General features: G+C 43.1%; 1 protein-coding gene across 1 annotated transcript; it reads left to right on the top strand.

Moving 5' to 3' along the window:
• Nucleotides 1-25,662: 25,662 nt before the first annotated feature.
• On the top strand, nt 25,663-124,620 carry HS3ST3A1 (heparan sulfate-glucosamine 3-sulfotransferase 3A1). Its single transcript, XM_034989632.1, has 2 exons — nt 25,663-26,261; nt 123,999-124,620. Exons 1-2 carry the CDS (start codon nt 25,663-25,665, stop codon nt 124,618-124,620), a joined length of 1,221 nt encoding a protein of 406 aa, XP_034845523.1.
• The last annotated feature ends 19,559 nt before the right edge of the window (nt 124,621-144,179 follow it).

Raw genomic sequence — 144,179 nt, 5'->3', positions numbered from 1 at the left:
CTGTAGGAAGAGCGCCACCTGTAGGAAGAGCGCTCACCTGTAGGAAGAGGGCCACCAGTAGGAAGCACTCTCCCCGATAGCCCAGTCCTGAGTCCAAGTCCTGCCCCTTGTTGTGCCTGCGACTTGCAGTCAGAAAAATCAGTGAGCCTCTGGGCATTCACTGACTTGCCTTTCCCAGATCCAGGACTCAGGTTAAATGGGTCCTGGTAATTACCAGATGTCTGTTCTCTTAAGGCTCAGTTCAACTCAAGAGTTCATTGCCACATGCAGGGCTGGGGATACACAGATGCACAAAGGGAATTTAGAGGGAGATGGGAGGCTGGCAAGTGTCCGATGATCACTCAGGGCCATTGGTGGGGAAGTTCAAGCCCAGCGATGTGGGAATTCAGAGAAGAGTGTGGTTAGCACGGTCTGGGGAAGGGGGAATGACGTCCAGCAAAGTGTTGGGCACTTCATGTATGTATGTGATTTCATGTACTTCTTAAACCATTCCCAAAGAGATAAACACATTTAAATTAATTTCACAGATGGAGCTTAAATGAAGAAAGTCATGTACTCACAAGGCCCGGGGCTAGAAGTGGGAACTGAGTCTCTATGGAAGCAAGAATCCAAACCTTTAGTATTATATTCACATTGCTTCTGAGCATTTATGAAATGCTAGCTGTGTACGAAGTACTCTGTGATGCATGCTAAACATGTTACCTTACATAATCCTCAAAGAATCCTTTTGAGGGTGCCTGGGTGGCTCAGTCGTTAAGCGTCTGCCTTCGGCTCAGGTCATGATCCCAGGGTCCTGGGATCGAGTCCCACATCGGGCTCCCTCCTCGGCGGAAGCCTGCTCTCCCTCTCCCACTCCCAGGGCTTGTGTTCCTGCTCTCGCTATCTCTGTCTCTGTCAAATAAATAAATAAAATCTTAAAAAAAAAAAAGAATCCTTTTGAAATAGATGTTATTAGTCCCGATTTCCAGTAAAAGGAGGCTTAAGTAACTTGCCCAAGATCATATAAGAAGTAAAAGGGCAGGATTTGAACCTGACTTTGTCTAGCTCCAAAACCTCGGCTCCTTTTACTGCACGCTGATTTTTCCCTATAATTTTTTAACAAACATTTCCAAATTTGACCAGGAGTTTAATGATGCATTGCCATCTATGCAAATGAGCATATTCCTCATAGTCATTACCAGACTTTTCCTTCTTGGGAAGCAAATACTACCTCTCTAACCCTGTACAGATGCCTGATTACATCACTTCATGGGATAGAGGACTTCCAGGTCAAGTAGCTCGGCGATGCGGTGACCTTCGTGTACCTTTCCTATAAGCACTCCCTCCAATCCCCGGTGAGACTAACCTCCCCTCCACCTGTGTCCTACCTCCCATTAACTAACAGATCCCTGACTTTCAAAGGCAACTCTTGTCTTTCCAGATACTATCTCAGGTTCAGGAACTCCCCCAAACTCTATCTCTGTCTCCAATCTCTCCTTTGACTTTGAGATCTATATATATAACTTCCTATGGAGCAGCGCAGGAGATAAATCTGGACAAAGTACCACAGTGCCGCAACTGAAATATGTAGAATGTAGAGTGGAGACGTAAAGACTTAACTGGTTTAGTGATTTTCTGCTGAGGTTAGAGAAAGGGGACAAAGAATGTACCGTCTCATCCTGACTCTGGGAAGAAGCTTCTGGGGCTTTTCTTTAAAGGCAGAAAACACTTATTTGTCAAAGCAGACTTTTTTTAAATACAAAATCCTTGGGACTCTTCCAAGTTGTTGTTTTCCTTTTATCTTTTTATCTCTCACTTTTTTCTTTTTTCTTTTCTTTTCTTTTCTTTTAAGCTCTCTGTTGTATTTGCATTATCAAAACTCTCTCCTTTGGCTCTCTTTCTCTTTTCTCAACCCAGTAGGTGATGGGACATCAAGAACACCACCAGCCAGATAGGCAGGAAAGCAGATCAGTCCAGAATACCCAAACTGGCCCCTCTCCTCAGTTAGGGCGACCAGTTTGCCCCCAGGGGAGTTTCTCAGTTTTAGAACTACAGGACCTGCTTCCTGGGAAACTCCAACAGCCTCAGACACATCAGGATGGTTGGTTGCCCTATCTTATTGAGATGAGAATACACAAGGATCTGGATGTACAATTCATGTAAACACTAAAAGGCTTTTGCCTGGATTTCCTTTGCAATGAGGAGAATATCTCCGGATCAGAATGCCCCTGGAGGTGTATCAAAGACACCAATGATTGAGCCCGCTCCGGAGTTCGGATTCAGGAGGTCAGGGTAGACAAAGAACCTTCATTCCTGATAAGTGGTCATCTGATGCTGACGCTGCTGGTCCAGAGACCAGCCTCCAGGAGCCACCACTCTCCAGCTCCCAGAACTACCCTGTAGAAAGTGCAGGACTCCTCCAACTGAGATAATGCCGGAACCATCTTGCCACTAAGCCTGACCTTGTACATGCCCACTGAGCCATTTTATTCTTGCTAAAGTCTTTATTGTTCAGAGACAGAGAGTGAGAGCTAGACCCGCAACATGGCCACCATTGATTAATGAGCCCCCTGCCGCCCTTGTGGCTTTGGGAGACTCTGGCATGAAGCTTTTGCCCTCAGAGCCCTGCATTTGGGGGGAAAAGAAAGAAGAGGTCTCTTTAGAAAGGCTTGAGGGTGAAGGCCGGAGGGGCTGGGCAGGGCTACAGCTCACTGGAGAAATACCAACCTGACCCTCTCCAAACCCACAACAAAACCTTTTCTTGAGTGATTAGCCCCAGAGAAAGGTGATTTGTTAAAGCCCTGGGTTCACTGCTTTTGTGTCCTGGGCTTAGGACATCTGGCAGGAGCCAGAGAGCCCTCTGATACTGGGCTTGAGCCCCATTCTCATCCACTGGACTGTGCATCATTGAAAGACTGGCTACTCATTCTCATGCTAATCCGTGAACCCGGAGAGCAGATGTGAAACATTTCGTTCTGTTCCTGCTCAGTTGTAAAGAAGTAATGCCACTTTTTTTAAAGGCAAGGGCCGAGTTGGGCTGAGAGAGGGGTGAAGGTGAAGGGGGAGAGAGAAAGGAGGGGAGCGGGGTGAATTCCAGAAAGACGTAAAAGTTTACTTTAACGATGGTCTCTCCTGGTGGGCGAAGCCCTACAGTTTGTGAACTCGGGCCAGATCAACATAAGACGGGAAATACAAATTACTGTCAAAGGCTTGGGTACCTCCAGCTTGCAAACCGGGTAATATTTATAGCACGCAGAGACAGAAAGACCTCGAAGGTTCTCCGCAATGTGCTCCCATGAGGCTTTTCCTCTCTGCCTTGCCCCAAAGCTTTATCTTCTGGGGCATGGAGACTTCATTGCCACCCCCAAAGATCTGCTTGACAAACTGCTGGCTCACTTCAATTCTTTTCTTTCTTTTTTTTCTTTTTTAATTTAAAAAAAATTTTTATTTATTTATTTATTCATTTGAGACACAGAGATACAGAGAGAGAGAGAGAGAGAGAGAGAGAGAAAGCATGAGCAGGGAGAGAGACAGAGGGAGAGGAAGAAGCAGGCTCCTCGCTGAGCCAGGAGCCCTATGTGGGGCTTGATCCCAGGACCCTGGGATCATGACCTGAGCTGAAGGCAGACGCTTAACCATCTGAGCCACCCAGGCGCCCCTCAATTCTTTTCTATTTAGAGTGCCATTTGAGAATGGAGGCAAGCTTAAGTGGAAGGTGGGAGTGGTTCAAAGGAATATATCTGTATTTCTCTATGTCTTTCCTCTTGTCTATGGACAGAAAAATATGTATAGATTTATAGAGAGAGGAGCAGATAAATAACTCCTTAAGCTGTCAGGCATTTCATACCATTATTCCTATGTGCTTCACTGGACCAAAGTTCCTCTGCACACCACCCCTTGCATCACTCACTTTAACAGATCCGCTGTGTCAGGAGCCCCTCTGCATGCTAAGTGGCCAGACATCCACCTTCCACCTTTGCACCTTTCTAGAAGTCCCTTAAATCAGTGTTGTCCCAACTTCCCTGGTGATAAAAATAACCCAGAGGGCTTGTGAATCAAAGAACTTCCGCTGAACGTTTTTTGTGGACCCGGGCGGGCAGGGGTTCTAGCTCGTCTAACAAGCGTCCCAGGGGAGTCTGCTCAACAGAAAATTCTGGGTCACATTGCCCATGCTCTTTGAGTGCGTTTGTGGACAGCTTCTGGGGTGAGCAGGGATCTAACCTAAAATCTGAGCTGCTCACCCTCCGCCCCTTCTCTCGTGATGCTCTCTGTCTACCTTTGCAGGTCCGGTGTTTTGGGGATCATCTTTGACCTTTGATACCTTGGGATGCCTATTTACACTGTAGGGCCCTTCCCTGTAGTTCTTGGCTACTTGTCTCCTGAGACCTGGCTCTCTGTTCTTTTTCCTGTAGGCGGCTCTATGATTAGAAGGAGAGGCACAGGGACATTTGGTGATTACGTTTGATCTTCTGTTCTCAAGATTTGCTTTTGTTTGTTTCACATTGTTCAGCTCAAGAAAGGTCTCAGGTGTTTTAAGTTGATTCAGTTCTGGGTGTATCTATTGTAGAGAAGACCTCAAGAACACTAAAGACATAATCAATCTTTCAATTCTTTCTTCTCCGTTTCTTTCGTCTTCTTTCTCATATCTTAAATTATCTTTCTCTTTTCTTCCTGCCACCTTGGAGCGACTCCTCGACTTTACTCTCAATTTTCTAATTCTATCTTCTTGAGGGTAAATTTTGTTTTTGCTGCTTCTAATGAATTTTTAGATTTTTTTTTTCACATCTGGGAAGCAATGTCCCAAGCAGAGCCACCACACAGGGAGACCCCAAGAAGGAGGTTGGAGTCACCACCTCATGATTGCTCTTTCCCCGAGTGGGGCCCACACATCAGAGTCCTTCTTTCCTCATGGGGATTGTCTCTCACTAGCCTCCCTCTTGTCTCTACCTGTAAACCAGATACACACACACACATGCAGACTGCTTCCAAATTTTCAGAATTCTCAAACATTTATAAATATCTAGCCCTACCTCTGGAAGAGGTGAGTGCTACTTCTCTCGGGGCTATTGGGCTCATCTAAACCAGAAGATGTAATGAGGCACTTGTTCAGGGGACCCCAAACATCCATACATAGATCAGGAGGCCGCCTCTCCATCCCGAACTCAAAGAAAAGGGTGTCCGAAAACTTTACCCACTGGTATAGCAACTCAGCCAAGATGCCCAATGCCACACTCATTGAAAGAGTTGTCATTCCTTCCTGGACCCTATTCATCAATTATTTCTGCCCATATTCATTCCTACCTGGATGCCATTACTCATGCTATTCCCCTTGCTTGGGAGGCCTTCCTTCCACCTATCCAAACCCTAAACATTAAAAAAAATATCTATTCAACCTTCAGATTCTTCCAGCCCTCAGGGAGCAACTTCTCTGCATTTCTAATCCTGTATAATTTTTATCACATAATTTGTATTTAATTATATGTAATTAAAGTATCATAAAATATCAGTTCAGGTATGTATTTTCATTAGATTCATGAACACTAGAAATTCCATTTTGGCATTCCTTTGGCCAAATTCTATTTCTTTGATGGGCATTTATTTTCTTCCTTTTATTGTTCTGTATTTTTTTTAGATTTACTTATTTATTTATTTGAGAGAGAGAGAGAGAGCAAGCATGTGAGCAGGGGGAAGGGCAGACGGAGAGGGAGAGAGACAATCCTCAAGCAGACTCCCTGCTGAGCATGGAATCCAATGTGGGGCTCGATCCCAGGACCCTGAGATTGTGACCTGAGCTGAAATCAAGAGACAGCCCCTCAACCGACAGAGTCAACCAGGTGTCTCTGTTCTGTATTTTTTTAAACTTCTACACCCAACATGGGGCTCAAACTCATGATTCCGAGATCAAGAGTCACATGCTCCACCAACTGAGCCAGCCAGGCATGCTCTTCCTTTTATTGTCAACGAGCTTTTCAAGTGTCTGTCTTCTGTCCCAAACTAGATCGTAAATTAGTACATCAGGCAGTGAAGACTTACCAAACACCCACCATGTGTTGGGGAAGCATGGTTAGCAGGGCAGACTTATTATCACTGCCATGGAGTGCATAGTCTTCCAGTTTTCTTCAACTAAAAACCATTATTTTTTCCAGGAGAATTGCATACTTTAAAGTCTTGTATTCCTGTTGCTAAGATAGCCTCGAAACAAGATATAAAACACACATCCCCTAAGTTTGGCTAGAGGGTGTTCCCATTGCTATGCCTGAAGAGTGAGTAGAGTGAAAGGATACTAATTACAATATTTACCATTTACTGAGCGCTTGCTATGAGTGAGGTGCTTTATGAAGCCCTTTATATGTATGAACTCATTTATTGCTCACAATGACTCACGGAGCTGTTAACACACAGACACATTAAGAGTTCTCGTTCTTTCCTTCCCTCTAAATGGATATTTTAGAACTCCACAGCGTTTTTAAAATTTTTATTTATTTTATTTTTTTTAAAGATTTTATTTATTTATTTGACAGAGAGAGAGAGAGAGCGAGAGAGGGAACACAAGCAGGTGGAGTGGGAGAGGGAGAAGTAGGCTTCCCGCCGAGCAGGGAGCCCGATGTGGGGCTCGATCCCAGGACCCCGGGATCATGACCTGAGCCGAAGGCAGACGCTTAGCAACTGAGCCACCCAGGCGCCGCTAGAACTTTACAGCTTTGATAGGCTTCCCAAATATAACTTCTTGATTATTTTCCTCCTCATAAGAATCTGCTCTCTTTTTTTTAGGGGTCCTGGGCATTGTTTTATAAGAAATCTATTTCCCTTCCAAAGAAGTACAGAAAATGTTATCTCAAAGAACAAAAAGATGTCTAAATTTCTAACACATTTAAAAAAAAAAAAAAAGACTTTCCAAGTTTAGCAGTATTATAATTTCTCCCATTTTTTTCCCTTCCTTGTTTAAAAGAGTAGCACACCCAAGTCAGGGTACTGTCAATGGCAGGAAGGGGAAAAAAGAGGAAAGAGGACATGAAAAGCTCACCAACATGAATGGTTATTTCCACTCTGCAGGCATGTAGAGGGCAGTGTAATATCATGGAGTGTTTAGGGGGCATGGACCCTGGAGCCAGACTGTGGGTTCAAATCCTAACCACCTCCACATCATTTAACCTGCTTGCATCTCAGTTGCCCAATCTCAAAATGGGACTGATTATTTCACAGCGTTGTTAGTGAAGATCAAAAGACTTGATATGTGTGAAGAATCTAGAAGAGCCTTATGTAAACGTAAATTACTCTTTTATATAATCCCTCAGTTCCTCATCTGTAAAATGGGGATGCTAGATATTCAGTAAAAGGAGGTGGCTGTCCTTGACTCTTCTATCTTGCATTGTCCTTCCCCCTCCAACCTCTGCATCTCACGTCTATATTATTTTTATTCATAGCACTCATTCAATATTTGACCTTATTTATTTCTTGTCTTGTTTTAAATCTTTCTTCATACCACCTCTTTGGTGAGAGCCAGAACTGCCCATCATGTTCATCATTACTCCATCCTTGGGACCTCATGCGTGTAAGGCACATGATAAATGCTGGCTAAATAAACAAAATAATAATAATAATAATAATAATAATAATAATAACTATTGTTATTGATATAGATGCACAGGACTAAAGGACTCCTGTAGATTTTCACATATTTAACTGTTTTTTTGTATTAAAAGAAGTTTTTGAGGGACGCCTGGGTGGCTCAGTCTTTAAGCGTTTGCCTTCAGCTCAGGTCATGATCCCAGCGTCCTGGGATCAAGCCCCGCATGGAGCATGGAGCCCCGCATCGGGCTCCCTGCTCCGCGGGAAGCCAGCTTCTCCCACTCCCCCTGCTTGTGTTCCCTCTCTCGCTGTTTCTCTCTCTGTCAAATAAATAAATAAAATCTTTAAAAAAAATAAATAAAAATAAAAAAATAAAAAATAAAAGAAGTTTTTGACATTTCCACGAGGATGATTGTCCCGAATATCTTACATTCTAGCACAATGTTGGCATGCCCTTTTGTCTTAAAATTCAACAATTCATAATGTATGCATTCTTCTGTAAATAGGTCTTATTAACATAAAATATGTCTTAAACATCTGTTCTTATACCTCTGTACTTTAATAATAATGATCTACTTTTAATCATGGAGTATTGATGACAAAGGGATTCATTAAGGGGACTTAATCATGGTCATGGATAGATTTTAGATTAAATAGAAAAATCTAGCTTTGCTTTCAAGAGATTATTGGCCAGTCATTATACCTACCAAGAAATATAAGTGGAAGTCTTCCTTAAAAGTCTCCTGACTTCTGACTTCGGCAGTCACTAAGAGGCAGAGGACCATGGGAAGGAGAGAATGTACGAAGGAAATAAATGGAAGACATTCCAGTTTTAAATTTATTCCCTGCGGAGAAAATACTATTTGGCATTGAATGGTGTCGATTCAGTGACAATTTGTTTCATTGGTCCTTTTTTGGTCTCATTATGCCCCAAATTTCTATAATGTCACATTGAATTTGATCAATAGTAGCATTTGAACCAGTTGATCCAAATGATCATTCTTAAAAAAAGCTCTTTGTCCACCTTATCATGCTAAGCTCATTTTCCTCCAACCCCACTGGTTCTTTCTTCGCACATTTCTTTTTGGACTCCCCTTCCTTTTCCCAGTCTTTATGGGAAACACCATATGGAACATCTACGGTCTCAGAGCTTGGTATTCTTCATTTTTTAATTTATGCTCTTTCCTCGGGCCATGATTAAATATACTTCCATGGTTTTAAGTATATTCAATAAGCTAGTGGCTTCCATATTTATATCTTCAGTCCCAACTTCTCCATTGAGCTCCAGATTTGTGTCTGTTTGACATCTCCATGTGGATGTCCAATGAGCATCTCAAACTTAGCAAGACCAAAACGCTACTCTTGATTCTTGCTTCCAAGCCATTATGGAATCCGTGTTTCCCCATTTATGTAAGTAAAACAATCACTCTCTGAGTTGCTGAGGCCAAAGACCTAGAAGCTAGCCTTGATTCCTCTCTTTCCCTTGTGCCCCACATCGATTCCATCATCAGATCCCATTGGCTGTACCTCCAAAAAACATTTCAATATCTTCTCTTATTAGTTCCTTCACCAGTAACACCCCACTCCACAGAACATGATTTCTGTCCTGGAGAAGTGTAAGAGTCTCCTCATTGGTATTCATATGCTTTCTCTTGTCCCCCCAGGCTTTATTCACCATGCATCACTAGAGTAATCTTTTAAATATGTAAATAGTGTCATATTACTTTTACTGAAAATCCCTCAATGGTTTTCCTATCACACCTAGAATAACCTCCAAACTCTTCCCTGTCATAAAAGATGCTAAATGATCTAACCCATACCTCTTCAATGTCATATGTGTTCAATGAATGAATAAGTAAATAAATAAATGAATAAATAAAAGCAACAGAGTTGATGGTTATGATTGGGGGCTCTGGTATTAGATTACCTGTGGTCATATTTTGGGTCCACCAACTAATAGTTATGGGATCTGTTAGATTTAACTCTCTAAGGACTGATTTTGATTTTAGTGATAGAAACTAGCTGAAATCAAAAAAGAATTTATTAGCTTGCTAAATCAGGAAATTCAAGGGATTCTTCTGGCTTTAAGTATATTTGGTTATAGGTACTCAGATGGTATCATTAGGAATTTTCTCTTCTTTGCCATAAACCACCACAGATACCTCATTATTGTCTTCAAATTCAGAAAATGGGAGTTGTACTTCTCGGTTGCCTTTCTGAACAAAAGAAAGAAATGCACAGAGCTCCCGGCATGCTTAATAAAAGGGGGGCACGAAACATGGGTGCACTAAATAGGAATTAGAATTATAAAGAGATATCATGTTTTTTAAAATTATAATTGCATGCATATACAATTTGAATAACTTGATAAATAGAATACTCTTAGTGTGCTTTTCCTGTTTATTACACAAATATCATACAGATAAAGCATGAATACATTATCACAAAAAGAAATCACACCATTAAGTACAGCAAGAGAAAGAATGTCTCTTTTCTACATTTCTTTGCTTGCATTCTTCTTAAAAATAACCACTTTCAGGAGTTGGGTGTTCATCGTTTTCCCCCATGGATACATTTACAAATGTATGGATTTATGCTTTCTGTGTTTTATGGAAAAATTCACACGTGAGTTAATATTATCCATGCCACCCTGAAACGTACTTTTTCGCTTAAGCAAATGAGTTGATGATAAATCTAGTGTTGACATATGGATCTATCTCATCCAATGTTACAGCCTTAGAGTGCTTCTCTGGAAGGTCTGCCTTTTAAATTATTTAACTACTTCTCCGTTGATGGACATTCAGGATGTTAACAATTTTGTTATTACAAACAGCATGGAAATCGAACATCTCTGTCTATGCATCTTTGGATACAAATGAAATATTTATTTAGCATAAATTCCTGGAAGGATTTATCATTTCTGTTTTGATAGACGGTGGCAACTTGCCTTCATAGAAGTCAACACCAATATAGTTTTCACTCTGCAAATTGGATGAGGCCACCTCATAATTCATTCCATGCATTTCGCTGCTCCCCAACAGCAATCTCTACTCTTCATTGATCAGAAGAGTCAAGGAGAGAAAGCTGCCCCCTCAGTTGTACTCCCTCCTGACTTGGGAATATTTGTAAAAATTCTCAGGATTATGTCCATTCACCAGGATGGTTTCTGGGGATTGAAAGGCAGAGATAGGAGCAGAATCAAGCTTTATCCCCCTGCTCTGCTCTAAATGAATCAGGTTTCCTCTCTTTTTCTTTCTTTCTCTTTTTAATTGATGAATTTTGGAATGGGAGAGAGGTAGGTTGTTTCTTCATTTTTACTCATTTCTGCAGGTATTGGGAAAGAGATTTTCTGTGAAGACATTTCAATTTTTTTTTAAGATTTTTATTTTATTTATTTGAGAGAGAGAGAGCACAGAGGGAAAGGGAGAAGCAGATTCCCCACTGAGCAGGGAGCCCAATGAGGGGCTCCATCCCAGGACCCCGGATCATGACCTGAGCCGAAGGCAGACGCCCAACCAACTGAGCCACCCAGGTGCCCCTTAATTTTACTTTTTAAAAAGGGTTTTTCAGGGGCACCTGGGTGGCTCAGTTGGTTAAGTGACTGACTCTTGATTTCAGCTCAGGTCATGATCTCAGGATCCTGGGATCAAGCCCTGAGTTGGGCTCCTGCTCAGTGTGGAGTCTGCTTGAGATTCTCTCTCCCTCTGCTCCCCCCACCAAATAAATAAATCAAGTCTTAAAAAAAGTAAAAAGGGTCTTTGTAGATGTTTCCTTGGTCAACCATTTTACCTACAGATATTGTTTCTTCTTTTAATGCAATTAAGTATTGATCTGTCCTGATGGTTCAAAGCAGGTTAAACCAAACGTCATTACTGATATTCAGCAGTTTCGTAACCCACGATTTTATATCTGACAAATCTTTAAGAATCTCTGTTTTTCTGCCTATGCTTTTCTCTGTAGTTTGGCCACTGATGGGAGTCAGGAGCTGTTGCCAGGTGAGGTGGGCTGGTCCCACATTAAGTAGTGTGGCTGGAGGAGGCAGAGGAAGAAGGTTGAGCATCATTTCCCATCTCATCACCGTGATGAATTGCCCTTCAATTTTTGAACCCACTTGTTGACTGCGGCATTGGGACCACAGTGGGACCACTCTCACCTCTGAAACAATTTTTCCCACACTCTTTTGGACTGTGCTTGGCTCCACATAACTAATCTATTTTTCTGTCTTGCTTTCGTGCATTCTGCAACATTTCTGGTCTCCTTGTTACATTTTTTTCCTTTTCTCCCCCCCCCCCCCCCCCGCCCCGTAAGGTAATTGATTCACTTTGAGTGGGTGAAAACATGGATGAGTGTACTGTTTACCATCTTGATCTCATTTCTCATGAATGATTTTAAGGAATCATTACTAATTCAAAAAATGTTAGAAATTCTGACTATAACAACCATGAAGGAAAGTTTTAATTGTCATTGAGTACCCTTTTGTATTAGGCTCCAGATCTGAATTGCCATATGGATAATTTTGATATTAGTCTCAAGAAATATCTAACCCATAAATTATTTATACTCTTGCAGACCACTTAAAAAATATAGAAAGTTTTCATGTCATTTTAGAAAGCCAGCTCACCTATACTAAAAACACCTGACAAAAATTGAACACAAAAAATTTTTGGCTTATTTAAAAAAAAAATTTTTTTAAAGATTTTATTTATTGGGGTGCCTGGGTAGCTCAGTCAGTTAAGTGTCTGCCTTCAGCTCAGGTCATGATCCCAGGATCCTGGGATCGAGTTTCCGTGGGAGGCTCCTTGTTCAGTGGGGAACATGCTTCTCCCTCTCCCTTTGTCCCTTTCTCCCACTCGTGCTCACTTGTGCTCTCTCTTTCTCAAATAAATAATTAAGTCTTTAAAAGGAAAGAAAAAAGAACTAAAACTGCCTTAAAAAATCTACAGATGCAAGCAAATAAAACCTTAGCAAAAACAAACAATAGCAAAATAAAATAATAATAGCAATACCAAGGCGGATAATGTGAGTACACTTCAACATTAAAACAAATTGATGTACCATGCATGTTACTAGATCATAAATAAATAAATAAATAAATAAATAAATAAATAAATAAAACAAAGCAGGACAAACCCCACCCCCAACTATCTCAGTATCAGTAAAGGGCCTTAAACAAAATCCAAACCATTTACAATGAATGTGTATTTTTAATACTAGAAATAAAGTTAGCTAATTCTTTAGTGAGATGAAGAATCCATAGTGGAAAAAAAGACAAATGCCATACTTAATAATCAAACTACAGAAGCATTTCATTAATAACAGAAGCAGAAGAAAGATGTCTGATATTTTTACTATTATTTCACATTATTCTTACAGTTTTTAAAAATTTTTTTAAAGATTTAGTTCATTAGTTCATTAATTAATTTAGAGAGAGAAAGAGGGAGAGAGCAAGGGGAGGGGCAGAGGAAGAGAATCTCAAGCAGACTCCACATGGAGCCCTATGGGGGCTTGATCCCATGACCTATGAGATCATAACCTGAGCTGAAATCAGGAGTCAGACACCCAACTGAATGAGCCACCCAGGTGCACTGTATTCTTACAGTTTTAACCAATGCAACCTGGCAAGAAAAATGAATGGGTTAGATTTTTGGGAAAGAGGATTTAATAATTATTATCAACTAGAAATGAGGTAATTGTCTGCTGAAAACATGGAAAGTAATAGGTGTGCCCAGGAAAGGTGCCAGTTACTGAATATATTTGGAAAAGTTCATAGCCTGCTTAGATTCAGGGGAAAAAATCATGAAAATATCACGGGGGAAAGATTCATTCACAGAACAATCATTCATCTAAATCACTTATGATCAACCACAGCAAACAATGCAGGAATTTTATGAAAGCAATGAAAAATTTTCCTGTGTGGTGCAAAAGAATAAGGCATTCCATGTTCCTTGAAAGGGTTATAATGTATCATATTACAAATATGTGAATTCCCCCCCCCACCCCGCAGCAATCAATAAATGTAATGATAGACCAATAAAAATGTAAACAGCATGTTTTGGAGGTGACTGACCTAAGAAGCCTAAAATTGGGGGGAGAATAAATATGTGAGAATAATCAAGACATCTGAAATGATAGCATTTGGAGTCTTTGAGTGAAAGTATATAATAAATACTATGACAATATCATGGGGTTCTGATGACAGTAACAGATCCTTGGACCAAAATAAAATGTCCCAGCACAGATTCAAGTATGTATCAATTTAAATACAAGATAAATGTGTCTTTTCAAGTCCCGGGGCGTGGGGGTGGGGCGGGAAGAATAGGTATTAGGAAAACTAGTTCATCATTTGGAGAAAAAAAAGTTAGATGGTTACGTTATTACAAACAAAGAAATTGATTAGGTAAGAAGTGCTCTCAGAGGATCTCTTTCTTGGCAACTCTCCCTAGTTTTGCTCTTGCTGCCCATCTATGAACAAAAACAAGGAGACCTAATCATACACAAGCAAAGAAGGGACTGTTTTGGAAATCACTATACAGCCATGTCTAAAAATATTATTTTGTCCTATGTAAAGGGTCTTAAAAAGTCACATTCTTATATAGGCTGGGATGTGAGTTATTCTAAGTCCTTTAACAGAGTGATACCTGGGTCAGAGGTCAAGCTGTAAAAAGCGTAGAGGTGAGCTTGGGCATCTAGTGTTTAACTAGTAAAAATAAGCATTTTCTTTGCAATTCCAGCTAATATTATTCCAGCAGTTAAAGGGCAGGATGCTAACGAGAAGAGGCGATCAGAGAGATGGATGAGATGCTCCTTTACCTCCAGGGAAGTAACATTGGCAAAATCCGTCTCTGTTTCTCATCTTCTCTCTCTCTCTCTCTCTTCCTCTCCTACATCCCTTTCTTCCTTCCTTCTCTCTCTCCCCCTTCCTCTTTCCCTCTCTCTTCCCTTTCTCTTCCTGGAAATACTGCAAAAATTACAGAGGTGATCAGAGACTCAAGAAGATCAACTTCCGGTCTTGGAAAATGAGGATAAGAATGAGCAGAAGCTCCCAGAGGAGAAAACCTGTAGGAGTTCTACCACTTGAGGACATTTCTAGAACACCTACAGGTGTGCACAAGACGCAGCAACGCCCTTCTGAGCTACACAACTTAGGGCATGTTTCACCATCTTCTTTGAGCCTCAACTTCTCCATCTGTTGAATAGGAATAATACGGGAGAACTAAGGGAAAGCCTGCTTGCGAGTCACTTAACACAGGGTAAGAGCTCATCAGTATTAGTTATTATTATTAAGCCAATTGCATTGACGCATGTCTGTTGTGGTTTGAATTGTGTCCTCCTGAAAGACATGTTCAAGTCCTAATCCCTAATTCCTGTGAACATGATCTTCTTTAAAAATAGGGTCTTTACAGCTGTGATTAATATTATGGAGGGAGTGTGGCTTTGCTGACACCTTGATTTTGGACTTTTAATCTCCAGAACGAGGAGAAAATAACTTTCTGTTGTTGAAAGCCCCCCAGTTTGTGGCCATTTGTTATGGTAGCTCTAGAAAAATCATACAGTGTGCAATAATCAATCCTGTGCTTTTAGTTGCTTAGTGATACGACTGCAGAAGCTATATTATTGTGTAGAAAATAATAATCAGAACTAAATAGAAAAGGAAAAACCTTCTGCAGAAAGATGTGCCATCCATGCGTATTTTAAGCCATGCCTTCTAGGGTCTCATGAGAAAACCAAGAGTAGGGATCTATACCTACCTCCATGAGCGCTGCAAGGACAAAAATCTCTCGCTGGGAAGTCAGGCCAAAGAGAACTTTCTTGTGCTTTTGAAAACTGAACTGAGTTTCCATTCAAGCGCCCGTGTTTCTAAGTGGTAGAAATGTACTCTCAGTCTATTCTCTGTAATCTCAAGCTCACTTCCTGTTCACCTGCCCCCGAAACCCTTACCAATCTCTTGGCTCCCACCCAGTGTCTCCTGTTTGGTCTTAGAGTGCCAAGACATCATAGAGAATCTGGGCTTTGCCATTGTTATCCACCCCCAGGGGCAACTGATGAGCCGCCCTTTTGCCCTACCTGTCACTAGTCCTTCCAGTCAAGGTCACGTTTTATGCCTTGTTCTAGACGGCCAGGCTTCTCCAGATTCCACTCCCTCCTCCAGACCCTGCTCCCTCTGTTACTCTGGGCCCTTCTCCAAGCCTCTACAGCTTCGGAGAGACCCCTAAAGAGTTGTTGCGGGTGCTTTGTGAAAAAGAGCACTACCGCCCTGTGAACCCTCCTTTGCTCTCAGATTCTCTCAGGCTCAGTCTATGTCTCTCCCCCAGCTCCTGCTGAGCGGATGCCTTGGAGTGGAAGGGACAGGACATGGGCTTCTGCTCAGAAAGCACCAGCATACCACTCTCTTCCTTTCCCTCTGATTTATCCCCCTCTCTTACAATGCAAAGAAAAAATTTAGATCTCCTATACAGGTGGGGAACCAAGGAAACTCACCCAGACTCCCCTTATGTTTCAGATGTATTATTTATATCCTATATCCTTCTCAAGTTCCCTCAAAAGATTAACTTAATTTTTACCTGCTACAAAAGTGTGTGTCATCTTTAAAATAAAAGAAAGCACTGATATTACAATCAAACAAAAAAAAAATTATGGACTCAGTGTCTTCTATGTTGAGAAAAGAAACTGAGGACAAGTAAAATAATCACATAACCCTCCATGAGTCAACTTTTAGCTCTATGTCACTTATTTAAATAGGTCCTGTTTTTCAACAAACATTTGTTTCTTCCAGTGCTTTGCCAGGATGGTCAGCCTACTGCAAAAATGTCTCTTGACTCTTTTGCTTGCTAATTCAGTTTTTGATAGGGTGTATTTCAAAACCTGCACCCCTTTCTTTTCACATGGGATAGAACCTGAAATAACTGAGCCAGAACAGAAGCAAGAAGAAGCTCGGGGAAATCTTTATGTAATGATCAATCTTCCCTGTTATTTTTGGCCAAATCAATAATTCATGAAAATTACCATTTGTCAGGTCCTTAGTTAAAACCCCATCCCTTGGGGGTGGTGGGCCCCTGGAGAAATAATAGAACAAAGGAAATCCCAGATACTTCGTGAAATGTCCTCCACCTGGTCTCGAAGTAAACCAAACCCTCACTATAGGCAGCTGAGGCCCCAGTATGTTCACAAAACATGTGTCCTCCCAGGTTCCTGACAATAGCAAGCCCTATACAGTTTAGGATTATATTTCTGGATCCATGTGCCTCAGAACAATGAATGTTACTAGATAGGACACGGGTAAAAGGAGTCCATGGTCCAAAAGGCTTGAAAACGTGGGATTAAGCAAAATCTAACTGTCTTCTTTACTGAAAAGTCATCTCAGAGACTATAATATGCTAATATTTAACAGGAATGCTCAAGACTTCTTCATATTGCCCTGTAATAATTTCTGTTTGTTTGTTTCTCAATCTGGAACAACCACCATGGTCCTCTCCAGCAAAACTCAAATTCCTTCTTCAACAGGGTCCTTCTAAATTCCACTTACTTTGGGAATTCCTGGTCATCTCTCTATCTGATTTGAATTCTCAGTAACTCACAGCTTGGAAATCATGAACTGTTAGTCATCATCTCACTTGGATTGGGAAAACCATTTTTCCCCCAGTAGGAGATGAATGAGGACCACATCTGATTTAGAGGATAATTGAGGGTCCCTATGACCTCCTTTCAAGCCTGCCTCACCGTTTGCTGACCACTGACTCGAGACCAAGACCATTACTTCAGTTCTGAGTGGGACTTGACCCAGCTTCCATTCTGGCTTGTCCCCTTCACTGCTACCCACCCCACCCCATCTCTCCAGTCCTGCTGGCACATCTCCAGATCAATCTAGAGCGAGAAACCAGCCTGCCTGACTGCAGAGATAGAGGGAAAAGCCAACTGGCAAACAAACACCAGACCAGCAATGGAAGGACAAACTGAATGGCAGTACTTGGAGTGGATTCTGACTTCTGCTTCTCCTTCATCTGCTGCATCTACTCTATCATGTTTCTTGCTTTGTGAGATACTTTAGATTTTCTCTTCCTCTTTGTACCCCCTACCGGCACTGCAGTTTGGGATTCTATGATTTTACGGCTGCTGTTTATTTAATTACAGTTTCTTCACCATGTTGTCTGCTTCAAGCTTTTCTAACTTATCTGGCATTCTGTTCTCAAAGTCATTTTCTTTTTTTATTCTTTTTTTTTTAATTTGAGACAGAGAGAACGAGAGAGAGAGCACATGAGAAGGGGGAGGGTCAGAGGGAGAAGCAGGTTCCTTGCTGAGCAGGGAGCCCAATGCGGGACTTGATCCAGGGACTCCAGGATCATGACCTGAGCCGAAGGCAGTCGCTTAACCAACTGAGCCACCCAGGCGCCCTCAAAGTCATTTTCTAAAATGCTACATTTATTAGTCCTGGGGCTGAGAACAAGAAATTGGGCACTTACTTGAATTTGAGGTCTGAAGATCCTGGACTTTCTTTTCTTCTTCTTCTTCTTCTTTTTTTTTTGTCTCTTTGTTTTTGTCTGTTTTGATTAGAAGTAAGTCCAAGTTTGTGGGACCAGGTTGTTTTATATCCCAAGCAGGGCTGTATCAACCTTCTATTCTCTCGATACGGTTGTGATTGAAATATGTTCTGAGAAGCAAAAGGTTTCCATTCGTGAATGGTAAAGCTTTTAAAAACTATATTGGAATGATGCGCACATATAAGTCCAAGCAACAGATGTTTTTGTTGCATAAGAGTCATTGATTATTGGGTTTCAAAAGCAAGCCTTCCTATATTATAGTAAAAAGAAATAGTAAAGTGTCAAACCTCTCATCAGGCAAATACAAAGACGATTTAAAATGTCCGGATTAGCTTACTGTGTCTGAGCTACACTTTCTGGAGTAGGCTGGGTGGCGACAAGTGGCTGGTGTGTGGGGGGCGGAAGAGCAGGGACAATCAGACATCTGGTAGGTCTCACCAGGTGAGCACACTCAGTACAGGCTGGGGTCATTAATAAGATCACTGGTGGGTGGTCAGGTGGTAAGAAATTCCGTAGGGTGGAATAGGAAACGAGATCTGATGCTCTTGAGACAAGACATGCTGCCTAAAATCTCAAAGAACATTGGACATAACAGAATTTACTCCAGTGTGGAGATGAATCAAACTTGGGCTCAGACCAAGTTTCCTGGAACTGATCTCTCTCCCTGGCTCACCCTCGTATTCCTGTGTTGACTTCCTCCTCAGGCAGGTTCCTCCCTCACAGAATAAAGTATGGTGGCCAGCAGCTCAGGCTTATCTCCTGCCCACATAGAGCAAGGGTGCAGATTTCCAGTAATCCCAGCACAGTCCTGTCCTTGAACCTCTGGGTCTGGCCTATTTACTTGCAGTTTGGAAAACCAGATGCTACCCAGATTGGAAGACAGATTACTCTGACATCGAGAAAGTCCAGGGGTGAGTTTAGTTGTATTGAGATTTTTTTTTTTTTAAAGATTTTATTTATTTATTTGAGACAGAGAGAATGAGAGACAGAGAGCATGAGAGGGAGGAGGGTCAGAGGGAGAAGCAGACTCCCCGCCGAGCAGGGAGCCCGATGCGGGACTCGATCCCAGGACTCCAGGATCATGACCTGAGCTGAAGGCAGTGGCTTAACCAACTGAGCCACCCAGGCGCCCCTGTATTGAGATTTTTATGGCATGAGTGTAGGAAGGAGTTTTTGCCTGGAGGAGAACCCAGGTGCTGTTTTTAGGAAAAGGGCAGCAAACATTGTAGGTAACCACTGCCTTCCTATCTCTGGTCTGAATTATCAGAGGTGCTTTCTGGTCCTTCCCAGGACCTCACACATGTCACAGGCAAACTTCGTTCTGGAGACTTTCAGCACCCATATAAGTGCCCTTGACATTGATCAAGTGCTTTGTCCCCAAAACACTGTCCTACCTTCTGACAGGAAATTGTCACCATGAATTACAAAGTTGCAATGACTACCATGCAGATGATGTCTCCTGGAATGAATCAAGGTGGGTAGAACCTATATATTCAAAGTATGGCCGGCGGCTGATATTCCTTTGGTCCTCACATTGCCCTTTCTGATGAATAGGGGCATTTTTTGAGGCTGTTTTTGACCGAAGTTGATTCTTTGGGGACTTCAAGATAATTCCTAGATGCAAAATGTCTGATGCAAGTCTTGAGAGGGAGAGAACTGAGGTTAACAGCATGGGATGAGAACACGAAGAGAAAAGGAACATGGCTTCTTATTTGGTGACGTCATTCTCAGGAAGGGTGAGTCCCTCAAAGAAAAGACAAGAGGTATGTCGTTAAATGGAGACTAGCATAATGCAGACAAGTTATTAAAATCACACTTCTGCTTCTAGGAAACTTTCTAAAGATAATAGACTAATAGAAACGCTTTCTTGGGGCTAAAATCAGTCTAAATAAAGATTTGGTCACAGTTATTTTTTTTTTAAAGATTTTATTTATTTATTTGAGAGAGAGAGAGAATGAGAGACAGAGAGCATGAGAGGGAGGAGGGTCAGAAGGAGAAGCAGACTCCCTGCCGAGCAAGGAGCCCGATGCGGGACTCGATCCCAGAACTCCAGGATCATGACCTGAGCCGAAGGCAGTCGCTTAACCAACTGAGCCACCCAGGCGCCCCTCTAGTTAATTGTTGATCGTCACAATCAATGACTCCGTTCTAGGAGGAATCGGTCACTGAGCTGGCATCCTGCCTTCTAGTCTTGACCCTGCCGAGAAAGCTTTTTTGGGAGGAAGTCTTCCTAAGAAAGCAAGTATTTTCCTTTGATCTCCACAGATGTCCAATAAAAGTAGACTCTCAAGAAAATCACACAAGGCCCTCAGCAACTAGTTCCTGCTTTCTTCTCTATCGTCACTTCTGTGTTACTTCTGGTTCCCTCCAATGGCTTCCCCAGGCCAAGCCCACGCTTCATTCATGCCGAAACACAGTTTACGACACACAGCGCCCTGTCTGGACTTGACTTTGCTGTGAGGTACTCTCAGACAGGAATCCCCAGCTCCATTCTTCCCTGGGGTCATTAGTTCAACCACAGATCTTTATTGGGCATCTCCTTGCACCAGGTGATGCTACTGAGCAATGGTCTTGGGCTCTGTGGAGTGCTCATAGTCTAAGGGGGAGGCACAGCATAAGCATGCAATGGTAACATTACAAACCCTCATAAAATCTGGAGGGAAAACTACTGGGGACTCGGAGAATCTGTGCCAGGAGATTTGCTCAAAGCAGGGGCGGGGGATGGACATGGAAGGCATCCTTGAAGATGTGTTGTTCCAGCTGATAGCCGAAGGGTGAAGGGGATGCGTGTTATAGGTAGAGACACCAGAGACCTTGAGACAGGAAGGGGAGGGTGTAACCAAGCAGTGACGATGAATCTGGTGAATGTGTAGCACAACGTCTGGTACTTGAGTTGAATACAATGCAAATTTGCATTCTAAGGACTGTGTGTGTGTTTTGTCGCATTAAGATTATAAACTCCTAAGGCTCCTGTTTCCCCGTTTGTGGGACATACTCTGCCTTCCTGGATCCACTTTATCCCCTGTTCCTGCCCCAGGAAGAGGCTGACCTTCATCTATTGCATCACTGGGCTCCTGGGGTCTCTGGCTTCCATGTTGCTGTGGCCAGTGGGATTGGAAGGATAAGGAAGGAGGGCTGGGAGTGAGGGACAGACAGGGAAGGAACAGGGCAATGGAGGGCCATAGGGAGGGCTTCTGGGGTAAGGGGAGGTAAAAAAAAAAAAAAAAAAGGTCCAGTGAAGCACTCGAATTCATTGAGCAGAACCATTCATGGGTCCCTTATTACAGGTGGCCAAAGGATGCTCTCTGTATTCTCCACACTGCCAAAAAGTCTTAGTATTTTTAAACAATTATCTCTATCTATCTCATATATACCGACATCCACCTCTCTCTCTAGAGAGAGAGAACTCTCTATCTCTATATAGAGAGAAATTATGTATATAGCATTATACAGAAGTACATATAAATAACATAGATTATATGTAAATAACTAGCCAATATATTAATCATGGTCATCTCTGGGTAATAAAAATGGAAATTTGGGTTATGTTTTATTCTTTATACTTTATTGTGTATCACATTTTTTTTTAAAGATTTTATTTATTTATTTGAGCCAGAGAGAATGAGAGAGAGAGAGCACATGAGAGGGGGGAGGGTCAGAGGGAGAAGCAGGCTCCCTGACGAGCAGGGAGCCCGATGTGGGACTCGATCCAGGGACTCCAGGATCATGACCTGAGCCGAAGGCAGTCGCTTAACCAACTGAGCCACCCAGGCGCCTGTGTATCACATTTTTAAAATAGCACGAATTCTTGCTTCTGGGGCAGGTAGGAGAAGGGCATTTGTAAAGATATTCCTCACTCTAAAATGTAAACCCTCTGTGGGTGGGGCATGAGAGAAGATAAGCGATCTAAGCGATCCTCTGTACAGTAGAGCAAATGGGTTTATGGGATCCACGGCTGGGAAAAGCCTGAGGGTAGGACACTGGGTGGGGATGGTGGAGCAGGAGTGGGTACCCACTAGGGAGAGAGAAGAAGCTGGAAGTCACCAAACATCAACGTCACCTATTCACCCCTGAATACAAGACCAGCTTTATGGTAGCAAGAACTCTTCCCGGCAGAACCTTATCACTTTTAAGGATAACATGGAAGGACAGGAGAAAAGGGAGAAGTAAGAAGAAATTGCAACGAAGTCCACTGTGCTCCTTGGTATTTTCATGACCACTGTTCCTCTTTGAAAGCACCCATTTAATAATGATTAGCTGCAATTGTTCTCCATTCTAATAAATGCATCTGAGTGGATCAAAGACAAAGCATATTCTAACCAGTTGTGGAGAATGACTCTCGCTAATGTTATCCAGAGACTTTAATCAGTCTTCTCGATGTTTTTCTCATGATCAGACATAATGCCACATACCTCGTCCCTGCTGTTATGTCAAGAATTTTTCTTTTCCTGACTCTTTGCCTGAGACATTGCACTTCTTTTAAATAACCGCCCCCCCCCACCATGAGTTATCCTGATTAGACACTGACAGATACACCTCTCACCAAAATAACATCCCCACTGATGCTGTCCAGCGTGGCAGCCACTAGCCACCTGTGGATATTGAGTATCTGAAATGTGGCCAGCCCCAGTAAAGATGTGCTGGTAAAATACACAGATTTCGAAGCCTTGATACGAAAAGAAAGAACATAAAGTGACCTCGATCATTTTTATATTGTCACATTTTTTAGATATGCCGGAGATATCATTAACATCGATTTCACCGGTTTCTTTTTCCCTTTTTCAAGGTGGCTGTTCGAAATTTTAAAGTTGCCTTTAAGGCTTGTATTTGTGGCTCAGAATTTATTTGGGATGTGCACAGCTGCCCTAGACATTGTGAGTGATCCTAAAACCATGTCTCCTACACAGTGTAGGTCTTTAACCCCTGCCTAAAGAAAATACCTGTGTTTGAAATGTGAAAGCATAAATGCATGATCTTGTAACCTGTTGGAGTTAGAAGGGAAAGTGGAGATCATCATTTCTCCAAGGAGGAAACCAAGGCATGTTTACTGGCATTTATGAGGCTGCATAGGCTTTCAGCCTCACTTCAAAATGGTCTTTGTTTTTATGTCTTCCTTCTGCAAATCAGACTGAGATATCTAGAGAAAAACTTCAAAATATATTAAAGCTCAAGACAGTATTAACACCGAACTGGTTTGTCGATATCCAGCTTTAGGACACAAAGAGACAGCAGACCTTGGCAGGCCTCGCTGTTCATCCCTTTTTTTTTTTTTTTAAGATTTTATTTATTTATTTGAGACAGAGAGAATGAGAGACAGAGAGCATGAGAGGGAGGAGGGTCAGGGGGAGAAGCAGACTCCCTGCCGAGCAGGGAGCCTGATGCGGGACTCGATCCCGGGACTCCAGGACCATGACCTGGGCCGAAGGCAGTGGCTCAACCAACTGAGCCACCCAGGCGCCCCTCGCTGTTCATCCTTGTAAAAGTTCATTGCTTTAAAGCATCAGAAGCTCAGGAGCTCTTGGCTGCTTTGTAGAAGAGGGTGGGATTGGTACTTCATAAACATAAAACCGTGTCTAGCAAAGGCACAAATACACCAGCTCCACCCACGCACAGAGTTAGAATCACTAGGTGCTCTTCAGAAGGGTCTACTAGTAGGATTCCCCTGACGTCCACTTCCACGGTCAAATAGAGCACAAAGCGCAGGAAGGCAGGCGAGAAGAAGGTTGGGAAGTCCCAGCGGTGGGCATCTTGGGAGGCACAGGGCAGCATCTACACTGGGCCCAGCAAGCTGCCAGTGTCACTTACACGGGTTGGTGCGGCGCGGTCAGGCTCCCGCCCACACTGCCAGGCGTCCTGCTGAGACAAGGAAGCTAAGAAATCAGCCACCAATCGAAACGGAATAAAAAACCACCCCATGCGGGGTCCACGGGCCACCTCCCTCCATTAAACAGCAGGGTGATTTGTATCCTTTCCTGACCTACTCTCGGAGGAGCGCGTGAAGAGGACATAGGGTCGGGGGCGGGGGGGGGGCAAGAGAAAGAGGAAACCGCTGTTTAGGGCGAGACGCGCGCGCACACACACACACACTCCACCCCAGACAACATAAAAAAATCCCTTCATCAAAAACTGCTTATAGGGATGTGGGATTGGAACTGATTTTTTTCTAAAACTCCTGATTTCTCTCCTTGGTTCCTTTATTGGGTCATTTCCTAACAAGTTGTTCCTTTCTCGGTCCTGGGGAACTCTCGATCATCGCCAACTAATACAAGGCAGAACAGGCGCAAGGAAAGACAAAGTCAGATACTGCCCAGGGGCGAAAGGGCTTCGCCCCCGGGCCGCCGCGGACAGTGGAGTAGGTGCGAGTCGAAGCCGCGGGGAGGAACGCAGTTCGCCCCCGACAGACGGGGGCGTGGCGCGCAGCGGGTACCCGCAACTGCCGCCGACAAAACTTCCAAAGGGCCCGGGAGGCGGCAGGGGGCGGGGCGGGGCGGGGGGGCAGGATGGGGCGGCAGAGGCGGGGGCGGGCGCTCGGAGGGACTCAGGGCTGAGCCGAGGCTGCGAGGTGGCTCGGGTGGAAGTCAGGCCCCCGGGGATCCGGCCGGCCCTGGCTGTCAGTCAGACTACCCCGGAGCCCCCGCAGACCCCCCGCTCGCCGGAAAGGGGGCGAGGCGGCGGCGGGGCAGGGAGGGCGGGGGGGGAAGGGGCGTCGCCCCGGCCGCCCCCGCCCTCTGCGATGTCATTGGGCCGACGCGGCGGGGTCCGCGCCACCTTTTCTCCATCCCACCGCGTCCGCCCCGCTGCGCTCGTCAGGGGGCTGGTGCGGCCCGGGCCGTTGACGTCACCGCCAAGTTTGCTGCCCCCCGCGCCCCGCGTGTGGCGGCGGCGACGGCCCGGAGACGGCGGGGGAGCGCCTGCGAGCGCAGTGGCGCGGCCGCCGACAGGTCCCGCGCAGCCCGGCCCCGGCACGCCGCTCCCAGGTGGCGGCCGAGGGCAGCGTGGAGCAGCCGGGCGCGCTCCAAGAGGGGTGCGCGGCCCGCCGCGGGCCTCTGGTTGCCGCTGCGGCGGAGAGAGTCGGTGGGACCTCGTAGCCGGGCGCAGAGGGCGCGCCCCGGTGGCCACGGGCACGAAGGAAGGCACTGTCGCTCGCCGCTGTCCGCAGCGCACGGAGCTCCGCGGCCCGGGAGCCTCGAGTCCCCTCCGCGGGACCGAGCGAGGGATGCGCGATCGCTGAGCGGGGATCCGCGCCGAGAGGCCGCTCGGGGCCGGGGCTGAGACGCACGCCGCCGCCAGGACCCCCGTTCCGGGCGACTTTCAGGGCGCCGAGCGCGACCCCAAGGCTCAGGACTCGGGCGAGTCTAAGACGATGGTTTCTTAAGCACGGCACCACGACCCCCTCCCGCCCCCTCGACCGGACGCACGGATCCCGCGCGGAGGCGCCGGGGGCTCCGTCTCCCCGGCGCAGCTCGCACGGCCGCACGGACGCACGGGCGATGCGGGGCCCCCCGCAGGAGGCCGCGGCACCCGGCGGGGTCCCGGCCTAGCATGGCCCGCGCGCGGCCCGCCGTCGCCTCCGGCTAGGATGGCCCCTCCGGGCCCGGCCGGCGCCCACCCCGCCGCCGCCGAGCCGCTGTCCCGCAGCATCTTCCGGAAGTTCCTGCTGATGCTCTGCTCCCTGCTCACGTCCCTGTACGTCTTCTACTGCCTGGCCGAGCGCTGCCAGACCCTGGCGGGCCCGGTGGTGCGGCCGTCGGGCGGCGGCGACGAGGCGGGGGCCCCGGGGCGAGGCGCCCCGGCCGGAGGCCCGAGGGAGCTGGCGGTGTGGCCCGCGGCGGCGCACACGAAGCGCCTCCTGCAGCTGCAGCCGTGGCGGAGACTCCGGCCGCCCGCGCCGCGCCACGACGGCGAGGAGGCGGCCTGGGAAGAGGAGCCCCCCGGTCCGGCCGGCGGCCCCGGCGGCTCCGGGGCCGGGAGCAGCGTGGCCGAGGCCCCGCCGGGGACCCTGGCCCTGCTGCTGGACGAGGGCAGCAAGCAGCTGCCGCAGGCCATCATCATCGGCGTGAAGAAGGGCGGCACGCGGGCTCTGCTGGAGTTCCTGCGCGTGCACCCCGACGTGCGCGCCGTGGGCGCCGAGCCCCACTTCTTCGACCGCAGCTACGACAAGGGCCTCGCCTGGTACCGGTGAGCTGGCGCAGGGCACGGCCGGGGGGTGGTGGGGGGGGACAGCCGAAGGGCGGGGTGCGCGGGTTGGGGGGCCCCCCAGCTCCCCTCCTCCCGGTTTCCTGCAGTGGCTGCTCTTGAGTTGAGGGGTCTTGTTCCCCACTGTGCCTTCTTCTGCTTTCGGGGAAGTGGGTGTCGGGGGAGGCGGTGAGAGGGAAATTTTGGCCTTCACGATTTTTCCTTTAGTCTTTGGGATTTCCTTTTCCTCACACGGCCAATCCCATCTTTTTCTCCTGCTCCATGAAAGTAGCCCTGGTGTTAGCTAAAGCGGGGGTGGGGAGTACCTCCTAAGTGAGAAACCTGTTCGTCCATTATTAGCCTGGCAGCCTAGTCCATGCGTTCCCCAGAGCGCCTGTTTTTATTTCTTCTTTATCTGCTGAACCATCCCCCCAGGGCTCCTGCAGTCTTGCCATCAAGTATTCATTTACCTTGACCTTTTGCCAGATCCTTGTCCTAGGTGGTAAGTAATATCGAGACTCAGTAAAAGTGTCAAGAACCAGAGTCTAGGTAGTTGGGAAATACGTGTTCCAGCAAGTGCCAGCAACCAGACAATGCGCTCTAAGGAAGGGCTTCCTGGATAATAACTTTTGTTTGTGGTGAGGAATGAGTTTTGGAAAGTGTTTGCTAAATTTAAAGCGAATAGTACCTTGTGTTTTTGGCCTGGCTGAAACTTTCCTAAAGGTCTTCAAACAATTCTCTTCACACACGAGTTAGCCAATTTTTCCTTCTTTAAAAGAAGAAAAGGGGGAAAAATAGGGACACTTGGTTACATTGTGAAAAAGACTCCTAATAAAAGTTTAGGAAACAAGTCTGATTCGGTTCTTAATCTTAAATTTGCCAGTCTTCTCAAATTTAGACCACCTTTAATAATGGAATCAGCCAAACTCCAATAAATCCTGGTGTCACGTGGATTTTATTTGCCATAAAATATTGGCCTGTTTTCTTTACTCTGAGAACAACCAAAAGTCATGTGGCCAGAATTTTCATTTTAGAAAGTTTTATCTTGTTGATTAAGTATGCATTCTCTTCGTTATTTTAACAGAACATTACAAAAGTGACAGCACAATTTAGATATATTTCAAAAGTCCTCTAAATAAATAATTCATCTCCCAAGCAGAAATGAACATGATCTGACAAGTTTATTTACTTGAGGCTCCTCAGGTACACCCTCAGATTGATTTCGGGAGTCGAATTTACAGTAAGCCAACTTAAGAGAAAACATTTGGTCCTAAAAGTCAAGTTCAAACATTAAACACTTTTAAAACAGTAACTTTCCATTTGTTGGAAAGAAAAACAAACAACCTTCCCTTAATATAGAATATATATCATTTAAAATCATCAGCCACTTAAAAAAATCGCCTTGTGTTTCTGTCATTTATGTTGTATCCTCTGGGAAGTTCTTATAAAAATGACCTGTTGAATCTGAAAACAACAGGTCCTTCTTTTTAGCACAAAGGCAGCTCTGTTTTTTCCATCAAGGACACAAGAAGTGATTAAAGACCCCTAAAACTCTTATCTATAGCAGTTTGCATTGAATTGGGCCTCATATAGTGCTGTGAGGGAACACATTTCAAGGCAACTTCACGAAAGGTCCAAGACAACATTTGGCTCTGAGGTGTCATTAAATACGGTGAAATATTTCGTACTAAAACCCTTTATTTTCATTTTGCCATATAGTCCTTATTTCCACAAAGTACGATTGTTTCTTCTTATTCCAGAAATGAGTATATGAGGGCGCAGGATATCTACAGACTTGGATCTTATTTTCCGTGAGCCTTTCTAAGCTCACGGAAGAGAAGGAAGGTTTCAAGGTAACTAGAAACAGTACTAACAAAAAAAAAAAAAAAGAAGAAGAAGAAAGGAAAGAGTCGTAAACTTTTAGGTCACTCTCTCTTTTGGAAACGACATGCACGCTGTAAAGTAAATTTCTCCTCAGATTGTTTATTCCAGCAGAGGAGTGCTATAAAACAATTTATGGTGGTTACAAAAATAACTACACGGTAGACTTCATGGTTTGGTGAATTTAATTTTCTAAGTGTCGGAGCAGTGTCTTTGTTTCACCATTTGCAGTGGTTTTTATTGGATGCATAAATTTAAGTTTAACTCAATTACATGCAAAACTTATTTTTTAAAAAAGCCCTCCACCTATGAAGCCTCTGGATTATGCGATTATTTAATGAAATGTTGCCACAGTTCTCTTTCATCTTGGCTCTGAACTTGGGAGTTTGATGTTTGTGAGACAGGCCTAAGACTATGAAAAAAAAAAACTCTTGCACGGGATACTACTTAACCTATATTAAGTGCACGTTACTACTTGTGTTTAGCCAGTATTTACAATTAGGGATTCGGTGAGACCTTCCTAGGTCAACCTCAAATTTGTAAGAGGATTTCTACCACATACTGCTGACTCCCCCTGCTCCCTCCCCCCAACATGAACAGAAAGAAAACTCCAGTGTTTGCACCCTGAAGTGAATTATGGAAGAAAAAAATGTGTAAAATATTTTTTAGATGCTCATTGACATGGGAAAATCCTCTATGTCCAGCCGTGTTTTTTTGCCGGGTGTAATCTCAGTTGACCATAATAGTTCACTGTGGCAGTGCCCCCTACTGTCCAGACGAAGGGAGAAGTGTGTTGTTGTTAGCAAATAGGAGGAAAATGCCATGGAGAATGAGTTTGAGAATGAAAACAACCAGGAGACCAGGGTTGGGATGTTTTGGTAAATTTCCCTCACTGGGAGAAAACATAAAGTACTTTGTAAGTTGCACCCCACCCCCCACCACTAGTATAATCAATTTCTTCCTTTGAACAGATTTGTAGTGAAGACAAGAAAGTGAGTGTTTTCAAAATCTCTAAGAAAGGAAGTTACTCTGAATTGTTTTAAAATGTCCTAATATTCTTAGAACAAATGAAAAAGGGCAGGTGTTTAGATTCCAGGAAATTTGTAAATGATAATAGAGGATGCTTGAGTGGAGTCTTCTGCGTGTGAAACTCCACCCTGATGGAGTTTTTAAAAAAACATTCCACATTACTTAATTTAGCAAAGGCGATAGCAGGACAACAAATGTCTGTGGCTTGTGTGTCATGGGAAAGCAAAGCTTCGCAATGAACAGTCTGCGTTTCCATTATATGGGTGGGGAGGTTCATAAAGGAAAGTAGGGAATTGTCGCATTTGCTTTAAAACTCTGGAAAATCTTTTCTGGAAGTCAAATGCCTTTGTTGTAGTACAAGAGGAGGTGAGCTCAGAATTGAGTAAGAAGGCCCCGCTCTCCCTGTGTATTTCTGTGCCAACAAGAAGGTGTGTTGTGGTGGGGTTTTTTTTTTTTTTTGTAAGACAAAAGATACCTATTTATGAAGTATTGAAGATACACATGTACACACACATATATATGTATGTATAACACTTTATTTTCTGTAACATTTCCGTCTCATCTCGAATTTTGGGGCAATATAGTAAGTGTTCCACATTTCTAAAAGTGCCAGCACATTTCTTTCCTACGTTATGATGTGTTTTCTTTAGCAATACTGGATATTGAGTGGAGAAGAGTATCATTAAATTATTTTACTCGAGGGCGCCTGGGTGGCTCAGTTGGTTAAGCGACTGCCTTCGGCTCAGGTCGTGATCCTGGAGTCCCGGGATCGAGTCCCGCATCGGGCTCCTTGCTCAGCAGGGGGTCTGCTTCTCCCTCTGACCCTCCCCCCTCTCATGCTCTCTATCTCATTCTCTCTCTCAAATAAATAAAATCTTAAAAAAAAAATTATTTTACTCGATAGCATCCAAGAAGGTCAAAGATCACTCAGCTTGAAGTTGAGGAGTTGGTTCTCTGCCCCTCTCCTCCCCACCCCGCCTGCATCAAAATTTAAAATTTTCTGGCCTTTACCGATCATTGCCTTGTTTTCCAAGTCTACTGAAGAGGCAGACGGAACAGAGGAACTTTCGGTTCCGATCAGGAGAAACTGGCCTTTCTTAGCAGCTGGGAGCAGCTGCAGAGTACCTCCATGTGCAGTTTCCCACCCTCCTGAGCCACAAGCTCGCTCTGCACGAAGGGGTGGAAATGAAATTCGAGCCAAGGGAGCTGCAGAGTTTGGCCACCCATGCAAGGTCATAGGGACTGAAGTCCAGGGAGAGTTCCTCTGTCCTTAGAGCAGAGTTAAGAAACAGTGGGAAAAGGGGGTGCCTGGGTGGCTCAGTCGTTAAGCGTCTGCCTTCGGCCCAGGTCATGATCCCGGGGTCCTGGGATCGAGCCCCACATCGGGCTCCCTGCTCGGCGGGAAGCCTGCTTCTCCCTCTCCCACTCCCCCTGCTTGTGTTCCCTCTCTCGCTGTGTCTCTCTGTCAAATAAATAAAATCTTTAAAAAAAAAAAAAAGAAACAGTGGGAAGGGATGTGGGATAGGAGGAAAGCGGGAAGAAGTTGCTTTGGACAACGAATCCAGGGTGCTTGTTTACAAGGGGAGAGGGTGCAGTTTCTCTTATGCATAGAGTTCCCAGGGGCTCTTAGGGACTATACACTCTCTATCCACGGAGAGACTGCAAACAGCCCCCTCTGAGAAGCCCCAGTGCTGTCATTTTGTTAGCTGAATGTCTCTCCTAGGGGCTCCCAGCAATACCAGTCAGACGGCCTCGTTCCTGAGTAGGTGTGTGTGTCCAAGGGTACGTGCAAGAGCAGAGACACCGAGTAGATGGGCAAAGTGACGGAATTAGTAACAGGCAAGTTCTTTTTTTTTTTTTTAAAGATTTTATTTATTTATTTGAGAGAGAGAATTGAGAGAGAGAAAGCACATGAGAGGGGGGAGGGTCAGAGGGAGAAGCAGACTCCCCGCTGAGCAGGGAGCCCGATGCGGGACTCGATCCCGGGACTCCAGGATCATGACCTGAGCGGAAGGCAGTCGCTTAACCAACTGAGCCACCCAGGCGCCCAACAGGCAAGTTCTTGAGCAGGATATGGAACAAGCTTTGGGACTGGCGAGTCCAGGCATTGAAAACAACAACAAAACCCACGTTTGTTACAGCCTGGAACTGAAATTGCTTGCATGCTCCAGTATTCCTTTATAACAGTGAGATTTATCGTGTGCTGATAACGTTTTATGTGAAAGGCATAGCTGTCTCTGAGCGAAAAATTCTCCATAATATTGTGATCTGCCCTTCCCTTAAAAAGAGAACCATGTGGCCAGAATATTTGTCTCATATACATAAGTCTGTTGATTGGCCAGGAAAGCATACGTTCCAAATCTGTATATCGGAGGGGGTCATGGGAATAAAATAATAAGCCTGTGCAATTAATGACATTAGGCACTAACCTTACATAGACCAGATGCTCACATTGGGAGGGGAAGAGTGTCGCAGAGCAAACAAACCTACTTGATCTAAACAACGAAAGGGCCTCCCATCTCTAAGGGATGCACGTGAACAACTGCAAATTGCAATTACCATCAGTCAAATTGCCGGGTCCCGTTGGGAACTTTTACACACTTAGCACTTTTCCTTGGGCGGGGGGGCATCTTCCTCCCCCAAGTCATAGTAACTTGGCTGATAAAGAGCATCCTCTCTTGGTACGTTTCCCAGTGATACTAGACTCCCCGCTTTTTGAAAATTGATCTCTGCTGAGGTGATGAGCTACTGAGATTTCTTTTTTTTTTTTTTAAGATTTTTATTTATTTATTGAGAGAGAGAGTGATAGAGAGAGCATGAGAGGGGGAGAGTCAGAGGGAGAGGCAGACTCCCCGCTGAGCAGGGAGCCTGATGCGGGACTCGATCCCGGGACTCCAGGATCAGGACCTGAGCCGAAGGCAGTCGCTTAACCAACTGAGCCACCCAGGCGCCCCGCTACTGAGATTTCTTATGGAAGCTATGCCTTTAATGCTCAATCAGAGTAATATTGTAACCACATAATGTTGCAACTCCCTAGTCCTAAGGTCTTAAAAGTCTGAACAGCACTGTTGCTAATTCGATACAGTTTAAGAATCTCTATGGGGGATCCTGATACAGTTAACAAATAAACTTGGGTGAAACCAGAACTGAAAAATTGAAGAAGTGAGGAGTTCAGTAACCTGAAGCATCTTCCCAGTTGCTGGTCTCCAGTGATGCAACTCTTGATTTTTTTTTTTTTGTGCATTATCATGCAGTCAAGACTACCATGCCATCCTGTGATCCCTTGAGGTCTGTAGCCCAAACGTTCAGATCTGACCTCTTTCAGAAGCTGTCAGATGACAGTGAATGTTAAAAAAAAAAAAAAAAAAGAAAGAAAGAAAAGAGGGAGTGTTCATTAAGAATGAAATTTAGTACTTGCCACAAGGCGTGTGATATTCTTGCACAGTTGAAAAATAGAATCCTTTCCCGCAGACTGTGGAGGGCGACCCACTTTGAAGGTGACGTGTAGTGCCATCTAGTGGGAGGGAGAGTCAGCAAGGGACCCAAGCCGCTGAACTTGGAAAAACCTCAGTTATCAGAGAGTGAGTGCCGTCTCAATTAGGGAAAGCGGGGCCGGTCGCCTTCGGTAGCACCTAGAGTGTGGATCGTGTGTTTAGCGTGACCACGCTGTGCTTTTCATCTAGGTCTGAGCTCACTCCTTTTAGGCGGGGAGTTTATTCTTCGGAGAGAAATAAGAGAGACTTGCCTTCACCATAAACCTGAGGAACAAGATATAAATGATTAGGAGGTTTATATTGGAAAGGTGCATGAGTGGAAAGGAACGCCAGATGCCCCAGATTAGTTTCGTTAGTGTGTTTTGCCTCTGTTTCTGAAAGCCAGCCTCAAATGAAAATACTTCCAGATGATTTTATTTCGACAGTAGTGATGCAGGCTTATTCCTTCCCCCGAGTTGTACAGGCTCTGGAGGAGGGTCCCATGATTCCTAACAGGCAGCACCCAGAAGCGTGTTTATTTTTTTATTTTTTATTTTTTAAAGATTTTATTTATTTATTTGACAGAGAGAGACAGAGAGGGAACACAAGCAGGGGGAGTGGGAGAGAGAGAAGCAGGCTTTCTGCGGAGCAGGGAGCCCGATGCGGGGCTCCATCCCAGGACCCTGGGATCATGACCTGAGCTGAAGGCAGGCGCTTAACAACCGAGCCACCCAGGCGCCCCACAGAAGCCTGTTTAACCCCGAATGCACAGAGATGCATTATGAAGATCCCACCCACGAGGGACAGTGTCACGGGAGGCTGCTTTCAGAGTCCCAGCCGGAGAGCCCTTCCTGGGACTGCCGCTCCATGCCTGGGGAGGGTGGGTAGGGGGAGAGGAGTGGTGGTCAGGTGAAAGTTACGCAGGGGGGCAGGGGGAAAATAGGAACATTACAGAGGAGACATTGGCCGGCCGCACTGTAGCCAGGTGATAAGGTTAACACTGCCTTATTATCACGCGGAGATCATGCACCCCTGGGGTATGCCAGTGAGGAGGGCATCTCACCTGTAGGGCGTCCTTCCCCCAAATCGTCTGACCAGCCCGAATGGCAGGGCAGCTGAATAAATCCGTGATCGGTATCCTTAAAACACGTCAAGATCATGAAAAACAAAGAAAGACTGATAAATGGTCACAGATCAGAGACAAGAGACTAATCACTAGTGGGTAAACACGGTGGTGGCTCCCTTGTTTAGATCCTGATGGAAAAATGGGAATTTGATCACTGTACAGGAGTAATGTGACATGCTAACTTTAGGGGAATCTGGGTGGAGGGTCATCTGAGAACTGTCTGCACTTTTTTTTTGACAGAGAGAGCATGAGCAGGGGGAGGGGCAGAGGGAGAAGCAGACTCCCCGCTGAGCAAGGAGCCTGACAAGGGACTCGATCCCAGGACCCCAGGATCATGACCTGAGCCGAAAGCAGACACTTAACCGATTGAGCCACCCAGGCACTCTTTTGCTATTTGGGTTTTGTTTTTTGTTGTTGTTTTTGAACAGTTTTAGTATCTGATACTACTCTAAAACCAAAGGAAAAACAGCCGTATCCACAAAGAAGGGAGGAGATGCCTCATGGCATCACGGGATGAGGGCTCCTACTGAAGGACTCCTCTGCCCACCAGCTCTGTCTCCACCCCGTTCCTTCTTTCCTTCCGAAGGCCCCCAGCGCAGGCCTGCCAACTTCCCCTGCCCCTGCCAGCACCTGTTGCTTCCAGACATGCTCATCTTTCCCTCAGCTGACTCCCCAGTAAAATTGGCTCACGGCTCCCCTCCTACTCTCTTGTCCCTGAAACAAACAGAGACCGTTTTGTTTTTTCTTTTGCTTCTCTTTTTTTATGGCTGGCGCATGTAACGTGAAGACGGTATAAAAAGTCACCCACCCTGACCGAATCCTACTCGTGCTGGAGAGCCGAAACTTCGATGATGCCAAGGACAGATTTTGAGAACACAAAGAACTGCGGTTAGGGGTCAGAGGCAAATCAGTCGTGGGCTTCTGGCTTTTTGGCTACAAGACGGGAGGAGCTGGTGTCGGGTGGGGAAGCTGGTTGTGGGGTGGAATGATTGCTCTTTGTGGCTGAGGTCCAGCACAGCCCAGATCTTCTCGGCCAGCTTACCTATTCTGTCTGCTCACTAGACCTGGTGCTTTCACCTTTGTTTTATTAGACACTGTGGCTTATGAGACCAGAGCAAAACAGACACGGACTGATCACAGGGTTCAAGAATAAGGAAGGACCAGAGAAAATCCAACTTCTAGAACACTGGATAACCAGGACCTGGGCACCCAGGGTGGTTCTTCCCGCTAGGGCTGCTGAGCCCCGGAAGCCCATGTCATCAGATTCAAGCGTCCCGTCTTGGGGGCACCCTGGCATTTTCTGCTTCTGTTTTTAAATACACAGTTGTGCATCTGAGATTCTGGTTTACCAGAGTAATGAAAATCTCCCTTGAAACATTTCCTTTGATATTTTTAACAACTGTAAAAATAGTGCTATCCACATTACGTCTTTACTTAAAACCGCGCATACTGCATCTGGAGATGCAGAGAACTTAGTGTTGCCTTTTCATCATTATTCCCTTATCTTGATTGGATCAATTTTTGTTGTTGTTGTTGTTTTTGTTTTCTTAGAGACAGAGTAGTGGGTGGTGAGAATGGGCAGAAGGAGAGGGGGAGAGAGAATCTTAAGCCGATTCCATGCCCAGCACAGAGCGCAGAGCCCAAGCAGGGGGCTCTGTCTCACGACCCTGCGACCATGACCTGAGCCGAAATCAAGAGTCCACGCTTAACCAACTGAGCCACCCCAGTGCCCCATTGATTGGATTAGTTTTTTTTTTAATTTTGTTTTAAGATTTTATTTATTTGCGAGAGAGAGAATGAGAGACAGCGAGCATGAGAGGGAGGAGGGTCAGAGGGAGAAGCAGACTCCGTGCTGAGCAGGGAGCCCGATGTGGGACTCGATCCCGTGACTCCAGGATCACGACCTAAGCCGAAGGCAGTCGCTTAACCAACTGAGCCACCCAGGCGCCCGATTGGATTAGTTTTACGAACCTGTTTTGTGAGAAGGACCCGCTACTAATGCTTATGTAGATAAGAGAATTTCTGTGATTTAATACCATTCCCTACTTGACTGTTTGGCATCTTTCCATCTTAGTTGCTCTACGCTTTTCTTCATGCATTTTGAAACTTTTTTAGAAATAGCAGAATATTTGAACCCTGAAGTGGACATTTGATGAAATATATCATCTTAGTCTCTATTTCAATTATTTCTGCTCTGCTCTTTGTTATTTCCTTTCTTCTCCTAACTTTGGGCTTAGGTGGTTCTTTTTCTAGTTCCTTGAGATGTCAAGTTAAGTTGCTCATTTGAGATCTTTCTTTCCTCTTAATGTAGGCTCTTGTTGTTACAAACTTCCCTCTTAAAACTGCTTCAGGAGCAGATTGTTCAATCTCTCCATATTCGTGATGTTTCCGGTTTTCCCCTTGTTTATTGATTGCTAGTTTCATACCATTTGGTTGGAAAAGATACTTGACATGGTTTTTCAGTCTTGTTAAATTTGGTTAACACGTGCAGACCAGCACGTGATCTGTCTTGGAGAACATTCTGCGTGTGCTGGAGATGAATGTGTGTTTCTGCTACTCTGGATGGAATTGTCTATGTATGTCTGTGAGGTCCATCTGGTCTAAAGGATTGTTCAGGGTCAGTGTTTCCTTACTGATCTTCTTTCTGGACGATCTCTTATTTTAGAACGAAGGTAACAATTTAGTGACATTTGGTGAGGCTTTACCTTGTGCTGGATGTTACTGCATGTAGTCTGGATATTTTATTAATATGATGACTGTTACTAGGTAGATCCTATCACTTCTTGCCTGCCCAGGAAGGAGAGGCCCAGAAAGGTGAAGTAACTTGTCCAAGGTCATATAGCCAAGTAAATAGTAGAGGTGGTATTTGTAGATCTTGTGAGTCTGTTGGTCTATATGGAAAAACCAAACCACGTGTGTTTTTGCTCAACTTCTCCCTCTCCCTCTCTTTTTTTTAGAAAAGTAATCTGATGACAGAATCCATCTTTACTGGGCATAGCAGAAATCCTGGCCATTTGCTTGGTTTTCCCCCTACCCATTAAATATGGACAATGACTGTGAAAAAAAAAAAACAACCCACAAACCTCTTAACTATGAAGTGGTCCAAATGAGAAAGTTTCCTCCTAAACTGCTGTATGGAAAAGCCAAAATAGAGTGGGACATGCAATCGGAAGGCTGCTCGCTGTTCGTGGCAGTTGGGGCCAGGTGAGCTGCTGGCTCTGTCTCATTGCCCCGGGCATCACGCAGTCCTGGGCTCCCAGTTGCCTGTCAGAACCCGCCGACCTCCCGCCTGTTCCTCCTGAGCATGGCTGAGTCACTGCCAACGTCCAGATTTCTCACTCTTTGCTTTGCGTGCACCTTTTTTTTTTTTTAACATTTTATTTATTTGAGAGAGAGAAAGAGCAGGGGGGAGAGCAGACAGAGTGGCAGGCTCCCCGCCGAGTGTTCAGCCCGACACGGGGCTCGATCTCAGGACCCTGAGATCATGACCTGAGCTGAAGGCAGATTAATCGACTGAGCCACCCAGGCTCCCCTGTGTGTACACCTTTTGATTGACATTCCTTTTTTTATTACTTTAGGTATGCTAATATTCTCAATCAGGGCACAACCTAATTGTCACCCCAAAGCATCTGTCTATCTTCATTATTATTTTATTAATCACCGTCATCATGAGAACCACGCCCTTTACTCTAGTGGTCAGGACATTGCTACGTAAGACATGGCTGGTGATATGAATTTCCTTTGGTTCCAGCCAGATAGAAGCATAGACTCTAAAGGTTGCTGGAGTTACGGAAGATATCTGGGAGATAAAGATTTTCTTGCTTATAAAGGAACCGCCGTGCCTCGCTCGACATTCAGCTAAAAGACAAGAACCCAGGGCTTCTAATTCCACGGTACCATTCTGGAGAATACAATTAAGAAATAACTCCATGCTCCATTAGATAAAAATTCGGTTTTGGAGGTTTGGCAACCATGACAGAAACATTCCAGAGAATGGAACAGGTTAATAGCATTATGTTTTTCTCCTCCCAGAGTGGGTGAATTAAAGCCTTGAATTGATTTGAGTCAGTGGTCAATTCATCTTTCAATGGCCGGTTTTCATCTCAGATGACTTCCTCAATATTTTGATGTGTGTAGATTTGGGGACCTAGCTAGCATGATTGGCCTGTGGATCCTCGTGAGTAATTTGTGTTTTATGGTCGTTGCCTGCTTGTTAAAGATTAGTGGGGGAATCCCAGGACAGACAGGAAGAAGTTTTCTTTTTCTTTTTCTTTTTTTTTTAAAGTTTGCTTTTTCTCTTGAGTGTTCAGAGTAGGAAGTAATCAACCAAATTATGGGAATAAAATTCCTTTCCCCTTTTTCAGGGTTCTTACTTGGATTAGATCTCTCCTTTCGATAGGAAGTATCAAAGTTGGCCAGGTTGGTTTGAAGGACAAAGTCAAAAATGATGGATGTGTTTGGTACAGTCATAAATCTTTGTAGATTCTTACAAAGTTCATGTAGTTAAAAAAAAAAAAACTGGATTAAGCTGTAACTAAAGTTAATCGCGTGCTTCATCACCTTTCCAAGCTGGAGCCTCTTTTGTTCTAACTTTTGTTCTAACTGTCCAGGGCGTGAAGCTCTGCCTGCCTTGTTTAAAAAGTTCTGGCTCTAGGAAAATGCTGCAAAGATGAAATTATTTGAGAGCGCCTGGGTGGCTCAGATGATTGGGTGTCTGCCTTCAGCTCGGGTCGTGGTCCCGGGGTCCTGGGCTCGAGCCCTGTGTTGGGCTCCTGGCTCGGTGGGGGGCCTGTTTCTCCCTCTCCCTCTGCTTCTCTCCCTGCTCATGCTCGCTCTCTCTCTCTATCTCTGTGTCTCAAATGAATAATAAAATCTTAAAAAAAAAAAAGATGAAATTATTTCATTTCCCAAACAAAGCTTTTGAGTAAACAAAATCTGGCATCTTCTTAATTTTTTTAAAATTTCCTGGTGGACTCTTAATTATTCTTGTTCTTTCATCAAATGCTGTGGGTTTTCTTCTTTCTTTCTTTCCTTTTTTTTTTTTTTGTAAGAAATAAAAGCTACTTGTTTTTCTTTCTAATGAGATCTCCTTCTTTCTTCCTGGTGTGGGAGGATTTGGGATCACAAAAGTATCCGTTAAAAAAGCTCTCCCCAAAGCCAGAGGGTTACTAGAATGCCTGCTAGGGTTTAATGATGGAAACAAAACAAATTGGATCTGTTTTATATTTATCTTGGCGGGAGGTCATGGGGGAGCTAATGCCTGTGATGAAAATTCTTCGGATTTTCAGGTGTATTTGCCCTGTGGCAAAGGGTGGCGAGTTGGTAGGAAGCATGGGGGAAATCACTTCTCAGCTCCAGTAAGAAAGTAGGCTCATTGTTGCCATGCCCTCTGATTTTTCAAAATAATCTCGGAATACTGACTTTTTAAAAAAATATAATTGAGAAATAACATAATAATCATAAAATACCAAAAGCAATGCTAAAAAACAAAATTCTGCCTGGGTGCAGCAGATCAATTTCATCTGAAGGTGAATGGCTACTAAGTTTATAACCTTTGGTTTATGGTGAAGACCAGAAGTAGACCATCAAAAGCTGGTGTTAATACCAAGAGTTTTCTAAACTGTGAATCACAAGACATGAATTTATAATAAAATCTATTGTTATTTTTTTTAAGTGAAAGGCACCACGATAGGATAAAATAGGAGAGCTGATCCCATGTAGTAAGCAAGACAGGATTATCTCGACAAAGTCGGTTCCGATATTTATATGGGTAGATGAGTGGGTGCAGAGAGGGTTGGTGGTAAGATGTATTTGTTACAGTGACTCTCGATGGGAAGAAAAAGTTTGAAAAACACTGGTTTTTGTGAACACAAGTCCTGTTTGAGAAATCCAAAATGAATGTGCTTCAGGGTTCCTAGAGAAACTGAATGGGAGTCTCGCTCCATGCTGTGGATTCACCACCTTAGGTTTTTTTTTTTTTTTAATATTTGTTTGTTTATTTATTTTTTAAATTTTATTTTATTATGTTATTTTATTTATTTATTTATTTATTTTTAAGATTTTATTTATTTATTCATGAGAGACAGAGACAGAGAGAGAGAGGCAGAGGGAGAAGCAGGCTCCCAAGGAGCAGGGAGCCCGATGCGGGACTCGATCCCGGAACCCTGGGATCATGACCTGAGCCGAAGGCAGACGCTTAACCATCTGAGCCACCCAGGTGCCCTATTATGTTATTTTAATCACCATACATTACATCTTAGTTTTTTTCAACCTTGTATGTCCAGGGCGTGAAGCTCTGCCTGCCTTGTAAGAGACGAAAAACTGACCTTTGGGCCAGAGGTCAGCAGTTTTTTTTCTGGAAAGGGCCAGATAGTAAATATTTTCGGCTTCCCAGGCCCTGTGGTCTCAACTCTTCAGCTATGCTTTTGTTGCTGAAAAGCAGCCTTAGTATGTAAATGAACAAGCATGGCTGTGTTCCAATAAAACTTTATTTGCCAAAACAGACCTTTGGCTCCCTGCTGGTAGTTTGCAGTCTTCTAGGGTAGGCTAAAGCCTTCACACATGTTGATTTCCCTTTCTTTACTTAATCTTGTTACCCTCAGGTGAGTACCCTCCACCAACATTCATGGCAGGCGTGAATGCATGATGTTGAAGTAACCTCACACTTGAGATCTGACTCAGAAATAGCAGAGCTGCTTGCGGTCATGTGAGAATAGGATAGTTCACTTCAGAACTGCATAGCAGAGACCTGTGGGAACTTTGTGAAATATGCAGATTTATTCAGGATGGTGGCATTTCATGTAAAGGTGATTATACACTCACCTACACACGTTCTATTTTGGAAGAGATACCACATAAACACAAATCAAAGGAGGCTTTGGTCATTTTCCTAAAAAGCTTAAGAATCCGTTCTGATGTTTCCTTGACTTTGTACTTGAGTGTGTGTTCGGTTTATAGATCTACCCCTGCGTTTCTATTTTCCCCTTTGTCTTCGGGGCATCCTGCAAAGCATTTGGAGGGATCACAGGGGACACGAGGAGGTCATACTTCCTCACCTGATCACCGTTACGAGAAAGCATCCCACCGTGTGGTTGAATTAAACATTGTCTTTGCAGATGAGGCGTGAGACATCATGTCTGGAACCAAGCATGGGGAAGGAGTTTTGAGAATTAGTAATTGCATGTTTGAAGTGATGGACTTTCTTCTAGATCAGCACTGTCTAATAGAAATATAATGGGAGGGGCGCTCGGGTGGCTCAGTCGGTTAAGTGCCTGACTCTTGACCTCAGCTCAGGTCTTGATCTCAGGGTCACAAGTTCAAACCCCACGTTAGGCTCATTGCTGGGTGTGGAGCCTACCTTAACAAACAAACAAACAAAAGATATATATATATATATGATGGGAACCACATTGGACATATTAAATTATCTAGGAGCCACCTTAAAAGTAAGACTGAAGAGGTGTAATTAATTTCAGTAGTAGTTTGATTGAAAGCCAAGACATCTGAAATATAATTTCAACAGGTAATCAACAACAAAGCATTCTGGATGAGACATTTTACATTTTTCATGAGGAATCTTCCAAATCTATGCGTTTCATGCTTGTAGCACGTCTTCCTTCTGACTAGCCAATGTCACGGGTCCCATAGCCCCATGAGGCCAGTGGCCACCATATTGGACACTAAAATTCTGCCCCCGGGGAGTGGGTAGTGAGGGCTTCCAGCGGGGGACTGGTCCCACAGATCGCCTCTGGTTCTGCTGGGGACACCTAATCCCAGGTGGCATAAGTGTAGAAGATGGGGGCGCCTGGGTGGCTCAGATGGTTAAGCGTCTGCCTTCGGCTCAGGTCATGATCCCGGGGTCCTGGGATCGAGCCCCGCGTCGGGCTCCCTGCTCAGTGGGGAGCCTGCTTCTCCCTCTGCCTCTGCCTGCCGCTCCCCCTGCTTGTGCTCTCTGTCTCTCTGTCAAATAAATAAATAAAATCTTAAAAAAAAAAAAAAAAAGAAGTGTAGAAGATGGCAGACGGAGCCGGATGGCTGTCTCGAAATCTTGAGGACAGACGATGGAGGCTTGACCTGGAGCTGGGCAGTGGGCGTGGGAAATGGAAAGATTTGCCAGAACTTTTTTTGGTAGAAGGGATTATAAAACTTCGTGTGGAACGCTAAGCATGAGGGGAGGGAGAGATTGGAGAATATTTGAAGATTTCTAGCTCAGGTGTATTTATTAGTAACCGTGACGGTGGTAAGGAGCATGGAAAGAAGTAACAGGTACCGATGAGAAACAAACAACTGTGTTTTGGCGTGAAGTGGAAAGTGAGTGAGGTCAGGCTTGGGAGCCACGTAAGGCATGATTGTTGAGGTTCTGCCAGCCATCACAAAGCCGAGAGGTGAAAATGTGTAGAGGAATGCAAGGAGCGGGGGAAAGAGAGCAGGACCAGGAAAGCATGTTTATATTTTTACCCCACAGGCATATCGTTTCTTTCGTTTGAGCCATGCATGCACAAAGTGTATAGAGGGAACTGGACTGATGTCTATTAATTTCCTTTGGAACACATTTAAAAAGATAAGATGAGGGGTGGATGGATAACGTGATAATACAAATACAGATTTTTAAGGAAAATACAAATTTTGAATTTAGTTGGCAGGCAAAGGTGTTTGTCACAGCATTCCTTCCAGTTTTCGCCATGTTGAAAATTTTCCTAATGAAATGTCGGCCGTAGAGGGGGAGAGTTCTAAGATCAGTGGTATCAAAGGCTGTGAAAAAGGTGGAATAGAGGCTTGGGACGGAGGAGTGTTTGTCTCATCAGGTAGGAAGTTGTTGGTGACCCTGAGACCAGGTGGGTGGCTGCCGTGGGACAGACTGCCAGCCACCAGTGGGTTGAGGAGTAACATGGACATATGTCAGAAGATACAGGGAAGGTAATGAACTTGGCCCATGTGTCCATCTCCCTCTTCTTGCCTGGACTGGAGTCAACCCATGGGGACTTGGTGCAATGCTTTCTGACCATGACGGCGAGTCATCATGTAGATAAAACTGCCCTTTGTGAGTGGAGCGTTTAAAACGTGCTTAGTGGGCTTTCCTCTGGTTATTGTATTTGTACATCCTGCCTTCTGCACCGACATGGTTACTTAGGCGTGGTGACCTCATCACGAGTTTCTTTATCAGAGGGTCTTAGCTAGGACTTTTTTTTTTTTAATGGATGCTTAAGGCTTTCAGCATTAATTATGGAACACAAGCAGTGTCTGATATGCTTGTTTTCTTGACTTTCCAAGGCGTCGCTGCACCAGCTTATTCTAAACTCCATTGCAAGTGTGGAAAGGAAAATTAATTTGCTTTACGAGCCTTCATCTTTTGCACACTTGCTTGAAATTTCCATGAGAGAACAAAGAAATTTAACTGCTTTGTGTTTTCTTGCTCTCTCATCAACGCTGAAATTCTTTTTCAAAGTTTCAGCCCTCAGATATTCTTCCATCAGTAACATCATCTCATCTGATGAGAGACACCAAGTATCAGAAGTTTCGTGTTCTGCTCCTGCAACTGTCTCCATGGTCACATGCTTCTCTAAGCCAGTGGTTTCTAGTAAATTTCCTGAAGACCCTAAATTTACTGCCTTTTCAGTTTCCCCCCATCACGTTGTCCATTCGATCTTTTTCAAAGCGAAACATGGCCCCCTGTTTCTGGATACTGAATGGCTATGCTGTCTTCGTAGGAATTTCAATCATCTGCTTCTAGAAAATTAACAAATCACATAATCTCATGAACTGTGTCTTCTACGTACACATTGTCAAAGCCCGTGCCCGGGGTTTTACTCTATGTGGCGATGCCGCTTTAAAAACAAGGCATTCGGAGAGATAGATGGTATTTCAAATATGGTTTCTTATAATAGATGATTGATTTCTCTGAGAGAGAAAACATGAAAACTGCTAATCAAATGATAGGAGGTATAAGCAATGCTCTGCAAATGTGAAAGACGATGGATAGGAAGTGCTTAGAAATCTACTGGACATTAAATGTCTCATTCCACGTGCAGGCCCTTGATTGTGTTGCAGACTGCATCAGATGGATAGTTTGGTTCTATTTTTATTTTTTTATTATTTTTTTAAGATTTTATTTATTTGACAGAGAGAGACCCAGCGAGAGAAGGAACACAAGCAGGGGGAGTGGGAGAGGGAGAAGCAGGCTTCCTGCAGAGCCGGGAGCCCGATGCGGGGCTCGATCCCAGGACCCCGGGATCATGACCTGAGCCGAAGGCAGACGCTTAACGACTGAGCCACCCAGGCGCCCCTGGTTCTATTTTTAAAAGCATGCTTACCCTTCATTTATAAAAAAAACAAATAAATAATAGTTCATGTAAATGACTGTTCATGTATCGGCTTGAATATGTGAATGGTGTATACCCACTACCATAATGTGCCAACACCGTTGGAAAGGTTGGGTGAAAGCCTTGCCCTTCAAAACAGGAAGTTCTTAAAAACGGAAAAGTAATTAGCTACGTTAGCCATTTCGGTATACTGATTTGGACGTCTGATGTATGTGTGCCTATTATCAGAATGTTGTAGAATCTGCTAGCTCCGTGTTGAAGGCTTGGGCAAAATCATTTTCTTTAAAAACAGAAGTTCTTTTTCTTCCTCCCCAAGGCCTCTAAAAATCTGAACTATTGAACTCAGATTTGAGTAATGATGTACGATGCTTTGCCAAATGGGTCGCTTCCCTTTTTGTAACATCCATCAGGAAAAAAGGAAGTGTCTAGCCGGACAAACTGTTTCCCAGGAAAGGCCTTTTTGTGTGTTTGCTTAAGTCAAGGTAATTTTAAAATAAGAGGAAAACTTGGTATTGTTCTCAGGTGACATTTAGGAAGCCAAAAGGCTTGAGTTTCTGGGTTCTCGTCTGTGGGCACAGAGATAGTAAGACAGTAGATAAAGGAAATTAGTGTTTTCTATAATCAGAAGAAAGTAATTTGGACTATTTCACAGCATGTGTTTGTATAAAAATGACAGCGATAAGAGATGTTTCACATATTTGCGGTTGTTTAAAACTCCCAACAAAACATAAAACGTATTTTAAATTTTTTTTTTTTTTTGCGGAAAAATCTGAAATATTTAGGCTCAGAATGGCGTGACTGGATTTTGCCAGTATTATATTCAGTTCCTGTTTGGAATTCATGGAGCTTGTACTAAATCTCAGCCCTCTGGGATGTGAGCTTGTTTATTCTTATCCCCCAAAAAATACCTCGTTATTTAAAAAAAAAAAAAAAAGCATCCTGTCCTAAAATCTCATCATTAGCATTCGAAATGACCCCCGGGTCATCTAGTGCAATACTTATCTGATAGACCAAAGTTTATTAAAACAGCTTCAGAGCTGTTCTCATCATCAAGTAGTGCTGTTGAGATAGGTCTTCAAAACATTGATAAGACACAACTTATTTGAGGAGCAAAATATTTTAGTCTGTCCTTACCCGCTGCTTCTGTATACCCACTGCCAAGTCGATTCGCATCTGTTTGTTCTTTGTTCCTGTGACTAGGTGTTTTGAGACAGTCTAGGGTGTATGGACGACTTTATAAATAGGATTTTATTAGCTCATATTAAAGTTTATTTGCCTATTAGCAAGATAATACAGTCAGCTCTGCTGTGATGCTTGTTTTGAAAATGGGAATGTGTGCCAACGGAATTAGTATATTAGGAGCCCATTGTTGTTTGATGCCAATCACATTTGCTTATGCAGATTTTTTGGGCACAAGAAGCGCTGGATGAATGCAGAAAACAGCCCTCAGCTGAAGCCAGCCATGCAGGAACGGGCGTGCCCATGTGCACGCACACGAGCCTCAGTATCCGCCAGCGACCTCCGTTCACCGCAGGCCCCAGGTCACACCCAGCCCTGGCTGGTGTGTGGCTGTGGGTCCCATTTTTAGAACACGCTCCTGCTAGCCCTTCACCGTAACCGGCTAGCTGCAAGCCTCCCGTGCCTACTGCCACAAGCAAACTTTAGGGCTTCTTCAAGGTCAAGTGTCCTATTTATTGTAGGAGGTATGAATTTCGTAACCGTTCAAGTGTGTAAAGCCGTACTACCCCTGTTACGAGGTTCGTATCTTTTTAAGAATATTGCACGGATAAAGTTGAGAGCATAATACCCTAACTCCATTATCCCCATAAGCCCTGTGTTTTTTTTTTTTTTTTTAATTTTTTTTTAAATTTTTTTAAAGATTTTATTTATTTATTTGAGAGAGAGAGAGCACAAGAGGGGGGAGCGGGAGAGGGAGAAGCAGACTCCCTGCTGAGCAGGGAGCCCGATGCAGGACTCGATCCCGGGACTCCAGGATCATGACCTGAGCCGAAGGCAGTTGTCCAACCAACTGAGCCACCCAGGCGCCCAGCCCTGTGGTTTTTACTGTGTGATTTTATATAGTGCGGTGATTTTAGGAATGCGTCTGTTGGAGTTAACAGCGCCGCTAACTTGGTGTGCTCTCACCCACTGCAGAAAATGTAGCAAATGCACGAAAGACTGTCCTTGTAACCAGTCTGTTTACTCCCAGACATTTCATTTTTCCTCAGGTATTTTTAAAAAAATTGTTTACCTAATTTGGTTCAAGGAGTATGTATAATTTCTTATCATTATATCATTTAGGACTACAGTGTAAACATTTTCTTCTTTTTAAGATTTTATTTATTTATTTGAGAGCGAGAGGGAGGGCACGGGCTGGGGGTAGGGGCAGAGGGAGAGGGAGAAGCAGACTCCCCGATGAGCAGGGAGCCCACATGGGACACTTGATCCCAGAACTCTGAGATCATGACCTGAGCCGAAGGCAGATGCTTAACTGACTGAGCCACTCAGGTGCCCCTAAACATTTTCTAACTATGTTGTTAGTCCTTTTATAAATAACTGCAATGACTTCTAATTCCCCCTTTAAGAACATATCATATCATAGGGGCGCCTGGGTGGCTTGCTCTGTTAAGCATTGGACTCTTGATTTCGGCTCAGGTCATGATCTCAGGGTCCTGAGATTGAGCCCGACCTCGGGCTCTGAGCTCAGGGCAGAGTCTGCTTGGGATTCTCTCTCCCTTTCCCTCTGCTCCTATCCGTGCTTGTGCTCTCTCTCTCTGAAATAAATAATAATAAAAAAAAATATCGTAATTTACTTGTCATTTAGCCTTTAGGTACTTTTTAATTTGGGGCTACTATAAATAGCACTCTGATGGATATCTTTGTTGATAATGCTATTTGTTATATGGAGTACAAGTTGTTTACAACTCCCAGAAGTAGGATCAAAGGGTCAAAGGTTATGCATGTTTGATACATTTTGCAAAATTGACTTCCAAAGTGATTGTATGAATTTATACTTCTAACAGTATTGAACAGGTAGGTGTGGTAAAGTTCCTTATGTGTCCGTGATTCTCAAACAACAGAGAGAAAAATTTCATTTGAATGGAAAAAGATGTTCAGTTATACAAATGTCTTAATTTATTTTTTAAAAAGATACACAGGGCTGGGTGTCTGGATATTTTAAAGTGCATAGTTGTGCGGTATGGTCAGTGAGTCTTCAGCATAGCCGATATTAAAGTATTTTTCTAGGTATTTAGACATCATGCAGCTCATATGTTTTGTATACTTAATGTAAATGGCAAATTTCACGACCGTAACAATGGAAAATCAATTTTTTTTTAAAGATTTTATTTATTTGAGAAAGAGCAAGTGAGAGAAAGAGCATGAGTTGGGGCGGAGGGGCAGAGGCAGAGGGAGAAGCAGACTTCCCGCTGAGCAGGGAGCCAGAAGTGGGGCTCGATCCCTGGATCCCAAGATCATGACCTGAGCTAAAAGCTGGCACCTGAGCCAGCCAGGTGCCCCCAATTTCTATTTTTAATACATGAAGTAATTCAAATTCACGTGATTGCCATACTTGCAAATAATTATTTATGTTGCTACGGTGCTAACCGGATCCCGGTATGTTACTGTAACAAAACCGTGGTGGAATCCTCGTAACTAAAATTTGAATGCTTACCCATGATTATTTCCTTAGGACAATTTCTCAGAAGAAAAATATTGGGTAAAATCACATATACGTTTTTTAAGGGTTTTGACGGATAGTGCAAATTTACCTTTGGGAAAAGTTATACCAAATGCTCCTACTGATGGTGTGAGAGAGTACGTTTGATTGGGTTCTAGATTAATGGCCATTCTGAGAAATGCATGGGTGTGTGTACAAAAAATACAAGAGCTGTTATCAGTATTTCTTAGGATCTTTACAAGAGTCATCAGACATAAAAGTTGAATTAGATTGCGCCTGAACTTGATGCATATGGCGGTCATACTGACTGGGGTAGAAAAGCACTTTGGTGGAGAGGTCTAGGATCTAGTCCTGGCTTTGTCATTGATTAGTGAACTCACACCAGGCACTTGACTTCCCTGGGACTGAGTTTTTTCACCTGCAAAATAATGTTAAACTATGTGATTTCTGTTCACTCCCTTGGCCCAAAATTGTACCATTCTATGGGTATTCTGTACTGTGCTGTATGAGCATAGGGAAAGCTTCTGGGCTTTTCTGTAATGACCAGTATTCTCAAGCTCCCATTCTTCCTTCCTCTTAGGAGGGCACAGTTGACTTGGCTGGTTCCCTCCACAGCCAGACCTAAAGGTTCTTCAAGGTGAAAGGCCGTGGGGAAGACAGGCTCCCTGTAGTGAGGCAGCTCGAAAACCCGTTGGACCCGTTGGAAACACAGCCCATATAGTAGCTTAGAGGATCTCGTCTAATCTAGGCTAGGCTGAATCAGGATGAAGATACCTTGGGTTCCACTAATTAACAGCATGCTGGTTGGGCCATCCTACCAAGCACAAATATCAATGGCATTTTTCACAGAAATAGGAGAAACAATTCTAAAATTCATGTGTAACCGTAAAAGACCTTGAACTGCGAGAGCAGTCTTGAGAAAGAAGAACAAAGCTGGAGGCATCATGCTGTCTGATTTCAAAGGCTATTACAAAGCTATAGTAATCAAAACTGTGGGACTAGTGTAAAAACAGACACAGAGATCAATGGAATAGTGTAGAGAGCTCAGAAATTAACACTTCCTTATATGGCCAATTAATTTATGACAGAGGAGCCACGAAAACACAATCTCTTCCATAAATGGTGTTGGGAAGACTGGATAGCCACGTGCAAAAGAATGAAACTGGAGCACTTTCTTATACATCATACAAAAATTGACTCAAAATGGATTAAAGACTTGATTGTAAGACCTAATATCATAAACTCGTAGAAGAAAACATAGGCAGTAAGCTCCTTGACATCAGTCTTAGAGATAATATTTTGGACCTGACACCAAAGGCAGAGGCCACCCAAGCAAAAATAACTGGGACTATACCAAACTAAAGAGCTTGTGCACATCTAAGGAAAACCATCAGCAAAATGAAAAAACCTACTGAATAGGAGGAAATATTTGCAAATCATATGTCTGATAAGTGGTTAATATCTGAAGTACATAAAGAACTCATTCAATTCCCTAGCCAGAAATAAAAACCAATTTGATTAAAAAATGGGCAATCTGAATAAACATTTTTTTTCTAAAGAAGACATACAGATGGCCATTGAGTACATGAAAAGAGGCTCAACATCACTAATCATCAGGGTAATGTAAATTGAAACCATAATGAGCTATCACTTTACACCTGTTAGAATGGCTATTATCAAAAAGACAAGAAATAACAAATGTTGGCGAGGCTGTGGAGAAAAGAGAACCCTTGTGCATGTTGGTCGGAATATAAATAGGTGCAGCCACTCTGGAAAACAATATGGAGGTTCCTTAAGAAATTAAAATCAGAACTACCATACAATCCAGCAATTCCACTTCTGGGTATTTATCCAAAAAACAAACAAACAAATAAGCAAACAAAAAAACCCAAAACTAACCCAGAAACACCAATTTGAAGAGATCTATGTACCAGCCATAAAAAAAAAAGTGATGTCTTGCTATTTGTGACAATGTGGATGGATCTTGAGAGCATAATGCCAAGTGATAGAAGTCAGAAAAAGACAAATAGCATATGATCCAATTATATATGGAATCTAAAAATAGAAAACGAATCAAGCTTATAGATGCAGAGAATAGATCGGAGTTTGCTGGAAGTGGGGTTGGGAAGGGTAGAATGGGTGAAGGGAGACAAAAGTTTACAAACTTCGGGTTATAAAATCAGTAAGTCATGGAATGTCATGGACAGCATGGTGACTATAGCTAAAAATACTGTATTTCATATTTGAAAATTGCTGAGAGTAGATCTTAAAAGTCCTCATCAGGAGGTAAACAGTTCTGTAACTATGTGTGATGAAGGATGTTAACTAAGCTTATAATGGTGATCCTTTTGCCAATATACAAATATCAAATCATGATGGTGTACATCTGAAACTAATACAATGTTGTATGTCAAATATATCTCAGTTACCCCACCCCCAGCTCCTGAGAATCCGATTGAGTAGGCTTAGTGTGGGGACTCGGAGTTTGCATTTCTAACAAGTTCTCATTTAAAGGATGGTTGGGGGACCATCCTTTAAGTGCAAAGGCCTTTTATCCTCTGTCTAGCAAACCCTCCTGTGAACATCCTATCCACAACAGAGCAAAGTGTTTCCATGGCCCCATCCTGGGAAATTTTTCTAGCCTTCTTATTAATCTACCTGAGGCCTCTGTTTGCTATTCAACATTGAAGCTGGGAATGAAGCTTAATACTTAGAATGAAGGCTTTTGAGGCTTCTGAATCTGCTGGTCTGTTGATAATATTCCAGCAACTAGTATGCTTTCCAGCTCACTCTTTACCAATACAATCTGTCTCCTTTCTTACCTTTTATTGGCTGGCTCCTTGTTGATGCTTGGCATGGTCTTGCACTGTCTGGGAGTCGCCTAGACAAATGCAGAAGGAGCTGAAATCTCTGAATGACCCATAGAATAGGCTGTCAGCTGCACCGGAGGGAGTTGAAGGTTAAGAATGGTTTTCCAGGGCGCCTGGGAGGCTCAGTCGGTTAAGCGTCTGACTCTTGATTTCGGCTCAGGTCATGATCCCAGGGTCGTGAGATTGAGCCCCACGTTGGGCTCTGTGCTCAGTGGGGAGTCTGCTTGAGATTCTTTCCCTCTCCCTCTGCCCTTTCCCCCCACTTGTGCACGCTCTCCTTCTCAAAAAAAAAAAAAAAAGGTTTTCCCACTTTTTTCTTTGACACAAGTCACCATAATTAGAAGACAGAGAGCAAGAACTCCCTGATTGGACTAGGAATCTAGTGGATGCAGACTCCTTTATGCATCTCTGTGATTCGGCTCCTTCTTCAGAGCACACCCTTGCCTTTATCTGAGCCATGCAGTTATGTTGTCTTGTGAATTTGGCAAAGGATGAAATCAGAACGGGAGTCTGGGAATTTCATTCCTTTCTGACCTCAAGCACCATCACCCGACTTTTTTGAGCCTCCAAAAGATACCTTCTCCCCGCTTAATGCAGGAGCCTGCAATTTGGTGAGGGATTTGGGAAAGAGTCGCAGTATACGGTAGCATATGCAATCCCAGGTGAGAGACAGCAGATGGCAAATAGAGAATTTCAGAGCTGAGAGAGCAGGAGAGATCTCTGTGTGGTGGGGCATTGAGGTCAAGCCTCCTGAAGGAGATGAGATCATTAAAAGTGGGTAGAAATTAGATAAGCAGGGAGATGTCGGGAAGAATTCCAGGCAGGGACCACCTCGAAGTGGGGAGGGGGGTACACATAGTTACCTTTGCAGCGTGGAGGCAAGAGAGGATTCATTTAACTGGGTGATTGTTTTGTATATGAAGAGGATTATGAGATAAGATGAAAAAGAAAAATTAGAACCTCCTGGTGGGGGATCTTGAAAGTCATTTGGAAAGTTCTGAAATTGTTTTCTACCCTGAGCAGGGTAATGATGTATGCCCTTAAATGCCTTAGGAATAGTGATCGGGCCGTGAGTATAGACTGAGTTAATTGAGGGGGTGTTGGGTGTGGGGTAGAGCTCCCACCAACGAACCGCTTCTGTCATTTGGGCTAGAGGAGGTGAAGTGACCCGCAGCAGGATGAAACCTGCAGGAGGGCGAATCATCACATTTCGGTGACTGGTTGGTTCGGGAGAATCACAAGGAATTAAAAGCGACTCTGCCCAAATTTTCATCCTAGTGGTATGGCGATGGGTGAAGGCGATGAGCATGGATAAAGAGTTGTTGTAGATGCACAGAGAGGTCAGGGGGTGAGTTCCAGGTGGAGCCTTCATCAGACAGAGAGGGGTCACGCTGCAAATGCAGAGTTGGAGTGATATGTTGGGAGTCAGAGGACAAATCAGGATAGATTGTACTCTTAAGAGAGGGAGAGTGTAGGAGGCCTTGTAAGAAGCCTTAGTGGGGCCATTGGGCTCCGGAAGGATACTTTAAAATGCATCCAGAGAGGTCAGAGGAGATGGAGGCTCAGTGTAATGTCAGGGAGGATGGTGTTCATCTTAAATGCAGATAAGCTGGAGCTGGGAGAACCAAGAACAATAAAGATCAAATGGGTCTGACAATTAGGAGGTCAGGGTGAGCAATCTGATGGGCATTCGATATTTTGACTGAAATCCAGATGTAAGAGGAAAACCTTTAATGGAGTGGGTTGTACTCTTTCCCCGGGACCTCCCGAACTCCCAAGACCGCACATAAAAACCCCCTCCTGCCCACTGTGATCGGGCTATTAAGTAGGCATGGTCTTAGGAAAAGGGTCATCACTGTTCTGCAATTCAATGCATAACCTTTTAACTTATTCTTTTCACGTCTCCTATAGCCTTAACAGGATGGTGAGTTCCTTGAGTCTGTGTTTTGCTCAGTTGTGGTTTTTTTTTTTTTTTTAAATACGTTTCCTGTGGTTTCTGGCCCAGTGCCTCACACCTGGTAGAAAATCAGAAACTAGCCATGCAATTCCCTGTCTCCTTTATTCCTGCAAAATAAGAGCCTGGGTCTGAAGATCAAGCAGGTGAAGTGACCTCAGCAGATGAAGATGACCTTAATCACCATTGGACAGCCCAGACATCTCCTCTAAGGAGTCCAGCTTTTATGAACAGAAGCCAGAGGTTCAATAACAGCCCCATATCAGCCGTAGAATCAAATTCACTGGGGCAGCTCTCCCCTCCCCTTGGCTAGCTCGTGGGCTGTCCTCAGCATCCTGACTTATTTTAATCTCCACTTTAAGTTTCCAAACACGTTAGTTACCCAGTTCCCTTCAGGTTAAAGTCCTACAAGAAGGAGGTCCAACTGTTCGTCCCCTAGGAAAGAAAGTGTATAGGGACACTGTGTCCTCCAGAACACAGGACACCTGTGTTCTGCTCCTGAACTTGCCTTGGCTTGTGTGATGGATTGATTTCGGACAAGTCAGTTCCCCTCTTTAGGACTCACTTTTGTCCTCCCCAAAAAGGGTTTGGTGGCTCAGTGCTTATGGACCATAATTGGTCATCTTTAGGGACATGGTCCCAAAAAGTTCAAAGAAGTCAAAAGGACACAGTGAGAGAGGGTGAGGAGAACAAAGCTGAAGAGACATGAGAAAAAAAAAAAGTCTACCCAGCAGCATTTTGTTACTTAGGGAAGCATTTTCTTGGGAAGCTCTCTCTCTTACGTTTTCTTTTTTTAAATAGCATTTTAGTATGAAAAATTGCAATAGGTAGCAAAGCTGAAAGAATTTTACAGTGCGTGTGTACCTACTTATCGCCTAGATTGTCCTTAACATTTTACTGTACTTGTTTTATCACCTATCTTTCCATCTATTTATGCTTTATTCAGTGAGAATTCTCTTCCATTTTCATGATCCCTCGGGGCATTGGGAATCCACAGGGCCATGGGAGAGTTAGGGAAAGTTGCCGGTTAACCTCTGAGGCAAATTGGAGTTAGTAGATGGGTCACCAGCGCCATCTTGGATGTCCTCTGAGGGAGGTTTTCTTCCTGCAATCTTCAGAGGAGAGCATTTGCTTGAGTAGGCATCAGCTGTGTAATATAAAATACGAAAATAAAGACATTGTGTTTTTTATAATTTGTCGTTTTAAGTGAGTGAAGCTCACCAAAGTAGCCTCTAGTAGAGATACATACCTATTGCGTGTTGCTATTACGCAGAGTATTGGGGTGACTTTTTTTCTTCTCACAAGAAAACTGGCTTAATTGCTTCCGGAAAAGCACACGCTGATTAGACTCATAATCAGCATTTGTCAAAGTTATCCCCCGTCCCTCCTCTCTCCTCCTAGTCATGACGGTGGCTCTCCTCTCACGACCTATGAGTTTGTGTGGGCTGAAGTAGCAAATGTGAGCTCCCTGGGTTTGCAGTTGGCCAAGAAGAGCTTTAATAACAAAGGGACACCTCCTGTATCTCCGTGTCCTTTTCTGTAAAGTATGGCCAAGAATTTTTACCTCGTTCTAGTTTGAGGGTTGCTGTGATTGAAGAAAAGGAAGGGAGGGAGGGTGGGACAGGAAGTTTAGGAACCTAAAGCTCCCGTAAATACATAAAAATTTCAACTGTATTGAAATAAAAATCATAAGGCAAAAAAAATATGACTGAAATACATTAAGAAGCTAGTGTGCTAGAATTAATAGATGAGTGATTATTTTCTCTTCTTGTTTCCAAAATTATTTATAATGTGATGCTACCTTTATCATTAAAAAAATGGTGCATTGGGACTAAGCCTCCATTCTTATCATTTCAGGACAAAAAGCAAGAAGTGATCCCTGTAGTAGATAGTTGAAGAAGAAAATGACCAGTCATTTGGGAGAGAGATTGAAATATTATAGAGATGAACCTCCTTTGCCTAATAGGAGCAGTGACTGCTGATTTATGCCTTCCATATCCTAAGAACATTCCTTTGCACCCCTGCAAAGGGAAAAGAGCTGGAATCTCTCAAATGTGTTGAAAATATTTGAATGTCAAAACTTCCAGCAGATTTTATCACTTTTGAGCTATAAGAAGACTTTTGTGAGGTGAGATTAACTGTTGGGTAAGCCACTAACTGCTGTCTTCTTCACTGAGCTACTTTCCAAGCAGGATTAGTGGTGACTCCCAGAATAGAATTTCCAGTCTCCCCATCTAGGACACGGTTTATGTGAGCAGGAAGGTGGGAGGAGTGTGGAATGGCTAAAGATCCAGTTTAGATTTCTAGAACATGCAATGCAAAAACCAGGGAGGTCATGGAGGAGGTGTCATTGAGATTCTTCGGGTGTGTACGATTCAGAAGTTCCATTTTTACCTTTTTCCCTACTCCCATTTTTCCAAGGGATTGAATTTACATCTGATTTTTACTTTGGTCTTGTGGTCTGTATTAAAGTTTCAGAAGCTGAGAGTTGTGAAAAACGAACGTCTTAAAAATCATGAATGGTTATAGAGGGAGCTAGAAATTGCTGGAGCCGGCAAGTCACAGCTTGGGAACAGGAGCAGTGAATGAATCATCTGATTCATTCCTGCATCATCTTGGAACATTAGGCTTTGTGCACATAGCAGTCTTCCTTGGAGGGCATGTTGTTGCATGGCATCTGCTGTGTTACAGCAATGCACAAGGCTGCTGGATGCTTAACCTCTCCACTCATGAGATGCGGGACACATACAGCCTCGTCATTAAAACCTTTGATTATCTCAGAAACACTTCTGGCGATGAGACGGTCGGAGTGGAGGAAAGATGCAGTCTACTTCCTGTCTCCCTCCGACTATTAACAATAAGCACATAAGAATGTTGCATAAAATATAACAACAGCCACAATAAACACAAGGGAGTTCTACCAGAACAGTAAGTAGAGCCTGGGGCTGCAGGAACCCACAGAGGATAAGCAGGAAAAAGGACCTGCAGGCGAAAGGCTGGGGTTCTGCAATTTGACCTGGGTTTGCCAGGAGATACAGATTATGCCCCACACGCAAAACCAAATGCTTTGACACACTCCGTGCTCTTTGACCCCATGGCTCACCTCCCAGCTCAGACAAAAGTGCTGAGGAAACTTTCTCTCTCTATAGGATTTTGGACAAAAGAAAAAAATTCACCCACAAGGAATTAAAACCGAAGCTAATAGGAGTTATATATTTGCATGTGGTCTGAGTTTATACTTCCTGTAAAGTGGGAGAACCACAAGTTGAGAAATCAACTTAAGAATGATAGAGCAGGAGGGAAAGAATGAAGGGGGGGAAATCAGAGGGGGAGACGAACCATAAGAGACTATGGACTCTGAAAAACAAACTGAAGGTTCTAGAGGGGAGGGGGGTGCGAGGATGGGTTAGCCTGGTGATGGGTATTAAAGAGGGCACATTCTGCATGGAGCACTGGGTGTTATACGCAAACAATGAATCATGGAACACTACATCAAAAACTAATGATGTAATGTGTATGGTGATTAACATAACATAAAAAAAAAGAATGATAGGACCATGGAGCCCCCCCCCCCCATATCTTTGGCAGAGGAAAAACTGAAACTACTCTGGATGATTTTTATTACTTGGTTCCCTTGGTTTCATAACTTCCCCAGAATGAACAACCACGATTGAGGATGAGTGCACCATTAACAATTTCAGTCACTTGAGGAAAGAAATCAACCACGAGGGAGAGGCTGTAGCCCTAACAAACCCCAAGATGGACTTCAAAAATCGAATACTCCAGGGCACCTGGGTGGCTCATTTGGTTGGGCATCTGCATTCAGCTCAGGTCATGAACCCAGGGTCCTGGGATCGAGTCCTGAGCTGGGCTCCTTGCTCAGCGGGAAGTCTGCTTCTCCCTCTGCCCCTCCCCCTGCTCGTGTTCTTTCTCTCTCTCTCTCTTAAAAAATAAATAAAAATCTTTTAAAAAATTGAATACTTTAAAAGATACAAATATACTTATTTCAAATTATTAAAGAAGTAAAATAAAATGTAAAAACCATAATGAAAAACACATGACAGTGCAAAGAAGATTTGAAAAAGAACCAGAGAGAAGATGAAATAAAAAGTAGACTTGAAATGAACAACTCAATGGATAGAATAAACTGCAGATTAAAGGAGCAGAAAAACACAGTAATAAATAAAAGATCAATCTGATAAGTTTTCCAAAAAGAATAGCCAGACGGCTGAAAAATAGGAATAACTGAAATATTTGATAAAATTATCAAAGAGATAAGGAGATTGTAAAAACGGGCAGTTTGGAGGCCAAAGAATAGGCAACGTAGGTCTAAGATCCATAAGATTTCCAAAGGACGGAACACTGAGAACATGGACAGAGAGTTAACTACACAAAGCCATTGACCGAGACCACTACTAGATGACATACTTTAGCAAGAAAGACTTGCATCCAGAAGGAAAATGTGGTGTCATTACAGCAATGTCAAGGCAAGAAATTGTTAAACGTGGTAAGACATACATCTAAATGAGCAATGAGTACAAAATTAACAAATGGAATAAACTGGATTGTTAGAATGAAAGAAAGGTGAAGTGAGGGTCAGTGTCAAGGTATTTTAAAGTCTTTGTATTGATTGCGAGAAGGATAGCAATATTAACTTTTCCATTTTCTTTTTTTTTTTTTTAATTTTAAGGGTCATCATAACTTTTCCATTTTTTTAAGTCCATCATCATACACAACATTTCACGTAACCACTGAAAGAAAAAGAATTGCAAGCTGGAGAGACAATAGAACAAAATACAAATAAACTTGGTCGTTGCAATATAAGTTAAGGAAGGAGCAAAGAAACAGACATAGGAAATAGAAAGCATCAAATAAGATGGTAGAAAACCAGTGCAGATTTATAACTTATCAAAATAAATGTAAATGGGTTAAACTCAAACATTGAAAGATCCTCAGACCTATTTCGTCAGAAAAATAGGTCTCTGTCAAAAAGAACCTGGGTCTTTGGAGAAGATCCTTATTGCCTTCAAACTTCAGCAGTATATTCCACTTCTTGTGTTTTCCACACCGAAGGATAAAAATACATGCTGCTGTGCACAGGCATAATAAAATCAGCATATAGAAAAAAATGTCATTAACACACGTCCTGAAGTGTTGCTGATGGAAGAACAGCTTTTCTTGGATTAACATTAAAAACTTTCTAAAACTAATTCTAAACTCTTTAGCTTCCTACAGAGCAATGGTAAGGCCGCTTTTTGGTCAGTGGGACGGGTCCAGAATTTCTTTGCATAAAAGAAGATTGAGCCATTCCTTCAATGATAATTAAGAAAAACTATAACCTGGCACCAGCAGTAATAGATGAGATTTTGTGATTTTTGCATTGCCCTCTGACAGTTAATTAAAAGCATTTAAAAAGTTCAGAAACACATACTCAGGAAAGGAAGGAGCTCCAGCCATGTTGTCCAGGGACAAATGTCCACAGCCAGAAAAAGAACAGTGGTTTTCAGTTGAGCATACGGACATATGTCTTGAGGGAAGGGCATTTCCTCATGCTCTCCTGGGCTAAAAAACCCTCTGGACTCCACTTACTGATTCCTAGAGGCAGAGAGCATCAGAGCTGGGAAGAACCTTCTGAATTTCCAACCCATCAAGCTGCTATCGAGATGAAGAAAACTGTATGTCCCCCCCAACCCCCCGGAATGGGATCAGCAGATTAGCGGGACATCTCTGACATGTTCTTCATTTGCCCAGATTCCTGATACGACATGACCTACAGAAAATCCTCCTCGAGTTGCCCTGTCTCCAGCTGACAGAAGGTCTTCTAATGATGCATAGTGATTGAGTGAATCATGACCTTGGTATGGACCAACACACAGATCCCTCAAGTTTCTGAAAGAGCAGAGAAAGTGCTGCCCCCCTTCGGTGGCAGGTAGCACCCCGTCATCTCCCTGCTCACTTTGTGTTTTGATTTGACTCCCTTTCAGTACCCCTGCCACCCTGAAAAGATCGTGTCTCTAACCTGCCCCCAGGGTTCTGGTGGCATGTTTGAGAGATTCCTAAACTGCCTTCCTTCCTTTCCAAATGGGATCCACGCATCCCTGAAGGAAGTAGGGTCTGAAAGGTTGGGGAATGGGCTCCCTTCCCTGCCCCTCCCTTTTACCTTTCCTCTGCAGCAGGCCCAGAACAGGTACATGTTTTCCCACTTTCAGCTCAACCCCTGAGAATCAGTGGGATCTTGTTTAGGGCCCTTTTAGGTCTGACTCGACCCCTCTACTCCAACCAAGCAAACACCAGCTGGCTGACTTAGCTTTTTCAGACTCTGTATTCGCTCCTGATACACAATCTCCTCGTAAAAAGAAGCGAAGGCCTTCCCAGCAGCAGAAGTTAGACAAAAATCATCTTTTTTATGAACTCAGATACTGTCCTATCATAGTAAATATAAGATGGTTTACGGTCGCGGGGCACATCAATTGGCTTCATAAAGCCTGACTCCTGGAGCTCCGCTGGGTGCCTTGATATTTGACTCTGGATGGAGTTTGGCCCAGTGGAAACGTTTGCCAGCAGTTTTCATCAATGTAGAAAAACAGGAGTTACAGCCCATAAATTCTCTGCCTGGCCGGGGGTGAGCGTGGGAGTGGGGGAGGGGAAGGGTAGGTATGGTGGGGCCTCGGGGGGAAGGGCCTGAAGACAGAGGATGTTCAAGGACTACCACCAGGATAATGTTTCTTCGGTTTTTGAATCTGTCTTTCACGCTGGACATTTTTATAGGGCCATTCAATCCCAGGATGTAAGGGAGATCAGAGGGGGTGGGAGGGGGCCGCAATGTCAGGAATCGGATAGGGTTACTGTCCTGGCCCCGCTGTTGCTCTCTGTGTGTGCCTGGGGCTGCCACACTGGGGACAGGATGTGAGGTGTTCAGAGTGGCCTGGGGGTGTCCCCACCTCTTGCTGCTCGAGGCCACGCCAGGGTCTGACTCTTCTCCTGGCGTGTGGTCAGAGTCCAGGAAGCTCTCGCACGTTGCAGGGTTCCCCTTCCTTGGAGACAAAGCCAAAATTACTATACTCGCCCGTTCCCAAACAGACAGGGTGGCCATGGCTACGGGTAGACGGGAAAGCGGGGACCATCACATCTGTCCTGTGTTCTCAGTTTTGGGTATTTGAGACCGCACAAGCACTTGTCTTTGCTGTAGGATCCAACTGTCTGTGAGGGACACTTGGGTGCCTTTGTCAGCTGCCGATTTCTCCTGCAACTGAGCTCCCAGGCCCAGTGCCACCCATCACAGCCAAGGACTTCTTTGAGGAAGCGGCCTCTGGCCCCATCCCGCCCAGCCCCCGGTGTCACCAATCTGCTCTTGGTTCCTCCTGGCCCACCCCTGCGATCCCGATATTCGTGCTGGCAGAAGGCACGGCTCTTTGGGGTGCCTCTGTGAGCAAAAGGGCTGCCATCTGCCCACCGCGTGCATCCTGCTAGAATCCCCCAGTGTCTCCAGCCTGGTGGGAGGTCCGCTGCCAACACTTTGAGGCCTGGCCCTGGCCTGGCAAACAACTTAGGGTGAATGCCTGCGAGAAAATCAGCAGCAGGGAAAGAAAAATGCAGGCTAGTGTTCGATCCCAAGATGAGAGACTCCGCACTTGTTGGAGGTGGACAGAAACGCTCAGCTGCAGCCTGCCCGTGCCTGAGCTCTCTTTCCTCCACGGCCTGGGGTCCCCATGCTGGATGCTTAGTAGAATCCCCTGGGGAGCCTGTCAATCCTGATGTCCTGCTCCCTCCCCAAGATTCCTATTGAATTGGCCCGAGGTGGGTTCCAGGGTGGCCGGGTGTCATTTACAAGGTCCCGAGACAGCTCTAATGTGCACGAGAGATGGGCACCTATGCGTAGATGAGTATGAACAGAAACAGCAACATGGCAGCCATTGGCTCCTGGCCTTGTAGCGACTCTGTTAACACCCTCAACCCCCCAGAGGCTGTGCATGTTCATGTTTGGGGCTCTGCCGGATGATATTGCTAGAATTTCAGTCGGGAGTTCACCAGCCCCTCCTCAGCCAGTGAGCTTGAGGAATGCCACTGTAATTTCCCAAACGTTGGCGTCTTTGTCTTGAAAAGAAGAAGAAAAAAAAAAGAAAACATTTACAAAGTTGTCCCCGAAGTACGTGAGTTCAAAGTCAGGTTCTTCCCTGGGACTTGTGTTGTAGTTGTACTTTGAGGAAAACAAAATTATAATATTTAATTGCTTAGAGGTTTTTATCCTTGGTATGGAGTGATGGAGCTGTATTTTTGCCCTGAAAGAGGTCAGCTCACCTTAGTGTGGGCAGAATACGCAAGGTTATCCAGACTAATGAAAACCCTATATTCTTTTTTTTTTTAGTTGTAAATATCAAGATTTATTTATTTATTTTTATTACTATGTTCAGTTAGCTAACATACATTACATCATTAGTTTTCGATGTAGCGTTCAGTGATTCATTAGTTGCGTATAACACCCAGTGCTCATCACAACGTGCCCTCCTTAATACCCATCACCCGCTTACCCTATATTCTAAACCCAAAATCCAGACACGTGTTAATGACAAAAGAAATAATAATAATAAATTGTCTTGATGTTAAATATCCAGAGTAGGATCATGGTGTGATTATGTAGGAGAATGTTTTTGTTCTTAAGAGATGCACTCAGGGGCACCTCACGGGTGGCTCAGTCTGTTAAGCCACTGCCTTCCCAAGCGTCATGATCCCAGGGTCCTGGATTCGAGCCCTAGCTGGGCTCCCTGCTCAGTGGGGAGTTTGCTTCTCCCTCTTCCTCTGCCGCTCTCCCTGCTTATGCTCGCTCGCTCTCTCCCTCAAATAAATAAAATCTTTTAAAAAAAGATGCACTTAGAAGTATTTAGGGACGCCTGGATGGCTCAGTCGGTTAAGCATCCAACTCTTGATCTCAGCTCAGGTCTCAGTTTCGGGGTCCTGAGTTCAAGCCCTGCGACAGGCTTTAACCAACTGAGCCACCCAGGCGCCCTTTTTTTTTTTTTTTTAAGATTTTATTTATTTATTTGAGAGAGCGAGAATGAGAGAGAGAGCATGAGGGGGGGAGAGGGTCATAGGTAGAAGCAGACTCCCTGCCGAGCAGGGAGCCCTGCGACAGGCTTTAAAAAAAAAATATCAAGGGGGTCACCATGCCTGCAATGAACTCTGTTACGGTTCCACAAAAGAATACATTCTCCACACAGCCAGAGGAAAGTGTGGCAAAACCAAAAAACAGACAACAATTGGTGATTCTAGGTGAACAGTAGTATGTGGGCACTCACACTACTCTCCTCTAACTTTGGAATTTTTCAAAATAAAAATTTGGGGAACCAAAGGGCTGATAAAAAGAAGTTGGTGGTCCAATTCTAGAGAACTCTTAGAGGGGCAACTGGGTGGCTCAGTCGGTTGAGTGTCCCACTCTTGATTTCAGCTCAAGTCATGATCTCAGGGTCCTGGGATCAAGCCCCACATCCGGCTCCATGCTCAGTGGGGAGTCTGCTTCTCCCTCTTCCTCTGCCTCTCCCTCCGCTCCTCCCCCTGCTCATTCTCTCTCTCTAAAAATAAATAAAATCTTAAAAAAATAAAGTAACGCTTTGAAAAATGAATATTGTTAATTGAACAATCCAAGCAAAAATAAATAAACTATATTTTTATATTGCTTACGAGTCTCCTCGGTTACTTTAAGAATAGCACATTCTTTTTCTTTTTTTTTTTTTTTAAATTTTATTTATTTATTTGAGGGAGAGAGAGTGAGAGAGATCATGAGCAGGGGGGAAGGGTAGAGGGAGAAGCAGAAGACAGATGCTTAAATGACTGAGCCACCCAGGCGCCCAAGAATAGCGCACGTTCTTACATTCTGGCCCCAGACTGTGAGGAAGAATATACTAGTTGCTGTCAGCTCCTCACTGTCTGTCATTGGTTTGTTAATTTCTATAATTTTATAAGGGGAAGGATACTCTAAAGATGACAAATTACTGAAAACCGTATATATACATATGTGTATATATATAACGTATTATGTTTTTAATGTTAATTTAGATAATAATAATAAATTACATCAATATTAACATAATAGATAACCATCTAGAACTAAGGTTTGGATATACAAATGTTTGAATTCCTAGATGTTTGGGGAAGGGTTTGCCCGTTGATAGGAAATGTCCTTCCTGAGCTTCCCTCGGTGACGGTGCTCAGCTGAGGGGCTAGGGGATCAGCAGCGATGCTCGATGCCTCCCGCAGGATCCTGGCGTGGGGCCACGGTCCCCAAGCGTGGGCTACTTTTTCAGGTTTGCATCCAAGTCGCATAGGGGCGACAGAGAGGTTTTGAGTCTTACCATTCCTCATTGCATTTTTCCTTCAGCTCTTACTCTTCCACTTTACTCACTATTAATTTTTGCTTTTTGGTCAACTTTGCCTTTAGTTTTACTTTTTAAAACCATCTGATGCCACTTTGTTTTAGATGTATCTTTTCAGAACAACGTATTGCTGTATTTTTTTTAAACGACATATACCAATCTGATAGGTAGGTTTCCTTCACTTTCCTTCATTGATGTCACTGTACTTGGTATATTTGGCCAAACGATCATTATTTTCCTACATGGACTATGATTTTTATTCACTTTCTAAAACTAATTTGAATAGCATTCATCGTTTTGCTTCTGCTGCTAATTATCTTTAATATTTTTTAAATTGAAAATACATTTCTTTTATAATCAGGACACAGAGAGGAAGAATTATCTGTTTACTCTCCCTCTATAAAATGAACTCATTTCCTGCTTTTACTTTTTACCACATTTTCTCTACCTGGTTCCTTTTTTTTTTGGTTTTTGTTTTTTTTTGCTGTAATCATAATATTAACAACTATTATTCATCGAGAGCTCCTATGTCCAGGCTTTGGGATAAGAGATTTGTAGTCATTGTTTTCCAGAATTGTTACAATTACCCGGTGAAGTGGGCTTCATTATTAACCTTTATAGAAAGGGAGAAACTGTGTATCAGAGAAGCATTGCACCCAGCCTAACGTCACACAGCCTTTAAGTGCTAGAGTCAGGCTGTGAACACAGATCGGTATTCTTCCTGAGCTCAAACCTTTAACTAGATTACACCCCCTGGCATCTTACTATTACTTTTCAATGACATTGCCATTTTTTCAAGAGCTGTTTTTAGCATTGGCATTTTGTAAACATTTTTATGATCATTACGTAGACTTTTGTGTTTGCCTTGTTTTGATAATCAAGTCTTTTATTCTTGATCTCTCCATTATTCCCTTCTTTAAGAAGATACATATAATATATCAAGTGTACAGATGACACACGTGATCTCTCATGTACCGGATTTGACATTTTGCCATATTTGCTTCAAATGTAGATGCAGATGGACAGAGGTATTTTTAAGAGACAGAAACTTTGTAGTTATATGTAAGTCTCTTCTTGCCTCTCCTAGATTCTACCCCCTCCTTCCCTCCCTCCTTGAGGAAACCACCATCCTGAATCTGTTTTTGAGTCATTCGTTTGCATATTTTGATATTTTTATTACTTACATATGCCATAAATGAAAACTGCTATTGTTTTTGTTTTTGAATTTCATCAAAGATATTCAACATCGTTATTTTTATTTTCCTATGTATTTGTTGTAGTGCTTTAGGTAATGTTTCCAGCGTTTCATTGTGATTCTTTGCATATCAGTTTCTTAAAAATCCTCTCTTAGCGAAGTCTTGGTGGAATATAGCTTTCCTGAGTCGTCGATACTTTCTCCAGAAATTCTGCCGAAATCGGATTCCTGGTCTTTACGGCACTTACTTTGTGACACAAATTTCTTGAACAACTTACTGTGTCTTCCATTCAGGTAACTTGTAGGGTTCTGTCTTTATTCTTAAAATTCAAAACATTCACCAGGACGCATTGCATGATTGTTTTTTTTCACCAAGCGCTCCTCGTCCGTGGCAAATCTCTTCCTATCTCAGATTGCAGATTGTCAGAGCTTTCTCTAGAACATGAGTTTGGCCTCTAACCATTACCTTTTCAACTTGTTTGGCCTCTTTTAATGATTTATTACCTTTTTGACTTGTTTGGTCTTTCAATGCTTTATTTCACCTATCCCCTTCTTTCTTTTTTCTTTTTAAGATTTTATGTATTTGAGAGAGACAGAGCGAGCGAGCGAGAGAGAGTACAAGCAAGAGGGAGAGGGGCAGAGGGAGAGGAAGATGCAGACTCCCCACTGAGCAGGGAGCCCAACATGGGGCTTGATCCCGGGACCCTGGGATCATGACCTGAACTGAGCTGAAGGCAGATACTTAACAGACTGAGACACCCGGGTGCCCCTCACCTAACCCCTTTTCATTTCTGTCTTTAGCCTGTCTTTAGTCTGAGCGTTCTGCATTTCCTCTCTGCTTTTACAGAGTCCTTGTTCCATGTTGGGCACCTATCACTTAAAACTCAGTTCGGGTTTTGTTGGTTTGCTGTACATTTTTTTTTTTCCCTCTCCAAAATGTACCTTTGTTGTCTCTCTCTATTTAGGGCTTTGTTCCTTTCCTTTAATTCTGTGGCTTCTCTTTCTAGAGCTCATGTCAGTGGTTATCTGTTGACTCATACTTGACTGTTGAGCCTTTAATTTGCTCAAAAGACAGGGTGCATGATTCACCTCAGATAAACAGGAGATCCAGTTAATGGAAAACATTCTAATTTAGTGATTCAGCAACTGTGAGGAAGGGAAAAGAGGCTGAAACCCAGAGCACCCACGGGGAAAAACCTCTCTGGGCCGTCCCTCTGACCTCTGGTCATTTTTGTGAGTCTTCTGAACAAGATGGCTGCTTTCCACATGGGCTTCGGTTCATTGGGAGTTTGTAGGTTTTGTTTGATTTGCTTGGCTGAGCCCTGGGTATACGATGCAACTGTGTCTGATCTTCCTATTCTGGCCGCTACCTTCAATTCAAGGAAATTTTCTGCTGTCCTGAGGGTTTTCTGCTGGGTGCAAGCACCAATACCATTGAGTTTCTGAGTGGTTTTTGTTTATTTGTTTATTCTAGGACTTCTCCCTGCTTTATAACCCTCCCTTAATTGAGGGGGATTCCAGATGTTTTTCTAGGGTAGCTGGTCTCAGTACACTACAGTTTCTGGGAAGGTACAAGGTACCATAACCCCATGACCAACCCTAAGCTTGATTCCATCCATATCCTCTCCACAGAAGGACCTGGACACTGAATGTGGCTCTCCGTGAGGAGGGAGGTTTCCACACATTGTGATCTTCCTTTGGTCATTTCGCTTGAAATGGATGAAGGATGTGAGAAGAAGGGGTTTTTCATGAAGGCAGAGGTATCTTTTACCTTCATGATTTGTTCTTGTGCATTTATTAAATACTTAGAAAAACTTCTCCAAGAATGCCCGCACCTTCATCTCTGTTTTCAGGTTCTTGTATATAACATAATATAATCACATACACATTTAACTCTTCACACATCCGGAGCTTAACTTTCCTGCGTGGCTGGAGGTACAGATAGAACCTTGTTTCTTATTTCAAATAGTTACATGGTCCTCCCAGCACCTTGGGCTGAAGATATTTTCATTTTCATTTTTTTGCTAAAAAGTGCCACATCTGGGACGCCTGGGTGGCTCAGTCCATTAAGCGTCTGCCTTCGGCTTGGATCATGATCCCAGGGTCTTGGGATCAAGTCCCGCATCTGGCTCCTTGCTCAGCGGGGAGGCTCCTTCTCCCTCTGCCTCTGCTCCTCCCCCTGCTTGTGATCGCCCTCTCTGTCAAATAAATAAAATCTTTTTTTTAAGTGCCACATCTAGTGGATTCATGTCTTGTTTGGGTGTTAGGTCTTAAACTCCACAGTTAGGGAAAGTTCTTAGAGAACACATACCCGAGAATCTCCTTAAGCTCTGGAGAGCTGGCTGGGGAGGGGCCCTGCAGGAAGCAGGTGGGCCTCTGGAGGAGGTGTGGACAGCATCAGCACCCCTACCTGACTTCCTAGGGCCTGCACCCCCAGCTGAAAGTCAGTTCGGATCCCCTGCCCTATTTTGCTTGTGTTCTCTTGCTGCCAGGTTGAATCTGTCTAAGTGAAATGGGTGTTTAACATGTCACCCCTTTAAACAAGGGACGATGATGCTTCTCCATCTGTCTGTCCTCATCCCCACACTGCAGGAAGCCTTCGGTGGGTTTAGAAGAGGAAGGAGCTGGGGAAGGCTTCCCGGAGTAGAATCGGGGAGGGTGAGCTCCAGGCAGACACAGGGTTTAGCTAAGAAGGGTGAGGGTTCGATCTTTGCTCAGGGAGCCATCTTTTCTCCTAGATCAGCATAAATGTGGGTCGCAAGCTGGGGAGGGGTGCGAGATAAGGCTAGAGAGGTAGGCAGTCTGGGACTCCACAGGGGATAACGGTGAATTCCACACTGAAATGTTCCATCGTCATTTGCTCATCAGCCGGGTGCCACCGAATGATTTTAAGTAACACCATCTTCAGGGGAATTAAGGAAGACAACTCTGACAGCACCCGGCTGCAGGACGGAATGGAAAGGGGGGTGGTCTGCCTGCAGGGAAGTCACTTAGGAGGATATTGCCATAGTTTAGTTTCAAGATAATAAGGCGGTCCTGGAGTTGGACGGATGGTGAAGGAGGCAGCATCTGTTGGAACCTCAGGGATGGCATCTCATCCCTCAGGGATGGCATCTTTTCCCATGCTGGAGGGTTTTGAAAATCTGGTTGAACTTTTCCCCCTTCTTGCTTGAAAACCAGAACCCCGGCTCTCTTTTCGAAGGAAGGCTGAACGTGCTTCTAACTAGATCAGCATCATCGGTTTGAGACTTGACTGGTTCCTAAGTCACCAGCGCTCAGCAGGGAAGGCACTGATCAGGGGGTGGGGCCGCTCACTGACCCCCGAGCCTCCACCAGGGACCACACCCTGGTGACATCAGCAGGACCTCGTACTGTGGGATGGCGGGTCTGGTGGTGGTGGTGGTGTCCGGGAAAACTTAGTGGATTTGCCATGCCCCTTGTGAGCACTTGTCTTTCTCATTTTTATCTTTAATAAGCTTCATATATTTTTTACGTTGCTCATTTGCTACTAAAATTGGAACTAGTAGTGCAAGAACTGGCAATTAACCTCTTAGAGTGCTGTGAATTTCCCCGCTGTTCTTCTGCCATCAGCGGAAGGCTCGGAGCTGGGCAGACTGCTGTCCTGCCCCGAACACAGGCTAGCCACTCAGTAGAAACGCCCAGAAACAAAAGCAGAACAAGGAAACACCTCCCCTCAAAAAAATAAACCTACAATTGGATGGATAAGACATCTTATTTATGAAGCAGGAAACCCCCCGCTCTGGTTAATTCACCAAGAATGTTGTTTTTCCTTTTGAACCTCTGATTTTCTTTGCAGTGCCCAGCCCCCCTCAAGCCTTGCGGGCGATCTTGACAGCAGCATCGTGCGTGTATCTTGGGGTCTCCTTCTTCTTGAGATGTTTGTCTAGGGTTTTTGTAGGAGAATGATTAGGTCATCCGTTGCTCTGAAGGGTCTTTCCGTAAAGGGCATCAAAGGAATAAAATTCCCTCTGGATATCATCTTAGGGGAAGTTTGATAAAGATACGGACAGGTAGGCCAAGAGTCTACTAACAGTTTTAAAAGGAAGTATTTGGGGCACCTGGGGGGCTCAGTTCATTAAGTATCCTCCTTCGGCGCAGGTCATGATCTCGTGGTCCTGGGATCGAGCCTCGCATCGGACTCCCTGCTCAGCGGGAGGCCTGCTTCTCCAGAACTCTCTCTCTGCCGCTCCCCCTGCTTGTGCTCTCACTCTCTCTGTCAAATAAATAAATCTTTTTAAAAAATCTTAAAAAACAATAAGGGAGTACTTGAGGGGTGCCTGGGTGTCTTAGTCGGTTAAGTGTTTGACTCTTGATTTTGACTCAGGTCGTGATCTCAGGGTGGTGAGATTGAGCCCCACATTGGGCTCTGTCCTGGGCATGGAGCCTGCTTGAGAGTCTCTCTCTCCCTCTCCCTCTGCACCTCCCCCTTTGCTTGTGCTCTCTCCTCTAAAAATAAATAAATAAATAAATAAATTAATTAATTAATTAAAATGAAGTACTTGAAAGAATAAGGGTGGGTGTTAGGAATAAAGTGCCTAACTTTTTTTTTGAAAACTCAGTCCTATTTCATGTGCTTATAAAGAACTCCAGGAGCACCGAGAATGTAGTAATTCAGCTGGCCATGGCACCTCAGAAGAAAGGTCTCTAAAGCCAAAGGGTGCTCTGGACGGGAAGTTGGTTGGTGAGATGTCATCTCTGAGATTTTTTTTTTTTAAATAGATTTTATTTATTTATTTGACAGAGAGAGACCCAGCGAGAGAGGGAACACAAGCAGGGGGAGTGGGAGAGGGAGAAGCAGGCTTTCTGCTGAGCAGAGAGCTCCATGTGGGCTCGATCCTAGGACCCTGGGATCATGATCTGAGCTGAAGGCAGACGCTTAATGACTGAGCCACCCAGGCGCCCCTCATCTCTGAGATATTTAGGGAGACTTGAACTGCTGCTTAAAATTTTGTTCCATAGGTGGTTTCTTGAAAAAGCAGTCTGATCTGGACAGGACCCTGCATCAGGCACAGGAGAGAGGATATGAGTTTTGTCATCTAGGAGAGAAAGCATGCATGGTATCATCCTCAGAGGGATCTTTACTGATGCTTTTATAAAACCACCGGCAGAGTGATGGCTTGTGGGGCTCCCACATTAGCAGGGGCGGCTCCTTCCTGCAAGCAGGGGCTGTGCACAGACCGGGTCCGTGCAGGTGGTCTCCTTGGCCATCCTGGGCTGCACCTGTTGTGGGGCGGGGGGAGGGCAGCAGCGTGTGTCCTGTCCCGGGACTCGCAGTGCCCCCTATTCACTCTCCTGTCCCACCTGCACATGGAGTGCCCGCGAGAAGCCGGAGGCACGGAATGGGTTCCAGCTCCATGACTCAGCCTGAGAAACAGTCTACTCACTTGTTAACAGGGCTCTGGAATTTGTATGCACCTTTGGGTCAATAATAGTTCATGCTTATTGTGTAGACCCTGCCCTGTGGGAATAAAAAAAAAAAAGAATTTAAGTTAACTCGATTATGGGAAGACCAGGAAGTCTTCGACCCTGGGACCCGGAAGTCCAAATGACACTAAAAGGCCACTTTTTTGGCAATCGATTGAATGCAGTTCTCCCTGATAAAGGGGAAGGATTATGCCTGAGTCAGGAACCACGGAGGGAAGATCTCCTTGACTGGGTTTGCTCAGGGTTCAAATTGTTTGCTTGCTGTGAAAAGGTAAGCCCTGGGAAGCCCTCACCCTAGTCTACTGTTTTGAGTCCTTCTCAAGTACAATGGCTGCTGATGAGGCTGGATGATGAAAAGTTTCAGCTGTACTTTTCTTTGTCTTCATTTGCATTTGAAAGAGTCCCCCAGACCCACCTCCTGAGATGTTCATAACAAATGCAGCACTGAAAAATCCTGAAGGTGGATTTTAACACTGTCCCTCCAGCCAGTAGGCAGAGTTCTGGAGAAAAATACATTTCAGTACACATGGGAACTCTTTTTTTTTTTTTTAATGTATATAAATACATTTACAAATGAGGTGACAGAGCCAAAGCCAGCCACCTAAGAAGAGACAGAAAGAGCCCCTCCCCCAATGCACGTATCCCCATTTGACATTGCCCTTGAGAATGCTTTCATAGGGAAGCTATATTGATCAATGCTGCAATCGTATTTTGCCCTGATGTACCTGGCACTTACATTATAAGTCCTGTGGTCAGCCAAGGGAAAATTAAAGTGTTCAAGAAGCAAATACAGCAATTGCCGGTCAGACAGCCATAAACTGAAGTCTAAATCAAATCAGTAAGTGCCTGTCCATGGGCATCTCTGGGCGTGGGGAGAGAAGGAGGATTGAGACAGGATTCTCGACTTTCCCAAAGCCTGCAGCCGAGTTGGATAGAGTAGACTCAGACCTGGAATGTTAAATAGTAATTCCTGAGTTAAATCAGATATGGAAAACACAAAAGCAAACAAGGAAGTGCCACAAGGCAAATAGATCTTTATGATAAAGTCGCATGGAGGTTGGTCCTTCACTGAGGAGGGTTCTGAACGATGAAGAAGGTTAAGAATGAAAAACTAAGGATGGGAAGCAGTTCATGTACCACATTAAGATGGAAGCAAATGCAATTTATTCAATAGAATGTCTTAAAAAAATTCCTTTTTTTTTCTTTTTTTTCCCCAGAGAATGAGAGCTCTATTTAAGCAGGAAGAAATAGTTTGGAGCCTGAGAGTGAAGGATTCTGGCTAAGCAGTTTAGAGTTACCTGGGTGCCCTTTGCACAGGACAATTAATCTACTGCTCTGTGCATGGTGGGAGAACACTCTCTTAGTTTGGGAAACAGGCTGTTGGAGCAAAGAAATGGTGATCCTGTCTTTCATTAAAATGTTGGTAGTTTGTTCATGATGGGTAATTTTTTGCACCAATTTTGATTTTTTGAAAAATATTACATTCAAATCTTACCTTGATTACTGAATTTTTGGGTGCCCTCTCATATGGCACACCTGTGGAAAATTGTGCCCTTTTCTCAGACTGGTCCTGGCCCCGAATACATCCCCAAGTTTGAATGCCTGCATAAACAGAGGTTTATTTTTCCTCTGTTATGGGTCAGGAGACTCTGCTCCACAAGGTGATTCAGGAACCCAGGTTTCACACCTGACACATGCCTCCAAGCTTGCTCTGGGGCTCATCTCCATTCCAGCAGCCAGAAATGGAAGAGAATGTGAAGGACAGTGGAGGGGAGGTTTTCACAGACCAGGCTTGGAAGTGATGCATACCATCGTGGCTCTCCTGCTGTTGGCTCAGTCACATGCCACACCATACTGGGTGTGTGGGTGGCAAATGAAGAGTAGCCATATTCTCAAAAAGCAAAGGGGATTGGCTGAATGGACCGCTAGGAGACTCCTCCGTCACAAGTTCTAGAAAGAAAATTTAACTGGAAAAAAAAGAATACTAAATTTCAAGAGCAAAAAAAGAAAAACTTAAACTAACGCTATTCCAAGTTTGGTTCTTGAGTTCTCAATTTTTTAAAAAAATTCTACTACCATTGGGTAATAGTAGTATACTGATGGATTACTAATAAATAGGTTCGATTATCAAATAAACTTCTAAACATAATGCATGTTAGCATTTTAAAGCTCTGAAAAGAAATGAAACAAGCTTGTTTTAATAACTTTATGTTCCCCCAAACATATTTTTGAGCATGGAACCTACTTTTCGTAGAATATCTGTCAATATCATTTGGGCATTTTGGGAAATGGTCTATCTAGAGGAAAGGAAAGTTTTCAGATAATCAATAAGAAATGAACAGAAGATCCTCTAAGTACCATTAACCATTAACAGTCCAGCTCTATTTGTTGACAAGAATTTATGAAGAGGGGCACCTGGCTGGTTCACTTGGTAGAATAGGCTACTCTTGATCTCAGGGTTGTGAGTTTGAGCCCCATGCTGGGGGTGGAGAATACATAAAAAAATAAGAATAACAAAATCCTTCTTTTAAAAAGAAAATTTTGGGGGTGTCTGGGTGGCTCAGTTGGTTAAACATCTGTCTTCTGCTCAGGTCATGATCTCAGGGTCCTGAGATCGAGCCCCGTGTTGGGCTCCCTGCTCAGTGGGGAGCCTGCCTCTCCCTCTGCTTGCCACTCCTCCTGCTTGTGCGCTCACTCTCTCTTTCTCTCTCTCACCTCTGTCAAATAAATAAAATCTAAAAAAAAAAAAATTTATGGTGAGTTAAGATAGGCACATAGTTAAGTCTTCGTGGGGATTGAGTGGATTTGCATATGGTAGTGGTGATGAGTCCAGCTACAGAACCCAAAAGAGTGCGGAACAATGGAGTTGGTTCATGGAGAGGGATCAGTGTCAGGGAAATTTCCCTGCAGTCAGAGGATTGTTGAATGGTGGTGAGCCAAAGGATGCAGCAAAAGAAGATACCCCTGTAAGAGGCAGAGGGTGAGTGATGCTCTACCTTAACTATGTGCCTTTGTTGACGGGTGACAGGTGTAGAGTGGAGGCTATCAGTGAAGTCTTAGTCAAGATGGTAGACCAATGGTCAAGGTTATGGATGGTTCCGTTAACTGAATACTATCTAGGATGTTAGGAAACATGGTGGATATATATAATGGACTGAATGTCTGCATCCCCCACCCATCCCCTAATTCATACGTGATGATATTTCGAGGTGGAACCTTCGGGATGTGATTAGGTTTAGATGAGGCCATGATGGGGGAACACCCAGGTTGGTATTAGTGTCCTTATGAGAAGAGGAAGAGACAGAGCCCCCTGTCCCTGTACCTTGAGAAGATAACAGTAAGAAGGCGGGCCACAAACCAGGAAGAGCACTCTCACTAAACACCAGCTCTCCTAGCACCTTGATTTTGGACCTTCCAGCCTCTAGAACTGTAAGAAAGAAAAGTTTGTTGCTTCAGCCATCCAGCTTGTGGTATTTTGTTATAGCAGCCTGAACTGATGAAGACAATATATGAAAGCAATACAGCTACAAAGTCATTAAAGACAGTGGAAATGGCTATTGGAAACCACCAGAGTATGAAAATGAGACTTGGACTTGTTAGTATAAATAATGGGGACTTTAAAAGGCAAGACGTGGTGTTAGATGCTGAGGGGAGAGATCCAGCTGAAGACTCCTTTCCTTCCCCTGCAATGGATGGGGATGGAGGGTGGGCCTCTATGTAAGAGACATGGTCATGGAATCTTATCATAATCTGGAATAGAATAAGAAATTTGGTAATCACTGAGTCTGATGCAGATTCCATGAGGGCTTTCTAGGAAACCTGCAGAACATGAATTCCCCAGTTGAATACGTTTGCTAAATGTTGCATATCATACGATCTTGGAGTTTCGTAGTGCTTATTAGCCCATTATAGGGTCTGGAAGCCCGAGAGTAAAGATTAAACACATTTATCTCAACTCTCCTCAAACTTACTTGCTTATGAAATCCACTTTTTTTCATGGTATGTGTATTTTCATTCATTGAACACGTTATTTACCAAATATCTACTAGTCGGCACTATGCTATGAAGGGTTGGTGTTTTAGAGAATGCAGTTGGAGAGATGACGATCTTGTCTGATCTCTCCCATTTTTCAAATGAGGAAATTAAGCCTATGAATAGTCCGTCAAGAGAGAGGTACAATTCCTTCCCCTAGGGAAGTCAGTGGGGAAAATCAGTGGCAGGATAATGGAAATTTGAGAAGCGTGATATGGAACTAGGAGGAACAAAATTTGGGAAGCAGCTGCATTTTTTTGAAGATACAGGAATAAGAGGAGGTGAAAGTATACACATCTTAGTGGTGAGGAGAGGGTCTACCTGGTAGACAGGGTCATGACCTTAGTGGAAAAGGACTGGTGGAAATTAAGTAGAGAAATACACCTACATAATCCCCTTCCCACGCAGCCCCCCAAATGGCAAGAGGTTGGAGATGAATATTCATCTGAAACTCTTTGAGTTACTGTGCTACGTGCTCTGGGTGACACAGACACGAGGAAGAGAGCATCCCTTGCATGGAAGAGAGGACTTTTCCATGACCTCATGGAAGACATAATGCAGCCTCCGATCCAGGCTCACCCACCTTCCACATCCCAAGCACAGTTGGGTTACTTGAGAGATCACCAGACCACCAGCTCTAGGGCCAGGGGATTGAGACAGGAAATATAAAACCTCCACCCTGCAGAGAGATGCTTTGCTCCCACGTAGAGATAGGGAGAAGGGAGAAAAGGTTTTTCAAGTGCTGAAGAAGGCTACCCAGTGGAAGAGAAAATTCAAGAAATGCAAGCTCCGCCATGATGACTAGCAAACCCTGGGACGAGTTATTCACGGGGTGAGCAGAGCCTTGATGTTTCCATTCATTGTGCACGGTCCCTCTCGTGCTGCTTTCATTATTTGAACACTATCTGGTGTCATTAAGATATCAGTGTTATTTAGGTATATCTGCATTGGCAGTTTAATTATGTCTGGGCAAGGCTCAGTATTTATTCATGGGGATCTTGGGGAGTTGTCAGACACCAGCCTAGAGATAAAGATGAGGTGCCTGGAGAATGCTAATGCTCCCCAGCTTGCCACTTGACAAACCCACACGCCAGTTATTACCAAACTGATTATTTCGATCATTAACAACACATACATCAGCCTCCTTCACCCAAGATTGCCGCACGCATTCATCTTTTCATAAATGGTTATCTGTCAAGGGCGCTGAGAATTGATGTTCTGGGGAGGGATTGCCCGATGAGGGTCAGCCATGGGATGCAGCAAGCTGGACACCCTGTTAGCAACACCCTTTCATTAATCAGATTAGGAACAATAACCCATGGAGGGGGCACTATGTTCCTAAACAATAACCAATCGGGGTGCCTTTGTGTTGCCCCTGGTAGCGGTCGCGTTGCTACAAGGAGTTGGGGCACAAGGAGAGGCTCTGGGGTTGTGGGTGCACCATCTGCTCCTGATAGCTCACCTGAGTCAGAGCCTCCTGACATCACTTCTTTGCAGCAACGTGAGCCAAGCGGAGCAAATAAAGAGGCTGGGGCCGCACCAGTCGTTGCGGGGCCTGCAAATGATGAGTGAGAGCCTTGGGGGGGAGCAGAACCGCTCCCAGGGAGGGAGTCCTTTCCTCCGAAGGAAAAGGCGGAACAGACCATTTTGCTCGAGTGAGAAAGGACCTCCTAGACCCGACTGATGAAGGATCGATGTGTTTTTCTCTGCATCCACAGCTGGTTTGGATGGCATCTCATGGGGAAGGACCTTCTGTCTAATTTCACCTACGCCTTTTGTTTTTCCGAACTGACACAGTTTCAGAGTTTAGCTTTTTATTTATTTATTCATTTATTTATTTATTTTTAAGATTTTATTTATTTATTTGACAGAGACACTGCGAGAGAGGGAACACAAGCAGGGGGAGTGGGAGAGGGAGAAGCAGGCTTGCCGCTGAGCAGGGAGCCCGATGCGGGGCTCGATCCCAGGACTCTGGGATCATGACCTGAGCCGAAGGCAGACGCTTAACGACTGAGCCACCCAGGCGTCCCTGAGTTTGTCTTTTTAATGAATCAAGATAGTTCCCTTTTTAATAAATGCACACTTCTATTTTTTAAGCAAGCCCAAAGCACGCAGAAAATATCTACCTGTCTGCTTATATAGATATATATATATATATATCTGTCTTTGGAATGGTTTTATTTGGTGGCACGCACAGCACGATGATGACGAGGATGATGTTTCCATTTAGACAATGTTCCGCTAATACAGTCTGTTTTGATTTTCACAAAAATTGGAGTTGCTTTAAAAAAAAAATAGATTTTGGAAACTGAGGTTAAGAGACTTGATGTAGCTTGCCCAAGATCACAGTCTGGTTAGTGTTAACCGTTCCTGAGAGATCTCCTTAGTCTTCTTTGACCACCTTAATGCCATCGTAGAGCCATAGAAGTGCGATGTTACAAAATCCTATTAAATGGTGATTCATGTCAGGGCATCTTGCTCTTTTTGGGTATATAGCTCATTTTTTCTTCTGAAGACCTTTAACAGTTAAATACTCTTGTTTATAATAGAGCCAAAGTCTTTATCGTTCCCCTCTCCTTCTAGACTTCCTCCGAAGTACGCATAGGAAAAATCTGATTCTCCATGCGGTAGCCCCTCAGACATTTAAAGACAGACATAGGAGCCTAGAATTGTCTCCCCTTTAGGCTGATTCCAGGTATGGAGGGACGTGGTGCTGTCTCTGTCTTCTAGGGTGGCCATAATGAAGTACCACAGACTGGGTGACTTAAACCACAGAGATGTATCGTCTCCCAGCTCTGGAGGCTGGAAGTCCAAGCTCGAGGTGTTTGCTGGCAGGACTGGTCTTGCTGTGTCTTGACATGGCTTTGCCTCTGTGCGTGGCGCCCTGGGGTCTGTCTCCCTTCTTTTTAGGAGAGTCTCTAAGTCTTATTAGGACCTCATTTAACTTCAGTCACCTCCTTAAAAGCCCTGTCTCCGAATACAGTCACATTGGGGGTTAAGGGTTCAACACGTGAATTGCGGAGCACCGTGACTCAGTCTGTAATAGGTACAATTAAGTCAAGGCCTCCGTTTCTTCAACCTACTTTGTTACCTGTATACAGGAAGCCGAAAGCCAACCCCATTCGCAGGTGGAGAAGGACCTGAGCTGTATGTCTACGGTTTGACGAGCCTTCCGGATCTGTGTCCCCTGCGTGCATTCTGTGTAAACAGCCAACGGACGGCTTCTTGGCCGTGATGCTCAAAGACTCCGCCTAAGTCAGTGTTGAAAACAGTCAGGCCTAAGGAAGGGGATGTGATTCCACGAAGGGAAGAGAGCACTCAAGGAGCACGAGTCTCTTAGAGCTGGAGATTCTACAGCGCAGGATGGAAAATGGGAAGGCTCGCCGTCTCCAATCTCAAAGCAGCTGGGACTCAGGCCTTGTTTTCTCAGAATCTGTTTGGGAAGGTGGTGAGGGTAATGATCGCAACCGGCCCTTCCATTCCCAATGTGGCTACCGAGAGTGAGTGAGACAGTGATGAATTACCCAAGATGAGGTTAGAATAATTTAATAAAAAGAGGTGGAAATGGGGTCTTTAATTCCTAACCTTTTGAGCTGTGGCTTAAATCCATTAATAGAACATGGATTAAGAAGTCCGAAGTAAGATTAGTCCGCATCACCCACCAGTGAATCACTCTGGAGCTCGGGTCAGAATTAACATCGGAAAATTCTTTAAAACTTCACGGTTGAGCTTTTTTTTCTTTTTTCCCCTGGCTTGACTTCTTTTGTAGTCTTGGCCTTTTTAGTCAGGGAGATAGAAAATGTTTGGCATCCATTCAAAGCTCGTTCAAACCACGGGGTAGAACTATAAAGGAGGCCTTTGGGGAGATGAAGGGTCAGTCTGAATAGTTTATATCATAGCTTTCAGTTAAAAAAAAAAAAGAAAAAATTCTTTTACAGCATCAGTATGGAGAATTATGTCACCATATATAAGTAGATTCAGCAGGACTGACAAATCCACATGTGTTCCCTTAAGCAGTAGTTTTCAAATATTTGATGACCTTAGGACTCTGGGCCCAAGAGAAATTTTACACTGAAGTAAAATGGAACAAAACCAATTCAAAGAAAGTTGTTTGCTCACATAAAGATGTGGGGGCTCAGAGACTTTAGTGTTTCCGTTTCACTCTTTTGGGTAGCCCTTAATGAGAACAAATGCCAAGATCGTCCAAGAAGATAGATTGAACACTTTTTCTCTTGGAGATTCTTATTCTACGGTGAATTTCTCCCTGTGAACCACAGAACGTGTGTGAACGACTGCCGATCATTAAATAGTCACACCTCTCTCCCTGAGTTTTGAAAAATATTTTGAAAGCGATGTGGTCTTCCAACATAAATGGAGAGATTAAAGGAGGTGACTTTTTCCCACAGCAGGAACGTTTAAAACATGGACTGTTTAAAACAAACTGCTAAAAAAACAAAAGGTGAATTTTACCAATCGAGAGTGTATTTTCTTAAATCATCAAATCAGACACCGTTGAAGATGGAGGAGACCCTGTATACCGAAATCAAAGGGGATAATTACATAAAGGTGCTTTGTAACCTATAAAACATTTTGCGAAAGCAAGTGTTGATGGTGATGATGTTTACCTCCTTTCCTTTAACTGGAGCTTTCATATTTGTTTCTAAACCCCTTCACTGGAGCTCAGGAAAGGCAAAATATCTTGCCCAGTGTCAAGCAGCTAGACCCAGATAACTCTAGGACGTAGACTGTTGCTTGAGGGCATTTTGATCAAGTCATAAAAGCCTAGTAATCAGAGGCCAGTCAGAAAGTACAGTACTTTCTCTTGTACAAAAATGCATGTCGGGGCGCCTGGGTGGCTCAGTCGGTTAAGTGTCTGCCTTTGACTCAGGTCATGATCTCAGGGTTCTGGGATTGAGCCTTGATCTCAGGCTGCTTGCTCAGTGGGGAGTCTGTTCCCTCTGCCTCTCCCCCTCCTCCAGCTTATGCTTTCTCCCTCTCTCTCTCAAATAAATAAGTAAAATCTTTAAGAAAAAACAAAACAGCATGTCATCTATACCTGAGATGGAACCCAACTTGTTGGCACACAAAAGACAAGTCTACCATTCTGGACCTGTAAGTTTAAAACATGTTCATGGAGAGAATGAAGGCTTAGTTACCTAAGCCCAAATGGGGGAGCAGAGGGGCACCTTCTCTTTATAGCTCTTCAGTGATTCGTTTGGAAAATAATCGAGTGGACTCTCGTCTTATGTAGTTGGTGGTGAGTTTCTAAAATCAATACAAAAAAAGTGAAAATAAAAATAAAACCAGTATAGATGCTGGCTCAGTTGGTGGAGCATGCGACTCTTGATCTCAGGGTCATGAGTTCAAGCTCCACATTGGGCGTGGAGGTACTCCTGAAAAAAAATAAAGTCCGTATAAATGGCAAAGATCCAACAAAATCAAAATGATCTCTGAGAATCCTTTGGAGTCTTAGAAACTCAAAGACCTATCATCTGTTACTTTTGTCTCTGGAAGTTTGGCTGAGATGTTCCTTTTCCTGTGATGTTGGAAGCCAAGGTCTCTTTTGAACCAAGCAAGGTGGCCTATGCATGTTCTGTACTTTGTTCTGTGTGGCCTTGATCGGCTGAATATGTGGAGGGGATTGCACATGATCTGATTCCACTGTACAGATTTCCTGCTTTAGCCGTGGATTGATGGTGATAGAACTGTCTAGTAACTTAAGTAAATTTGAAATCAGGACATAACAAATATGCAGTGATGTTTAAGGAAAAAAGTATTCTTTGGCAGTGTTTCTAACCTGTGAAGTGAAATTATGGAGAATCACCGTGACTGCTCCCCTCCCCCGCTACAAACCGGCCATTAGTACCCTCCTCTGAGCTAAGATCTGGATTTAGAAGAAGACTGAGAATGGTTATGGCCACCAGTGATGGCCACCAACAATTCCTCCCATCTGCATTCCTACATTCCACTTCTCCCATCGAGAGGCAGAATCGAATTATTTCCTCCCCCTTGGAGCTGAGCTGGCCTGTGACTTGCTGTGACCAGTAGAATGAGGCAGAAGCAATGCTGTGTTGGTTCTAGACTTAGCCACGTGGAGGCCTGATGGCTTTCGCTTTTGCTCCCCTGGAGCCCTGAGCCCACCATATGTGGAGGCCGACCACCCCGCTGGAGAGAGAGAGGTCTGCGAGCCCCCAGCTCTTCAGTCTCCCAACTCAGGAGTCAAGATGTAAGAGGGAAGCCATCTTGGCCATTCTCGCCCCAGCTGAGCTCCGGGATGAATAAAGCTCAGTGACTATGACTGACGTCCCATGGAGCAGAAGAACCACGTAGTCGAGCCCTTCCTACAATATAGAAACATGAGCAAATGAATGCTTTGAATTATTGTAAGCATTATGTTTTGAGTGCTTTGTTAAACAGCAGTAGATCATTGAGACAGTTGGCCAGGAGATTTCTAATAAATTGTGTTTCATAGACTCTTGCCGGCTCTTCTTCCTTCTTCCAGATCAACTCTTCTGCTTTTCTAGCCTCGGATGCCACCCAAACTTTGGTGAAGAAACGTAAAACAAACAAAATAAAACAGGAGGGACTTGCCCCGGGGAAAATCCTGTAGAAGCTTCCCTTCTGCTCAAACATGATGCAGCCGGAGGATATGGTTGCTGTGTCTTTTTTTTTTTTTTTTAAAGATTTTATTTATTTGACAGACAGCGAGAGAGGGAACACAAGCAGGGGGAGTGGGAGAGGGAGAAGCAGGCTTCCAGCCAAGCAGGGAGCCCGATGCGGGGCTCGATCCCAGAACCCTGGGACCATGACCTGAACCGAAGGCAGACACTTAATGACTGAGCCACCCAGGCGCCCCTTGGCTGCCGTGTCTTGATGAGGTTCTCAGCTTTGTAGGTCACCAGTGCTGGGCATGGTTTCATAAATTTCCCTTTCCATATTATTTTACTGGTGTTTGGTTTTCAATTCCTATTGCAGAGGGAGACAGGGACAGGTGGTACACAATTACTTTCCAAAGGATTATTAAAATCCTCGGGGAGAAGGAGGCAGTGATAAGGATCAGAAATGGGAAATCAGACACAGGGAAAGGAGGGGTAAATGAATTTCTAGGAAAATAAAGGGCTACCATGAAAATATCAAGAAACAACCTCTCAGTGGCTTGCAGAATGGTGAATCCCCACCTGTCCTGGGCTACTCAGTGGTCAATCCTGATAGCTGGGAGTAAGTCAGTCATGGAGCCGTGTCAGCAAATGATAAAATGCATTTTTTTTCTGGGAAAAAAAACAGTGGAATCCCCATCTGTAAACACAAAGGATAGTTTATTCATGCAGGACCACAGTGAGCTTAATTCCATGAAACACAGTTGCTAGATGTCTTCTGTTGGCTAGGAAAACACTATAAAATTGATGTGTCACTTAAAATACACAAATATAGCACTTACAGGCCAAATAGATATTTCTTGATAGAAAACACCTTTTAAGAGCTTGGCAGAGCAAAGCAATCTGCCCATGAATGTTTATTGTATTAGTGGAAAACTCAGTCAAATCCAGCCACGTTGTCACCCAAAGAAGCACCAAAGCCCAGATTTTAACCTTACTGAAATATTGATGGCATAAAGGGGAGGCTGATGAGATAAATAATTCTTATGACTTTCAGTGCCTTGGAATATCCTACCTGTGCGCTAGAGGAAAATGCTCTCTCCTGACCCCCAACTCCTCCCTCGAATCTCTATCTGGGGCAAAAGCCCTACCCTCTGTTGACAAGTGTCTGGTGGAAATTTTGTAAGATTTTTTTTTTTTTTTAGTGAGGCACCAGTTGTCTTTAATACTTGAAAGAAAATTGAAGCGAAGGATCCAGTTACTCCTCTGAAAAATGAACGTTCTCCCCCTAAGCTTTGGCCACTGCTGGTATGCATGTTTTAAAACTGAATTATAGGCGTAATACATTTTCCAGAGACACGGGCATTAATTTTTCTCGAGCCCTTCAAGATCGGGAGGACAGAACAGGAGGGAGCAGAGAGAAAATAAGATAATCAGAGTTTCACGTTGATTTACTCATCTGTGTGCAAAGGAACAGGGACACGAGGGAGACTATTCCAGAGGCCTAAAGTGGGGGGGGATTGTGGGGAGAAAGCAGAGCGAAGTGTAACAGGACGGCCTGCCAAACAGCAAGTCCCCTTGTTGTTCTTAGATGATATAAGATTACTATATTTCTCTAGCTGCTTTATAAAAATCCATATGCATAAAATATGCCAGGCTGTGGATCCAGGAAGTGACTATGTTCCTAACCTGCCTGTCCGTGGGCTCATTCCTTTAATAAAGATCAAGTGGGTCTGTGCAGAGCCCAGCGGAGTCTACGATTCCAGCATGTTCCAGGCCGGTCGTGCAAGAGAGGTTGGCTCCCAGCCCGCCCGGGGCAGTTGATGCCATACAGAAGTCTGTGTGTGTGACCCGTCTCACAGACCTAATGTCAAATCACTTAGCAGAGGTGGGAGAAGCCCTTAAACTAGGAATCTGTGGCGTCCTCCCTCCCCTTAGTTCCATGCGGGACCAGGTTTATAATTTGCGAGGTTCGGTGCACAATGAAAGTGCAGGGCTCCGGGGTAAAAAACTGAATTTTTTTTTTTTTTTGGCTGGGACAGCAAAGCATAAAACAAAGAGAGGAGCTCTTCTCAGCGTGGAGCCTGGGAGATGGCCTTGGAATCCCGCCCTGAAAGCTCATCCTGGCTCCGCGACTTTGTGATAAGAATCTTCTCATCTGGAGTTGTCAGTTTCCATGTGTTAAAATAAACCCATGGTGGCGGTGGTGGGAGGCGTGGTGAAACCTTGGTGAAGTCAGTTAGCAATTTTACTAAGTTGGATCCGCTCTCTTTTATGGAATTCAGGTGTTCATTCCAAAGAACCTCTCCCCATCTTGTTCTTCAAACCGTGAATCTGTGCAGAGATGTACCTATGGGACCCTCTTGGGTACCCAGGAAGTGGGAAACAGAAAGCTTGTGGCCATTATTGTCTCGTAGACAAAGAAGAACTTAGGTTAAAAAAAAAAGAGCACTGGGGCACCTGGGTGGCTCAGTTGGTTAAGCGTCTGCCTTCAGCTCAGGTCATGATGCTGGGGTTCTGGGATCGAGCCCCGTGTTGGGCTCCCTGCTCAGCGGGGAGTCTGCTTCTCCTCCTGCTTGTGCTCTCTCTCTCTCTGCCAAATAAATAAATAAAACCTTTTAAAAAAACAAACATTTCGTCATATCCGTAAGATAAAATCAAGTCCATTCAGTTGCCTTGAAACTTACTTTTTGCCTTTCTTCTAAGACAACTTAAACCTCTTTTCGTCCCCCATACAGAAATTAAGAAAAAAAAAAATAGCGTAAGCTCATCTGTCTTAGAACTGACTTTGCAGGCAATGTTGGCAGGTTTATCTATTTGAAAAGAGACCTTGAAACCCTAGTGCCTTCTTTAAAGCCTGGGTTCTCAAGCTGAACCACAGGGAGATGACAGATGGGATTAGGATGAAGTATAACTTCTTTCTTGCTCTAACCATGAAAGGATCACTAAACCTGAGCATACAGATTTGGCTTGTGAGTTCTGAGAAACATCACTCCGTGTCCGACAGCTGGAAACTGAGTAACTCTGTGGTTCTCCAGGTCACTGGGGGAAGGTTCTGGAGTCCCCAGAAAAACATGCCAAGTCTTCCGTTTCTGGTCTTGAAGAGAGAACCTAATACAGTTCTGTAGATCTGCTTTTTTCCCCCCCTTTTCTTGCCCCAGATAATAGATAGTGGGTCGGTAAACCCACTCATTAGCATAAGGAAAGCAATTTGACATTAACTTGCTATTTTGTAGGAAGGGATGTGTTTCTGATCTATAGATGTTTTGCTATTTTTGCAAGAGGGGAACACCAGATTTGGAAGAACAGAAACCCTGCAATACATTTTGTCTACTTTTATACATTTTTAATTTTTTTTCTATTCATGTCTAATAAATACAGTTGACCTTTGTTACCCACAGGTTTGTCTGTGAATTCGTCTGCTTGCTAAAATTGATTTCCAACCCCCAAATTAATACTTGCTGTGCTTTCCCGGTCATTTTTGGACACGCCCAGAGCAATAAGAAATTTGAGTCACCCTGCATGCGCATTCCCAGCTGAGGTCAAACAAAGCGACTTTTTGCCTTCCTGTTTCAGCTCTCATATTGTAAATAATCCTTTTTGCCATCTTATGGAGTGCTGTGTTTTTCACATTCTTGTGGGTTTTTTTGTTGGTGGTGATTTCACTGTTTAAAGCGCCCCCCCTCCCCGGAGTGCTGAAGAACTACCTATTGTTTCTAAGTAAAGGACGGCTGTGATGTGTTCTATGGAGCAAATCCGTGTGTCAGAGAACTTTGTTCAGCATGAATTACAGTGCAGTTGGCTGTGAGCTCAGTGTTAATGTGTCAATAATACATATTAAATAAGGGGGCTCTAAACAGAAACAACATAAAACGAGATTTTGTATTAATTGGTTGGCAAAAGTATGACCAGAGGCTCATGGGAACCTAACCCTACATTTCCCCTGGGATCAGCAGTCTAATATTCACTAATTCAGCACTCCCAGGGTTTATAGAACATAACGACCTCGGATAATGAGAATAGACTATATGGGTTGAGAGTCCACCTTGGTCAGGAACCCTGAAGTGCGACAGAATGTATCCTAGTCTCATGGAATGTGTTTAGTGACCGTAGTTGGGCAATAAACCATCTGTAGGAACAAAGACTCAAGTTGGCCCAGCTCCTAAGTGGAACAACCTGGATTTGGACCCGATTCGATTCATTGACTCCCCGAATTCATTCTCCCACGTGCTTCTATTTAGATAGTCAAGGAGAAGACAACTCACGTGCGGTCAGTCTTTCACCCAGAAAGGGAAGGTACCAAAATAGATACTTCTGGTTGGTTTTCTCAACACCACCAAGTTCATCCTAATTTCTCCCTCTGGCTTGCTTTGAGGTAGCTGTAAAAATGTTCTCAGAGAAGCTTTTCTAGAATTTTCAGTCCTTAATATAAGTCCTTTCTCTTCTGATTTGTTGCAGTAAATATAAGACAAGAATTTTAAACAAGAAAAGAACTTTATACTCTAGGATACTCTGTCACAAAATAGCATTTAATGAGTTTGGTTTGTTTCTTTGTGTTTTTTTTTTGGTTATTGTTGTCCTGTTTGACCGATTTACAGACCATATCTAAAGCATTAGGAAGTTGTTTCTGTGAAAGTAACATCTTTTTATCGTGTACAGATTCCTCCTATTACTTATTATTTTGAATTAACCTATTTGTGATGGATGTAAGCAGGCTCAAATAACAGATACAGCGTGGTTTCCCCTTGACTTAAGAGAAGTTTTATAATTTTTCAGGTTATGAGTTATTTGGGGGTTTTGCTGTGGTTACTGTTGCCTTTCCTTGAGAAGTCTGGGAACTCTTTTTAGCCTTTTTAAGATTATTTATTTATTTATATGTCAGAGAGAGAGAGCTCACAAGCAGGGGGAGCAGAAGCAGAGGGAGAAGCAGCGTGCCCACTGCACAAGGAGCCTGACAAGGGACTCGATCTCAGGACCCTGGGATCCCATGGGGACTCTTTTTAACGTAGGGTTTGCGTGTCAGACCTTTCCCTTCCAAACGGAACTGAGGACAGTGCCAGTGTTTCCATGTTCTTCAGAGGTCACTGTGAAGACAGAGCGGAATAATTTATAAAAATCACCTTCAGCGATACCTGTATTCTAGCAGGGCGTCTTGCATATTTGTTCCTTTTCTACTCCCCTTTATTACGCAGTTTGTCTTTCGCAGTGGGGTCCTTTATAAGGCAAGTGCATAAACGAGAAAGCCTATCTTGCACAGCTATTACCGTATATAATAACTCCACACGTGTGGAATTCTCTGTAGCTTACAGAGCCCCCTTCTTGCTTTCAGACGTATTTCATTCAATGTAATCCTCACAGCGTCCCTGAGAAAAGAACAGAGCAGGTGCTACTGACTTCTTTTAGCTAAGATGATAAGGCAGGGGTCCACAGAGGATGAGGTTATTGAAGATAGGATCGCAGATGTCCCTGAAAATAACTCGGTATAGTTCTTCCATGATCATCACAAGGCCGAGTGTATATGTCACCATATTCCTCGCTAGCTGCACATGTTTCTTAGAAATATTCACAGTCACCAAGACTATAAAAACCACCAGAACCGGACTCCAGCCTGCTACTGTTTGATGTTCTTACCTCGTGCTGCCCGGATGGTCCAGATTTCACACTTTGATTCAAGGATGCCCGAGCACGGCTGTCTTTCCCCATCCTGCGTATCCTGTCTGCAGATACCGGGGAATTTTCTTAATCCTCTCCTACACTCCGGAGATCCAGATTCCTTTTTTTGTGCGGATTGCTACCTTTCCACCTTCGCTCTGACCCCTCGGGCTGTGGATGCTTCTGGAAAGCTCATTTCCCGCCATCTGACCGTCTCCCCTCTCCTCGGTGCCAGATGTGCGGTGGCATGCTTCTTCTGGAATTGGCTTTTGGCCCCCCGACGACAGCCCGAGGACCATGTATTGGCCAGTTTGAGATCTTGCGAGTGCAAGGGAGTGCAGCTACCCCCCACTCGAGGCTTCACAGCTGATTCAGAGACGTCACTCCCCAGTCAGCTCTGCCTGTGGCCTCTCCAGGTCAGCGTGGGCTGGCTGGGCTTGCAGAGAACCTCGATTCTGAACTCTAATTACAGCCACTGATTCAGTCCTGGCCTTCCGATCATTCATCTTTTAAGTGTTCAGCTTCTGAATCCCCTTCGGTTCCCTGTCTCCCTCTCTTTCCTACCACCTCCCCTTGATGTGGCCAGAATAGTTAAGTCAAACAATTAGTAAATGCTGAATCATTGAGTCAGTGAATCAAAGCAAGTGTCTGTGAGGTATACAACTTCCTGAGTGGGTTTAATGGAAGTCTAAAGAGATTTTTCACAGATTCATGGGTTTTCAAAGGAGAAATTTGCATATTAATAAGAAGCTGTTCAGACTGATTCACTTAATGTGTTTGGAGTAAGTATAATTAAATGTCAAGGGAGATATATCATGAAGTAATGAAGCTGAAGCCAGTTTATCAAAAATAAGGTCTGGGGAGAGACATTTCAAATAATAAACAGTTCTCTTACCTTCCTTTTTAAGGTGATTTGCTTAGTCTGGGCCAAGATTTACATGGTTTTTGAGGCTCATGCAAAGATTCTGAGAGCGGAGTGGGGGGTGGGGTAGGAGAATGGACATTTTTCCTATTCAAGTTTATAACAGATTCAAGGAGGTCTTTCCTGTCTGAAACACTTTTAAAAGGGGCCAAACCTATTTAGTTTTTCTCTCGCAGATATTGAGATGTGGTTAGGCTCTGCGCCCCCACCCCACCCCCTCACATACAGCTACCATTTGCAAATCCCTGTTCCAGCCAGAGGAAAAGCCATATATGAGGGTGGCTGGTCGCTCAGGAGTAGCACCTAAAACAGAAATTGATGGGAAATTGAAAACCCAACCCTGGGTTCTGGATTCTGAGCCTTGAGCATGTCCGAGGAGTCGGCCATTCTTGGAACAAAACTCAATCCACGCTTTGCTCTGAATTCACTTAAGAGAGAAGTCATGATAAAATTACACGGGCCTTTTTTGTATGCTTTATTCCCTAAGTGTTTGATTGAATTAAATCAAGAAATTCAGGCTCGTGCGGTAGATGGATTCTCTTGAATCCTCGATGACACCGAAGTGACCTTGGGAGAAGTTGCTTTTAACTGGGTCAAATGGAAGTTAATACTCACTAGTGTTTGATTCTGTTTATCGGGATGTAAAAGCCGGTGGGTCATTTGCTGGGCAGAACAGAGCGAGCAGGACCCTCCCTGAGGTGTCCGGGAAAGAGGAGAGGATTTGAGTCAATGTTGTAAAACCACTGGGTGAAAGAGAGGAAATGCCTCCCTCATACTCTTTTGTTCCACTAACCATATGAAAAGTCACATTTAAAAACCGAGAGATTGAGGGGCGCCTGGGTGGCTCAGTCGTTAGGCGTCTGCCTTTGGCTCAGGTCATGATCCTGGGTTCCTGGGATCGAGTCCCATGTTGGACTCCCTGCTCAAGGGGGAGCCTGCTTCTCCCTCTCCTTCTGCTGCTCCCCTTGCTTGTGCATGCTCTCTCTCTCAAATGAATAAATAAAATCTTAAAAAACAAAACAAAATAAAAGCCTGAGAGATTGAAAAGTGTTTCCACTTGCAATGACTATGGGTTGCACTGACTGTGGCCACTAGAAGGGTTAGGCAGAGGATGCCCTGGTTCAGGGATCGAGGCTTTTTGACGCACCATTTAATTTGGGTGGTGGCAGATTCCCCCCACACGTTCCACAAAGCGAGCTGACAGTCCATTTTGTCCTACGTCTGGACGGATCGTGGTACGCAGGGTTGCCAAAAGTTAGTGAATGTGACCCACTGCCTTTGAAATCTGTGTGTCTTGGGTTTAAGTCCCAACCCCCTTCCCGATCCCCTGGGTAACTCTGGACAAGTGGCTTAGCCTCTGGGAAAGTGGAAATCGTCACGTCTGCCTCGCTTGGCTTTTGTCAAGAGTAGAGATGGCGTATGTGAATTACCTTCTTTTAATTATGGTGGTTTTTATCATTTGACCTGGGAGCCCATGAAGCCATTCTTTTTGGACCCATCATCTGCGAGCATCCTTCACTCTTAAAGTGACCAGAGACATGGGACCCTGCAAACTCAACTTCTTTTCAAAGTTAAAATAAGAATAATATTGTAGGTGGGATTGTGTATATGGAACCAGGAGAATTCCTTGGAAACTTTGCTTTGAATCTATTCAGAGCAATGAAAAGGAGGGCATTTCTTTCCCAACGATCAAGCCCCTGGTCATGTCTCTTTTTCCAATGACTGATTTACCTTCTTGTGTGTGTGCGTGTGTGTGTAGATAGATAAATTAAAGTTGTGGTTTTAAATGTACCACTAGGATTCATTCTTAAAATTAAAAACAAACCCTATTGCCAACTCTTACCATAAAATAGAATCCGTGCTGGTTGAATGAGGGAGGGGGCTGCCTAGAAACCACCTGCTTACTCACCCTCACTTAGTCGGGTTTCCCAAAAACATTTCCAGGGATCCTCAGCCTGGTTTGAACGCATAGCTCACTGGCTTGCATTTTCCCTAGTTTTCCCAGTGTTGGACAGGTTTGTATCATTGTTTTAGTGATGGACAATTTTTATCACATCACTGAAACTTAAAATGAACTCAAGAATATTGCACTGCAGTCATAAATGTTCCTTAATTTTGCAGAATAGGAAATTCTTTCCCTAGATAGTTGTTCAGCACCTCAGCAAACTGTAGGTCTGGAACTTCTCTTTTTGATCACAGAAACAGTAAATTGAATATTCACGTCTCGCCATTCACTGGACCCTCCACAACATGACCAGTTGGAAGAACTGTCCGCATACCTAGCTAGAGACAAACCCTGTTAACTTCATCCGTGAGTCCAAAGGCAGCAAGATCAAGAATAAGTTCAATTCTTTTGTTTACTGCTTTCCCCTTTTGATATGAAATGGTTTTGAAATCCTCAAAGTCAGCCTACAAAATGTATTCCCTATAATGTTACTTCTGTAGTCTTTGTAGGTATCATGAAGGAAGGAGGATTTTGTGGTCAAATATGAATGGGAAATGAATTCCTTGTCGAATGGATTTTTTTTTATAAATATTTTTTTATTTTTTTTTATTTTTTAAAGATTTTATTTATTTGAGAGAGAGAATGAGAGAGAGAGAGCATGAGAGGGAGGAGGGTCAGAGGGAGAAGCAGACTCCCTGCCGAGCAGGGAGCCCGATGCGGGACTCGATCCCGGGACTCCAGGATCATGACCTGAGCCGAAGGCAGTGGCTTAACCAACTGAGCCACCCAGGCGCCCAAATGGATTTTTTTGACAGTGGACTTTTCATAGTTGTGTTTTGTAAGGTTCACTGCGACAAACCAAATGGGATTTGTCATAGGCGGTGTTTCCCCAGGACAATGACCATGCCAAGCATTTGTCACAAAAATCCGTAGGACTGTGTGTTTCTTGGAACACAGTTTGGGAAATGCTACTTTAAAAAAAAAAAATTAAAGCAAATTGTGATATATAAAATCACAGGATGGATGAACTTCGTTGTTGGAATTTGATCATAGTCTTCAGGAGGTTAATTTAGGACCTATGCAGGTCGTTTTCTTCTCCTGAATAAGTAGACAGAGATAGGAATATTAACTGCCTATTTCTTTCCTGAAAACATGGGCCTCGGGACTGAATTTTATGTGATAGATTGGTGTGATGCTATGACTGATTTTTTTGTACCATGGGACGAGCAATTTATTTTCTCCCTAACAAATGGCAGGTACTATTCGTTCAAGGAAACCACCTACATAGAAGTAAAATATCTTTTTTTTTTTAGGGTTGTCAAAAGTACTATGCTATGGAATTTTCCATATTTTATTGCTTTGGGTACCTCATTAGTTTCCGCATGGTTACCATTTTCCTATATCAGAGTCTGCAAACCAGTAGGACTGCTCATATAAGGCATTTGTGACAGCTGTATATCTTGGACCCCATATTTTCCAGCCTTATGTCACCAGACCACCCACCTGCCCCCACCATTGCACACATCCATACTCCATTCCCACGGATGACCCACATCCAGCCATCTTTATATCCTTGTGCCTTTGTGCGTGTGTCCACCCCACTGACTGAAATGTCTGTTTTCTTTCTGCACTTGTCCTTTAATTTTTTTTATTCTTATGTTAATCCCCATCCATTACATCATTAGTTTTAGATGTAGTGTTCCATGATTCATTGTTTGTGCACAACACCCAGTGCTCCATGCAGAATGTGCCCTCCTCAATACCCACCACCAGGCCAACCCATCCTCCCACCCCCCTCCCCTCTAGAACCCTCAGTTTGTTTTTCAGAGTCCATCGTCTCTCATGGTTCGTCTACCCCTCCGATTTCCCCCGCTTCATTCTTCCCCTCCCGCTACCTTCTTCTTCTTTTTCTTCTTTTTTTTTAACATATATTGCATTATTTGTTTCAGAGGTACAGATCTGAGATTCAACAGTCTTGCACAACTCACAGCACTCACCAGAGCACATACCCTCCCCAATGTCCATCACCCAGTCACCCCATCCCTCCCACCCCACCCCCCACTCCAGCAACCCTCAGTTTGTTTCCTGAGATTAAGAATTCCTCATATCAGTGAGATCATATGATACATGTCTTTCTCTGTTTGACTTATTTCACTCAACATAATCCCCTCCAGTTCCATCCACGTCGTTGCAAATGGCAAGATCTCATTCCTTTTGATGGCTGCATAATATTCCATTGTATATATATACCACATCTTCTTTATCCATTCATCTGTTGATGGGCATCTTGGCTCTTTCCACAGTTTGGCTATTGTGGACATTGCTGCTATAAACATCGGGGTGCACGTAGCCCTTCGGATCCCTACTTTTGTATCTTTGGGGTAAATACCCAGTAGTCTGCACTTGTCCTTTAAAGATAAATTCAAATGCCACTTCCTTCGTGACTTTGCTTACCCCACTGTGGCTCTGGTGGTTGGCCTCCCTTTTTGGAGTTGAATGTCACTTTGTTTGTAATTTATGCTTTTGTCGCCATTTGGGTTTGCCACAAAGCAGATCCCGAGAGGGAGTGAGGAGTATAAACAATGTCTTGGAACATTGGAACAGGAAAAGGGAAGGCAGCTGGATTGGGCAGACCCAACCCAGACCTGACAGTCTCCGCCAGCCCCACCTGGAGACCTGGAGTAAAGATTGCTCCTCAGAGGAGGAGCTCGGTTCCTGGGCCGCCATCTTGTTCAGCCACTGACCAAGAGCCGCTTAGAGCAAAGTATGTGCTCGGTGGTTGAGATTCACCCCAAGGAAGGACTCCCAACAGCAGGAAGCTGTCAGCTGATTATACTTCCCAGAGCTGGGCTGCAAGCCCTTTTATGAAGGAGGATCAGAGTAGCCCATCTCTTTGTCTTCCATCTTTTTGCTGCCTTACTGGAGTTTTTATTCTACGACCCGCATACCCGGAATGTGAGACCTCAGAGGGGCTTTCGAGGTCATGCAGGCGACGCTCCACATCTTACAGACAAGGAAACAGAACTCTTTCTCATCCCCACTGGATCATGATTGCCGTCATTGTATGATCCATACTGAATAAAATCCCAAATCAGAATCTGGTGGGTCAGTCCAGCTTCTAATCCCATTCCAATGACATCCAAGTACCCATTTACCTGGTCACCCAGGAAGTACTATCCTTTCGTGGGGGCCAAAAGGAATAAATGCTGATGGACGTCGGGTAGAAAATGAGGAAGTTATTAGTGATATCTGTGGTAGGCCATAGTGATTCCGTAACACATGAAAACAAACAAACAAAAAACAACGTTGACACTAAATAGTAGTCTTTTATGACTCGAAGTCCCCAAATTACAGATAATTAAGGGACCTGAAACAACAGATCAGCGGCAGCCATAGTTGGGAATCTGAACCAAGTTTTGTTTGTAGAAGGAAGAAAATCAATGGGCAGAATGGGAGTGAATCGCAGCAGAGTGTTTTTCTTTCTGTTTTTTTTTAAGATTTTATTTATTTGCGAGAGAGAGAATGAGAGACAGAGAGCATGAGAGGGAGGAGGGTCAGAGGGAGAAGCAGACTCCCTGCCGAGCAGGGAGCCCGATGCGGGACTCGATCCCGGGACTCCAGGACCATGACCTGAGCTGAAGGCAGTCGCTTAACCAACTGAGCCACCCAGGTGCCCCTTTCTTTCTTTCTAGCATCTGCTAGAAGCCTCAATGGCTCCAAGGCTGTCTCCAATGCACTCTTTAGACTCTGGTCTCACTGGTCTCCGTGCTCTTTGCGGGGGTGGGGGTGGGGGAGGGGGCTCCGCTTCCCCACAGGGGTCTGCCCCCCTCTACTGGTGACCTATAATGCCTTAATTACCAAACCCAAAGCAGGTGATGCCTGTCTCCTCGGTCCTGAGGGCCCTTGATGACTCAACTCCCTAAAAGGGAACGCTTTCCACATCAATAATTAAACAGAGCAATTAGGGGAATTTAGAAAGTATAATTAGAATCAACTCCGAGTCCCTTGAGCATTTTACGTCTCTTTCTTTTTCATGCTCCATTCCCTCCCTCCCCTTCCCCTGAAGTATCATTTTGTGGACATAGGAGGCCTCTGTTCTGTCTGTGTTTTTATTTTTATTTTATTTTTTATTTTATTTTTTAATAGTCTTTTTTTTTTTTAAAGATTTTGTTTATTTTTATTTATTTGACAGAGAGAGAGAAACAGCATGAGAGGGGATAAGGTCAGAGGGAGAAGCAGGCTCCCCGCTGAGCCGGGAGCCAGATGTGGGACTCGATCCCGGGACTCCGGGATCATGACCTGAGCCGAAGGCAGTCGCTTAACCAACTGAGCCACCCAGGCACCCCTGTCTGTGTTTTTAAAGCTCAGGCAGAAAAGGGGAAAAAAATCGATTGGAAGTGATGAACGTGAGAAGCGGCAGGTAAATGCAGACCCAGACTGCCCATTTCCTGTTCTTGTGACTTGTCACTTTCTCCTTCCAGCCAGCCCCAGCTCTTGGGGCTGGAGGAGTGGAAAAGGGGGTAAGTGTTTCAGGCTGGCAGGGCAGGTCACCAGCAATGCACCAAAAAATTCATAAACTTCTCTAAGATAGAATGTGGGGAAATTTGGGGGCGCCTGGGTGGCTCAGTTGGTTAAGCAACTGCCTTCGGCTCAGGTCATGATCCTGGAGTCCCTGGATCAAGTCCCACATCGGGCTCCCTGCTCGGCAGGGAATCTGCTTCTCCCTCTGACCCTTCCCCCTCTCCTGCTCTCTCTCTCTCATTCTCTCTCTCTCAAATAAATAAATTAAAAAAAAATCTTAAAAAAAAAAAAGAATGTGGGGAAATTTGGATTGGGAGAGGACAGCCAGTGAAGGGAACAGAAGGGACCACCTGGATACCCATACACTCAGACACTGGGACCTCAGGGAGGGCGTGATGCTCTGCAGTGACCGGGGGCAGACCCACGTCTACTCTGGGGACCACTTGGTCTACACCAAGTGCCAGGATGGATGGAGCAGCATTCATACCTGCAGTCCACCCATGGGGCCCTGATCCTGCCCCCCAGTGGCAGATCGGGGCTCAGCACAGCTCCTTCCTGGTGCTGGCTTCCACTGACTTGACTTTTAATTAGATAAAGTAAAGCCCAGATAATCTGTAGCATTTCTCTTCTCCCTTCCTCTGGCCCTGATGGATCTCAGTAGGAACTCAGAAAAACAAAAGCCATCTCAGCCCTAACTTGGGGCAAATACAGACTCACCTCTGGTACCCTGTAGGGACATCCTGCAGACACACGATCAAACGTAAGTCTCAGTGTTTTAAGAGAATATAACCAGTTGGAGGAATCGCAATGAGCCTCTCCCTTCCTCTTCCTCCACGATGTAGAGAGCTTCAGTGTGAAATAGGAGAAAACTTGAAAAAATCTCTCATTTATTATCTCAACAAGATTTTAGTCTTCAAAGCCCGACCAAATACCAAGCAGAAGTAGTGAACATGGCCCTACATGTATCCTGATTCCAAAGAAAAGTTTCCCGAAGGGCGAAGGGGGAAAACAGAACAAAACAAAATCTTAACAATCATCCAGACGACAAAAACAGATACCCCCAAAAGAAGATAAATGAAGCTTCCGTGAGATGTCTTCCTTAAAATATTGTCTTCCAGAAAGCACTAGCCTCATGTTACCGAGTTTTGAGGGAGAAAAAGGTTGTGACTTAAGAATTTTTAACCACTCAAATGACCTCAAATGGCTAACGTAAAGAAAGTTAAGTTTATAGTAAAAACGAGTGCAGAGAATTATATAGTAGAAAAGGGAATTAATAATTTGTGATGGCTATTTGTTGTTCGTACGAAAACAGTATGAAATAGTGTTTACAAATAGAAGAACGGGCAAAGCTAACTCAGGTGCATGGACACGTATATACACACACACACTCACACACACACACACACACTTCCTTGAAGAAAAAGAAAGGAAATAAAAGTAAGCAAGCTGGCATGACAAAATTTGCATCAGACAATGCAAAATCCAAGATAAAACACTTAAAATGAAACAAAAAGATCTGTTTTTAATAAGAGTACAACCCGTAGCTTAAATTTCATGAACCTTTATGTACTAGGTGGCGTAACCATGAAGCATGAAGATAAATGAAGGGAAAGTTGTTTTTTAATGCAAATAGATTTTATGGCTTTGGGTTTTTTTGTTTGTTTGTTTTACTTATTATTTTGAAATAATTATAGATTTGCAGGTTGCGAATAAGTGGACGGAAGAAGTTCCTGTGTACCCTTCACCCAGTTTCTCCCAATAGACACATCTTGCATGTTGTAGTACAATGTCTTACCAGGAAGCTGACACTGATAGAACCCACAGAACAAACAGAGATTGCTTAAAAGATCACAATACTGGTAAAATATTCCAACACATCCATTTGAATCTTCGCCAGAGCAGTTGGGGAAATATGAATAAACACATGGAACTCTCCAAAATACACTTAATTTTTATTTTAAAAAAGAGGTATCAGAAGGCTACCTGTCCTACAAACAGAAAACAGGTGGTCTTTTCAGAAGCCCATGAAACATTTGTAGAAATGTTTATATACGTGGCCATAAAGAGCATAGTAAATATCCTGAAAGTTTAAATAATAATAAATTCACACTTCAACTGCAAGTGAAAAATAATAATAAAAGGGAAAATAAAATTAATGGAATGTCAGGATTGAAAACTATTTTCTTTAAAATCCTTGAATTAGAGAGGAAACCAAATCTTCAGTTAAAGGTTATTTAGATAAAAGCCAAGTGATAAACTAAATACCTATCATACTTGCGGAATCGGTGATGTAAATAGAACGAATGTGTGTCTGTATATTTTAAGATCATGCTTGGAAGGAATGAGCAAAGTCAACATTCAAATCCAAAACCTGGAAAAGGAGCAAAATACAATAATGAGAATAGATATGGCCAGAAATAGTGAAGACATTAGGAAACATTCACTATATAACTTTATAATAATGAATTTGAAATAGACTAGACATAAATTATCTACCAAAAGACACCAATCAGCCAAACTGTCTGTAGAAAGCAGAAAGACATCAGCTATTGAAGGACAAGTCCAAATTCAATTAAAAACAACCAAATAACAGCAGACAAAACTAAGCTCCGTGTTAAGACTAACTCCCATCTCTTATCTGAAGCACCAAAAAGCCTGCCTCACCACAGAGGGCACGGAGCCTTAGGTAAATTTCTTTCTAAGGGTGACAGTAGTCACCCTCTTTATCATGTCTTTACAGCATTTGGTATTTAACACTTGATCAGGACCGGTTTTTAAAATACACCCTCTCGGGCGCCTGGGTGGCTCAGTTGGTTAAGCGACTGCCTTCAGCTCAGGTCATGATCCTGGAGTCCCTGGATCGAGTCCCACATCGGGCTCCCTGCTCGGCGGGGAGTCTGCTTCTCCCTCTGACCCTCCTCCCTCTCATGTGTTCTCTCTCATTCTCTCTCTCTCAAATAAATAAATAAAATCTTTAAAAATAAAATAAAATACACCCTCTCCTTTTGTTTCCCGTTGACTCTGCGCTCCTCCTGTGCTGTCTTTTCTTCCTGAATTTACCTGTGGGCCCCCAAAGGTCCAGGCTTTGTCCTACCAGTTACGTCCTTTGTCTCAAGGAAACGATCCAATTTCCCTCTCAAGAAAATAAGGGGACTGGCCTGATTCTTTGTCTTTTCCTTATTATTTCACCCATTTTCTGTACAACTACACAACCAGATCTTGAAATCTTTTTTTTTTTTCTAGAAAGGAGCCTACAGAAGAAAATAAGGGGACTGGCCTGATTCTTTGTCTTTTCCTTATTATTTCACCCATTTTCTGTACAACTACACAACCAGGCAGATATATTACCACAATTGCCTTAATTTGACAGGAAGACAAAATTTCATCAGTTTCATAGAAAACTATATTAAAAACAACTCAAAAAAAGCATGCAGTAAACTATTGAGAAAAAATTGGAGATATCTAAGTGGGAGACGAATACCCATCTCTTAGCAGTAACACAGATAAATATTTTTTTGAGAGTCAAGATACTCTACCTGTATTTTTCTAACTTTTAAAATTGTGATTCACGTTATTTGTATGCATAAACATCCAACCAAGTATGAAATATATGTTCATGAAAGAAGACTTTCTCTTATTTGATTCTGTCTGATAATTTCTCTCCTATTTTCTTATATTCTTTTTAATGCAGGTAACAATCTTATAAAGCAGTGATTCTGAATAGAGGGTGATTTTGCTTCCCAGGGGACATTCGGCCATGTCCAGAGACATTTTTGGTTGTTGTCATGCTCTGGGGATGGCGGGGAGGAAGTCATTGGCATCCAGTGGGTCGAGGCTGGGGAGGCTGCTCAAACCCCACATTAAACCCCACATCACATGGGACAGCCCCACAACAAAGAATTACCCATCCCGAAATGTCAATAGTGTTGCGGTTGAGAAACCCTGTTCTAAAGAGTTGTATGCACAAATCTAAAAACTAAGCTTCTAGGCTAACATTAGCTAAGAAAGGGGGAACATTGCCTATAATAATACACCAGGGTTCTTCCCAGAGGAGTCATAAGAACAATTTTTGTCCTTATGGGGACCCCATAAAGTAGACCCATTTTTTTCTTATTATAGTGCTCGGTAGACTCTTTCTTAGAGTTTATGCCAACTTGTGAGGCTTGGGTCCTCAAAGCCGCGCAGGGCCCTCTGAGGTTAAAACGTTAACAAATGTGTCTCTAAGTGTCCCTGAAAGCTGATTCAGCGCTCGGGGCGATTAGCAGTGTCGGATCAGAGCTAATGAGCTCTGGGTGCCAGTAGTTGGTATTTGAGCTTAGTGGGGCATTAAGAGCCAACAGCAGTCAACTTCTTTCCGAACTGCTTGGGCCTCTGTGTCTTCAAAACCCAGTGGTGAGAGAATTGCTGACATGGCCGTTTATTCTCCATCAGGCTAATTACTTCTTTTCCCAAGATCAAGACTATATTTGGGCAGCGCCGAGACCTCTGAAAGCAGAGAACATCCTGCCTACTGGGGCAGGGAAGCCGAGGCAGGTTTTGTGCTCCTCAAAAGAAAGAGGCGATTAGCGAAGGATCTGAAAGCAGGATACAAGGTGGAGGGACTTCTAATGTGGCCTGGAGAATATCACGGCCAGCAGGCATGTTGTGGCTCTAACCCAGAAGTGTGGGTTTTGGGGCCGTGCCACGGTGGACAGCTGTACTGTGGAGAAAGGGGACAACAGAACGTGTGTGCACAATGGAGAATCTGGAAGGAAGCCTATGAAGTTGCTTTTATTTAAAAGGTTTGAGCCTGTCTGAACAAGCTCAGTAGAGCGGGACGTTGTTCTAGTGTTTCTGTGAGTAGTGATCTATTTTCCCTATCTGAATGTCGGGGCGCCTGGATGGCGCAGCCGGGTAAGCATCTGCCTTCGGCTCAGGTCATGAACCCGGGGTCCTGCGATGGAGTCCCGTGCTTAGTGGGGTGTCTGCTTCTCCCTCTCCTTCTGTCCCTCCTCCTCCCCCGCTCATGTGTGTGTGCCTCTCTCTCTCTCTCTCATAAGTAAATCTAAATAAATAAATAAATAAATAAATAAATAAATAAATAAATGGGACTGTTTTGCATCTTCCTTAGCATTCTTAGCTCTCATCACTATGGATTGCTTCTCCAGACATACAGTGGTTGGGGAATGTTGGAGAGGCTGCTCTGGCCTAGAGGGTGGGGTCCTAGACGTTTGTCCCTATTTGATTCATATAATGTTGGGCAAATTATTTTATGTCTCCTAGTCAGGTACTTGTAAGTATAAATTTACATTTATGTTTAAATGCAAATGTGGATGTATGGTTGGGCTGGTATCATCCATAAAGGTGTGTTTCCCCTTGACTATATTATGGCTTTAAGGGGAGTGGGTCTTAATGGAACTGTCCTGACTACAGCAGATCTTTTATATCTCCATTCAAATAGACATTGGAAAATAAAAGCATGGCAGGAAAGGGTCCTTAATAATGAATCAAAACTTTTTGGTTCTAAGAGATATGGAGAAGGGGCGCTTGGGTGGCTCAGTCCATTGGGCGACTGACTCTTGATTTCAGCTCAGGTCATGATCTCAGTGCCCTGGGATCGAGCCCCCAGTGGGCTCCATCTTCAGCAGGAAGTCTGCTAGAGATTGTCTGTCTCCCTCTCCCTCTGCCCGCCCCCCCACTCACACAGGCGCTCTGTCTCTAAAATAAATCGTTAAAAGAGAGAGATGAAGAGTGTCAATAGTAATAGTGCATGAGTTCTTTATTGATCCTTTGCCAGACGTATTTTGAAGGCAGAAGTAGGGAAATGATGGCAAATGACTGGATTTGATTTTCATAGTGAGAGTACTTTGGTTATTTCCATTAAATGGATGGGGAAACAGAGACACAGAGAAATTAAGATACTTACGGGTCACCTACCTACTAGAAAATGGGACCAAATACTTTTAGTCCCCAAACCTGACCCATTTCCAAGGTATTTTCCCATCCTACTACCTCTGAATTCTGCGCTTCTCACCGAGGGATGATCCCCTGAGATTTCGGATTTCTACAGTTACTTTAAATGCCTTGCGGACAGTGAACAGTACTTGTTGAAGCTTCCTGTGGGGAGAGCAATCCAACCAAATCAATAGTAGTTTGTAATTACTTTCTTTTTCCTAGACTTGGTAACGGTTAAGCATTAGCCACATCTCCTAGAGCGTTGGTATGAATGAATGAAACAATGATATGCATCAGTATCCAGCCACCTATAAAACATCAGGTTTATTTTGATCATCTGAAAGTCCAAACTAGATCAACTTCAAGGAGTTTAAGAGATCAGGTGGCTGTCACTGGGCCTAAAAATACACATGCCATCATCATCATTATCATCATCATCATCATCCCCATGCTTAATACTTTCAGATTATTCGCTCATTGGTACAGCATTTTGGGTAGCTTTAACAGTGTCTCATCATGGCTTCTCCCATTCATAGTAGACCCGATTATCTCAATGACCCCACCCCCAGCAGGAGCCACTTGTATCTTTTTTTTTTTTTTTTAGATTTTATTTATTTATTCATGAGAGACAGAGAGAGAGAGAGAGAGAGAGGCAGGCTCCCTGCAGGGAGCCCGATGGGGGACTCAGTCCCAGGACCCCGGGATCACAACCCTAGCTGAAGGCAGACGCCCAACTGACTGAGCCACCCAGGCGTCCCCACTTGCATCTTTACAAAAGAAAAATGGGCTCAAAAGTAGAGGTTAGGGGCTCGTTCACTGATGTTCTATTAGTGTTGCAGACAGGAGCTCTTCTAACTATTCTAACTCTTTTGCAAATAAAGTAAGCACTGTAACCATTTAGACCTACTCTTCAGGCAGCTGCCAGAATCAGGACCTAATTTCTTATCTAGCCTACTTCTGGCATTGAAAGAACAAGTTAAAGAAGGCAAATGAATCAAATCAGGAATAGCAGTTCTGTTTCTTAGAGCGTACAGCAGGCCTTTCAGTGTCTGAAAGTACAAGTTGACTGACAATTCCATTCCCTAGAGGTAACCACTGTTAATAGTTGGGTGTGCATCTGTCCAGATATTTAGTAAGCCTATATTATATACAAATGCAGTGTATTAGTTATCTGTGGCTAAAATAATATTCCATGGCATTACCACAAAACCTCAGAGACATAGAGTTCTTTATTTTACAAGGCTGCTGGGTTCCATGCTTGGTTTGAGATCTGAGCTGGCCCTGTTCATGTGTCTGTGGTCAGCTGTGAGTCGGCCAGATGGCTCTTCTGATCTTGTTTGGGTCTGCTCACATGTCTGGGAATCAGCTGGCTGAAGGCTGATCTAGGGTGGTCTTTGCTTGGATAACTCGGGTGACTCAACTTGGTTCTGGTTCTATTTGTCTTTCATCCCCCAGAAGCCTGGTCCAGACATGTCCTCACTGTAATGGCCAGGCACAAGAGCATGAGTGGAATAGACAAGAGCCTTTTCAAGGCTCTCCTTGAAATAACTATACACTCGCTAATGTCCATGGGCCAAAGCAGGTCACATGGCTGAACTCAGTATCAGGAATGGGAAAAGAGATTCCACTCATGATGGAAAAGTTGCAGAACCCATGGCAAAAGACAAGGATTGGAGAGAGGGGCGAGAAATTGGGGCCATCAACACAAATCAGCCTAACAATCACTGAAACATACTTTAACACACAAGCATTATTTGTTTGTTTTACATTGTATGTTTTTAAAAATATGAGATAATATCCCATCGCTTTATGGTTTATACTGTTTTGAAATTTCAGACTCAGATTTTGGTGATCTTAACTTGAAATCAATTTGAAAAGATGTAACTTGATCTTATAAACATTGCAAAATGTTCCATTATATGGGTGTACCAGAAGATTCTATCCAGTCTCCTGATGATGGACATTTAAGTTGTTTCCTGTTTTGGAGACTTTCTTGACAGAGCTATCGTGGACATCCATTTGCATAAATGCTTGGGTATTTATACTGGTATTTCTCGAAATTGAACCAGTAGATGTAGGACTGTAGGATCACTCACACTTAATCCTAAAGCAAGACTGAGCCCCTTGGAGTTCCCTAATGTGCCATGATATCTTAGACCTCTGTGTCTTCAAACACTTTCTTCTAGAATTCCCCTGCCTCTCCTACTTGACTTTGATAAACTGTCATGAAACCCATGATAAAGAGAGTCTATATATAACCCATGATAAAGAGAGTCTACATATAACTAGTGATGGGTTCCCATATCATGCTCACTCTGCAATAACCTCAGGTCCCAGCGTTTGCAATTGAAGGGTTCTGAAGGCTACTTAAGAGTTTTGCTGTTGTGAGCATTCTCGTCTGCACTCAAGCACCACTGTATTTGGGGAGGCTTCTCCATGGTCCATATACAGATCAGGTTCTCCTCTGGACGTAATGAACACTCCCATTCCAGCACTTCTCCCACTGAAATACATTTTGCTATTATGCCTTTCTCTTTGAGAACAGGAACATTGCCCTTTTATCCATAGAGTTCCATATTCCAGAAGGGTGCTTGGCCAAAGGAGGCACCCAATAAATGTTTGCTAAATAAAAATCTGACACTTGAGGTCAGACCTAAAGTTTTACCCTATCATAATAGTTCAATAAATATTTATTTGTTCAGTCATTCAATAAATATCTTATTGAATGTGAACAGCGAGTTGGAAATGTTTGGAATGAGAGAATGGGGAGAACGTGAGTGTGCCTTCTTGAAATGGAATGGTGTTTTCAGAGAGTCTGATGGGGATTTCAGACTTTTTACCCAGGAGAATGCACATATGCTCACCTTCACATTTTTTTTTTTTAAAGATTTTATTTATTTATTTGAGAGAGCGAGAATGAGAGAGAGAGAGAGTACATGAGATGGGGGAGGGTTAGAGGGAGAAGCAGGCTCCTCGCCGAGCAGGGAGCCCGATTCGGGACTCGATCCAGGGACTCCAGGATCATGACCTGAGCCGAAGGCAGTCGCTCAACCAACTGAGCCACCCAGGCGCCCCACATTTTTTTTATTCTTATGTTAATCCCCATACATTACATCATTAGTTTTAGATGAAGTGTTCCATGATTCATTGTTTGTGCATAACACCCAGTGCTCCATGCAGAATGTGCCCTCCTCAATACCCACCACCAGGCTAACCCATCCTCCCACTCCCCTCCCCTCTAGAACCCTCAGTTTGTTTTTCAGAGTCCATCGTCTCTCATGGTTCGTCTACCCCTCTGATTTCCCCCGCTTCATTCTTCCCCTCCCACTACCTTCTTCTTCTTCTTCTTCTTCTTCTTCTTCTTCTTCTTCTTCTTCTTCTTTTTTTTTTTCTTAACATATATTGCATTGTTTGTTTCAGAGGTACAGATCTGAGATTCAACAGTCTTGCACAATTCACAGTGCTTACCAGAGCACATACCCTCCCCAGTGTCTATCACCCAGTCACCCCATCCCTCCCACCCCACCCCCCACTCCAGCAACCCTCAGTTTGTTTCCTGCAGTTAAGAATTCCTCATATCAGTGAGATCATATGTCACCTTCACATTTTTATATACACTTAACAGTAGTTTCGTTACCTCCCGATACCCATTCTTGGAGCTTAGGTTAAAAACCTCTGCCCTCAGTTGGTGGGACTCAGCTACACAAAGGGCAGATCTGAGGACTTGAGGTTAGACCATCATCATGACTGACCCATCATAGCCTTCATTCTTGCCTCATGGCAAGTGCACAGGTGGCCAGAATATATGGATTCTGTCATATCCCGTATCTTCATCTATATTTTTGGTATCTTCCCTACCCCTAAAATATTTTTGACACTCACCTATTATTTTGATGAGATACATACGAATGGAAACATCTATCACAAATATGCCTCATGACTTATTTGACATCACATAACCATAATTCTGTGTAAACACACGATCTGTTCAATTTATTGGAAGAAAGAGTTTCAAAAGACATTGCCAAATAAGAAATATGATTTTTGCATCTTAGGAAACATTTTAAGGTAGATTTAGATAAAATGAAAAATCAACAATTCATTTAAAATAACAAAAAATAGAAGCTATTTAGGGATAATAGCAACAAGAAGTATACCCAACTGCCTGTAAAAAGCTTTACTGAGGATTTGTGACCAAGAGTTTGTAGACATGGTACCAAAAGCATAATCTGTGAACTACATGGGTAAATTGAACTTCATCAAAATTAAAACTTTTGCTCAGCCAGAGACACTGCTAAAAGAAAGACAAATACTGTGTGGTATCACTTTTTTGGGGAATCTAAAAAGAAAAAAAAATTGTGAAACAGAGAGTAGAAAAGTAGTTACCAAGGGCTTGAGGTTGGAGAAGTAGGGACAGACTGACAAAAGGGCACAAATTCTCATTTACAAGATGAGTGAACTCTGAGGATCTAATGTAAAACCTGGTGACATAGTTGGTAACACTTGAAATTTACTAAGAGAGTAGAACTTAAACATTCTCAACAAAAACCAAAAAGAATGGGGGAAGAAAACCAAAACAATGTTCAAAATTTAATCATCACAGAATAGTCAAGCAATTATGAAAAGAAACATGAAAAGACAAACTGCAGACTGGGAAAACGTTTCAAAATTCCATAGCCAACAAAGGACTTCTAGTTAAAATATACAAAGAACTTTTAAAACTCAGCAGTAAGAAAATAAACAACCAACTTAAAAAATGGGCAAGACTTTCACAAACATTTTAACAAAGAGGCTATTAAGCAAAGGAAAAGCTATTCAAGATCATTAGCCATTAAGAAAATGTAGATGAAAGGGGCACCTGGGTGGCTCAGTCGGTTAAGCGTCTGCCTTCGGCTCAGGTCATGATCCCAGGGTCCTGGGATCAAGCCCCGCATCGGGCTCCCTGCTCAGTGGGAAGCCTGCTTCTCCATCTCCCACTCCCCCTGCTTGTGTTCCCTCTCTCGCTGTGTCTCTCTCTGTCAAATAAATAAAATCTTTAAAAAAAAAAAATTAAAAAAAAAAAAGAAAATGTAGATGAAAACCACTGTAAGATAACCACTGTGTATCTATAAGAAAGGAAAAAAAGAAAACATAACAATATTAAGTGCTGACAAGGATTGGAGCAAACGGAACTCTCACACATTGCTTTGGGAATGTGTATGAGAGGGCCACTGTTTAAAAACAGTTTGGCAATTTCTTGTGGAAGTTAAATATATAACTCATCAAATGACCCAGAAATCCAACTCCTTGCTAGTTACCTGAGAGAAAAACTGCTATTCACACAAAACCTATGCCAAAGGTTTATAGCAGTTCTATTCATGATTGTCAAAAGCTGGAACCAACCCAATTGTCCTTAATGTGTGAATGAATAAAGTTGTGTTTATGTCCATACAATGGAATACTACACAGCAGTGAAAAGGAACAAACTCTTGATGCATGCAGGGACTTGAATGGATCTCAGAGGCATTATGCTGAGTGAAAGAAGCCAGGCTCAAAAAGTTATAGGTTATAATTCTGGGGCACCTGGGTGGCTCAGTCAGTTAAGAGCCAACTCTTGATCTCAGCTCAGGTCTTGATCTCAGGGTTGTGAGTTCAGACCAGTGTTGGGTTCCATGCTGGGCATGGAGCCTACTTAAAGAAAAAGGTTATATGTCATAATTCCATGTATATGCTATTCTTAAGAAGTCAAAACTATAGTGATGGAGAACAGATCAACATTTGCCAGGGGTTAGGGATGACGAGAGTGTAAGACTACAAAGTGAAAGCACAATGTTGGAGCGATGGATCTGTTTTAAACAAACCTAGATACGTATTGAATTTCATAGAACCATGCTCCCAAAGAGTCAGTTTTACTATATGTCCATTTAAATATAAAATAAAATTTTATTAGGAATGTAAAAGAAAATCTGTGTACATGAAAGCCATGTTGTCTTTCTAGATTGACAGACTCCGTATAACAAGCTGTCCTTTCTTCCTGAATTAATCCTTAAAATTTAATGACATTCCACTGCCAATTGGACATGAAGAGGGGGAGGGAAGTTGATGAGAATATTTTATAATTCCTTCTTTTGGAAGAAAACACAATAAAAAATACTCAAGAATAGAATACAGAGGCAATTTCATGTGAGATTTGAGACATATCCTAAAATTACAGTAATTGAAAAAGTGTTCTCCTGGTGCCAACATAAACACAGAACAGAATATAAAACTTAATGCACAGCATGAAGGTTACGTAGGAATTTAGTATATGGAGTAGTGGCCTATCAGTCCTGGATAAAAAGCCAGTTATCTGTCATTTTTTTAAAAAAAGGGAAGAAATTTAGAATTCAGTGTCAGCAAGCATTTAAAATGAATTTCAAAATAAAATTAAAATCAGAGATGAATATTTATTTAATGTTAACAGAAGAACAGCCTTAGAAAACATCGTGAAGACAAAGGAAAGGTCGTAAAGAAAAAATCTGACAGATTTTAAAACGTTAGAAAAATTTAAATACTGTAAACAAAGAAGAAATGAAAAATGATAAACTGGAATATTTGTTACATTAAAACGTATAAATATTGTTAATGTAAAGAAAATGCTTAAGGTCTAAGAAAGATTAAGCATCCCAGTTGAAAATAATAGGCAAAAAAAACAAAACAAAAAAACATAACCAGGAAATGTCTTTTAAGAAAATCCTGTACCTAAACTATCTGGCAAATGCTCACTAGTTTTAAAATGTAAGTATTAAAATATAAAAAAAAAATTTCCCTGTGTTTTTTGGCAGTAATTGTACAATATTATAATACACAGCATTAACGAGTGCATGAGAAAACACAATCTACTGAAGTAGAATTAAGATGTTCAAAAAAATATATTAAAATTCAAAGATAAAGTGTAAATACCTTCCTAGAAGGCAAGTTTGCAATGCAGTTTTAAAACCTGTACAATATACAGGGCTTCCTTTCCATGTCAAGAAAGCAATTAAACAGTAGCATGTTTAATTTTGGAAACAACTAAGTGTCCCAACGATAAGGGTTTCACTAAACACTTTATGGCGATTCATATGATGGGATACTGTGCAGCCATTTAAGATGAAGCTGATATGTATTTCATATCATGAATGATGTTTCCTGTTTATTCCTAAGTGCAAAAAAGCAGTTTAGAATGGTGTACACACAAAATGATTCCATTTTATGAATCTGTTATGAAGGACTGCAGAGTCTAGATGGATGTATTTTATTTTACTTTGTTTTATTAAAGATTTTATTTATTTGACAGAGAGAGACAGCGAGAGAGGGAACACAAGCAGGGGGAGTGGCAGAGGGAGAAGCAGGTTCCTGGCCGAGCAGGGAGCCCGATGCGGGACTTGATCCCAGGACTCTGGGATCATGACTGAGCCGAAGGCGGACGCTTAACGACTGAGCCACCCAGGCGCCCCATAGACATATGTATTTTAAAATGCTACGTCTGAGTGACGGGTGGGTGGTTTTCCTTTTTAGGGTTTTGTGCTTCTCTGATTTTTCTTATTTGTCTACAATTAACCTTTTTACTATGTGCACATTTTATTTTCTGGGTTTATATTAAAATTTTGTATTATTATCATAATATAAATATAATGTAAATTTCATTTAAAATGCATTTGGAATACAGCTGTTTTCTTCACAGTCTCCCCGTAGATCATGTGATTCACCCCCCCCCCCCCCCCCCCCGAAAGAAAAGAGTCTCCTTCCTGTGCACTCAGATCTAGTGAGAGCAGGTCTGTGGCATCTCCCTGGTGGTGGACATCACTGAGGCCTCGCGAACTGCTTCATTTGGAAAATTCCAACTCCAGGGGCCCCTCAGGCTTGACTGGAACCAGAGCCGCCTCTTTTTTATGAGGACTCTTCCAAGTCCTGGGAGTTCCTTCAGCCCCAAACTCCTGAACAAGAGTACAAATGGAGGCCCCACATCCCTATGTCTAAACAGTTAAAGAGAGAGAAATCAAGCTAATAAACTGTTGAATGAAATATATTCTGTTCTCCTATATTCCTTCCTAACAGCGGAACAGAAAAATATGTTTAAGGGCGCCTGGGTGGCTCAGTCGGTTAAGCATCCGACTCTGATTTCGGCTCAGGTCATGATCTCGGCGTCATGAGTTTGAGCCCCATGTCAGGTTCTGCCCTGGGCATGGAGCCTGCTTAAGATTCTTGATCTCTCTCTCTCTCTCCCCCCCTCTCTAAAAAAAGAAAAAAAAATAGTTTAAATCTATTGTTTTTACATGTCTGAGAGTTTTGGCAAAATACCAAAGATGACTAGATTGCATTATTACGGCTCAACTGGGTATTCTGTTGATGATGGGCCAGCAATGTTTCGATGAGTCATAAAATTAGGACCTACACAAATCATGAGCTATTACATACTTAGGGCAATTGGTTTTTATGCTAATTTCAGCTAATTATGTTACAATCAGGATTTTTATATTAATTTTGTTCTGTTGACAATAATGATGCAAAACAGGGATCAGCAAACATTTTTTGAAAAGGTCAAGAGAATGTTTTAGCCTTTGTGGGTGCGTGGTCCCTGTCACCACTTCTTAAGTTCTGCTGTTGATGTTAAGCAGCCTTGGACAATGGGCATGGCTCTGTTTCACTAAGACTTTATTATAAAAATAGTTGGGTTTGACCTGGGGGCCATAGTTTGGCAACCTTTTGTCTAAGGGATTTTTTAAAGAGCAAAGGTACATTATTTGGACATCTTTTGATCCCAACTGTAAATTAGAGTAATTGTAAAAATTAAAATGATTTTTCTTAGTTTTTAGAAGTGATTTTCCTTCAAAAATATTCCCAAGTTCTCTATCGAAATCCAAAGATAAAATATTGGATATCATGAATAAATATCAAAATGTGAAATTAAAAAAAAACTAAAGTCGATTTTTTAAATTAATTTTTTAAAATGGTGATTAAATTTAAACTTATTAAACATTTTCAGGAAATTGGAACTCTTCTGAAGTCTAGCTTTCCGTGTCCATCTGGCTGCCCACGGAAAGACTTCAGTCTCATGCTTTGCCTCTCTTCACCTTGACCTACATATTTAAAAAGTATTGCATAGCACCATTTGCTTAATAGTACAAAATGTCCCTCACGTCTGGGTGCGACTGTTGTGAGCACCAGGCTCGTGTGCAAGTACCTACGGGACCATGATTTGGAACAGGCAGCAAAGCAAAGGAATGCTCATTCCTTTGCTCAGTAACACTAGCAAATGATATTTCCTATCAAGAAAGTACTCCATGCTCTCTGCTCTGCACTATTTGATAAGTGACCTTTCCTTTCCCTCCGCTAACCACTTCCCTCACTCAGATCTTCTGCAAACCAGATCCGCGTCCCCCGCCAGTGTCCGCAGTGACCCAAACCCATGTCCCTTGTCAGCATTCGGACATTTGCTTGGAAGACACAGGGCAAGAGTTTGGGAGAAGCTTCCCCTGGGACCTGAGCAGTGTTGGTCACGAGAGTGGATGCTCAAGGTCATGGGTTGCCTAAATGGGATCATAAAGTTGTATCTATAATAGGAGGACTTCCTACGTTGCGGGGCTCTGAGAAAGGATGCTTCTTGTCTAAGGGCAGTGCTCATGCTATTCACCAGGGTCCCTGGTGGAGCGGCAATGGCACATCCACACTGATGGACTGTGTCTAATGGACGCTCATTGATTGCTTTCCTGAAGTTTGTTTTGTTTGCATGGCTCATTTCACGATGATGTCCTATTTTGGAGGGTTTCTTTATAGCGTGCAAGTGAGATGATTTTGGAAGTTCTGTCGGTGGGACAGAATGTGTTGTGTCTTTTTCTGCTGTTGAAAACCAGGGAAGCTGGAGGCTGGGTCACCTGCTGGCAATTTTATTTATTTATTTTTATTTATTTATTTGAGAGAGAGAGAGAGATGAGAGAGCACACACAGAGGGAGAAGCAGGCTCTCCACTGAGCAGGGAGCCCGATGCAGGGCTCGACCCCAGGACCCTGGGATCATTACTGGAGCCGAAGGCAGACGCTTCACCAACTGAGCCCCCCCCCCAGGCGCCCACCTGCTGGCAATTTTAGAAGGAACATCCAGGCAGTCCAGCGCCCCGGACCATGTTAAAACCGCAGCTTCGCATCGCTTTTCCTGTTTTAAACTTAAAAGACCTATCCAATTAGCACCTGCTCTGTGTCCAGAACCTAAAAACCCAGAAGGAAAAAAAGCAACCCAAAGAAACCAAAAGAAGCAAACACCCTACTGTTGCCAAAACGTAACAAAGGACCTTCCTTCAGGTTTCTCTGCATCCTGCCCTCTGCACCTGTCTTAGCCTCCCCCATTGTCCTAGGTTTCCATCGCCAGGCAAGGAAAGCACGGTTCTTCCCTTACCTCCAGCAACACATATGCAAAGAGCTGGTAATTCCAGGCTAGGAGGGGGCTCCACTCTGAAGCCGCTGTCCACGGTAGCACAATTGTTTGTAAAACTCCTGCCAGGGCCAAGATGGGCCTTGATGGGGCATAGTGGTGGCGGCCACCACAGAGAGGGGAGAGGTGGCCACCCTCGGCCCACGCCTGCCCACGTGCATTTGGAACTCCATCTTCCCCTTCTGGATTGTTCCATCTCCTGATACCGGTTCAAGTACCAGATAGGATGATGAAAACCCGATTCTCCTTCTAATCAGGGCTCAGGTTCAGTGTCACTTTCCTGAGTCAGATGCACTGGGGCTTGAAACGCGAAGATGGTCCAGCCCTGTGCATCTTCTATTTCTAGAATTAGGGAAGAATGCTCTGTCACAGAAAGAGAGTGAACTAGGGGGAGGGTCAGTGCACCAGAATCTAAGCTAAGCTTTGTGTCCCTTCAGCTGCCTGACTTCTCAGAAGGAAGTCTGAGAAGTCTTCATAACATGCAAGTGAGATGATTTTGGAAGTTCTTTCTGCATCGGAAATGAAGGGGCTGGATTAGGGGATTTCTGAGATTTCTCCCGTTCTCACACCCAGTGGTGCAGCTGCCTAGGAGAGTGGTCCTCCCACTTGTCTTTTTCCAGAACATTCTTCTCCTTTTAATCCCACCTTCATCTTCTCTTCTCAGTAATCAGTCTCTTCCCCTACCCACTCCCCACCTCCCTCTCCCTCTCCCTCTCTCTTTTCTCTCTCTCTCTTTCACACACTTCTAAGGGTTTGTAAATATTTATCAGACTTCAGATCCTGACTAACTTAATTATACGTCATCTCTGCTATTTAGAGTCTTTTTTTTTAATAACTAGCTGCAGAATCCATTCATGAAGACTTAGTTCTATTCTGACTGTAGATGTCCCCTCAGTTTCTTATACACGGACTTCTTTATTCTTGAGCTTTTCATTTTGCTCTGTTGTTCAACTGAAATGAAACTTCAGGGTTTTTTCCCCCTAGGTTACCTCGATGCTAAGGTTTCTGAATCATTGCATATCCGAAAGTGTTACTTTGATACAACTTTAAATGAAATACAGCTTAGCTCAGGATAAAAGTTTTTCTCTTTTGAATCTTTAGCGACCTTTGGGCACTTCCTACGAAAGTGTAATTTCAACCCTCCCACCCCTCGACCTTCGTTTTTCAAGTAGCTAGTTCTAGCATTACTGCGTTTGTCTTTCTCTATGAATGCCTATGAAATGCTTTCTTTCTTCTCAAACACTCCAAATTTTGCAAATAGTTTTCAAAGCCTGCAGCTCTACGAGGGCGGGAACTAGGGTGGGGGCTCCGGTAGCACAAATTTGAGGAAGGGGGTGCCTACTCTCGGGGTGGGGTGCCCGTGTTCAGTTCTCCACAAAGAACAGGACAGAAGAATTATCGTCACTTTTTAATTTGGTCCTTCAAGAATATCTGAGATCCAGGGGCGCCTGGGTGGCTCAGTCTGTTGAGCATCCAACTCGTGATTTTGACTCAGGTCATGATTTCATGGGTGATGGGATTGAGCCCCTCGTCTGTTGGGCGGGCTTCATGCTCGGTGTGGGGGGGGTCTGCTTGGGCTTCTTTCTTGTCCCTTCCTTCTGCCTCTCCCCGCCTCGAATAAATAAATAAATCTTTTAAAAATATATTAAAAAAAAAGAATGTCTTTTAAAGTTCAGAGACAGACCCACTATGGAGAGGCATGACATGATTTCTTAGGTTCTGATCATCTTACAGAGTTGTATGTGAATTTCAGTTTTTAATGTTGTTGTTTTTTTTTTTTCCTGGATATTTTTTGGCATCTTGATAGGACGTTGGGGAAAGCACATCAGTTCCCAAGAGCCAGACCCCTTTTTAAAACAGAGTTTGGGATCCATGGATATAGAGTTTAAAATTATATTTTAAATCTTACAGACACACGGATTCCCCAGTGGAGTAAACTTGGAAGGAGATAATCAGAGGGTGAGGCATCAAGCCTTGGAAAATATTGGTCTGTTTCTGTATTTGCTCAGAGTCAATAAATGAGGTAATTTGTGGCATGGCTTGGGGAAACTAAGGTCCTAAATAGACATGAAGGATTCGTGCTTGAATTCATGATCTAAGATAATTCTTGCTCCTTCCCTGTCAGGGTTATTCTCCTCTCTGACCTGGATGCAGATGTATTTTCTGTCCTTTCCTGACGTTCCCCAAAACCAAGAATCCTTGACTTTGCTCTCCTCCCCTGGAGCGCCAAGGAACATAATGGGCTTTTGTTTGTTTGGTTGGTTGGTGGTTTTTCAAATAAGCTTTCTTCCTTTGTCATAAAGCCTGGGGAGAGTTAGAATGCTTTCTCTTTCTTCACTTGATCATTCACAGTTTCACCAGGAGTCGCCCATCAAAGGCCCTGGGATGCGTACCAGCCTCTATGCTTGATGTTGATGTACCTTAACGAGGGTTTGGTTATAAGAATTGTACATCTAGATTGGGTCAGCGTGGGAGCGGGTTCAAAAACATAAGTCTTCCTCTCCTACAGAAGCCAACTCAAACACCAGCTCGAGGGAGTTTTCCTTCCAGCCTTACAAGTCACGTTTGGAGTGGGGTCCCACATCATAACAGCAGGAAAAGAAATACTGATGTGGTTGGACCTTGGCCCGAGGGATGGCGGGCTGACAGCGCTGGGAGTGTGCCGAAAACTTCCCCTGCTCCATGCTCACGCCATCGGGGACCCCTGGGAGCCACCTTCTCACCAGGGCCATGCAAAGAGCATGTTTTTCCTAGAATTTCCTGCTGCCGGAGGCTTCTAAAAACAGACACGTTGTTTCTGTTTGGTTGTATAGACATGTGTGCCTGCAAGAGCCAGATTTATTGACTCCTCAAGGTAAATTACCTTTGTGTTACAACTTGGGGGCCTTTTCCTTGCAGCATGTCCTTCCCAGATGGAAGAAAGCTCTCGAAAAACATGTTCTGTCTCTTGCCTGTTTGCAAGATTCCAAGCAGAATGATTTGCACTCTGTGATGCATTGAATATTCATGTGTGTTGACAGATTATCGACACTGGCCAATAACATCCACCCCAAGAGTCCTGCTCATGCTACCTGGGTGTCTGGGGAGGTTCAAAGAATACGCACGCTAGAGCTGAACAAACCTGGATTTTCATTCTGTCCCTTTCACACATCACTGTGTGTGTTCGGACAAGTCGCATGACCTCTCTGAACCTATCTCCTCAACCATGAAATTATGTTAATAATTCCAGCTTGTCACTGCCGATAATGACGCGAGAAATCTACATCAGATCTGGGTCAACGGTAAATGCTTTAGTAAGTGTTCATTGGCTTCGGTCTTCAGACACCACCATTTGAATTTTTGGTGGCCCTGGGTGTTAGTTACGGTTAACATAACCCTACCTGTGAAACTTCATTTTCTAGCAGCGACATCTTATTTTGATGTTTCGGGCACAGAGGAGGTGTGGGACAGAGATGGGTTCTTCTTAGTCACTGCCTTACTGGATGCTTCGAGACCGCTCCTCTTCTGGACTTCCTGGTCTTTCTTCTGCCTCCAAGCGCTAGGGGAAGAGCAAGGGAGCCTTCCTTTGGACTAACCTTATTCTTTCAGACTTCATTGATTTTGAAATGAATTCTGTTGATGCACATTGGCCTGCCTAACGATTTATACAAATCTTTGTGTTTTTTTTTTTAAGATTTTATTTCTTTGTTTGAGAGAGAGCGAGAGAGATCACAGAAGGGAGAGGGAGAAGCAGACTCACCACTGAGCATGGAGCCCGATACGGGCCTCGATCCCAGGACCCCGAGATCATGACCTGAGCTGAGGGCAGATGCTTAACTGACTGAGCCACCCAGGTGTCCCTGATTTATACAAATCTTTTGATGTGATTAGTGGGGTCATACTTCAGAACAGAGCAGTTGTGAGGCTGTGCAGTTGTAAGCCTGACATGTTAATAATGAACTTAAGTCTTGCCCCATACATGGAGTCTTGGAGGTGGGAAGGTCCTAGAGACGTGGAGGACAATAGTCTTACTGTTTTGCTTATGAAGAAGCCAAGGCCCCGAGAATGAAAGTGATTTGCTCAAGATCACACAGTTTAGGAACAGCAAAATCAAGATGGATCCACATTCCTATTCCCAGTTTTGAGTTTCCTATAAAACAGTGTTGTCTTCGTGGAAACACAGGTGATCCTTCGGTGTCGTATTTTATAATAAAATCAATAATGTTTTGCCCTCATCAGAATTCTTAGGCAGAAATCCTAACTTTTAAAAATTAGCCTAAGGGCACCTGGGTGGCTCCATCGGTTAAGCGTCTGTCTTTGGCTCAGGTCATGATCCCGGGGTCCTGGATTTGAGCCCGGTGTCAGGCTCCCTGATTCTCTCTCTCCCTCTCCCTCTTCTGCTTCCGTGCTTATGCAAGCTCTCTGCCAAATACATAAATAAAATGTTTTAAAAAAATAAATAAAAATAAAAATTAGCCTCAACTCTACCTGGAGAAACACTTATTTTTTTCTCTTTTAGAGAAAGGGGAGTCTACTTCTTTCTTCAAAATAACTGTTTTTGACGGGGGTCGTTTGTTTGTTTTAGTAAAATTCCTGTCATTTTCTATGTGTAAAACTTGGGGATCTTCTTTGAAAACTGCTTTGTTCCCATCATAATTCAGCTGTCCAGCGTCATCAGAACACCCTTCCCTCTCCCACATCAGCCCTCCGCCCCCCGCCCCGAATCCAGGTCTCTAACTCCTCAAGCTTGGATCCTGTTGGAAGAGCTCCCACCGCTCCTAACCACCTGAGTTCTTTTCTTCATCCATTCCAGCTGGTGCTCTGGTGTGGGGTTTCCTTTATCCTTAATCTTAAAATCATCTTCTCGGTTAACTTCATACAGCTCCCCTGATGACAGATTCCTTCCTCTGTATTCAGGTCAGAGTTTGGCTCTGCTGGGGTCTTCACAGCCATCCTCTGGACAGCTTTCTCACATTCTCAAGTTTTCCGTCTATTGAACCACCTTTGCTGTATTCTCATCCTATCCCTTTCGTCTGCTGACTTTCTCTCGTCCATTGCGATGGAAATGACCTTGCACCAGGCACCAGGGTGCCCATTGTCACCTTCCGTATACTGACTGCGGGAACTAGTGCATGCTGCTTAGCCTCTCTGAATCTCAGCCTGTTCATCAGAAAAATTGGGGAGCGCGATGCCTATCTTCTCTCTCATGGGCCGTGTAAAGATTAAAGGAGGAAGCAATTGCTAAAATGGTTTGCAAACATAATGCAGTCTTCAGATATCTCTGTACCCCTGCCCACACTCTAGAGATACATCCACTATGATGCCGTGAACACCACTGTGCATATAGCACCGTGAGAATCAGTGGCCCAGGTGTGGCTCCTGTTCTGATAACTTGGGCAAAGGGGAAAGGGTCATTGAGAGGACCACTGATTCCTATGTATGGGAGGTCAGCTTCTTTTCCTTTATGATCTAAATTTCTTTGAGTTGGAGATGTAGTTGGTTTAGCAAATGCACTATTTTGAAATGTGTGTTTTTCTTGGGAGAATTACGGGGAATTGGACCATTTTTTTTTTATAAGTCTTGGAAACTTTTTATTGAAGTATATAACCAAATTCAGAAAAGGACACAAATCCCACATTACAGATTGGGATATTCCCACCTCTCCAGAAACACCTGTGCCCTCTTCTGGTCACTCATTCCCCCAAGGGTAACCACTGTCCCCGACATCTAACACCGTAGGTGGGTTTTGCCCGTTTTCGAACTTAGGATGAGAGAAATCATGTAGTACGTACATTTTTGTGACTGGCTGTGTTTTCAACATTGTGTTTATGGGATTCATTCACAAGTGTTGAGTCACTCATGCCAATTCTGTATAGTATTTTATGTGTATCTTATTTATATATACATATACGTATGTGTATGTACTGTTTATATCATCAAAAAATATATACACACATATATACATATACATACATATACGTATATAAATCTATTTTTAAAGATTTATTTATTTATTTGAGATAGAGGGAATGAGAGAGAGAGAATGAGAGGGGAGAGGGTCAGAGGGAGAAGCAGGGACCCCCAACTCAGGACTTGAACTGGGGACTCCAGGATCATGACCTGAGCCAAAGGCAGTCACCCAACCAACTGAGCCACCCAAGTGCCCATATCTTTCTATTTTTGATGGATGTTTAGGGAGCTTGCCTTTGGGGCTGTTATGATTAACTATGAATGTTCATGACCATGTCTTTTGATGAACATATGTATGATTTCTATTGCATAGAGTCCTGGGAGCAAAATTGCTGGGCCACATGTATACATATGTGCAGCTTTGGTAGATAGTTCCAAATAGTTTTTGAAAGACATTATGCCAATTTATACCCAGACCAACAAAGAATCAGTTGTTTCACATCCTCGCCCACACTCGGAATTCTATGTGGTTTTTATTCTAGCCATTCAGTTGGGTGTTTGCTCTTGTGTTTTAATTTGCATTTCCTTGATGACTAATAAAGTGCCGTACCTTTTCATACATTTATTGACTATTTGGATACTGTTTTTTGTAAGCACTGCCTGTTCAAGACATTTGCCCATTTTTCTTTCATGATGGCTAGCTTTTTTAACTCATCGATTTGCAGGAGCTCTTTATGTATGATGGATATAAATCTTTTGTCAGGTATATGTGTTTTAAATATTTTCTATCATTCTGATGTTTGCCTTTTTACTCTCTTATTGGTATCATTTGATGAACAGAAGTTCTTACGTTTAATATAGTCCGGTTCATCATTCTTTTCTTTGTGGCTCTTCCTTTAAGAAACTTAAGAAATATTTGCCCCCCTCAATCATTAAGATGCTCTCCTAGGTTTCCTTCCAAAAGTTTTACTATTTTATCATTCATATTTATATGTACCATCTGGAGTTGATTTTTCTACATGGCGAGATACCAAGATTTATTTTTCCATGTGAATAACCAATTGACCAAACACCATTTACTAAAAATACAATGAGGGAGGGGAATTTTTTAAGGAAGAAGTACCTCTGGAGAGGGTCAGTAGCAGTTCCTGTGGGAGGGTGGGGGAGCAGGAAGACAATATGAGGGCAGAGGGAGTTCAGAGCACATGACCCAAAGGAATACGAAAGGTGAAACACATGAGGTGGGTTCTTTTTTGTCCTTTTTTGAATGTGCAATGAATTTGTATTGTTGAGTGTCATCGAGGGCTGCCTCTTGGTAGTGTCCCTGACCATGCAGGTGATGGTGATGCAGACAGTGGTGGTTTTGCCTCTAAGACTATCAGTGAGGTGCTCTCATGGAGGCAGATCTGTCCTATCCGCAGTGTGGCAGTGGGAAGGCCTTCTGGGTCACCTTAGTACTCTTACCATGAACTACTCAGGTGACTTAGGGCTTAAGTAAAAATGAACTATTTAGCAGGTGTCTCATGGTTCATACTTGGCCATATCCTATACCATAGACCACTAGAGAGCTATTCGAATAAGTGTAGGCCCATAGTGATTCATCCCAGTGTGACATGGGATCCAAAATGAAATCCCCAGGACATCTAGGAGGCACACTATCCCGGGTCACATGGACGTGTTACCAAACAGATCCCTTCTGGGAATAACTGTGCCACGTGGCATGGGAAGAAATTGATTCCCCTTAAAAACTGAGCTCCCCTTTCTCCCACCGTAACAGGCAAATAACGGCTTTGCCAGTTCGTGGCCTGCAAACCAGGCACTGTTCTGCCTGAATGTCATACATATAGGGTCTCTAATGGACAGGTGCATGGATGTCCCAGGAACATGTCAGAGGAGCTCTGTCCTCCTCTGGACCCTTGTGATCTGGACTAGGTGGGTTTCTCTTGGCAGCTGGAAATACCTTCTTAAGAACAGTTCTTGGTATGTTCCCTGCCCTAATGGTCATGTCAACACGGCTTACGGTCCAGATTCCCCAGCCCCTTGGCTTGATTTTTTGGGTGAGGTGAGTAAGCTGAGATTGGAGAGGTTGAATGACTAGCTCATGGTTACCCAGCCAGCAGTGGGCAGATGCAGGCCAAAAAACATTTCCTAATCAGACAGCTCCACAATATCGCATAAATTATTATAGTCCCCTTTGGTCTAGCAAGAGGAAAGCAAAACCATAGCACAAACCTCTTTCAGTACCTTGTGCTAAATGTTTAATTATCTGCAAAACCAAAAAGGCTCTTTTGTTTAATTAAATTCTATTGATGCAATTGAAGACCTTGTCTTCTTGGGGAGTTGTTTGTTTTTTTTTTAAAGAAATGATAATACGATAAAATAGACATAATGTTTATGTTTACCATCTTAACCATTGTTAAGTGTACAGTTCAGAGTTGCTGAGTGCATTCACATTGTGGAGCAGTCTTTTTCCAGAACTCTTCATCTCACGAAACTAAAACTCCGTACCATTAACCAACTCCTTCCCCCTCCCCCAGCGCCTGGCAACCACAACTCTACTTTCTGTCTGGGCCTCATATAAATGGAATCACATAATGTTTGTCCTTCTGTGATGGGCTAATTTCTCAGAGCAGAATGTCCTCAGGCTTCCTCCATGTTGGAACAGGTGCCAGAATTCCCTTCCTTTTTAAGGCCGAATACTATTCCATTGTGTATATGGAGTATATTTTCTTTATCCATTCATCTCCTGATGGACACTTGGGTTGCTTCTACTTTTTGGCTGTTGTGTTCTTTGGGGAGAAAGAGCACATGTGTGCAACCCACTTTGTAATAATCCTTAATTTGCTTGTGAGATCTCTTCTTAACCATTCTTTGACTTCCTCGGGGAAAAAAAAAAAAAAGCTATCCTAATTTTTCCTTATTCTGGTTTCTACCCATTTCCCCATCCATCCCCATACCTACTATTAATGTCTCCAGATCCTCATCACTATTTAGAGGTGAAGTTGGGATAGCCTTACCCGGTTAGCCTGGAAATTAAGGCCTCTTAAACCTACCTCTCCCATCATCCAATCGAGTTTCTCACTCCCCACCCCAACTTGTTCCATCTTTAGGGAAACTTGACGTGTCTTACTATACACACCTTTCTTCTCCCTTAGTCTGTCTGGTATCTCTTCTGAGCTTTCATGGTACTGGGATGGCTTTTTCTCTGCCCATTTGGGCCCAAGTCCTTAGCCTGTCTGGTATCTCTTCCAAGCTTTCATGGTACTGGGATGGCTTTTTCTCTGCCCATTTGGCCCAAGTCCTAACACAGAGTAGAGTCACAGCATATGTCTCACTCAGGTTTGCAAGTTCTCCTCAACACTTTGAAATACGGTATTCCAAATTACACCTGCATTTCCTTTTATGTGATAGATGAGCTCTACTTTAAACATTGAAATTCAAATTGCAGTAAGAAAATGAATAAAGAAATTAAAAAGGAGATGACTATTTAAAGGATCCTGTTGTGAGTCCTTTTACAATGTAAGCTTCGTTAAGGACTTATTTAGACTATCACTTCTTCCTTTTTGAAGAAAGGTGGCTTGCAGGTGGCTTCCAGTTCGCTGGGACTCCCCACCCCCACCGTCCCCCCAAACCATGCCAAACCAGTCCCGTTTTCCTCATCCTAGAGATGACAGTCATTAATGCTTTTTTTTTCTGAAATCCCATTTTAGCTGTTTCCTCTTTGGATACCTCTTTCCCTTATTCTATTGAGAGAATGTAAAATATGGTTTCTTTTTTCAGAGACGTTAGTGGGATTTCCTCTCGTGCAGCACAACCTCCAGTCAGAATCTGGGTGGAAAGGGCTGCTGGAGATCTGGGTGTTCCCCTGAGACAGGAGAGAGAGGGAGATTGAGATCCCCAACCAGTAGCTTCTGAGCGAAGTATATTCTCTCTATCTTACTGGCCAAAAAAGGAGGTCAAGCAGTTAAAAGTCAGGAGAGGAGGCAAGAATGTGGCCTTTTTTTCCTTTTCCTTTTTTAATCACCAAATATTCTTTCTTACCACTTTGCTGATACTTAATGTTTGCTTTTGCTATCCCCAACGTTTTTCACACAGTTGATCAAATTTCCTTCACTGAATCATTCCAACAATGTCTGGGTGGATCTCCTGGCTCATCTTATAAACGTGTAACCTAAGCTTCCAGAGTGGGTTGGCCTCGCCCATTTCTCAGTTCTCTGTGGGGAGATGCACAGTGACGAGGCCGTGAATTCATGTCCCGCGGTGACACCAGTGTTAACGTGGGTAGTGACAGCAATCTGTGTCTGCCTTGCGGCAACACTGAATTTTGGTTGCTGCTTAGTCTTCCCCAGAGCTTAAGGCATATTTCGGGAGTGGGGGTGGGTGACAGTAAGGGTTCTTTTGCAAAAAGAATTGCAGCTTTCTTAAAACAACAACAAAAAAGCAAGAGAAATCAGATATCTAATTATCATGTCCTTCCCCAAGGAAAAAACTAAACATAACCAGACTAAAATATCAAAGACGGCAAAGATCTGAGAATCCCGGCATCCCTGAACTAGCTCAGGGTCAATGGCTTATTGCTACAGATGTTGAGGAAGTTTTGCCAAAAATAATGACAGTGGGAAGCAGAATGGGTCTTTTAAAAGTTCTTATATAAATTCCAGTTAGGTAACATACAGTGTAATATTAGCTTCAGGTGTGCACTAGAGTGATTCAACACTTCCATACATTAGCTGGTGCTCATCACAACAAGTGAACTCCTTAATCCCCATCACCTGTTTCATCCATCCCCGCCCCCCCCCCCCGCCCACCCCTCTGGTGACCATCAATTTGTTCTCTATATGTAAGAGTCTGTTTCTCGGTTTGTCTCTCTCTCTCTTTTTTTCCTTTGCTCATTTGTTTCTTAAATTGCACATATGGGTGAAATCCTATGGTGTTTGTCTTTCTCTGACTCATTTCGCTTAGCATAATCCTCTCTAGCTCCATCCACATCACTGCAAATGGCAAGATATCATTCTTTTTGATGGCTGAATAATACTCCATTACGTGTATATATCACATATTTATCCATTCAGCAATCAGTGGACACTTGGGCTGCTTCCATCATTTGGCTATTATAGATTCTGCTGCTGTAAGCATTGGTGTGCATGTATCACTTTGAAAATTAGCGTTTTTGTATCCTTTGGGTAAATACCAAGTAGTGCAATTGCTGGGTCTTAGGGTAGTTCTATTTTTAACCTTTTGAGGAACCTCCATACCGTTTTCCAGAGTGGCTGCATCAGTTTGCTTTCCCACCAGTGGTGCAAGAAGGTTCCCCCTTCTCCACATGCTCGCGAACACCTGTTGGGGAACCAGAATGTTTACGAACCAGTTGATGTGATGTCTGAGACACACTTTAAAGTAATTCATTTGTGGAGGAGAGAGTAGAAATGGAGGGGGTTATGAATGAAATGAAATTGGCCACCAGTTGTTTTTTTGAAGTCGGATGTAAGGTACAGAGATGTACATTGTAATTCTCTCTACTTGGGGGTGTGTTTGAAATTTTTCTTAATATAAAGTTAGCAAACGGTATAGGCGGGACGAAATTATAGGAAATCAACAAAGGCAAGTTCACATAACACGAAGTACAGTATTTTACCACAAAGGCAAACTAGAAACTCATAACCAAATTATGGTAAAGATGCAGTAAATCAACCATCAGAATTAAAAATAAAAGCAATCCTAGATTACACCTGGGCCAAAAAGGACATAAAAAGTACAAAATGCAATTGCCTAAATAAGTATTTATGAAAATGACAACAGAACGTATCAAAACGTGAAATTTGACGAAGTTTGTAGGTAAAGGGGGAAATAATAGCCTCAAAATGCTTTTATTACTTGTGAAAAAGGATTGAAAATCTATGAAGCATCCTGTTAAATGAATTAGAAGAATAGCAGAGCATAAATAGAAATAAAGAATAAAGGGAGCATTAAGAATCTAAAATGCAAATAAGTGTATTTAAACAGATAACAGAATCTAGAAAACAGAAAGAAAGGCAGAAAACGGGAAATCCCTGGGGACTATAAAATTACAGTTCAGACTGAGCATGTAACCTACTGCTCAACTGGGTGACTTATAGAAACATATCAATTGCCAAAATCAAGGCAAGGTATTTACAAGAAACCAATTACCATGAAAGAAACTGAAAAGATATGTTTGAAAAATCTTGTTTCTTTCCTATCCTTACCCTCAAAAGCATCAGTGTAAGATGGCTTTGTAGGTAATGCCTACCAAATTTAAGGAACAGAAAATTATTTTGCCGGGCGCCTGGGTGACTCAGTCTGTTAAGCGTCTGACTTGATTTCGGCTCAGGTCGTGATCTCAGAGTTGTGAGATTGAGCCTCCTGTCAGGCTCTGTACTCAGCGGGGAGTTTGCTTCTCTCTCTCTCTCTGCACCCCCCCCCCACTCGCATGCTCTCTCTCTCTCTCAAGTAAGTAAATGTAAAAAATCTTTTAATTTGCGGGGCGCCTGGGTGGCTCAGTCGTTAAGCGTCTGCCTTCGGCTCAGGTCATGATCCCAGGGTCCTGGGATCGAGCCCCACATCGGGCTCCCTGCTTCTCCCTCTCCCACTCCCCCTGCTTGTGTTCCCTCTCTCGCTGTGTCTCTCTCTGTCAAATAAATAAATAAAATCTTTAAATAAATAAATAAATAAATAAAAATTAAAAAAAATTAATTTGCTACTTAACTTCTCTAGGATAGAGAAAAATGTGAAACCTCTCTCAACTCGTTTTATTGGTGGATTAATTCATATTCTAGCAATCGATTAAGCTATTGATCACAAGAAAAACTATAGGAACATCCTATTAACGAATATGAATGAAAAATCCAGAACAAAATAATGGTGAACCAAATCCAGGACGATATTAGAAGAACAATCCATCAGAGTCCAACGGAAACAGCTTGTATTCCAGGAATAAAAGTCAATCCACTATCAGAACATTTAGAAGTTTGATTTCCTCTCACAATGGATCAGAGGATAAATTTGGTGTAGTTATTGAAATAAATCCCCAGCTACATTTATTCTACTATTGATTGGAGCCATAGCTATTTCTTACAAAACTTGGGATTAAAAAGACAGTGCCATAATATCAAATAGTGGGTGTAATGGTAGTACCTTTAAATTGGAAGAATAAATAGGTTTTATCTCTCCTGCTCATCCTTTTTGACTGGCCCTGAGACTCCCCAGTTCTCAGTAGGGTACTGTTCGCTTGACCTAGTGGGAACATCTGCTCCATCAAGACTCCAGTGGCATATTTTTCTTTTGACAGGGCAAAGTGATCCTAACCTTCATCAGGAAAAATAAGCAGAGAGAATCAAGAACGTTTTGAACAGCAAAGAGCTAGAATTCACTTTGTTGTGGGAAAAATACGATGATAACAACAGTTGAGCCCATGTCTAGACGAACCACAGTCTGTAGACTGTTGTAGTGACGGCGTTTCAAGTTATTCAATAAAAGATGGATTGTTTAATAAGTCTTGTTTGTTACAGGAAAATTCAGAAACTCTAAATTTAGAGAAGTAACGTTGTGTACCAGGCAGTGACATTATGTTAAATAGAATTGCTTTGTTTGTAAGAAAACTGCAGAATGGGCTCGGGGTATTTTAATACCATTTCCTAGTAGTATGATCATGTTTATTACGATAGTCTAATTTACCTAAAGGATTTGATGAAGGTGATTTTCTGACAGCATTGTGGGTTACTGGTAAAAATAGATAAAAAATGACATAGCACTTACTCTGTGCCCCGCACTTTCCTGAAGTATTGAAGGATATTCTCTTAACTTGCTTAACTGTCGCAACAACCGTATGAGGTGGATATTACTATTTCCTATTAAATACGCAAGGAAGGAAGGGCGCTTGGGTGGCTCAGTGGGCTAGGAATCTACCTTCGGCTCAGGTCATGATCCCAGGGTCCTGGGATCGAGCCCCGCATCGGGCTCCCTGCTCAGCGGGAAGCCTGCTTCTCCCTCTCTCACTCCCCCTGCTTGTGTTCCCTCTCTCGCTGTGTCTCTCTCCGTCAAATAAATAAGTAAATAAATCGTAAATAAATAAATGCACGAGGATTGGGTGCTCAGTTGGTTGAGCGTCTGCCTTGGGCTCAGGTCATGATCCCGGGGTCCTGGGATCCAGCCTTACATCGGGCTCCCTGCTCAGTGGGGAGTCTGCTTCTCCCTCTCTTCTCGGCTGGTGCCCTCTCTCGCTATCTCTCTCTCTCAAATAAATAAATAAAATCCTAAAAAATAAAAATAAATAAATACACTAGGGACCCGAGAAGCTTGTACAACTTCTCCATCTAGGAAGTGGGAGGGTGGGCACCAGCAGTTCAAGCACCCTCCCCTATCCAGAGTCTAGAGGACGCCCCCCTCCTTGGCAATGAGCTCTCCCTGTACAATCAGGGAAAGTCGCTCCCTTTTCAGGCTCTAACAAGCCCTTTTGCTTTCCTCAGGGACCTGATGCCGAGGACCCTGGAGGGGCAGATCACCATGGAGAAGACGCCCAGTTACTTCGTCACCCGCGAAGCGCCCGCGCGCATCTCGGCCATGTCCAAGGACACCAAGCTCATCGTGGTGGTGCGGGACCCGGTGACCCGAGCCATCTCGGACTACACGCAGACGCTGTCCAAGCGGCCCGACATCCCCACCTTCGAGAGCTTGACGTTCAAGAACCGCACGACGGGCCTCATCGACACGTCGTGGAGCGCCATCCAGATCGGCATCTACGCCAAGCACCTGGAGCACTGGCTGCATCACTTCCCCATCGGCCAGATGCTCTTCGTGAGCGGGGAGCGGCTCATCAGCGACCCGGCCGGCGAGCTGGGCCGCGTGCAGGACTTCCTGGGCCTCAAGAGGATCATCACCGACAAGCACTTCTACTTCAACAAGACCAAGGGCTTCCCCTGCCTCAAGAAGGCCGAGGGCAGCAGCAAGCCCCACTGCCTGGGCAAGACCAAGGGCAGGACCCACCCCGCGATCGACCGCGAGGTGGTGCGCAGGCTGCGCGAATTCTATCGGCCGTTCAACTTGAAGTTCTACCAGATGACCGGCCAGGACTTCGGCTGGGATGGATGACCATATAATTTAAAAAGAAAAAAAAAAAAAATCAGAATATAATATATTTTTTTACCAATCGGTAGAGAAAAGGCAGTTTAATATTTGTGCTGAAGATGTTTGTTTCAGTATTTTTTTTTTTTTTTGCAATGAATGTTAAGAGTGTGTTCTCACCTCCTCCCCCATCTGCTTGTGTCACTGGCCCGAACATTTGGATAAACAAAAAAGGAAAACCTCACTCACCGAAATACTTGGCAATTTTCGATTTCTGTTTTATGTTTTATATGCACAGTTATAAACTCTGAGCATCGGTCACCATGAAAACTTTCAAGGAAGTCCTGAGGGTAAATCAGTCTCTCTGTTTCTGTCTCTGCCTCTCTCTTTCTGTCTCTCTTTTCACAGGTCCCAGATAAAACACTCTCTCCTTACATTTCCTTCTTTTTTTTTTCCCGTGCCACTTCTTCAAAACTATTTCGCAATTAATAATACTCTAGGTTTGCCCACGATTATTCACAGTTAACCAACAGTGCTTTCAAATAAAACACCTTTTCCCATCTTTGTGTGATGTGATAGAAGGTAGCACATAGAGATTAAGATCCCCATTTTAGAATAAAGAAACTGAGTCTCAGGGAGGTTGGGCAAAAACCCCGTCTTCCACTTGTTCCCTTTTTCATGCCCCTTCTTCCAGAGAGAATGAGAAGTAAGACAGCTGTACTTTTAGAAACAGTTGGCTAGTTTGGGGATGTTCGGAGATAGGACAGAGAGGGTTTCCTATTTATTGTCTTCAAAAATCGAGGCCAGCCTTGTGACACTCGGTCATGAGGAGTCACCAGTGTTCAAGGACCCACCACTCAGACCTGGGCACAATATCTTTTAAGAGCCAATCTTGGCTCGTTGAAATGGCCTGAGCTATGGAACTCTCAGCTTAGTTGAGGTTGAGAGAAATTGCTGGATTCTTATCTGGAGAACGAGATGGACAATCACACTAGGAACAGGACAAAAAGTAGTAGGATAACTTACTTAGTTGTGGTTTTGACTTTTTTTTTTTTTAAAAGAAAAACCCACTTCAGTAAGAGCTTACAAGTAGGAATCTCATTTTTCTTTAGCTCTCTTTTAACAAAGAAAATCCACTTCTCTTTTTAATACCTCATTTCTAATCCTGGAGCCAATACTAAAAAGATGAATAAATGTCATTTTTTTTCATGGATTGGAGGACTATCACTTTGTCACTTTATTTTCCCCACTTCCTGTTTGTACCAAGAATAACGGCATATTCATTAATATTTGGAAAATATTCTAAGAAATACAGATGTGGGTAAAATGGAGGTTTTTCTTCTCCCATCTAGTTCTCTCATCCCCCATTTAAATAGCTCAAATAAATCAATAGTTTACTAAAGAGTATTCCTTTCCTCTCTGAGTGGGCATTAACAAGCTTAGCATTAATGGGAATTAAATTGGCTTAGAGAGAAGCATATGTGCACGAAATATATAAAACATTTATAATTAGTCTGTCAGCAACATTTTATTACAGGTTTAAACCCAAGAGGAAAATGTCTCCTATCTCCTGGAACTTTTCCATATCTGCCAAAAATTTAAAGGAGCAGACACTACGGTATTCTTAAATAATTATTCTTTATTTCTCCAGTGTTGTCCAAAGAGACTAAAGTTGCTGGAAAATATGCAGAGTGCAAATGTGCATCAACCCTAAATGCTGCATCAGGTGAAGTAAGTCTTTCCTGAGAGGCCTAACACAGGATTAAAATGCAGGGAAAAAATTATTTAAGTTTCTAGATATTCCAACATTGCTCCAAACCTTTGAATTTCAACAGCCGCTCCTATGAATATCCCGTTTATGAGAGTTAAAAAGAAAAAAAAAATCCCAGGTCTCCTTTGCCCAGTTGATTTTAAGGTGCCCTTAATTTTCCAACTCAACACCCTGTTTTCACTGTACTTAAATCATCACTTTTAGAAACAAGATACTCATCTTAAACTCTTTGCATCTTTTCTCTTAACTCGTTTCGTTTGTGCCTCTGATCCTTTTCTAAGCATTTGCTTGGCAATAAGCAAACATAGCTTGCACAAGGAAAGGAGTGCATCTGACACTTGTATTGGGCAATCTTCCTCTTTATGTGTTAAGAAATAATAAAAACGGAATTGAGTTCAAAGCACCTCTTCTATTGTAGATTTTTTTTTGAAATTCATATTATTTAAATAATGAATGACTCTAGAGCCTTCCAGCAAAACTGTCTAACCTCTAAAAGTTCGTAAGAGTGTCAGAAGTTCTAGATCCCAGCAAAACATCTAAAGATCTAGGGTCCATATACTCGAAGTTTCTTCCAGAACAGGAATTGTACTTACTCCTGCTATTTGTGGCTTCAGATTTCCTTTGTCCATTTAGCTGTACCAATTAATAGGTTTTGTTCTTGATTTGAACATCTTAGCCATGCTTCCTCTGAGCCGTCTGCTCCCTGGCCATGCCTACTGACCACCTACACTCTTCTTAGAGGTAGGGCATTCTCTCTCTAGAAGAGCAACTAGAGGTCTGGAGCTTTATCCTGAACAGTTTGCTCGTGAGGCCCTGTCTATGGTGTAAAATTCTGTAGGTAAGTAACTTTTAGGGGAAATTCATTTATTCTAATGACTGGAGCTTGATAAGCTGCTAGAGAATGGATATTTATTACTCAAGGAGTATGACTCCCACTATACTTTTCCTGATTTCAAAGATCTTCAAAGTCGGAATAAACCTAACAGATCAAATCGCCATTTGGCCCTTAAATCCTTCCTTTAACTAGTTGCACAGGGGGGTTCAAACATGAACGTGTCTGGGAATTTCTCACTCTTGATTTTTCTGTTGTTGTAAAGAGGATCAGTATCTCTTCAACACCTTCATCCGGTTCTGCGGGCTGAGATCCACCAAATCTGTTACGCGTGAAGATACTTAAAATTCAACGTGTGAATACATAAAGGTCCGTATATAATAATGGTACATTACATTCACCTAGCAGGTTACCTTTTCATTGTCCCTTAAACCAACAGCCGCTCTCCACTCTCAAAGAGTTTGACTTTCCAGATGAGCAAGTGAACACTTAGGAGAACAGTGGCTCTCCACAAAAGACGACTCTGCTCCCTGGGGGGATCTCTTGGAGATACTTTGGTTGTCCCAAGGCTGGTGGAGTGTAGGGCACTTCTAGTGGGCAGTGTGATGCCCAGGAGAGCCCCCCACAGCAAAGAATCATCCTACCCAAAATGACAGCAGTGCTGAGATTCCTGGTTTAAGAAGAAGTAAAGCATATACCAGCAAGTGCATGTCTGAAACAGGTCTATAAACCAGATTCTAATGAATGCTTGGCTGGGACTTCTTTCCCTCATCGCCCTAAGTCTTTCTCTTGCAGACCTTTCTTTCTCCCTCTCACTCTGTAAGTCATTCCATCAGAGTAAGCAGATGAGTGTTTAACGTCATGCCTTGCCAAGAGGAGTGCGAACGAGAAACTTCGCTGAATTGGGTTTTTATAGCCGAGATCCACGAGCTGTTTATAACAAATGGATAGTTGCATTTCTGTGAAGTGGAATCCGTCAACTTTGAGTGGGAACATCACATGCCAATAAAACATTTTGGAAGGTGTTTTCAAGTTCAAGTCCTGCAGTTTCAATTTGCCTCCAGGACCGTGCCGTTGAAAGTATTTTTTGTTACCTGACAGAACCATCATGTCAAGAGAGACAAGTAAATGGGTCCCACTTCTGTTAAACAGTAGAATTCAGACAGATGTGTTAGGGCTCGCGAAGGGCCCTGAGCTGTTGAGTCATCACAAAGGAAGGCACGTTCTTTCTGCCGTATATTCTAGAAACCCCAGAATTTGGTGTCTAATTTCCATAGAATCAGGGAAGAGAAGAGCTTAGGATCACCAAACATGGGGAAGTGTGGCTGGGATTCAGTCCAGGAAAATTCTTCTTGTAGAAGTAAAAGACCCTACCTATTCTCCTGGTGTATCCTGTAATCACTGAAGAATGAGCCTTTTCAAACCCAAACCTCAAGCCCTGTTGGGGAAACATCCCATTATAGCCTATCTGGTCTTTGAAACATCTTCAAAGTGCAAACGGGTTTGTGTTCAGTCTCAATTCTATGGATGAAAAAGAGAGAGGGAAATTTATAAACCTGTGTGTCCCATCATGGAATGTTGGAATGGTAGGCCTTCCCTTTAGAGCTTAAAGAAAAGGTGAACGTGGAGATAATCACGAGGCAGTACAACTTTATACAGAGTCATAAAATATCAGATTTTAGCTATGCCAGGAGGAAAGAAAACAAAATAGAAATTACTTCTAATATATGAACCCATTGTGGGATATTAAGAAATGTCAGTATGTCTCAGACTCCGTTTCAGTTCCTTTTAACTGTCCATTGTGTTCCTTTAATAGCTACATGCTCAACAACTTAGTCTCCTTCAGTTTTACCGTCAAAATAAAAGCTAACAATAAATGGGGAAAGTACTTCCTGCTATGAATCCTTTCCATCCCACAATTCCCGGGTCTGATGTTTTAGGTGCATCTGAAGGATCAGATATGATGAGATATGCTACCCTTTATTAGCCTTGCCTGACTGGGATGTGATCAGGCTGGATTTTTAGCGCGGTGCTAGCTGATGACTCAGAAGAGTCCGTTTAGGGCACCGTCTGGTCCACATATGGACAAACTATAGTCTTAGCTTCACGTCCTTCCCAAAGTCACTTTCTAGTAAGCCCCGAGTTTTTACCACCCCTGGGGATTTGTCTTCATTGCAAACAGGACTGATGTGCCTTTTTCCCTTCCCACCTCCTCTCTGTGCTTCCTACACTTTCTAGTGCCTTCTCTCCATGTCCTGCCTGTGTCCTGTGAGTCCTCATATCTCAGCCTCTACCATCCTGCACCATGCTCAGTGGTGTCCACTTCCTACCTCAGATTCCTGGGGGAAATTGCTCTCAGCTTCGGCACCTCTAGAGAAAGGAGTCAGACTGCTGTGGATACCAGGATGGGTGGAGACCAGATGGATTTAACTTTCCCCAAGAGTGTTTATGTGAGGAAAAAAGGGCCCAAAGGAAGACGGATGAAGCCGAGTACGCAAGTACCAGATCACATTTTTTTGACAGGAGAGGGAGGTGCTGTTGGACACTTCCCAGGGAGACTTCCAGTGCCCCATCCCTCACCATACACCTGAAGAACAGGGTCGGCACCTTGGCATTCCAGTTCCGAAGGCATGTCTGCTTCTGGTCTGAGCAGTGGTGTTTTCCCAGAAAGTCTTATCTAAGCTCGTATTTTATTTCAAGCCCGCAACAGCTGGTCAACCAGAGAACAGAAAGAAGCAAGAAAACTTTCACTGCCATTTTTCAGCACAAATGAAAGTTCTCGATCGCCTCCCATCAACTGATGCCTTTAGAGTTCGAACCCAATTCTTCTCTCAGACTGTTTGATGTTACTCTTCAAATCCCAGATCAGTGCTCTGTTAGCAAAGACCCAACTATTCCATAATAACAACAACTTACTTTATATAAAATGATTCAAAGCATTTTTACATCCAACTTTAGGCTGGAATAGCTTCTCTGTTGTTGGTTTTCCTTTCTTTCCAGATAAAAAAAAAAAAGAAGTTTATATATTACCACATTTTTTCATTTCTCACAAATCACATTTCCCCCCAACTGAATGACTTGCAAATCATATCATTTCTCTTCTGTGTGAACTTTTACCTTTTAATATTTTCCTGTATCCAAATCCTTCAGTGAAAAGTAATCTTGTGCCTTTATTTTTGTGTATTCCTCCTTGCTTTTCAACGAGACTCAGAATTGTGCCTTCCTCCACTTTTTGCTAACCATCTGGCCCCAGAATTATACCTTATTTTTCATTTCAAAAGTTGGCCTTCAATATACCTCCTTTTATCCCCTTTACTTTTTCTCAGGTATCTCTCAATTTTAGGAAAAGTTCTCTTTAGAGAAACATCTCCTTTCCACCAGCTTTCCAGCATACAGCATTTGAAACTTTCTGGGGCTGGAGCTGTGTTATCCCTCCTTACCCACAAAAGCGCAGAAGGAGCAAACAGCATTGACTTCCAACTGTAAAATGATTTCCGTATTGAACACCCTCTCGCTCTTCTACCTAGCCATAAATAATGAGCTGTTTTTCAGACTCTTTGGCCCCTGCTATTTGATGAGGCCATCAATAAAAAGTTCTGTATCAATGGAATGATAAACTCCACTAGCCCAAGCCATATATAATGAATACCCAGAAAAAATTGGAAGCAGATATGTTTTTACCAGCTGCATCCTGCCCTCTAACTTGAGTTGCAAATCTCCCATGTGGTATCGATGCCCAGTGTCTGGTTTTCACATCAGTCCTTCAGTGTGTGCCCTGAGGTTTCTCAGCCAGTCTGTTCTCTGCTTTTCCATGCCCGTTTATTCACTAAATTTACTCTAGCTCTCATTTGTCCAGCCTGATGGTCATCCATTTCTCTATCACCTCTTTATTCCTACTATCACCACTATGATACTTTCTAGGTGTCTGTGCCGAGTGTGCTTTCCCCAATGTTCTCGCATCTTCACCAACACCACCTTCATCAACTACTTTATTTAAAATGTTCGTCCACTCGCTGTTTGAGTCCTGAGATCCAGCCACATAATAAATCATGTGATTATGTATTCATTAGACTTTCCTGGCATGTCACACTTCTATATACCTTGAAAGGGAGCCATGCTTTGCCCAAACCGCCCATTTTCTTGATCTTACTTTTTTTTTTTTTTTTCAGAAAATGGTGTTCCTTTAATCCATCAGCTCTTCCTGTGCCTTAATGATGAAACCCTATGTCTTGTGGATAATTTGGGGAATAGTCTTGATTTGACCACAAATAAGGAAGTCTTGCGTGAATCATTCAGTACCACTGAACCTCAGGGGTTTTTTTAGTAAATAAAAAAAAAGATGCAGAGAATAAACTGTAGTCATTGCAACTGAAATGTCTAGAAACGTTTTATGGCAGGGGCCATCACTAATAATAATTTTTCTTCGGTCTCTTAAAATGGTTATCATTAGATCAATCACTTTACCTATTTACAATAGGCCATTGGAAACTATAACCAAAATGTATTTTTATTAGTAAGATTTAGTGCAAGCTGGCCACCAAAATTTTGTTCCCTCTGTCACTTGGGTCACATTTGTCAGTGTTGGAAGAGTGGTGACTGCATTTGAATTGTGAGTTTCTTCCTACTTTCCTTAAAGTCCAGGCATTATCATTCCTTCTCAACTCTGAGGCTGTATCTTTCCAGATCCTGAAAAAGTTCTGTTGGGAAAAAAAAAAAAAAAGTCCTGAATCACAGTTTCTAAATTGGGCCTATCTTAATCCATCCATTTTAGCCCCTTTAATTTACAGACCACCCCCCACCTTCAACAGTAAAATATAAAGAAACTCATTCATTCTTGTGCTAACCATTGCTTCCATCATTACTTTGGTCCAGATAGAACATGTCTTTCCTTGGACATCTGCTATTTTCTGCAAATTTTTATATCGTGGTTTTCCCCAACTCCTGCCCCCTTCCCTGTTTTTGCAAAAGAAGGAGGTAGGAATCTTCCTCTTTGAATCCTTGAATGCACCCTTTATAACCATTTGAAATTGGAGATAGTGTTTCTTGCCTCCTGATCAACCATCAAAGTGCCTTCTGAGCCTAGGGTTTGCAGAAAGAGTGTCATCGAGTGACCAGAAAAGGCAGTTATCTGTTGCCTTGGCTCCTTGCCTATATAATCCCTGCAATGAAATCCAGCCAGCTTTCATTTGTGGGAATTTACTTAGGTCCCAAGGTGTCTTCTGAACTTCTTTTTGCAAAAAAGGGAGGGTCATTTAAAAAAATTTTGGTAAAATACATATCCCATAAAATTTACCCTCTTAACCATTAAGTGTATAATTCAGTGACATTAAGTAGATTGGAAATGTTGTTCTGCAACCATCACCCCCATCCATCTCCAGAACTTTTTCATCATCCCTAACAGCAATTTTGTACCCATTGGACAATGACTCCCCATCCTCCCGCTCTCAGCTCCAGGTAATCTCTATTTTACTTTCTGTCTGTATGAATCTGACCCCTCTAGGTACCTTCTATAAGTGGGGTCATGCAACATTCATCATTTTGTGCTTGGGTTATTTCACTTATAATGTTGTTCAGGATCATCCACATGGTGGAATGGGTCAGAATCTCCATTTTTAAGGCTAAATAATATTTCATTGTATGTATAGTCCACATTTTGTGTATCTATTCATCTGTCAGTGGACACTTGGGTTGTTTCCACCCTTTGGCTATTGGGAATAATGCTGCTATGAACACAGGGGTACAGATAAGTGCTAGAGTCTTTGTCTTTTGAGCAACCACCAAACTGTTTTCCACCGTGGCCATGCATGAAGTTTCCGATTTCTTTACATCCTCTCCGATACCTACCTACCTTCCTTCCTTCCTTCCTTCCTCCCTCCCTCCCTCTCTTCCTCTCTTCCTCTCTCTTTCTTCTTTCTTTCTTTCTTTCTTTCTTTCTTTCTTTCTTTCTTTCTTTCTTTCTTTCTTTCTTTCTTTCTTTCTTTCTTTCTTTCTTTCGTCTCTCTCTCTCTTTCTCTTCCTTACCTTCTCTCCCTCCCTTCATCTTTCCTTCCTTCTTTCCTTTTCCTTCCTTCCTTTTTTTAAAAACTAATTGTCATCCTAGTAGCTATGAAGAAAAAGTTTTTTTTTCTGTTCTTATTCCTTAACTCAAAGTCTTTGGATGCCCTTTTCCTTCCTCTTCTTCTTCTTCTTCCTCCTCCTCCTCCTCTTGTTCTAAATCCTCTAGGGGACTTTTTTAAAAAAAATAATAATATCCAGACTCACTTCTCATTTTCCTTGCCCTTTTGTGTCCTCCTTCCCCTTCCCTGTCCCTCAGATGAAATCCGCTTACCCCATTTCTTTCCACAGCAGGAAACTGCTCCTCTACTTTCTTCAACTGCTTCCTCTTCTTTCGTTCACACTTCCCACAGTTTGGAAACCCCTGATTGTCTATCATGAAAACATATGGTGGTGGGCACCTGGGTGGCTCAGTTGGTTAAGCGACTGCCTTCAGCTCAGGTCATGATCCCGGAGTCCTGGGATCGAGTCCCACATCGGGCTCCCTGCTCAGCGAGGAGCCTGCTTCTCCCTCTGACCCTCCCCCCTCTCATGTACTCTCTCTCTCTCTCTCATTCTCTCTCTCTCAAATAAATAATCTTAAAAAAAAAAAAGAAAACATATGGTGGCTTCATCTGGATGGACCCTGATTCGTCCCACATATCTGTCCTTTTCATTCTGGACTCTTAAAGTTGACCAACTGTACCTTTTTCCTCATCATTGCAGTAAGTGTGTGATAAGGACACCCACATTCATGAGCCCACACGCGTGCTCACCCACAGCTTTCCCCCAAAGACCACGTTCAGTCTCACCTTTACTCCAAGTACTGCCAGATTCTTGTTTTGAACACTGGAGATGCTTTCTTGTTGGTATAAAACACTCAAGAGACCCCTTCAACCTCCTCTGGACTTGAATGAGTGAGTGGTCCAGGTCTTTGACTACCAGCCATGACCAAGCAAGTTCCAGAGAGGAAACACGATTTCCTTCCTGCCACATTCCTTTTTCACGTCATATAGTCATCAATACAGTCTCAGGGATGACTTGTCGGCCTCGCCAGAATTGTAAACACAGCCAGTACTTCTTTCCTGGGTCACAATTTCTCCTTTCTTCTGAAGGGATAAGCAACATTTAAGCCTACTTAGTAGGATCACTACGAATAAAAGTGATTCATCGTTTTCACTTAAAAAGAAAAACAACCAAGTGTTACCATGAATGAAGAATCTGCATGAATTCTTGCAGCTGTCTCTTAAAAAATACATCTCAGAAAAATGCCACTAGGAACAAATTCAGAGCCACCAGGTTCACAGCCCAATCCTGTCTTGAGATGGGAATAGATGCCTACATCTTAAGTAGACAACCATACCCACTGAGGTCCCACCTGCCTTGACATTTTGCTCAACTTCTAACAACTAGGCTCATTTTGATTTTCTGTAATCAAGCCTTCAATCTCAAAATACCGCCCAGTACCTAAGTGTTGTTTTCTCCCTCTACAGTTGGGTTTCTGCCTTTCTACCCTCTTCCTCCAGTTCCTCCAGGCTCAGGAGGTGTGTCCAAGTCTGTCTCTTTGACTGCATTCCTGATGTCTGCTGCCAGAGCTCCCTGGCTTTATCTACCTAGGCAGGTCAGGTGATGGGATAGTAAATTTCCTTTTGAGTTTGCCTGGGCACCTGACCTGTGCCTTTAATAGTATTTATTTGATTATCTTAGTGATGTCATTGTTGACCTATGCGAAAGCCAAGGGAAGCCTAATTCTAAAGAACATATTTCAATGACCATGGCTGATTTTCATACATTTTCCAAGACAATTCCGTTTTCGCTCTCAAATTGAATGTGTTTCTTTTCGGAGTTTGAAGGGTAGCTTATGTGACTTTAGCTCCTCCCAAATTCATTGCTATTCCCTGGGTGGCTGTTGATTCTCTTGAAGGGTGTTCTTGAAGAAATCTCCCGTCTACCTGGACGCACAGACAACAGTGCTGTCTGTCCTCTCCTGCCTTTACCCTCAAGCAGGTGAATTTACCATGAAGGAAATAAAGCTCCAGCTTCAGGTCCCTTATTGGTGATAAGACCCTTAAAGAGACTTTACCCAACTTTAGAGCTGCAGTTTTATATTCCTTTCTTTATTTTATTTTATTTATTTATTTGAGAGAGAGAATGAGATAGAGAGCATGAGAGGGGGGAGGGTCAGAGAGAGAGGCAGACTCCCCGCCGAGCAGGGAGCCCGATGCGGGACTCGATCCCGAGACTCCAGGATCATGACCTGAGCCGAAGGCAGTCGCTTAACCAACTGAGCCACCCAGGCACCCTATATTCCTTTCTTAAAAGAACACCTAAAATTGTCTGAGTTTCAGGCTGCCCTATGAAACCTGTCTCCACATCTGCCTGTGTGATTCTTGGGGAGGATAAATTTGCCACATCAGCCAGATATGATTTCTTCCCCTTCACCCCCCTCTTGACAGCACATCCCAAATTCCATCCTCCTTCAACCCCTCAGTTATATTGTCCAGTTCCTCTTCCTCTCTCTACAGCATCTGGTTGTAACTCTAACTTACAGAAAGGCCTATGGATCCATGTTAGAAACAATGCCAAGGGGTGCCTGGGTGGTTCAGTTGGTTAGGCGTCTGCCTTCAGCTCAGGTCATAACCCCATGGTCCCGGGATCGAGCCCCTCATCGGGCTCCTTGCTCAGTGGGGCATCTGCTTCTCCCACTCCCTCTGTGATCTCTCTCACTTTTGCTCCTTCTCAAATAAATAAATAAAATCTTAAGAAAAAGAAGAAGAAAGAAAGAAAAGAAGGAAACAATGCCAAGCCAGTGCAATCAAAGTGCATTCTCTCAGCAACACTTGAAAGGAATGGTAACGATGCATTTTAATTGTAACTGATAGTGTCAGATAAAACTGATCAGCACAGGCCTGAACCCATGGTGATCAGGACACTAGATATGTTAATACAACCAAAAAAATAAAAATCACTGTACACCCTTCTGAGCCCATTTTTCTAACATAAATCTTTATTACTGAAAGTTAGTGTAGATTTTTAATTAAGAGTGTGTGCCTTTGGGGGCAGCTAGGTGACTCAGTTAAGTGTTTGCCTTCAGCTCAGGTCATGATCCCACAGTCCTGGGATCGAGCCCTGTGTTGGGCTCTTGCTCAGGGAGAAGTCTACTTCTCCCATTCCCTCTCCCTCTGTGATCTCTCTTGCTTTTGCTCTCTCTCAAATAAATAAATAAATCTTAAAAAAAACAAACAAACGAGTGTGGGTGTTTGATTTGAATTCTAAATTTGCCAGTTTTAGCTGTGTGACTTTGGGAAGCATACTTAATCTCTCTGATCCTCAGTTTTATAACCTGTAAAGAAGGGGTGATAACAGTAACACTCACAGCATAAGGTTGTTAGGAGGATTGAAGAATTATGAGAAATGCTTATATCAATGCCTGGGACGTAGTAAACAGGATATAAGTTTCAGCTTCTATTTAGAAGGTTTATGCACTCACTCTGTATGTTCCAGAAAATGACTGTAGTTTGCATGAATATGTTTACATACACATGCATCCTATCTTCCTATGCACTCCCAGGCCTCTTTGCACACAGACTTCGCAACTAGGGATCACTGCATTACACTTTAATATTGTTTTCCCTTGAATTAAAATGTGGTTCAGGGGGCGCCTGGGAGGCTCAGTCAGTTAAGCGTCTGCTTTCGGCTCAGGTCATGATCTCAGAGTCCTGGGATCGAGCATCGGGCTCCTTGCTCAGCGGGGAGTCTGCTTCTCCCTCTGCCTCTGCCCCTCCCCGCCACTTGCTCTCTCTCTCTCTCAAGTAAATAAATAAAATCTTTAAAAAATAAGAAAATAAAAGACAGCTCAGATACACTCAGAAAGTTTCCAAACCTTAAATCTGCCTAATAACTAAGTAGAAATCAAAAGGAACAAGGAGGAAAAAGAAAAGAAAAGAAAAGAAAAGGAGTGAGGGATAATTTAAACTCACTGAAGGAGTTCATGTTTATCACTCCATAGTTGCATCCCCATATTTTGCAGAAACAAGTCATGGACAGGAAGGACACCAGCTTTCACATCAAGTCATCCAACAGAAGGTGAACACCTGGGAACCCTGGCTGGCTCCATCAGGAGAGCACGTGACTCTGGACCTCAGAGTCATGAGTTTGAGTGCACCATAGGGGTAGAATTTGCTTTAAAAATTTTTTTTTAAAAAGAAGGTAAACACTTGGGGTTACTTGGTAGAGTGACCCACGGGTCTCCCCACTGCAAAGCTATGAGGCTCTGGAAGGAGCACCCCCTAACCAGCCCTGGAGTTTTGCTCTGTCTGGCACGATCCTGTGACTTTCCATAAATTCTTAGAGTTTTCATTTGCTCTTCAGGGAGTAGATTAAATGGTTTTGAAGGTCCCTACCAGCTGTGAGCAAATATGAATGCAAGTTCCATCAAACTATTTGCTTGGGGAATTCTAGTTGATGATACATTTCACTTGTAGAACACTTTAGGGTTTGCACAAGTCTTTTAATGGCACAGACTACATTTTTTTTCTTCTTGTAAGAAGATTTTATTTATTCATTTGAGAGAGAGAGAGAGAGAGAGAGAAAGAGCGCACCACCGGGGGGGAGGGGCAGAGGTAGAGGGAGAAGCAGACTTTCGCTGAGTGAAGAACCTGATGCTAGGCTTGATCCCAGGACCCCGAGATCATGACCTAAACCAGAGGCAGACGCCTAACTGACTGAGCCACCCAGGTGCTCCCATTTTTTTTTCTTTTGCAGTCAGTGTCCCTAAAGGTGGAATATTCCATCTTCATCACTCTACACTCCTAAAACACCTAAGTTCAACAACACTTCCTCAGTAACACCTTGGTAGGAACATGGCAGAGTATTTTCTTTACTTAAAAAAATCATTTCATGGGCACCGTGATCAGGTAGATTAAGTCGTCTATGCCACACCCCACTTCCACAACCGTCTAGTCTAGAAACAACTTAAACACAGATTTTTTATTTTCATTAGCAGAGGAAGAAAGATGGAGATAATGAAGTTAAAAATCTGTTGATTTTTTAAGTGATAAGCTTTAGGGAAAAAAGCTTGATGGGACATGATTCATATCCTGGCAAGGGTGCTATTCAACCCCAACTACTATAAAAACTAAGTGAATCAGGTCAGACTCTATTTTGGCTCAGGTCATGATCTAAGGTCCTGGGATGGAGTCCGAATCACGTGGCATTGCGCCCGGCTCTGCAATCAGCAGGGAGTCTGTTTCTTCCTCTGCTCCTCTCCCTGCTTGTGCTTGCTCTCTCTCTCTCAAATAAATAAATAAAATCTTTTAAAAACTAGGTTATTCAAATTTTCAAGCTAGGGATGCTCTGCTTGTCAGAATGTTTTGAGGTCATGGAACAAATTCACACCTCCAGTTGCACAACTTCAACATGATGAAAATGGTCTTTAGCAGTGGTTTCATAAGATGAAGATATTTACCATGAAGTAGGACTTCTATACTATGAAATAAAACTTTACAAGGCTCCCAGCTTTATAGACTAGGGCGATTAGCATTTAATGTACCTATCAAGTTGGTTAAACAGTTTTAGCTTCCCTGCCTTTTCTTAAATTAAAAGTTGTAGCTTTCCAAGGGCAAATGTGGGCTTCCCAGGGATTTTTTGCAAATATATTAAGGTTCATAAAAAAACAAGCAAATTAATAGTCTCCCTTAATGGTTTGGTTCAGTTCAGCCAATTGCACATTTTTGTTTATTTTCTTCCCCCTGTAGTGGAAAGGGAACTGAAAGATCATTTGTGGTGGTGGATGGTGATTTGATGCAATTTGTTTTCTCATATTTCTTGAAGTAGTAATTATATTTATGCATATGCTATATTAAGGAGGCACTCTATTTGAAGTTCCAAGTTGTTTGACTATATTCGACGATCATTAGAATTTTTATAAAGCTCCTTTAAAATATTTTTCTATGACTAAGTCATCAAAAAGGTAGCTTTTATGTGCTTCAGGTCTTTGAATTTTTTTTTAGAATTGCAAATTTTGTCCCGTCTGAGAGAACTCACCAATTTCTTTCTCTGAGGAAGTGTAGATTCTTATCCTGTTCTATGTCCATCGTTCTTGATTATTTCTTACAACAGTTGCAAAGGTCTTTTATTCAAAATGCTTCCCTGAGAATTTTCTTTTCTTTTTTTTTTTTAAGATTTTATTTATTTATTTGAGAGAGAGAGAGACAGAGAAACAGCATGAGAGGGGGGAGGGTCCGAGGGAGAAGCAGACTCCCTGCCGAGCAGGGAGCCCGATACGGGACTCGATCCCGGGACTCCAGGATCATGACCTGAGCCGAAGGCAGTTGCTTAACCAACTGAGCCACCCAGGCACCCCTCAGTTGTCTTTAAACTTGATAGTTTTTTTTTTAAAGATTTTATTTATTTATTTGAGACAGAGAGAATGAGAGACAGAGAGCATGAGAGGGAGGAGGGTCAGAGGGAGAAGCAGACTCCCTGCCGAGCAGGGAGCCCGATGTGGGACTCGATCCCAGGACTCCAGGATCATGACCTGAGCCGAAGGCAGTCGCTTAACCGACTGAGCCACCCAGGCGCCCCTCTGAGAATTTTCTTAATTCTGTGACTTTTCTACTCTAGTAACTTAAACTGGGAACTGTTTCATGTATTAAATGTAAATTCACTGTGACAAAACTACCAGGAAAAGTATAGACAATAACAAATTACAAATTTAAACTTAAAGTTGGAAAAAATCCCATTTTAAATGTATTTATTAAATTGCATCACAACACTAGGTTTTCTGTCTCCTCTTACTTGGCTTTTTTCCTCATGAGCAAAAATATGTATGTTTTCTACAATAAAGGTTTAAAGAGTTTAAAACATCTGTCTTCACATAATGTTTTGTTGGACATTTTCCCTTCAGTGTTATTTCTGTTTAAGAAAATAAATTTGGCTTGTGTTTTTATTTTACTTAATAATAAAATGCTCAATTTCATACAGCACAGGTTAGTTGCTCTCATCTATTGATGCTTATTTATAGAACATAATGCTTAAGGATACCAATATTACTGCTGGGGTAAACATTATTTCAACACTAAAGTTAGTCTTATGTTCTTTAAAATGAAAATTATAAAAACTTTAGACTTGCATATATTCTTTTCTTTCCTTAAAATCAACTGTGTCTAACTTTCTTTCAATCCAAAAGCAAGACATGGCAGGGTTTGGGGTTTTTGATAAAGCAAAAATTAGTATTAGTTTATTTATGTTTTATTCATTTTATTCTTTTGGATTTCAAAAATACTTTTTAACAGCTCTATTGAAATACAATTGAATGTAATAAACTATACATGTTTAAAGCATATGATCTGATAAGTTTGAGATATGTAAAAGCCCATGAAACCATCATCATACTCAAAATAACAAATATACCCAACATTCCAAAAAGTTTTCTATTTCTTCTTATACTTGTATCAGATTTTGTTTCATATATTTTAAAGTTCTGTTATTAGGTATATACACATTTAGGATTATTATGTACCTTTGATGAATTGGCCTCTTTACCGTTATGAAATAGCCTTCTTTATCCTTGGTAATATACTTTTCTTGGAAATATACTTTATCTAGAATTAATAGTCATTCAAGCTTTTTTGATTAGCTTGGTAAGTCCTTTTTTCTCCCATTCTTTTTCTTTTAATCCATTTGTGTCAAAATATTTGAAATATTTGTTTTGTAGGTAGTATATATTTGGGTCTTCCTTTTTTAGCCATATCACAGTCTCTGCAATTTAATTGAGGTAGTTAGACCATTTACACTCAATGTGATTATTGATATAGTTAGGTTTAAATTTGTCATCTTGATATTTGTTTACCATCTGACTCATCTGTTCTTTGTTCTTTTCTTTGTGTATTTATGCCTTCCTTTGGATTAATTGATCCATCCTTGTCATTCCTTGGCATATCACTGAAATTTCTGCTTCTGTCTTCATATAGCCATCTTCCCTCTCTGTGCTTCTGTATCCCCTCTCCGTCCAAATTGCCCTATCCTTATAAAAACACGAGTCATTAGATTCAGGGCCCACCCTAATCTAGTATGCCTTCAGCTTTTCTTTTTTTAATTGAAGTATTATTGATATGTAGCATTATCTTAGTTTCAGGTATAAACCATAATTATTCAATAATTGTATACATTGTGAAATGATTACCACAATCAGTTAACATGCATCCTTTAACAGTTAATCTAGTTAACATCATACATAGTTAAATTTTTTCTTATGATAAGAACTTTTAAGATCTACTCTCCTAGCCAACTTTTAAATATATAATACAGTATGATTAGCTATAGTCACCATGCTGTAGATTACATCTCCATAATGTATTTATTTTATAACTAGAAGTTTGTACCTTTTGACCAACTTCACCCATTTAATTTACTCCCCACCTCCTACCCTTGGCAACCACCAGTCTGGTCTCTGTATTGATGAGCTTATTTGTTGTTTGTTTGCTTGCTTGCTTGCTTAGATTCCACATATAAATGAAATTATATGGTATTTGTCTTTCTCTGACTTATTTCATAATGCCCTCTAGGTCCATCTATACAATCAGAAATGGTAAGATTTCATTCTTTTTTTGTGGCTGAATAGTATTCCATTGTGTACATATTCCACATTTGCTTTATTCTTTCATCTATTGATGGACACGTATGTTGTTTCCATATCTTGGCTATTGTAAATAATGTTGCAATGAACATGGAGATGCATGTATTGTTTTGAGTTAGCGTTTTCATTTTCTCTGGATAAATACCCAGAGGTGGAATTGCTAGATCATATGGTAGTTCTATTTTAAATTTTCATCATTTTTAAATAGGATGACCTCATCTTAACTTGATTACATTCTCAAAGACCAAATGGAACCTTATTCACAGGTAACTGTGATTATGATTTCAACAAATCTCGTTGGGGAGACATAATTCAATCCCAAGCAGTACATAAATTCAGAAGACTTAAAATAAATATTTACTGAGTTACACCGAATTCACCATAGACCAATGATTTGTTCTTTCTGGGTTGCGTGTGTGTATGTTATCTATTGCTACAGAACAAATTGCCCACAAATTTATTATCTCATAGTTTCCATGGATCAGAAGTCCAGGCACAGCTTAGTTGGGTCTTCTGATTGGAGTCTCACAACGTTGCAGTCAGGCAGGCTGCCTGCGTATCTGGAAGCTAGTCTAAGAAAGAATCTGCTTCCGGGCACCTGGGTGGCTCAGTTGGTTAAGTGACTGCCTTCGGCTCGGGTCATGATCCTGGAGTCCCGGGATCGAGTCCCACATCGGGCTCCCTGCTCGGCAGGGAGTCTGCTTCTCCCTCTGACCCTCCTCCCTCTCATGCTCTCTGTCTCGCATTCTCTCTCTCTTAAATAAATAAATAAATAAATAAATAAATAAATCTTTAAAAAAAAAAAAAAGAAAGAATCTGCTTCCAAGCTCATACAAGTTGTTGGCAGAATTTTTTTTAGGAGCACCAAAGACCCGGTTCTTGCTGACTAAGAGCTGGAAGCCACTCAGCTCTTAGAGGCCACCACAGTTTCTTGCCCTGTAGATTTCCTTAACATGCCTGCTTACTTTATCAAGCCAGCAAGGAGAGTCTCAAGAGTGAGTCAGCTAGCAAGGTGAAATCTTATATCGTGTAACATAATCACAGGAATGAGATCTGTAACCTTTGCCATATTCTGTTGGCTAGAAGCAAGTCCTGACCACACTCAAGGGGAGGGGATTACCCAGAGGCATGTACACTGGGAAGTGGGGATCTTGGGGGACCCATTAAAGTCTGTCTGCCATATGTTTCCTTGCCTGATGAATGAAGGAACAAAAGGTGGTGTCAGGGTTTCCTTCAGCCCTTGTATCTAAATGTCTAGGGAGATCCTTCACCCCTAAGTTTGCATCTGCTGGTAACCTCTTTCCCCATCCATCACGTCCCACTTTTGACTTCTAAGCACAGAGCCATTTATAACTGTATCCATATTTTTGTCAATGAAAGACCCAGACTTCTCAGCTACATTTGCTAAGATTGGTAACCATTCATAGAAAGGCTTCTTCAACCAACATAAGATGACTTTTAATTCCTGCATAAAACAAGACTTTCACTTTCCTCTGAGTAGAATAACTTGAATTTATAGCACTCTTGACTTATTTATTTTTTTCTTGATACACTATCTTGTGGAGTCTCTTGAAGAATAAGAACACTTTCTTTGCTGATCTGAGGTTATCCTCAAGTCCCTTGCTTCTGAAAAGGTGAATTACAGAGCTATAACTTTTTGATATAACTTACTGATGGTCGAGAAGGTCCTTATCCTGGGCTGCTTTAATCAGACCTGGTCTCCACGTGACTCTTGCTTAGAAGGCTTGTTTCATAATCCTCCTCTTGTCATTTGCCACTGGATTCCCTTTGCTTACCCTGCCACCTTCTCTTTCCTCCTCTCTTCTCTCCTCTCCAGCTACAACCAACCCAGTCTTGCTGCACCTACATCATTCAAATAAAACAATAGCAAAATAACAGACACATACACACGCACACACACTCACACACACAAACCCTGAAGTGCCCACTGCCTTTCTTTATCTTTTCTCATACCCCTGTTGGTGTCCTCCCTCTTCATCCTGTCCCAGCGCCGCTGCAGCTAATTATACACCCACCCTCCTTTTTACAATAGCATTTCTAAGTTAAAATGATGCTCTCTGGGAGAGAAGAGCTCAGAACTTACATGTCCCTACCTCAAGTCTCCTGCTGAGCTGCCACTCTGGTCAGTACCCATACACTTGGGCAGCCTTCTTCCTCCCCTTCCTCTCCATCCCTACTCCCACCCAGGACACTAGGCTCTTTAACGCCTGGGCTAATTTGACAGGGCAGCTCCTGAAGCCCTAATACCCTCTTCTCTCTTCCTCAGCCAGCTCTACGACTCCATGCTCACC

The sequence above is a fragment of the Mirounga leonina genome, unplaced genomic scaffold (assembly GCF_011800145.1).
Source record: "Mirounga leonina isolate KUSES-001 unplaced genomic scaffold, KU_Mleo_1.0 Mir_488, whole genome shotgun sequence".
In the NCBI taxonomy this organism is placed as follows: Eukaryota; Metazoa; Chordata; class Mammalia; order Carnivora; family Phocidae; genus Mirounga; species Mirounga leonina.
This window is presented reverse-complemented; position numbering and strand designations above follow the sequence as displayed.

Excerpts from the sequence above, each read along its gene's own strand:
- HS3ST3A1 (XM_034989632.1), top strand. The coding sequence starts at position 25,663 with ATGGCCCCTCCGGGCCCGGCCGGCGCCCACCCCGCCGCCGCCGAGCCG. Across the intron at positions 26,262-123,998 it reads AAGGGCCTCGCCTGGTACCG|GGACCTGATGCCGAGGACCC; the intron begins GTGAGCTGGCGC and ends TGCTTTCCTCAG.